Source organism: Lethenteron reissneri, unplaced genomic scaffold, assembly GCF_015708825.2.
Source record: "Lethenteron reissneri isolate LAM-NWPU_2019-01 unplaced genomic scaffold, ASM1570882v1 scaffold_120, whole genome shotgun sequence".
NCBI lineage: Eukaryota > Metazoa > Chordata > Hyperoartia > Petromyzontiformes > Petromyzontidae > Lethenteron > Lethenteron reissneri.
In genome coordinates this window covers 577,649-721,827 of record NW_026890893.1, presented here as the reverse complement: position 1 = coordinate 721,827, position 144,179 = coordinate 577,649, and the positions used below count along the sequence as shown (strand labels likewise).

At 49.7% G+C, this 144,179-nt stretch overlaps 1 protein-coding gene across 2 annotated transcripts; it reads left to right on the top strand.

Moving 5' to 3' along the window:
- Positions 1–42,239: 42,239 nt before the first annotated feature.
- Positions 42,240–130,666, top strand: LOC133361683 (guanylate-binding protein 1-like). Of its 2 annotated transcripts, XM_061580671.1 has the most exons (14): positions 42,240–42,590; positions 65,910–65,967; positions 70,978–71,018; positions 71,881–71,935; positions 72,409–72,476; positions 84,457–84,584; positions 92,654–92,763; positions 105,768–106,032; positions 112,865–113,042; positions 116,161–116,441; positions 119,269–119,475; positions 122,217–122,319; positions 123,150–123,253; positions 128,437–130,666. In XM_061580671.1, exons 1-14 carry the CDS (start codon positions 42,407–42,409, stop codon positions 128,566–128,568), a joined length of 1,914 nt encoding a protein of 637 aa, XP_061436655.1. In that variant the 5' UTR covers positions 42,240–42,406; the 3' UTR covers positions 128,569–130,666. The 2 variants fall into 2 exon arrangements, with proteins under 2 accessions (XP_061436655.1, XP_061436656.1); XM_061580672.1 differs by lacking the exons at positions 42,240–42,590; positions 65,910–65,967 and adding an exon at positions 67,170–67,783.
- Positions 130,667–144,179: the final 13,513 nt, after the last annotated feature.

Genomic DNA, 144,179 nt, shown 5'->3' with positions numbered 1-144,179 from the left:
TGGAGAGGAGAGTTGACGGAGGAGTGAAGGGGAGTGAGTGAGGCCGGCGGAACGCGGCGAGCGAGCGGAGAGCGTGGAGGAGAACTGTGGGTCGGTGTTAGCGGGAGGAACATTAAGCGATGTTGGATGGAGGAGTGTTGAGCGAAATACGCGGAATAAAGTAACGAGGTCAGACAAGAAGCTGTCGTGTCGGTTCGAGCACTACAACTGGAGTCAGAAGTGATTGAAGAACTGTGCCGACATGTCAAAGAAAGTCACGAAGAGGAAGAAGGTACCGGCGGGCTCGTCGGCCGACAGCAGCGATGCAGACGTGATATCCCCGTCGGGGCTGGAGGCTGCCGCTCCCCCGACGGACCTGGCTGATGGGGCGCCTCCGCAGGAGGAGGACGACCCGGACGACGATGACGAACCAAGCCCCCCTTCACGTATGGAGGACTGCGATGGCAGAGTGGGAGGCCAACATGAGGGCGCTCGCGAAGGAGTTCAAAAACGATTCGAGAGGCGCCGACGGGATCGGACCAGTCGCCGCACGAGCCTGCGACACCAGCGGTGTCCGGCGCCGCAGCTGTGTCTCCCGCTACGCCAGGAGTGGAGCCGGACGCCGATGAGGCGCTGGGGTCGCCGACTCCGGGCTCACGACGCCGGCTGCACATGGAACGGTTGAGGCTTCACGACGAACTAGCGGCGGTGATGGCACGGCCTCTGGTGGTGTGCGCCGGCGCGGCCGGGGGCCCGTCGGAGTTGGAGGAACCGGGGTTGCTGGCAGCAATGGCCGCACGGCCGCTTGCGAGCCTGCCTCGCCGCCCCGAGATGTACGGGGGTGGCGCCCCGCGGACGAGCTACGAGTACGGGCGTCGAGGACGCTTCGCACGGAACTGCTGGAGACGGAGAGGCGTCTTCCCAAGGACGATGGGAGACTACAACCGCGGATTCTCCCCATTCCGGGACCAACAGGCGAGTCGTGACACATTTAATACACGGCCGTATCCTTCCCATCACCCATCCGCGACATCACACACTGTAAATTCCCCTTCGTATGAATCACACGGTAATGCTGTATGGGGCGCGTTGGTTCATCGCGTTTTGGGTACCGCGCCGGGTTCGTCGGATGTGATGGCGCTTGTTCAAGGGGTACAGATTAGAGTTATTGTCGATACGGGGGCTTCAGCGACCCTCTTTTCTTGGAAACTTTCGTTCGTTGCCAACCTCGCCCACCTCGCCCAAGCTTTGGAACCAGTGGATGCTACGTGTATAGTGACAAATGGGGGCAGTTGGGAATTTTGGGTCGCGTGCTTGCAACGATTCAAGTTGGGGTGGTGTGTGTAACGGGATACATTTTGGTTTCAACTGTTCTGGCCGTGCCATGTTTGTTGGGCACAGATTTTTTTTGCAAAAAGATGCCCATTAAGATCTCAATAGAGAGGGGACGTTTGGAATTGCCATCGGGGAAATGCCTTAAATTTTTGGGAACTCCATCTAAATGTGCTACGATGATTATGGCGATGATTGCGACGATGATGACGATGATGTTAAGTGCGCAACGTATGTGGTTATTAGTTCATGTAAATGCCGTGGTGCGGGCGGGGGTTAGTCGCACAGTGCGTGTTCCGCCTGTGACGCTGATGCTCGTGTCTTTGCGCTTGAAAAGGGCCTGCCATTGGATAACCTGGGGGGAAAGTGTATTGTTGACGCCGTCAAACGCAGTGGCACGGACGCCCTCCTTGGTCGGAGCTTTTACAATGGTGCCGGAAAATTGCGAACCATTAATACAGATTGTTAATACGGGGCACGAGTCAGTTGTTTTTCAAAAAGAGACTATGTTAGCGCATGCATTGGCTGCGCAGAACTCAGATGGGGTTGCGTGCTTGGCAGCGGGCAAGGGAAATGCGCTGCTGCAGAGTGATGAGGAACCGGGATGGTTCCGGGATTTGTACGAATGTAATGATGATTTGACACCCGAGCAGCGGTCGCGTCTCGTGATCTGCTTTTGGAGTTAAAGGACGTCTTTAGCTCAGGGAAATATGATGTCGGTCGCACGTCCATATTGAAACATCACCGGATTGCAGTGGGAGTCATGTTGATATACCTGACGACGTCATTGTGTTTAGTAAGGATTTTGAGGCAAAATTGCAACGGTTGCGAGCTGTGTTGGCCGGGTAAGGGACGCCAATTTGAAAATTAAAACCAAAAATTGCCATCGTTGAGAACCTCTGTCAATTATTGGGTCATGTTGTCAGTGCGGCGGGAGTGCCACTGACCAGGAGAAAACGAGTTATGTACGCACGTGGCCAGTGCCGAAAACGGTGTCGGAGGTGCGTAGTTTCGTGGGATTTGCGTCGTACTACCGTCGATTTGTCAAAGATTTTGCTACGATTGCGAGGCCACTGCATACACTGACCACTAAGGGTGGAAAGTTCCTATGGGGTGACGAGGAACAGCGTTCGTTGCAACGCTTCGGGACGTGTTAGCAGACGCACCGCCGCTCGGATATCCAAATCTTGGAGAGATGGTTGCTCTTGACACCGATGCCAGTCATACGGGCATAGTCGCTGTTTTGTCACAGAATTGATGGGGTGGAAAGAGTCGTTGCATACGGCAGTCGCGTGCTGTCTGCTGGCAGAACAAATATATTGTGCATAGAGAATTGTTGGTGATTGTATGCTTCGTGCAGTTGTATCAACCATATTGTTGGGATGTTGTGTTGCAGAAATTTTGTATTGTTGTACCGCTGTGCTTGAGGGGAAAACTTATTCGCGATGCGCACGAGCGGTTGATGCACTTGGGTGAGAAGCAGTGGCGGCTCCTGCAAAATCTCTCAGGGGGGGCAAATGTCTGGATGATTGATAAGGATAAGGTCCACCCATGCAATGAATAAATTAACAGCTTAAGCATGTAAAGGCAACTTCACTTCTTTAATATTAATGAAAAATAAAGTGACTCTTACAATACATCTTGTTTGTTTATATACTCACTATTAAAACAAACCACTCAAGTTTATTTTATTAAAGATTCCACTAGGTAGCGATAAATTATATTGTTGGATGAAACGTGCTTACGTATGATGACGTAAGCACGTTAGGGCTCGCCCTCCCGGAAGCCATAGAGAATGCATGGGAGCGCCCCCGTTCGAAAAAAAACATCTTTGAATGTAAGTCTATGGGGCCACTCGGGGCGATTCTCAGCCGGAGTGAAATCGCCCCAAAAGAGGCGGTACTCCACAGAACGTGACATGACGCTGATTGGACTATATCCAGAGGCTGACAGTGACGGCTAGCGTGACTCTGTGGTTGAATGACATTGGTGGTGCGTCGCCCAATCGCCCTAATGAAGAAACCGCCCCTGGTGAGAAGAAAACCGCATTGACTATGAGTAACGATTTTTACTGGCCGGGGTTGCAAAACGATGTTTATTTGTACGTTAAGGCCTGTCATGAGTGTGCATGGCGGAAGGCTCCGGCGCAACCATATTGAGTACCGTTGCAATCGATACGGGTTTCATGGGTAAACAAAATTGTCGCCCTGGATATTTTAGGACCGTTCCCCGTTACCCCGCGGGGTCACAAATATTTACTGGTGGGGGTTGAGTACCTCACTCGGTGGCCTATGGCATGGCCGCTAGTGGACCAATCGGCAGGATCGATCGCGGAGGCCTTCCTGCAGGGTTACGTTTTTGATACAGGGCAAAAAATGTTCTTCCCGCCTGTTGAAGGAAGTGTGTGACGCATTGGGTATAAAGAAAATTCAGACGTCCCCGTACCACCCGCAAACGGACGGGATTATTTTATTATTAAGTAGGGGGGGTGGGGTGCAGCATATAGAGTGATGTTACGCGCATTACACACATTTCTGGGCTATTATTATTGAATCCAAAAGAGTGTCCGTGTGGCAGGTCCATCATAGGGGGCAAAACCGGTTGGGCCGGTGGTGGGTGCAGTCAGTTCAGGCGCGCAACCGCTCGGCTTCCTGGAAGAGCAACCGCTGTCCTCTCCGGGTGGAGCGGGCGGCTGAGAGGGCGTCATTCTCCAGGTACCAGAGTTTGCTGCAGAGACTTGTGAGATGGAGCGTCATATGCCCGGGGTCCTGATGTGTGTTGTTGGGGAGCCAGGCACCCCGAAGCTACGTGGCCCCGGAGGCCACAGTTGTAGCATGTGATGAGTACACCTGCCGACTTTGGCTGCTCTCGGTGGCTCAGCGTGGTCCGAGCCGGTCGTCCCCCGGACCTCCATTCTGCAGGGCGACCCGCAGCAAAAATCTCCTCTGATGAGGGGGTGGTTGCCGTCCCAGTGTGCACCGCAGCTGCCGTGCTGGTGACGAGAGGCGGCTGTCGTTGGGACAGCAGGTTCGCGTGGATGTACCTTGCAGCCCGCAAGGAACACGTCCCCGTCGTCTGCTGTGAGGATGACAATTTTCAATTCTTGGGCCAGCTCCAAAAGTTTATTTGTCACCATGGCGTCCACCCCTTCGCAATCCATGCGCGGGAAAGCTGCCTTCGCAAGGACCAGGAGAGCCGTGCGGTATGCAAGGGGCGACTCCTTCTCACCCGTGTCGCTCGTGGAAAAGTTCTCGACAGTCCGATGGTGGCCCGTAGACCGTAGCCAGGAGTCGGAGCACCGATTTCAATGTAGCATGCTCCGATTTCGGGGTCGTGATGAGGATTGCGAGAGCGTCATCATCTAGCGTTGCCGGGAGCGCACGCAGCGCCTCGTCGTCCGTTCACCCGGACATCTCTTGATGGGCAAGGAAGCGGTGCTCAAATGCTCCCCAGTCGCCGGCGTCTGACACAAACTCCTTTAAGACAGGCAAACTTTGTTGGAACGATGGCTCCGTTTCCGCCGTTCCCGCCGTTTTCACCAGTATTGGAGGGAATGGCGGTCCCTATCGGCGGTCGCACCGCCGTTGACACGATTTTTTCTGATTGGCCCCTGCAGCGCCCATCCGCAGGTGATGACGTGGCACCCGCTGATTGGTTCTGGTAGTACCCGTCCACCGAAGATGATGCAATGGCCATTGGTTGGCCTCCGTCGTCCACGTGGTGTGCCAGGGTCATGCCCTCAGCACCAGCTCCACCCATGGTGGCAATTTCAAATCTTGGCGCTGTCATGATGGTGGGAACAGCCGTTGATCGCCACTTCATCGCCCCGCTGTGCCGCTACCCCCAGCCCCGCGCGATTTATCTCTTCCAGCGTGGCGGCTGCGGCTTAGAGTAGCTCTGCAAGGCGGGAGTGATCTGCCTGCAGGCCATCGCCTGATGGCCCCCACCCGTCTGGCTGCTGCGGTGGCTGTTGGGTCACCTGCGGCATCTCAGGGTCGTCCGCCAAGCTTGCCGGCTCCGTCCCAGCAGAGTCGTCTTCCTCTCTGGGTTCCCGCATACGATTTGTCCATCTCGTGTCTATTTTCACTAAGATCACTTCTGATGCCAGTTGTAGTGGGTTCACAAGTGACAGAGATGGTGTAGTCGAGGCACACTATTTATTATAACTCACAGGAAGGGGTAACGGCCCCTTCACCCGTACTAGACTGGGATACACCCCTAGGCTAACTGTTATGCTCCCAGGTCCTCCGCTAAGGGCAGTAGGAGAGGCTACCTGACCTGGCCCTGGTCAAGGCGCAGGTCACGACACCCAGCCAGACAGACCCGGCTCTTAGAAGAACATCGGCTCTGAGGCTCTGGGGCCGCGCCACTGGCTTGCTCTGCCCGGCCCTGAGAAGGACAGCGGGTCAGAGGAGTTCCAGGGCCTATCTGGCCGGTCTTCGATCTTCACTGGCTCTTCGCTCCTTAGCTCCCCAACACTTCTTCCGAGCTCTCTGGCTCTCCGCCTTTTATACCAACTTGCCACCGAGGGGTGGGGCTGTATGGGATCACAGCATCCCCCCACAGCCCCCCAGGGTGGTAACCGTTTGCGGACGTGGATGTGGACACTCCTGTGTACCCGTCCGTTTCCCTCCCGTAACACCCCTACACATCCACTATCAATGAAGAAACGTCAAATTTAAAGCGAATTTGAGAAGAAATTGTATTTCCGCTCGACCTGTGTGAGTGTAAAAATCCACCCGCTCATCATTATTAATGAGGGGGGGGGGGCTCTTTTGCAGTGACGTCACATACGGATGTAGCACTGTGCTGCGTACATTAATTTTTTACATTCTGTAAAGAAACGTCATATTTGAAGCAACTTTGCGAGAAACAATATCTTTCTGCTCAACCTTCTTCCGCGTGTTAAAATTCAACCGCGCATGATTATTTTATTATTAAGTGTGGGGGGGGGGGGTGCAGCATATGGAGTGACGTCACGCGCGTTACACACATTTCTGGGCTATTATTATTGAATCCAAAAGAGAATACAATTTCATAACTTTGATTAATCTGGTGTAGTAGATTTGCTGGATATAATATTCAATAGTTTAAATAAATGTTTAAAAACATGTATGAACACATATGACGTACATATGTAGTGCTCGACTTGACACGACAGCTTCTTGCTTTTCTCTCTCTCTTTATTTCACCAATACCGATCAACATTCCTCCAGCTAACACCAATCAACATTCCTTCCGCGCGCTCTCCGCTCGCTCGCCGCGTTCCACCGGCCTCGCTCGCTCCCCATCTCACCTCCGTCGACTCTCCTCTCTTCTCTCACCATCACAGTTCAGCTGCTCTTTATCGGCTCTCCCGTCACACTCAGCCGTATCTTTTTCAGCTTCTCCGCCACACTTCTGCTGGCTTCTCCATTGCTACTGTACACTTCTCCACTGCTACCTTATACTTCTCCACTGCTACCGTATACTTCTCCACTGCTACCGTATCCTTCTACAATGCTTTTGGCTCCGCTGCATCAGCTCTAACATCCTTCTTTCTCTCCCAGGCGCGAACTCCCGTCTCCTTCAAAACCCCCTCTCTTCATCCCCAAGCCAATTAATCTCCAATCAATCGGTGGCATCCCCCGCGACGCCCGTCGCCCCCTAGCCCCCACTGGCACCTGCCATGTTTTCCCAAATAATGCGGCACCACTTAGCGACAACAACTTCTCGGCCAATCAGCGCCCTGTGTTCTTAATCAACCACTATCCGTCTCTGGCCTTCTCCTCATGCCTAGCAACAATAACAACCTCGACCTCGTTTGCTCCCACTGTACTCTGTGCATGCATACGCCCACTCCAGCGTGTGGCGCGTATCTCAGGCACTACATGACCCCCCTTCCCCCCCCATGTTTAAAGAATTAGCTGTCCCGGCTAAGCATAACGCATCACACGGCAACACACAACAACCCTTATTTACATAGTTACACGATCCCCCCCCTCGACAACGCAACACGATTACTACGCTACAGATTGTCAAGAAAAAGTTACTCTTCGGGAGTGGGTTCCCGCAGCCGGTCCATCACCCCAGCCTGGGTGAACAGGGGACAAGGTCGGGGAGCATCTCTCCGTGGGCGCGGGGCAGCTTTCTGCCTGTGACGTGCGCCTCTCCTCGTAACATCGGCCACCCGCTGGCGAGACCACCTGTCGATCCCATGCATCCCGGGGTGGCACCTGACTCAAAAATGGTGATCTTGCAGACACACGGGGGGTAACCTGCTGAGGTGCGTTCTCAAGCAGCTGCACAACACGCTCGTTGGACACATCCAATACAGGCTGCTCTGGTATGGGAGATGACGCATCATAAGGCGATACATATTTTTTCAACCGCGACGGGTGAACATGACACAATCGACGACCGCACCGAATCCGTACACTCTGGTGCCTTCGAACCTCCACAGTCTCAACGGGGACCCTGCCAGGGCTGATGGAATTTCGGTGACGTGCCCACTGGCACCATAGGACAATGCAACCAAGCCCTGTCTCCCACTTGCCATGGCTCCCGCGGAGCCTGTGTACCGTGCAGGCGCTCATTAGCCACCTGCCTCTGCTCCGTATTTTCCAGTGAGGCCTCCCTAGCCTCCTATAGACGGTCCAATGCTACTTGCATGGGGGCAGGCACCGCTGACAGTTTCCCCTTTATTTTGACACCCAGATTGACCAGGGCTGGGGCCTCTGGTTCTCGACCGTACATTAAATAGAAGGGTGAATACCCCGTTGAGGCATGCGGGGCCAATCTGTAAGCGGCCATGGTCGCCGGAACATATAGATCCCAAACAGTTTGTGCCGAATTAGCCTGCTGGCACAACATAGACGTCAGCGTCCTATGAAGGCGCTCAACCATCCCGTCGGTTTGCGGGTGGTATGGGGACGTCTGATTTTTTTTCATACCCAATGCATCACACACTTTCTTCAACAGATGGGAAGAATTTTTTTTTCCCTGATCAGTTAGCAGGTACTCTGGGGCAATCTTATCAAAAATGTATCCCTGCAGGAAGGCCTCCGCGATCGATCCTGCCGATTGGTCTACCAGTGGCCATGCCATAGACCACCGAGTGAGGTATTCAACACCCACCAGCAAATATTTGTGACCCCGCGGGGTAACGGGGAACGGCCCCAAAATATCCAGGGCGACAATTTTGTTTACCCGTGAAACTCGTATCGATTGCAACGGTACTCGATATGGTTGCGCCGGCGCCTTCCACCGTGCACACTCGTGACAGGCTTTAACGTACAATGAACATCGTTCTGCATCCCCGGCCAGTAAAAAGCGTTACTCAAAGTCAATGCGGTTTTCTTCTCACCCAAATGCATCAACCGCTCATGTGTATCATGAATAAGTTCTCCCCTGAAACACAATGGTACCACAATACAAACTTTTGCAACACAACATCCCACCTCACGAGGTGATCATCTATGAGCCGACGGAAGAGCCGATCCCCCGACCTTTTATAATGGGAGGCCCGACGCCTCATTCTGGTTAGTGAAGAATCGTTCACCTGTAAGCGTGCCCAACAATCCCGTGATAATCCCAGTAACCCGGGCTCTTTAGCAGGGGCCTCGTCAATTGGGCCCGAATCGGCTGCAGCGGCTATGGCCAGAATGCCCTGCAGCGGTGGACTGCAGTGCCGCGATCCCTCGGTACATCTACACGAACCTGACGGCTGAGGCAATCGGGACAGAGCGTCCGCATTGACATGACGCGTCCCTTTTCTGTGTTGGACTGTAAACGAGTATCCCTGCAGAACCTCAAGTCAACGGGCCATTGGACCTGAGGGTTGATCAATTCGCAAGGAATACTGCAGCGCCGCGTGATCAGTGCGGACCAAAAAATCCCTTCCGTACAAATATGGTCGATACAACTTCATGAAGTGTACAATCGCCAACAATTCTCTGCGCGTTACACAATATTTTTGCTCCGCCGGGGACAACACGCGACTGCCGTATGCAACGACTCTTTCCACTCCATCGATTTTCTGCGACAAAACAGCGCCTATGCTCGTATCACTGGCATCGGTGTCCAGAACCAAACATCTCTCCAAAATTCTGATATCTGATCTTGTATTTGTTTAAGATTTTGGAATTATTTTTGGTAACACCTGCTATGTATGATCGGCGTCTCATGGGGTTGTTTCTCCATGGTTGGAGAAACAGCTTTGCGGATAATGCGGGCCGAATATCCATTCATCTTAAGGGCCTGGTGTACGTGTTCCAGTTCACTGGCTAGGACGCTAGGTGGTGTTCGTCAGAAATGCAGTGGGCCCTATGGTTGGGGGGAATCAGGTTTCAGATAGGAATCTGTGTGGGTGGCTTTCCTGTATACAGAGTGTCCCAAAGAGCCATCAGGTTTCTTCTAAAATAAAACATCCAGGAATGGTAGCTTCCCATCCTTGTCTACTTTCATGGTGAATTTGATGGATGGGTGTATGGAATTAATGTGGTTGAGAAATTGGTTCAATGCTGGCAAGCCATATTGCCAAATAACGAAAGTGTCATCCACATATCTCTTCCACAAGGAAGGACATAGGGTGGATGTCTGGATGGCATCTGTTTCAAATTTCTCCATGAAAACATTCGCTATCACTGGTGATAAGAGGGAACCCATGGGGGTACCTTCATTTTGTTTTGTAGAAAGTACCATTCCAGGTGCATTAGCTACTGCTCCATGGGTGGGTCTGCCCGAGCTGCTGCTCCGTGCATCTGCCTGAGCTGCTGCTCCTTGGGCCTGCCTGAGCTGCTACTCCCTGGGCCTGCCTGAGCCGCTGCTCCCTGGGCCTGCCTGAGCTGCTGCTCATTGGGTCTGCCATAACTGCTGCTGCCTGGCTTGCTCAGAAACGCTCTCCGTTAGCAAGGAGCCGAAGCTTCTGCAGGAAGCCCTCCACCGTCTTGACCCGCTCCTTGAGGTTTTTACCCTTCACCTGCTTGATCAGGTTATTGCCCTGTTCGCGAATATGCTGCTTGAGAGAAAAAAGAGTGAAGTGTTAGGTTACATGTACACTAGCATAGATAAATAGCAACGCACAAAGGTGTGTTTACAAACAGCAAGAACCTGAACGACTAGTCAACTTCGTGACCGGAAGTTGACCACCACCACAAACTCAAGCATACGGGCGAGAAGCGGTACATGTGTGACGAGTGCGGCAAGACATTACTCGCGCTTGGCCTACCTGTACGTTTTCACGTGTGTGTTTAACTGTTGTGGTTCTTTGTTATTCTAAAGATGGCAGTTCTGCTGTGTATTCTACTGCTGTCCCTCCCGGCCATATCTAGTGCCAAACACAACTCCACCACTGGCAGCCCTCGTTGTCTCGTGCATACTTGATGCTCCATTTGCCACTACACCCGCTAGTGAAACAGCTTATAGCCACTTCTACACTCCATCATTATATCCTTTTAAACCCTATCTCTGTCCTATTACTTCACCAGCACTCTTTCCTAACTTCATTCTGCTCTTAAAAATGTCGCCATACGTAAGCAGCTGCTATTCGTCCAAGGTTCGTCGCTCTTCATCCTTTCACAGAAAATACTTGTGCAAACTATTAATTATACTTTTCTTATTTCTGGGAGGTATTGAGCTTCACCCTGGCCCAAATGTAAAGAACTCATTTAATTCTGTAGATTTTTCTGGAAGAAAATGTGTTGGTGTTCTACATGTCAACATCAGAGGGATTGTGATTAAATTAAGTCAACTAAAACTAGAATTGTCAAATCTGGACCCGGATATTTTTTGCCTTACAGAAACATTTCTTACTCCGGCTGTCAATGACTTGCAGATTACGATTGACAACTACAACCTTTTTCGACTTGACCGAGGGTCCAAAGGAGGTGGAATTGCCATTTATGTTCGTAGTACTATTGCATATTCACCAGCTCATTCCTTTTTAAAGAAATATTGCTTTGAAAGTCTGGCTCTCAGAATAACTCTGCCAAAAAATCAACAGATATTGGTAGTGTGCTGCTATAGACCACCTAGTGGTAAGGATGTTGAAGCTGTGAACGCACTGAGGGAGCTTCTTGGGGGCCTTCCTAAAGGTGAAATCATTTTAATGGGTGATCTGAATTGGAATTGGCAAAACCCGCCGGCCGTGGCCACAAATTTTGCAGATGAATTTAACCTATTTCAATTAATAAATGTCCCCACAAGACCCAACCTAAAAAAACCCGGGACAGTCATCTCTGCTTGACGTCCTATTAACAAATGCCCCTCACAATTTCGCGCTGACTGGTGTTCTGGGTAATAACCTTAGTGATCACTCCTTCATATTTGTGGTGAGATCATCAGCCAGACCCAAAGCCCCCCCTAAATTGGTTGAGAAGCACTCCATGAGACACTTCAGAATTCAGGCATTTACTAATGATGTGCTTCACTCGGATATTGACAAGGTCTGTGATATCCCCAACCTGACTACGTTTCTCCAAATTCTTAACAAACATGCTCCGTTGGTTAGATTTAAAACTAAAGGCAACCGCCCACCATGGTTTGATCCCTTGATTATTAAGCTCATGAAAACTAGGGACAAGGCTTGGGCATGTGCTCAGAAAAGTAATTTGGTCCATGACTGGCTAGAATACAGGATATTAAGGAATAGATGCGTCAAAAAGAATACGGCAAGCAAAAAATGCATACTTTTCCTCCACTCTCCTGGAATCACATGGAAATGCCAGGAACTTCTGGAAAACAATCAAAAGAATCGAAAAGGCATCTAACACAGATAATCTGCCCATTCAGCTTAACCGAAATGGGGAATATTTTTCAGAGCCCCAAAAAATAGTTGACAATTTTAACCTTAATTTTTCTGAAGCTAGTGACCTTTTTAATAATGTATTGGGAGTCACCCCTGCGCATGCAAATTCCTACACCCCTGTCCAAACATTAAACGAATTTAGTTTCCAGCCAATCCACGAAAGTAATGTTCTGAAGCAACTTTCCTACCTCAAAGGGTCCTCCTCTACTGGAGCGGATAGTATTCCCGTCTTTGCTCTGCTAACTGTTGGTCACCTAATATACAAACCTATAGCCCATATTTTCAACCTGTCCATCAAAGAAGCATCAATACCTCTAGAATGGAAACATTCCTATGTTCGTCCACTTCACAAAGGGGGCCCTAAAGATGATCCAAATATCTACCGACCTATCTCAATTTTGTCCCCGTTGAGGAAAAATTTTGAAAAATTAATTCTAGATTTGAAGCTTTCGTGACTGCAATGATTCATATTCTTAGGTTTTTTCGGTAAAGTCACGTAGGTAAAAAACATTACAAAAAAAACCTAAGAATTTTGAAAAATTATTGAACTACCAAATTAGCAGTTTCCTGTCCGACAACAATCGAAAACAATCTGGGTTCCGAAAAAAATTACAGCACCACATCTGCTGCATTAGACTCTCTGAATCACATTTACAGTAGCCTTGATAATAAGCAGTACTGCGCCAGTCTTTTTCTTGACTTATCCAAAGCCTTTGATACAGTCGACCACAACACCCTGCTTAGTAAACTAAGTTGCCTCCGTTTCTCCAAACACGCAGTAGAATGGTTAAAAAATTACCTCTCTTTTCGATGGTTGGAGGTCAAACAGTCCTCGGCCCCCTCTTGTTCTCTCTTTATGTCAATGAATTGGGCACTGACCTGGATCATTCCAGAGTAAATCTTTTTGCAGATGATACTGATTACTGCTGGCCGCTCTCCAGATGACGTGATTGCTAAGCTCCAGGGTGATTTCAACAAACTACAACATCAGCTAGTTGCTCTTAAACTAGTCCTGAATACCTCCAAAACCAAGGTGCTATGCTTCTCACCAGGACTAAAGCAGGAAGTTATTTTTCCCCAATTACATTCCTTAAATAATTATCAAATAGAGCAAGTCAATATCTATAAGTATCTTGGGGTCATTCTTGATTCAAAACTGAATTTTGAAGATCACATTGATCATATTGGTAAAAAGACAAAAATAAAAATTGGTTTTCTGTATCGACACAAGCACTGCTTCCCCCCTATGTTCCCTTTGGAATTGATAAAAGCTACCATACTGCCTCTACTTGATTACTGTGACATCGTGTATAAATCAGCCCCAAGTACTGTACTGAAGAAGCTTGAATCAATGTATCACTCGGCCTTAAGATTTGCATTGAACTGCCCATATAGGACTCACCACTGTGATCTCTACATTTGGTCAAACTTAACATCTCTCAATGTTTGACGGCTTGTGCATCAGATCTTATTTATTCATGATGTACTTACAAAGAAATCCGCAGATTACCTGCTGGATCTCCTCTCTTTTTCAAAGAACAAATTTGACCTAAGGTCTTCGCTCATTTACCAGCTTCACATTCCCTATTGCCGTACAAATACTGGAGGAAGGGCCTTTGCTATTGATGCCCCCAGGGTCTGGAATGCTATTGTAATAAAAGGACTCGAACACTTCTTTCTGTCTTCGTGTCTTTATTCAGGTTCACGTCTTTACCCACACGGCACTCCGTTATAACTCCTGTGTTTGTAGCCCCCGGCTATTCACTGCTATTATAGCTTCCTCTCCCCTCTGACTCTCTGCTTCATCTATTGTAACCTCCTCCCTGCAGACTCGCTGCTACCCCTATGCAGACTCCTGCTGCTACCCCTATGTGCAGACCCTCTGGCTGTCACTGTATGCAGACCCGCTGCCCACCCTCTCTGTGCAGCCCCGCTGCTGACTGCAGCCTCCTCGCTGCTTCGGGTCGGTCACCGCTGGCCAACGGTGCCGATCCTCGCTCCCCCCGTGTTCGTGGCGATCTCGCCACACCCCGCTTCGCCCTACGTGGCCTTCCTCTGTTCCTGGCTCCCCGTCACTCCCCTTGCTCTTCCGGTTCCCCTCCTTCTATACTCAACCCCTCTGCCCCCCACGTGACCTAACTCCTCCCCCCCTGACGGCACCTCAGAAGGGCCGTTTACAACCGCATTACATCACCCTCCCCCTTAAAGAAAATCCAGCCGACCTCGGCTGAATTGCAACCTGAAAAGCAATGCGGGTGTAAAGGGCCAACACGCAAAAAGACACGAAGCATTGAAGAACATCATAACAATAACACAACACAACACAATCTAACGAAACGTGAGGGATTTCGAGCGAGTACAGGTAGCCGGGCCGTCCCGGACGGTCGGCGGCCCACCCGCCGAGCGGGAACGTGGAAGGGTTTTAGGGGCGACGGGCGCAAGTTCTTCCGTCGCCATTGGAGGCCCGCCACTGTCCCGCTCGCGTCCAGAAACATCCCGTACTCGCGTCCGCGGAGGGATAGGAAGAGCTGCAGGTCCCGTGGGTTCTGCGGCTCCGGTCGGCGTCCCACAAGCGGAAGGTCCTCCTCCCTGCGCTGTCACGGCCGGCTTGTCTGTGAAGGGTACGACAGGCGCTCTCGCAAGGTCAGCAGACACAGGCAAGGGCGAGTCGGCAGCAACAGACCCCGGCAAGGCAACTTTGGGAGATGACGCATCCGGCCGTGGGGCAATGTATGGCTTCAACCGGGACGTGTGCACGAACCAACGCCGTGCACCAACCTGAACACGCGCCGACTGTGGGTTGGGAACCTCAATGAGGCGGACCGGACCCTGCCAAGGTCGATGTAATTTAGGAGATGTACCTGGCCGCACCTGTGGGCAATGAAGCCAGGCCAGGTCCCCCTTTTTCCAGGGACACTCCCCCTTTGAACGTCGGGCACACCGCTCATTCCTGGCCTGAGCCTTGGCAGTAGCCATGCGGGCATTTTCCCTCGCCTCAGCGACACGCCGAACGTTGTCCTTAATATACTCAGGAAGAGGCTTAACAGGCCCCCTCGCACCGGTTCCCAACTGGTCATGAATCGGCGGCACGTTCTCACGGCCGTACATAAGGAAAAACGGCGAGTATCCAGTAGCCGCGTGCGGCGTCATGCGATACGCCGAAAGCACCCCAGGGATATGCAAATCCCAATCAGATTGGTTTTCCCCGACTGTATGGCACAGCATGGCGGACAGAGTCCGATTCAACCGTTCCACCATACCATCCGTTTGCGGGTGGTAGGGGGACGTCCGTATCTTTTTAGTTCCAAGAGCCGCACACACCTCCCCCAACAATTTAGATGAAAAGTTACGTCCCTGATCCGTAAGGAGCCTCTCCGGAGCCCCTTTGTCCATTACATACCCAAATAGAAAGGCGTCAGTGATAGACGCCGCTGACTGGTCAGGCAAGGGCCAGGCCATCGGCCAGCGAGAGAGGTACTCCACCCCCACCAATAAATACTTATTCCCTTTAGCTGATGGCGGAAAGGGCCCCAAAATATCTAACGCCACCAGCTCATTAACCCGAGATACTTTAATCGATTGTATCGGCGGAACATATGGATGTTTAGGCGGCTTACGGCGGGCACAATCGGGACACGCGCGAACGTGACCGACGACATCCGTCGTCATGCCGTGCCAATAATAGTCTCGTTGCAGCGTCAATAGGGTTTTCTGCACCCCCAGGTGTAAAAGTGTGTCACAGTGCAAAGATCTAATCAGCTCATAGCGCAATGACGCGGGCACAACGAGACGCCAGTGTTCCTGTATCCCTTCCCTCCACATCAGTAACCCATCTCGGAGAGCAGTTTCCGAATTACCACCCGCACCGACTTCCTTACCCGCCCTCTCCGTTCGTTTCCGTAACGACACCAAAGAATCGTCCAACATTTGCTCCCGAATCCACACAGACCTTGGAAGACGCAAAATCCCGTCAGCCGGTCCCCCTTCAACCGGTCCCGGTGTAAGCGGAGGTTCGAGAACATCCACTGCCCGCGCGACAGGCTGAGGGGGGGGCTGAGCCGGTCCACACCTATGCGTCCCCGACGCACACGCACAAGGGGATTGTTGCGGCAACCTGGACAGTGCGTCCGCGTTAGCGTGACGCACACCCTTCCGATGGTGAATTTGGAAGGAGAATTCTTGCAACGTGTCCAGCCATCTCGCCAATTGTCCGGATGGCTGGTCCATCTTAAGAGCGTACTGCAAGGCCGCATGGTCCGTTCGGACAATAAACGACCGACCGTACAGATACGGTCGAAATTGGCGGAGAAAATACACAATAGCCAAAAGTTCCCTGCGAGTGACGCAGTAACGAGTTTCCGCGGGAGACAAAACCCGACTCCCGTACGCCACCACACGCTCAACACCACCTTTTGACTGGGACAACACCGCCCCAATCCCGGTGTCACTCGCATCAGTATCCAGAATGAAGGGATGTTCAAAATCCGGATAATCCAACGTCGGCGCAGTAGCCAGTAGATCGCGCAGGCTCCGAAACGCCGCCTCCTCCGGCGGTCCCCACACAAATTTGTGCCCCTTCCCAGTAAGGAGATGCAAAGGCCTGGCGATAGTAGCGAAATTCGGAACAAACCTCCGGTAATATGAGGCGAACCCCAAAAACCGACGCACATCACCCACCGTGGCGGGGGTTGCCCAATCCCGGACACACGCAGTTTTCTCTGGATCCGTGGCCACCCCGTCCGCACTAACAATATGTCCCAAGTATCGAACGGAACGTTGCAGTAGATGACATTTCTTAGGCTTGAATTTCAAATTAGCAGAACGCATTCTGGCAAAAACGGCCTCCAACCGCAATAAATGCTCATCAAATGTGCGGCTGAAGACAATAATATCATCTAAATAAATGAGACATGTCTCCCACTGCAACCCCGTCAATACCAACTCCATCAATCTCTGAAAGGTGGCAGGGGCTGCATTCAACCCCATCGGCAGACAGTTAAATTGGAACAACCCCTGCGGCGTACGGAACGCTGTCTTTTCCCGCGAGGGCTCATCAAGGGGAAGCTGCCAGAAGCCCGAAGAGAGATCTAGCGTTGAAAAAAACTTAGCCCCTGACAAGGCGTCGAGAGAATCGTCCATACGCGGCAGGGGATACGCATCTGCCACCGACACTTTATTTAACTTCCGAAAATCCACACAAAATCGTAATTTACCATCTTTCTTTTTAACCAACACGACAGGCGCGCCCCACGGGCTGTTAGACGGAGATATAATATCCGCTTTCAACATGTCTTCCACTGCCCCTCGAACGTGCTCACGCTCAGCCGGACTCATCCGACGCGAGTTCAAGCGGATAGGGGCCGCGTCCCCCGTTTCGATGTGATGAGAGAGCAGCGAGGTGCGTCCCAAGTCCAAATCGTCCGAGCTAAACACATCGGAATAGCTCGCTAATAATTTATGAATGGCACAACGCTGCTCAGCGGAAAGGGCCGAATTTTCCGCACATAGTTCGGCGATCCAACGATCGTCCACCCCTCCGTCGTGTGAAACACCACCCACCAGCCCCCCGTCCGGAATGTCACTCTGAGCCGTAAACGCCGTAGTGGCGTGTGCCACAACGGTACCAGCCGGCACACACACGCTTTCAGAACTCGCATTTAACACCTGCAAAAACGGGCGTTGATCCGGACGGACAATGGTTTGCGCCCCCACCAGTGCCAATCCGCCCGTGACAGCGGCGGACGGCGACAGCAAAATTCCACAAGCACCCTGCCGACCCGGAACCGGCTTCCGGTATCGTAGGGGAATGAGCATCTGCGAGCCAGGTGGAATATCAACTGAAACTTCCGATAATGCCTGCACCTGGGCAACCGGAGCCGGTCGCCCCCAGGCGGACTGTAAAAACGCCAATTTGCGGCCCCCTGGTAGTTCAATGCAATTTTCATTGATTCTAATTAGAATGGGCATCTTAGCCAAAAAATCCGTGCCCAACAAGCAAGGAACCGCCAGGGACCTCGAAATTAACACAACGCCCGAGGCCGAGACCCCCCCGATAGAAATATTAGCGTCCACCTGTCCCACGATGCCCATACTACCCCCGTTCGCAGCGATGCAGGAAGCGTAAGCCGGCCTCACGGCCCCCGGTGGGATGTTCAAAAGATGGAATATGACATCCGAAATAATGGTCGCGGACGCCCCGGAATCCACCAAAATACGCACGTCCACCCCTTGGATCGACCCCGGTACAGTGGACGAACCTGTAGCGGCCGCGACAACCCGCCGAGCCAACTTACGCCACTGCGTTATCGAGCGACAAGGCGCAGATACTGGCCTCCCATATTTTAGAACATCCGCGTCGCACAACAACGGCGATGAGTGAGGTGTCAGGCCTTGCCGGGTGTCTGGTGCGCACCGACTTGCCTGTGCCGGAGGGTCTTTCTTTGGGACGTCCGCGATCGAGGCCTCCTGCTGGGGCGGCCCCGGAACCCGGGCCCAGCAGTCCCTGGCATAGTGGCCCCGACGGCCGCAGCGGAAACAGTCGACGTCGGGTCGGCGCGCAGCAGGCACCCCGTCCCGACGTGGCCGCGCCGGCGGCGGAGCCCGCGGCCCCGGCTCGCTTCGAGCCGGCCACGGAGTGGAGGCGGCCGACAGCTCCTTTGGGCCGGTCGCATCCGGCACGTACACGGCCTTTGTAGGGTCCCACCCTACGGCCCCCCCATCGACGACAGGACCGCCCGTCCACGCCGTGACTTGTTTCCAGCGGCGGAGATTGAACTGGGCGTCCAAACACTTAGCCGCGGTCCGGGACGTGAGTTTCTCGTGACCGCAAGCCGGCATAGGAATGCCCAGATCCCGGGATAACTCCAACATCTTCCCCAAGATGAGAGGTTCCAGCAGGTCAGGCTCCGTCTCCGGGTAAGCGGCCATCGCGAGTTCCAGCACGGCGCCCCTGTACGCTACAGGCGACTCCTCCGGTGCGCGTTGCCGCTGCACGAAGCGGCGATGGGCGTCATCCGGTGGCTCGTACGCGTCCGCCATTTCGTCGAACACTCCACGCAATGTTTTCTTCTTTGCAGCTTTTATAGAGCGAAAAAAACGAACAGACTCATCGTCAAGGAGAGTCGGAAGCACCTCCAGCGCCTCGGCGTCCGTCCACCTTGCCGTTCGTACCGCCGCCAAAAATCGACAAGCGAACGCACTCCAATCGCCCCCGATGGAGAACTCCTTAACAGTCGTAAGGTGACGACTGCGGCTCCTTGGCTTGCTTCCGTCCGTCACCGACTCTTCCGGCGGCAAGTTCAGCAAGGCGTCGCAACGCGGTGTCGCCAAGATGGCGGACGATCTTCGTGGCGGCCCCAAGATGGCGGCTTCCCGCCTTCCGTGGTGCGCCACGCCCAAGATGGCGTCTTCACGCCGCGTGGTCGATGGCGGCGCCATCGAAGACGACCCGGGCTCCTGCCGATCACCACCATCACCTTCCAACGCCGCCCTTGGCGTGACGAGGTCACACAACTCCGTGATGACGGTTTTTAAGGTCGCTAGTTGCTCCGCCATCCGGGTCCATCTTAAATCTTCGTCCTTCAACGCAGATGGGTCGGGCGCAGTGGCAACCTCCTCCACACCCGGGCCTTCACGGATCTCTCCCTCCGCCGAAGTGAAGCCGACCTCAGGAGGAAGATCGTCGTCGTCCGATGATGAAGCCGACGCCGGAGATGGGATATTCTTCTTCCTCAGTTGTTTCGCCATGCCGTTTCACTTCTGACTCCAGTGTAATAAAAGGACTCGAACACTTCTTTCTGTCTTCGTGTCTTTATTCAGGTTCACGTCTTTACCCACACGGCACTCCGTTATAACTCCTGTGTTTGTAGCCCCCGGCTATTCACTGCTATTATAGCTTCCTCTCCCCTCTGACTCTCTGCTTCATCTATTGTAACCTCCTCCCTGCAGACTCGCTGCTACCCCTATGCAGACTCCTGCTGCTACCCCTATGTGCAGACCCTCTGGCTGTCACTGTATGCAGACCCGCTGCCCACCCTCTCTGTGCAGCCCCGCTGCTGACTGCAGCCTCCTCGCTGCTTCGGGTCGGTCACCGCTGGCCAACGGTGCCGATCCTCGCTCCCCCCGTGTTCGTGGCGATCTCGCCACACCCCGCTTCGCCCTACGTGGCCTTCCTCTGTTCCTGGCTCCCCGTCACTCCCCTTGCTCTTCCGGTTCCCCTCCTTCTATACTCAACCCCTCTGCCCCCCACGTGACCTAACTCCTCCCCCCCTGACGGCACCTCAGAAGGGCCGTTTACAACCGCATTACACTATTGCCAATAAACTGCAACTTGAGTCACTACCTATGAGATCTTCACTCAAAACTGCTCTAGAGGAGTTGTACACCTCTAGCTGCCACTGCAATTCAGTGGCCTAAAATACAATGTTTCGCTCTGGATGATCGCTGCAAAGTATGAACTGTGTTTTGATTTAGTGTGCTGATCTTAAAGGTGCATTGAAAAATGTTGACACTCCGACTGATGCTCCTGCTGTTGTGGAGTGACTCATGCAGCCAGCTATGGCTGCAGAGTTTGGTAGTACATGTTGTTTACGTCGTTTATTGTGAAAATTCGGTCACAGTTCCTATGATGACTGTTTCATTGCTTTTATGGCTTTATTTAGGTGATTTTCGAAAAGTTTTTCGGTTTGGCCATGTTTGTTTGTTGTAGTACAGAGTTAGACTGATGGCCTTAATCTAAGTTGTCTTGTGGTTGTTGTTGTTTGACTTGCATCCCACTGGGATTTTTGCACACAATGTTGGTGTACCGTGCTTTTTCTGCAATATTTTGCTGTCTTTTATTGGATTTTCTGTTTGCACATAGTCACTTTAAGATGTTTTCTTGTTCATGTTTTTGTTTTTTGTTTGTTGCGGTTGCACCCGATTCAAGAGCCGAATGGCCCACAGGGCTATACCTAATAAATGAACTTGAACTTGAGGTGAAGTAAGTGCTGGTAAGGCAGTGCCTAACCAGAGTAGGAGCACCAGGGTTCAGTCCATGTTGGACTATATCTTCAATCATTGCTAAGGTGTCAGGCACTGGAACCTTGGTGAACAGAGAAACTATATCAAAGCTGACGAGAATATCATCTGGGGATTGTGAAATGCCCTTGATTAGAGAGACCAAGTGAGCTGAATTAAGTACTGTTGATGTAGTCTTGCAAGTGAATGGAAGCAAGGTATCAGACAGAAAACGGGCCAGCTTGTAGGTAGGTGAGTTGATGATGGAAACGATGGGCCGAAGTAGAGTGCCTTCTTTATGAATCTTAGGAAGACCATATAATCTGGGTGGTCTAGAAGCAGAAGGTTTTAAGGAGAGCCGTTTGAATGGTTCGATAAGAGAAGTCGAACTGGTAATGATATTGTTGGTTTTTGTAGTCAGGCTGTTAGTAGAATCTTTGTTGATTTTGGTGTAGCTGCCATCATTACAAAGGCCCTGGATTTTGTTGTTGTTTGTGGTTTTATCCATGATGACAGTGGCATTACCCTTGTCGACCAAGAGGATTACTATGTCATACCTCTTTTTCAATTTTGCGAGTTCAAAGCACTCGTCTTTGCTGATGTTACTAATGGGTGTAGCATTTTTAAGGATGGTGGCAATTTCAGCTCTAGCAACGTTTGTCGGGATGTGTCCCAAGCCTTTGAGGGCTATGTCGACCTGGGAGATTATATCATCCACTGGGATATGTTTAGGGTTGACTGCGAAATTCAACCCTTTAGCTAGTAGCGATTATAGGCTGTCATAAATTGGGATGTTACTCTGATTAATGACAATCTTGTTGACATCCAACTTTTTAACGTGTGAATCAGGTTTCTTTTTTGACAGGAGGTTGAATTTAGCGATCAAGTTAACTTTACATTTGTTGACATTGAATTAACAGAGGAGACTGTCATGTTATCTACAAGGTCCCAATCAGAAGTGGACATTTTTTCTGTTAATATTAGGTGTGATTGAAAGAGAGTCTTGTCTAAACTATCAAGTTCAAATCGGAGCAATCTTATTATCTCTGAGATTAGTGATAGGCTAGCTTTAAACAAGATCAGTTTAGCGTTAGTAGAAGTGACGGCAGCAGATGTGAGTGTAAATGCGATAGGTATTACATTGTTATCGCGGCATCTCGTGAGGAAGGTTAGCGACTCGATTAGCTATGCATTCTTGTCCCGCTGTCTGTTAAAAGCTCTAACAGATATGTGGAAACCCTCCCCGTGGAGGTGGTTCAATCTAGATTAGAAGTTTTGTGAGGGTCGCTGGCCCCCGAGATCTCTCCCGGCTGTATCCCGACTGCAGGGGTCCCGCCGCTCCCCGACCCCTCGCTGCTGTGCGAACCGCCCCTGCTGCCGCTGCGCTCATCGTTCACGGGGCAAGGACTATCGTCTGATGGTTCCCCTCCCTGGGTCCCCCCACCTCGGGTTCGCGTGAAGGGCATGGCTCGTCGCCGGCTCCCGTATGCCTGTTAACGCGGCGTTGCCTCTCCTTCAATCAAACGCAATGCCTCCCCTCATGCAGCCCCGCACAGCACTCACACGCTGCGAGCGTACGTACATCCAGCACCGCGCGCGTTCACACTTCTCGTCAAAACCACACGAGGCTACGATTAGTTGTTAATGATTTATTATCAGCTACCTGTGATTTGCTGTTAAATCAGTGTGGATCGACAAGGCTGACCTATGCTAACGCCCGAGGGTCTATTCCCAGTTTATCTAATTCGATACGCTCTAAGCGGATTTGGATACTCCTTTACTTCTTTACTCACGGTTGGATGCGCTCGGCGTTCCGCTGGTCTCCTCGCCGCTCACCTCCTCGCGTCGCACGGACGTTCGGGTGGCCGAGCTGGAAGCCGTCTCGAGCGCTGACTTTTTGGAGTAAGAGAGCGTTTACCTCTCTGCGTCCTCTTTTAATCCCCCATCTACATCAAAGAATGCCGACCCGAGGGCCTTCTCAGCCTATCAGGTCGTCACGCTCGTTCAGCCCCATTCCCGATTGCTCTAACAATGGGTCCCCCGCTGCTGCGGCGCCGATCCACGGGCGCCTTTGTTATGCCAATCAGCCGCGGTGTCCGTAACAAAGGCTCGCCGCGGCTGCTGCGTTGCGACGGTCCCTGCTTACATCATCCTGGCTAATCAGCCGTATTCCAAGGTTTCCCTAACAATGGGTTTTCTGGCTTGACTGCGGCACTGGCGGCGGTCCATGGCGCCTTTGTTCTGCCAATCAGCCCCCCCCCCCCCCCTGGCTTCTCCCTTCGTTCGTGGCCACGGACCCCTGTCTGCCTTGTCGATACGTGTGTGTGGGGGTGCATTTCAACCGTGGTGGCTGGACAGCCCCCGCCGTGACCATGCAATCTCAACCCAGGTCACAGTGCCGCGGTGCGAAGTAGCATCAGGGGAGGTTGCTCAATTCCCTGGCCGCGGGAAACCGTGAAGATTATCCCTATGAGGGCTTTCGGGTAAAAACCGGCCGGCCAGGTGACCTCCCCTCGGAGCTCTATGGGGGGGGGGGAAATGCGTGAGGGTGTGTTTCTGTGGGGGGTGGTGAGGGGGAAGCGGGGTCGGCCCCATCGCTTGGTGGTGGCGAGGTCGTGATGGGGCGCTCGCCGAGCGGTTTCGCGGCGGCGGCATCACAAAGCCCCCCGAGGTGCCAGTCCCCGTCCCGGGTTGACTGGAGCACCTCGTCTGGGCCGCACCCACGAGGAAGCGCTGCGGGGTTCGGGGGGTCCGTCCTGACCTCGTGGTTGGTCTCGGGGCGGGTGGCTCCGTCCCCTGCGGCGGCCTCCTCCTCCACTCCAACGGCTCTCCCCGTCCCTCGGCACCTGCGGGCTGGGCACAAACTCAGCAGCAGAAGGGTTTAGGGGTCACCGTCCCCGCCGTCCCGTGGCGGGGCCGGGACGCCTCTGGGCTGGGGGTCTGGCGGGGCCCATTTAGCGTGCGAGGCTCCCGAGCCCGGGGGGTGTGGGGGCCCCGTGGGTTCGCAGTACTCGGGTGGTGGGGTTTTCTCCCGCCGGGGCTGCCCTCCATGGTTTTAAGCGGCGGACGTTGACCACCGTTTCTCGGCCTCTCTCTCCACCCTGGATTAATACTGTCCAGGGGGAGATCTGCCGCACCACGGTCCAGGGTCCCCGCCAGTAGGTCGTCAGCTTCCCCACCTGTCCGGCTCCGACGCGAGGGGTGTGTAGCCACACCTTTGCGCCTGTCGCGAAGAGGGGGGGCTCCACGCGGGGTTGGGTGCCCTGCTCCTGTCGGCGATGCGCGGCCTCCCCTTGCGGGTAGGCCCGGTCCCGGGCCCCTCGTAGGGTCTCCATCAGGTGCTCCTTGGGGCGGCTCCCTTCCTCCGTTTGGGGTGGGGGAATGCCGAATAGCAGGTCTGCGGGTAAACGAGACTCATGACCAAACATCATTAGGATCGGGGTTTGTCCCTTCAATGTGTGTACAGTGGTGGCATAGGCGAACAGGGCGTAGGGGAGGTGTTCATCCCAATCCCGTTGATTTGCGGCTGCCATACGTTTGAGCTTCCCCGCTAAGGTCTGATTCATGCGCTCCACCATACCGTTCGCTTGGGGGTGGTACACTGTGGTTCGGTCCTTCTGGATTCCGAACTCTCGGCACAGCTCCTGGAACAGCTCGGCCTCGAACTCGCTACCCTGGTCGGTGAGGACTCGTTCCGTGATCCCATGCTTAAGTACGTAATGCTCCATGAAGGCCAGGGCCACTACAAGGGCCGTTTTATCGGGGATGGCTACCGCCACGGGGTAGCGGGTGAAGTATTCGACCGCTACGAGGATATAGCGGTTGCCCCAGTGAGATCGTGGAAACGGCCCCTGGAGATCGATGCCGACCAACTGGTTTGTCCGACTAACGCGGAACGGCCTTAGGAGTACCTGGTATCGTGCCGGTTTCGGCCCGCACTGCTGACAAGCGCGGCAGCCCTGTACCCAGGCGGCCACGTTTTGTGTCAACTTGGACCAGAGATACTGGCGACGCAGGGTCTCCCGAGTGCACCGTTCCCCGTCATGGCCCCCGAGCGGGTGGTCGTGCACCAGCCGCAGCAGCTGGGATCGCACCTGGGCGGGAACACAGATGCACCCCGGCTGGCCGGCCTCGGTTAACTCTCGTACCACCCCGTTCTGCATACACAACCGGGCATACAAACTGCTCCAGGGCCCTGGTAGGGTGCTCTGCCCCTCCCGTAGGGCTGCTTCTACCGCCGCCAGATCCGAATCCCGCTGCTGGGTCTGCCTCAGCTGCTTGTCGGTCAGGCCCGGGAAGGCACAGCCGACGTCCTCCTGGATCCATCCGATCAGGGCGGGGTGGTCTGCTGGGTCCCGAGTTGTGGGTCCCGCGCTTGCCGGGCGGTCGACTGGACCCTCGGCTCCACCTGTGGGGGTCTCTGTGGCGCACACCGCACTCTCTCTTGCCGGGGGGGGGGGGGGGGTCGGGCTCCGCGGGTTTCCGGGAGTCCATTGCCTGTCGGTAACATCCCCCTGTGAAGCACGGGCAGGCCTCCTCTGCCCTCGTCTCGGCACACACTGCGGGTCGCCTCGATAAGGCGTCCGCGTTTGCGTGTGTCCGCCCGGCCCGGTACTCGATCTGCAGGTTGTATTCCTGCAGCTTGCGCCAGCCACCTGGCAATCTGCCCTCGTGGCTCCTTGAAGGTGAGGAGGAACTGCAGAGCATAATGGTCTGTGCGCACGCGACATTTCCGGCCGTACAAATATGGTCGGAACTGTTTACACGCGAAGATCACAGCGTACAATTCCTGACGGGTCACGCAATAGTTCAGCTCGGCCCCGCTCAGGGTCCGGCTGGCGTACGCAATGACCCGTTCCGTCCCTTCCTGCACCCTCGACAACACCGCGCCCAGCCCGCTGCTGCAGGCATCGGTGTCCAAAATAAAATCGGTGGTAAAATCGGGGAAAGCCAGGGTGGGGGCGTGGGTGAGGTGGTCTTTGAGAGTGGTGAAGGCCGTCTGACAGGCTTCCGTCCACTGATAGGGGTTCTTGGGGGAAGTGAGTCGGGTGAGGGGGCGTGCAATCTCGCTGAATCCCTTCACAAATCGACGATAATAGGTGGCGAGCCCCAAAAACTATCTGATCTCCGTCGGGTTCCCTGGCCGTGACCAATCCACTACAGCGCGCACCTTGTCCGGATCGGTGCGCACCCCTGCTTCGCTGACACGATGTCTGAGGTACCCCACCTCGCGCTTCGCAATGTAACACCTACGCGGCTTGAGCTTGAGATGAGCCGCTCGCAGTCGCTGGAACACTTCCCGTAACCTGGACCAGTGCTCAGACAGAGATCTACTGAACACTATCACATCATCCAGGTAAATCGAGCACTGTTCCCATTGCAAGCCCCGCATCACCAACTCCATCAGCCACTGGAACGTCGTGGGCGCGTTGGTGAGTCCGAACGGGAGTACTCTAAACTCGAATAGTCCCATCGGGGTGGTGAATGCGTTTTTTGGCCGATCCTCCTCCGCCATCTCCACCTGCCAGTACCCGGACGCGAGATCGAGGGTGGAGAAATATCGTGCTCTGGCGAGGCTGTCAAAAGTGTCGTCGATGCAGGGTATGGGGAAGGCGTCGCCGAGGGTGACTGCGTTCAATTTACGGTAATCGACGCAGAACCGGGTTGACCCATCCTTTTTCATTACTAGTGTAGTGGTGATACGCGCTGGGGTAGGGATCGTGTGCCAGCGGGTAGTGATTGGCTGTGTGAGTTGGTGACGCGCGCTGACGGTGAAGGATCAGGGGTCAGCGCGGGGTCAGGGGTTATGAGGCAGTGATTGGCTGGGTATCGGTGACGCGCGCTGACAGCGATGGGATCCTGGGGCAAGCGCGCGGGGATTGGTCAACTAAGGGGGATGCTCACGTCGAGGTCCGCATATGCCCCGTCTCCCGAGAGCGGGGGGTATATAAGGTGGTGCGCACAGGCGCACGGGGAGTTGGTGACCAGCGAAGACTGAAGACGGAGGAGGAAGAGATAGGGCCCTGCGGCACCTAGTCCCGCTGTCCTTGTAAGGGCCGGGGCTCTGTGTGACCCAGAGGCGGGACCCTGGGACCCGGGGCCGAACGTCCGTGTGAGGGCCGGCTCTCGGGACCCAGAGGTTGTGACTCACGCCCAAGCTGGGGTGGGTCTGTAGGCTCCACGGACGTTACGGGACTGGAGTGTAGTGTGAGCATGCAGTGTGAGCATGCAGCATGAGCCATAGTCACTACACGTGTCAGTGGAGTGTGTAGTGGGAGAGGTAGTGACCACACGTGTCAGTGAAGTGTGTGTAGTGTGAGAATAGTGACCACACGTTGTATCGTGACAAGTCAAGGTTTAATAAAAAGTGTGCTACCCATCAAGTGGTTTCCTGCCGTCATTCCGAATACTTCAACTGGCGTCAGAAGTGAAACAGTCTTCCAGGCATGGATACAAGGAAGACCCGTCGGACTCACGGGATTGACCGCGAGGATAACCTTGACGACTCGGGCCAGCTGGCATCGGGGGGAGAGGACGAGGATATGCCGATGGCGCAGGACCCGCCGAGGGCGCCGGACGAGCGACCGGGGACCGATGCCGGACTCCGTGAGGCGCACTCCCGTCTGGCAGAGCTGCTGCTCGCCGCCGCGTCCATCCTGGCAGAAATCAACACATCGGGAGGAGCGGGGACGTCGGCGGATATTCAGCAGGGTCGCCCCGCAGATTCCCGCCAAAATGACTTGGCGATTCCCGCCATTTCTACTGCGCGGACATCTTTTGGCGGGAACGGCGAGCAACACGTGGCGGCGGTTCTCCAAGCGCGCCCGCTCACGTCATCAACGCGCGCTGCGGACCGCCATCAGCCACCTGCCATTGGGGCCGCCATCTTGCAGACCGACGGTGCGGTGGAGAGGAACCACGTGGCAGAGGACGACTTCATTTTTCAGCAGCGCCTTCCCACATTGTCAGCCTTCAAGGCAGAAGGCGGGGACTGGGGCGCATTCCAGCGCAGGTTTCTGGCGCATCAGGAGATGTCGGCCTGGTCCGACGCTACGGCGCTGCGGGCACTGCCTGCCATGTTGGACGACGACGCGCTCGCGGCCTTCAGGTCCGCACAGAGGTCGGACCGCTCCACGCTTAAGGCTGCGCTGGGTCTCATGGCCAAGGTCTATGGACCTCCCTCGGCGTGTCGCCATCACTTTTACGCCCGACGGAAGGCGGACACGGAGACCGCGCTCGCCTACCGCACGGCGTTGTTGGCTCTCGCCGATGCCGCGTTCCCTCGTATGGACGAGGAGGGCCAGGACGCGATGGTCTTGGAGCAACTGCTCAAGTTGGCGCAGGACCTGGGGGTCCCCATCAACACGGCCGACGAGGTCGATATTTCTTCTTTGCGGGTCGCAACAAGTATACAGGCGCACGAGGTCCTCCAGCGTAAACAGGGGGTCGTCTGCACTCCTGCCGTGGCCTCAGCTCCAAGGCCGGTGGTCACCGAGCCCCAAGTCGTCAGCCCACGAGAGGAAGCGTTCACCGCGGGACGACCGGGGGACTGGAGGTCGGGGGGTCGTTCGCCTCTGCGATCGGCCCGCAAGCTGGAGCAACCGAGACCTCTGACGTCCCTCATCACGTGTTACAACTGCGGCCTCCGGGGCCACGTGGCGTCCGGTTGCCGCGCTCCTCGTCAGCGCACCATGGGACCTCGGCTGGACGACGACCAAGGCCCTAAGTCATCCCTACTACCCCCGGCAAGTCGCGGCACTTCACATGCTCGGCCTACATGCACGACACACACGGGCCGTCGCGTTGCGGCGGAGGAAGGCCGGTTAGGGATCGGGGATTCTGTTCGGCGAGGGGGGTTCGTGCGGGACCGAGGGGACATTAAATGGTCTGAGTTGGGGCACAGGATAGTGGCTGCGTTGTCGGGATCGTCGGTCGTTACGGGATTCATTGACGGGGTCGAGGTCAGGGTGTTAGTGGACACGGGGGCGTCGGCGACCATTATATCAGACCTCATTTACAACATTCTCCCCGTCCAATGTCGACCTCTGCTCCCGGTGGACGTACCATTTTACGCGGCAAATGGGGGCTCGTTGGGCATTGTCGGCCAAATTAGGGCGTCCATTTGCATTGGAGATATTAAATTGTCGGGACCCGTTTTCGTTTCTTCTTCCTTAGCGGTTCCTTGTCTGTTGGGCACAGATTTTTTGGCTAAAATGCCCATTAAAATTCTCATCGATCAGCGTTGCATTGAGCTACCATCGGGTCGCCGTATTTCATTTTTGACGAATCCTACCGAAATTCGGACGGCGTGCGCTACAATACAAGCGCTGGCGACGCAGACCGTGCACGTGCCCCCGGGTTCACAGATGTTGAATCCCCTCCGGTTGAGGAAACCATTGGTTGGGGAGACCTCGGAACAAGGCATGCTTTTGGGTCCTTCTAATAGGGCTGTCGGGGGTCTCGATTTGTCGGTGGCTCACACTTTGGTTCGGGCTGACAAGGACCCGTTCGTGATGGTTTTGAACGCTGGTTCGCGGCCGGCCGTTATTCAGCAGGGCACTGTGCTAGCTCACGCGGCACGGGTCCCTGCGGAAGAGCGCCTGGTCGCACATGTTGATCCAAGCCCGACGCAGAACAATCCATCGAGGGAGGACCTTGAATGGGTCGATTCGCTGTGCGCGGACTCGAACGATTTGTCAACAGTACAGTTGGGTGCGCTGCGTGCGTTGCTGATGGAATTTTCTGATGTGTTCAGTAAGCATAAATATGACATTGGGTGCACGGACCTGTTGCGCCACCATATTGAAACAGGCGATGCGGCACCGGTCAGGCTGAATCCCTTCCGGCTGAGTCCTGCTGAGAAGGAACACGTTCAGTCGGCCGTTAATGATATGCTGGCGGCCGACATTATTTCGCCTTCTTCCAGTCCTTGGGGAGCACCTATTGTGCTGGTTAAAAAGCAAGACGGGTCCTTGCAATTTTGCGTAGATTTCCGTCGCCTGAATAAAATATCCGTGGCTGACGCGTATCCGCTCCCCAGAATGGACGAGTCCCTCGATGCATTGTCTGGTGCGCGATATTTTTCTACTCTTGATTTATTATCGGGATTTTGGCAGCTGCCACTCGACAACGAGTCTAGATCTAAGACAGCATTTCGGACTCCAGGGGGCCTGTTCCAGTTTAACCGGTTACCCATGGGTCTTCACTCCGCTCCCGCGACGTTTCAGCGCCTTATGGAGTTGGTTTTGTCGGGCTTGCAATGGGATACTTGCTTGATTTACCTAGACGATGTCATTGTTTTCAGTAAAACGTTTGAGGAACACCTCCAGCGATTGAGAGGGGTGTTCTTGCGGATGCGATCGGCTAAATTAAAGTTTAAACCGGCCAAATGCCACCTTCTTCGTAAGTCCGTGAGGTACTTGGGCCACATTGTCGATTCTTCGGGGATCTCTACCGATCCTGCGAAGACGAACTGTGTCAGTTCATGGCCAACGCCCACGTCGGTTTCGGACGTGCGCAGTTTCATCGGTTTTGCTTCTTACTACCGCCGATTCGTTGAGCATTTCGCCACCATTGCAAAACCCTTGCACGCTCTATCGGCAAAAGGAGTCAAGTTCCGATGGGGACCGGAGGAGGAGGCCGCGTTCTGCTCCCTCCGGGACGCCTTGGTGGGTGCCCCGCCCTTGCGTTATCCTGACTTTACAAGTCCCTTCTTGCTAGACACGGATGCTAGCAACACGGGCATTGGGGGGGTGCTCTCACAGGTCGTTAGGGGAGTCGAAAGGGTGGTCGCCTATGGTAGCAGGGTTTTGTCGCAGGCGGAGCAGCGCTACTGCGTCACCCGTCGCGAGTTGCTGGCTATTGTTTTTTTTGTACAACAATTTAGACCGTATCTCTATGGCCGTCACTTTACGGTCCGGACGGACCACGCGGCGCTTCAGTATTCATTGAGGGTTGCCCAACCCTCGGGCCAATTGTCACGGTGGTTGGAAGTCCTCCAGGACTATCAGTTCACGACCACATACCGTAAGGGGTTGCGCCACACTAACGCCGATGCCCTGTCGCGTTTGTCGCCCTGTCACAAATGTGCGTGCTTAATGGGATCGGCGCGCTGTAAACCGCCAGCTGCGGAAAGTATGGGGGCGTTGGCCGCGACCGCGGATGCACCGATCGGTGATGTTTCCGCTACCCCTGAGGGAGAGGACTCGCTGCTCTCACTGTTGCTGATTGAGTGGGGCCGTTTACAAATGGCTGACAGCTCCCTGCTAGCGTTGCGCCGCAGGGTGGGGGGTCCCGAGGAGGGCCGGGAATGAACTGGCTCCTGGGTACTCAAGCAGGGCCTGTTAATGAGATGGGACAATTTCTCCCGGCGGCACGCACTCGTGGTGCCTTCCGCTGTGCGGGGGAAAGTTGTCCTGGCCGCACATGAACGCCTCTTGCATTTGGGAGCCAACAAAACGCTTGCTCTGCTTCAGCGTGACTATTATTGGCCGGGGATGGGGAGTGATGTGGTGAATATTCTAAAGGGGTGTGTTGATTGCGCCAGACGAAAACCGCCGGCCGTGGTGTCAAATCCACCGCTGCAATCTATTCAGGTCTCGCACACTAACGAGCTCGTTGCGATCGATATTTTGGGGCCTTTTCCAGTCACGCCTAGGGGAAATAAGTACCTGTTGGTTGGTGTCAAGTACTTTACCCGGTGGCCTATGGCGTGGCCACTCGCCAACCAGTCGGCGGCGGCTGTGACGGACGCCTTTGTCCAGGGCTACGTTCTGGACAAGGGGGCTCCCGAACGCTTGCTGACCGACCAAGGGAAACATTTTTCAAGTAAATTGCTGCAAGAGGTGTGCGACCTATTGGGTACTAAGAAGGTGCGTACCTCCCCGTACCACCCACAGACAGACGGGATGGTGGAGCGACTCCACAGGACTTTGACTTCTATGCTGTGCCAGCAGGTGTGTGAGGCACATGTTGACTGGGACCTGCAGGTCCCGGGGGTCCTCGCCGCGTATAGAATGGCCCCCCATGCAGCAACGGGATTTTCCCCATTCTATCTGATGTATGGTCGGGAAGCCGACCCGCCCATGGAAACGCAGCTGGGACTGTCCGCGCCACGAACGAATTCGAAATTGGCTGAACATATTAAATTTAACATTCATAAGCTGACCGAGGCACGGGAAGCCGCACGGCTTAATTCGCGGGCTCGCCAAATTGCCAATGAGCGTTTGCGTGCACGGAGGGTGTCCGTGCACAACTGGGAACCAGGCGATAGGGCCTGGCTGCACTGCCCTCAGGCACCTTTGGCTACGTCACCTAAATTGTTGAAGCCATGGCGGGGACCCGTGGAGGTTGTGCGGGTTGCACGCCCCCAGTGTGTTCAGATAAAATGGGGAAAGCGCCGTTGGTACGTCCACCCCTCCCGACTGAAACCATTCTCGCCTCCATATGGCCTCCCTTTGTGTCGTGAGGGCCGAGCATGTGACGTGACCGACGACCCGAGGGGGGAAATGTCTCCGCCTGATCCTCACATGTCTCCGCCTGATCCGCTCCCAGGTGTCTCAGAACTGACAGCTGCCGACCACCGGCGGCCGGATCCCCGCAGCGCGGCCGGTCCTTCCAGGCCCGATCCGCGCCTTCCAGGGCTGCCGGAGCCACCAGACGGTCGTCAGCGTCCCGTCCCATACGATGGACCGGCCAGGCGGACTCGCGCTAAGTCGCGCAACTTTTCATGAATGAGGAGCCGATGCGGCCGGGGCGCCTCGTCACTGCGTTCCTCATCCGCTCGACCGCTCTATCACCCCGGTGGAGGAGCGAGCGGAGGGGGGGGGGGGATCGGCAGTCACAGAGACGCTGGACACGTTCTTTTTCTTGGACTTGTTTTTATTGTGTTGTTCGTCGGTTTGTACATAACTTGTTGTCTAGCTGTTGTGTGTTGTTGTTGACTTTTATTGTGTTGTTGTCGGTTTGTACATAGGTTGTCGGGTGTTGTGTCGTTGTGTTGTTGTTGTTGCATTCCGGGGCATACTGGGGGGTGGGGTTTTTGTTGTGTTAATGTTGTGTTGTGTTGTTTAGCAGCCGGGCCGGCTGCGAGCTATGTGGGAGGGGGTGATGTAGTGGTGATACGCGCTGGGGTAGGGATCGTGTGCCAGCGCGTAGTGATTGGCTGTGTGAGTTGGTGACGTGCGCTGACGGTGAAGGATCAGGGGTCAGCGCGGGGTCGGGGGTTATGAGGCAGTGATTGGCTGGGTATCGGTGATGCGCGCTGACAGCGATGGGATCCTGGGGCAAGCGCGCGGGGATTGGTCAACTAAGGGGGATGCTCACGTCGAGGTCCGCATACGCCCTGTCTCCCGAGAGCGGGGGGTATATAAGGTGGTGCGCACAGGCGCACGGGGAGTTGGTGACCAGCGAAGACTGAAGACGGAGGAGGAAGAGATAGGGCCCTGCGGCACCTAGTCCCACTGTCCTTGTAAGGGCCGGGGCTCTGTGTGACCCAGAGGCGGGACCCTGGGACCCGGGGCCGAACGTCCGTGTGAGGGCCGGCTCTCGGGACCCAGAAGTTGTGACCCACGCCCAAGCTGGGGTGGGTCTGTAGGCTCCACGGCCGTTACGGGGCTGGAGTGTAGTGTGAGCATGCAGTGTGAGCATGCAGCATGAGCCATAGTCACTACACGTGTCAGTGGAGTGTGTAGTGGGAGAGGTAGTGACCACACGTTGTATCGTGACAAGTCAAGGTTTAATAAAAAGTGTGCTACCCGTCAAGTGGTTTCCTGCCGTCATTCCGAATACTTCACTAGTACCACCGGGGCCGACCAGGGGCTCACTGAGGGCTGAATTATGTTATCGCGAAGCATGTCCCCAACTGCCTCTTTTATCTGGGTGCGTTCGGGTGCGCCCACTCGGTACGCAGGGAGTTTTATGGGTCGGGCGGCACCAGTGTCGATTTGGTGCTTAACGAGATCTGTCCGACCCACGTCCAAGTCGTGTTCGCTGAACATGTCGGCGTACTCCCGCAGTAACCCGCGTAGCTGATCGGCCTCCCCCCTCGGTAAATCCGCCCAAGGTACGTGTAACGCGTCAAGCAGGGAGACGACCTCGGCGCGGGAAGTCGGGCTGACTCGCCAGGCCAGGTCCTGGTGGTCCTCGGGGCGATCGGGGTCCTCAGCCCAGAGTGCGAATACCGAGTCGTTGGAGTGGCACGTGTGTAGGGGGTGCACGGTGGCTACTGTGGTGCGCCGTCGCAGTATTGCCGGGGTACCGTGGGGGTTAAACACACGCATAAACAATCGATCCCCATCTGCGTTTACCAACGTGGCGGATCCCACGACCCCGTATCGTTTTGCCAACTCCGGGTGAGGAGTTAGCATTACCTCACCCGATGGTCGGAGCGCGGGGTCGGTGGGGGGTGTTGCCACCGGCACCAGCATCTCGGCGAGCGGCCCGATGGTGACTGCCGTCGCCAGGGTAGCGGCCACCGGTGCGAAGCGGGGGCGCGTCGGCTCTCGGCCCAGGAACGGAATCCGCTCACCGCTACCCTCCATGGTGGCGCATCGCTGGCGGGACTGCACGTTGAGCCCCAGCTTTTCCAGGAGGTTGGTACCTGCAATACACTCGTGGCACAACACACTCGAGACATAGAACTCTTGGGTGCACACCTGGTGGCCTATGCGGACCTCCAGAGTGGTCCTCCCCAGTAGCCCCATTCTGGCTCCAATCGCCGTGTGCAGTGCGCGGTCCGGGGCCTGCAGGTAGTGCACGTCGACCCCGATTGCGCTGCAGTGCGCTGCGCTCACGAGCGAGGCCACCGCCCCCGTGTCCAGTAGGATTCGGGTACGCATTCCGTTTACCTTCCCTTCCACCAGCGACGTGGCCCCCGTGATCCCCGCCACCAGCTCCCGTAGCCAGTCGCCAGGAGTCGCCGCCTCCGCGGGCATTGTTGCTGGAACCTGTGTGGAGATCACTCGCTTGCCATTAATCCCATTGTCATCGATATGTGTCGGGACCGTGTCGATTGCACCCCTATGCGGTCCTTTCTCTAGGGGGCATTAGCTTTTAACCCACTCGCGCAGCCCCACACAGCACTCACACGCTGCGAGCGTACGTACACACAGCACCGAGAGTTTTGCCGGCAATCGAATGCGACGCCTCCACTCGCGCAGCCCAGCACAGCACTCACACGCTGCGAGCGTACGTACACACAGCACCGAGAGTTTCACCGGCAATCGAACGCGACACCTCCACTCGCACAGCCCCGCACAGCACTCACACGCTGCGAGCGTAGGTACACCCAGCACCACGCGCGTTCACACTTCTCGTCAAAACCACACGAGGCTACGATTAGTTGTTAATGATTTATTATCAGCTCCCTGCGATTTGCTGTTAAATCAGTGTGGATCGACAAGGCTGACCTACGCTAACGCCCGAGGGTCTATTCCCGGTTTATCTAATTCGATACGCTCTAAGCGGATTTGGATACTCCTTTACCTCTTCACTCATGGTTGGATGCGCTCGGCGTTCCGCTGGTCTCCTCACCGCTCACCTCGACGCGTCGCATGGACGTTCGGGTGGCCGAGCTGGAAGCTGTCTCGAGCGCTGACTTTTTGGAGTAAGAGAGCGTTTACCTCTCTGCGTCCTTTTTTTATCCCCCATCTACATCAAAGAATGCCGATCAGAGCGCCTTCTCGGCCAATCAGGTCGTCATGCTCGTTCAGCCCCATTCCCAATTGCTCTAACAATGAGTCCCCCGCCGCTGCAGCGCCGATCCATGGGCGCCTTTGTTATGCCAATCAGCCGCGGTGTTCGTAACAAAGGCTCGCCGCGGCTGCTGCGTTGCGATGGTCCCTGCGTACATCGTCCCCGCTAATCAGCCGTATTCCAAGGTTTCCCTAACAATGGGTTTGCTGGCTTGACTGCAGCGCTGGCGGCGGTCCATGGCGCCTTTGTTCTGCCAATCAGCCGCCCCCCCCCCCCGCTTCTCCCTTCGTTCGTGGCCGCGGACCCCTGTCTGCCTTGTCGATACGTGTGTGTGGGGGTGCGTTTCAACCGTGGTAGCTGGACAGCCCCCGCCGTGACCATGCAATCTCAACCCAGGTCACAGCGCCGCGGTGTGAAGTAGCATCGGGTGAGGGTGTGTTTATGTGGGGGGTGGTGAGGGGGAAGCGGGGTCGGCCCCGTCGCTTGGTGGTGGCGAGGTCGTAGATGGGGCGCCCGCTGAGCGGCTTCGTAGCGGCGGCATCACAGTTTTCGTGACTGCAGGGATCCATACTCTTTGGTTCTTTCGGTAAAGTCACGTAGGTATAAATAAAATACATTTTATTCCTGTAGTCTGTTGCGCTTGCCATTATCTCCTCTGGTGTTAGCTGGGACAGCAATTTTGTAAGAGCGGAGGTGGTGATGTAAAGACCAAAAACAACAAACCACTTACCTGACACGGTACACGCCCAAACGGACAATCAGGAAGTGTGTCCTGCCTCTGATTGGTTCAGAGAGGCCTCAAAGAGGATTGGTTTGGGCCAGAGAATTGAACTGATTGGTTGAGGAATTCAAACAGAAAGGGCGGTGAAACGAGGGTGGACAGTCGAGGTAATGGTTGATAACTGTTAAAGAGAAGCATGAAGATTGGCTGAGGGAAATCGGGTGAGCCAACTTTCGAGAGGGAGCTAGAGGGATATAAAATGGCACAAGGGTAAGGGATGGCTGGAGAGAAGACGAAGTCCAAGCTTCAACGTTTTAGAAATAGTGTTTGTGTCCAAAATGTTGGCGTCACTACACAACTAAGAATATAATGTATTATTCATATTAATGCTTAGTAGCGGTTGCATCATACATTCTGAATATATATACTGATTCTGAAATTGTTGGAAAATATATATTTTGAATTTGCAGTAATATTTAAAGTAATATATAATTTTTTTGTTCAACCTGATTAAGTTAATGTCTCAAACATTTGTATTCCTATACTCGACTGGGAACAATACTGATGTACTGTATTTTCCCGCATTTATTTCCCGCATACACATATAACCCGGAAATGCACATACCCCGCAAAAATTGCGTTTTGTGTAAAACAAATTTCAGATATTCTAGATTAGAAGTTTTCGTGACTGCAAGGATCCATACTCTTTGGTTTTTTCGGTAAAGTCACGTAGGTATAAAATAAAATAAAAAATAAAATGAAAACAACTAAATTAAATCTCGACGTTTCGGGGGCAACACAAGCGTCCGTTTTCAGGTGGGGACAATGCAGCAAAAAGCACAAACGCTTAAGTGTGTCTAAGAGATGGCTGTGACGAGGAATTATATAGTTGTGGGGGAAGGAGGGGGGGGGGCATGGTGAGTGTGGGGGCGGGGTGTGGGCTGGGAGGTAACACACGGAGTTCAGACTTAAGCTTTGTGATGCAGGGGCGGAAGTAGATAAGAAAGCTAAGTTAAGCCATTCTTTGTTATGCTGCCAGGGGGGTAAATTAGAGTTGTGCCTACTAAACTTGCACGCTCGAAACAGCGTGTGGAAATTTTTTCTTTCTTTAATTCTCTTCTCCAGCGATGGGAATAAGCCAGGCTTGGAGTCAAATTTCTTTAGTGATGGTAGTGTGTAAAGCTGGGAGTAAATGACTGGGAATATGGATATGAATAAACTGCATGGCAGATAAAGTTTAACTTGGTTAATTACATTCTTCCAATGATTGCTCAATTTAAATCCATCCTCTCGGTTGAAGTTATGTCTATGTTTATGTATCTGGATGGCTTCATGGACAAATCTTTGGTAGTATCCAGGAGGCTTGCAGAGTACTTTGGTATCGGAGAACACAATATAATGAGAGCCCGCAGTGTTATAACAGTGGTCAGCTATGGCCAAAGAATTCGTTCGACCGTGTTTCAAATCTGACTTGTGCTCACGAATGCGGTCAGAAATATGTCGTTTCGTTTTCCCCGATATAACAATCACCACAGGTGCCACTCAGTTTGTAGACACCAGGGTACTGTAAGTCAGGAATGACATCCTTACCGGATGGGATCAGATCGCGGATTTTGTGTACTGTACTGAATCGGACCTGGATCTTGTGTTTGTTTAGCATTTTGGAAATATTTTTGGTAACGCCTGCTATGTATGGCAACGTAATGATTTTGATCGGAGTCTCAGGGGGTTGTTTCTCCACAGTAGGAGAAACAGCTTGACAGATAGCACGGTCCGAGTATCCATTCATCTTGAGGGCCAGATGTAAATGTTCTAATTCACTGGCCAGGTGGTGTTGGCCAGAGATGCAGTGGGCCCTATGGTATAGTGTTTTGATGAGGTAATTCTTTTGTGCCGGATGGTGGTGGGAATCAGGCTTCAGGTAGCAATCTGTGTGGATGGCCTTCCTGTAAACAGAAAGTCCCAAAGAGCCATTGAGCCTCTTCTCAAACTGAACATCCAAAAATGGTAGCTTGCCATTCTTCTCCACTTCCCTGGTGAATTTGATGGATGGGTGTATGGAGTTGATGTGGTCTAGAAATTGGTTCAATGCTGGGAGGCCATGTGGCCAAATGACGAAAGTGTCATCCACATATCTCTTCCACAGGGGAGGACACAGGGTGGATGTCTGGATGGCTTCTGTTTCAAATTTCTCCATGAAAACATTGGCTATCACTGGTGACAAGGGGGAACCCTCATTTTGTTTGTAGAAGGTACCATTCCAGGTGAAGTACATGTTGGTAAGGCAGTGCCTAACCAGCGCAGGGACATCAGGGTTCAGTCCATATTGTACTAAGTCTTCAATTATTGTTATGGTGTCAAGCATTGGAACCTTGGTGAATAGAGAGACTGACGAGGACATAATCAGGAGACAGAACAATGTCCTTGACTAGAGAGACCAAGTGAGTTGAGTTAAGTACTGCTGAGGTGGTCTTGCCAGTGAAGGGAAGCAGAGTATTCGATAGGAAACGGGATAGTTTGTAGGTAGGTGAGTTGATCGTGGACACGATGGGCCATAGTGGGGTACCTTCTTTATGTATCTTGGGAAGACCATATAATCTGGGAGGTCTCGCAGCCGAGGGTTTTAGGGAGAGTCGTTTGATTGATTCCATTAGGGAAGTCGAACTAGTGATGATCTTGTTGGTTTTAGTAGTTAGCCTGTTAGTCGGATCCCTATTGATTTTTGAGTAGCTGCCATCATTGAGTAGGTCCTGGATTTTGTTGTTGTAATAATTTTTTATCCATGATGACAATAAAAATGTCCTTGTCGGCCGAGAGGATGACTATGTCATCCCTCTTTTACAAATTTGCGAGTTCAGAGCGTACGTTTTTGCTGATGTTGCTAATGGGTTTCTTAGCATTCTTGAGGGTAGTAGCTATTTCAGCTCTCGAAACGTCCGTTTGGATGTGTCCAAAGTCTTTGAGGGCTACAGCGACCTCGGAGATTATATCCTCTACCGGTATATGTTTAAGGGTAACTGCAAAATTCAGCCCTTTAGCTAGTACCGTTTTGAGATTGTCAAAAATGTGGATGCTACTCTGATTAATAACGATCTTGTTAACATTTAGCTTTGTAATGTGTGGTTCTGTTTCTTTCTTTTGTAGGAGGTTGAATTTAGCGATCAGGTTAGCTTTACATGTGGTTGACAGTGAATCAGCAGAGGAGGCTGTCATGTTGTCAACAAGGTCCCAATCGAAAGGGGACATTTTTTGTGTTCACATTAATTGTGATTGTAAAATAATCTTTTCTAAATTATTGAGTTCAAATCGGAGTAATCTTATTCTCTCTGAGATTAGTGATAGGCTAGCTTTAAACAAACTCTGTTTAGCGTTCGGTGAAGACACAGCAGCAGATGTGAGTGTGAAAGCGATGGGTATTACCTTGTTGTTGCGGCATCTCTTGAGGAAGGTTAGCGTCTCAATAAGCTGTGACTTCTTGTCTCGTTGTCTGTTAAAAACTCTAACAGATAAGTGGAAATCCTCCCCGTAGAGGGTATTAATTATAGATTTGAAGTTTTCGTGACTGCAAGGATCCATACTCTTTGGATTTTCGGTAAAGTCACGTAGGTAATAAATAAAATAAATAAAAAATTGAAAAACAACTAAATTGTTTCTCATTTTTACTACACCCACACCCTTGTGGTATCCGCGATGTCGTTACACTGCATGCCGTGCCTCTCTAGGGCCGGCACTGCACGTTGACATCCCACGATGTCACTACACTGAGATAAGCTGACCACCATTTGGGATCGGAAGTTGTAATATTACAATAGGGAGCAGAGAGTTATGCCACACCACTATCCGATTAGCACGGTTGGCTACGTACGACACAAACAAAGGTCAACATACATACAGTGAGGGGAAAAAGTATTTGATCCCCTGCTGATTTTGTACGTTTTCCCACTGACAAAAAAATTATCAGTCTATAATTTTAATGGTAGGTTTATTTGAACAGTGAGAGACAGAATATCAACAAAAAAATCCGGAAATACTCATGTAAATTTTTTTATAAATTGATTTGCATTTTAATAAGGGAAATAAGTATTTGACCCCTCTGCAAAACATTACTTAGTACTTGGTGGCAAAACCCTTGTTGGCAATCACAGAGGTCAGACGTTTCTTGTAGTTGGCCACCAGGTTTGCACACATCTCAGGGGGGATTTGGTCCCACACCTCTCTGCAGATCTTCTCCAAGTCATTAAGGTTACGAGGCTGACGTTTGGCAAATCGAACCTTCAGCTCCCTCCACATATTTTCTATGGGATTAAGGTCTGGAGACTGGCTAGGCCACTCTAGGACCTTAATGTGCTTCTTCTTGAGCCACTCCTTTGTTGCCTTGGCCGTGTGTTTTGAGTCATTGTCATGCTGGAATACCCATCCACGACCCATTTTCAATGCCTTGGCTGAGGGAAAGAGGTTCTCACCCAAGATTTTACGGTACATGGCCCCGTCCATCGTCCCTTTGATGCGGTGAAAAAATGTAACTAACTTATTTATGACAAGCAGTAAAACTGTATGGGTTTTTTCGAATTCTCTAAAGATTAACTCCTTTTCTGGGAAGGTGTCGACAAGTTTATGAGAGCTTGACATCTGTCACTTGATCTGCGTTAATCATTAACACTGCTCGTGATGTTGGATTGCGTAAAACATTGTAACAATCGTTTGGTTCTGGCAGTACACTATTATGATATGAATCCAAGAGAAAATAATTTAATAACCCTGATAACGGTCCATGCCAGACTTATAAAGTTATAGTCAATCTAATGAAAATAACTTGCTTGCAACGTATATTTTTGTAAATGAAAAAAAGATGCGTGGGCATGAATGTAAATGCCAAATTAAAATAATTGTTTGAATTCCCACGTGAATGGGGCAAGATGCTCTTTCAGAATTAAGAACAGTGCTTTTGATTGAGAGCTGTGTTCCAAAGAACTCATAAAAAATACTTTGTGAAAGATCCAACGCAGAGGATCCCTGGGTTTGATCTTCCACAAAGCTCATGGTCTACCCTAAACCATATCCGCACATTCCATAGTAAAAATAATCAGCTGTTACCCTCATGTCGTGCTCGCAGCCACCAGAAGAGTAAAGAATAAAAATCTAACTTAAAACTTTTGTGAATGCAGGAATTCATATTCTTTGGGTCTTTCGGTAAAGTCACGTAAATAGGTTCAAAGAAAATAGAAAAAAAATCTACGATGTTTCGATCGCAACACAAGCGGTCGTCATCACGAAAATGGGGGTAATCACAACCGCTTGTGTTGCGATCGAAACGACGTAGATTTTCTGTTATTTTCTTTGAAACTATCTACGTGACTTAACCGAAGGAACCAAATAATATAAATCAAAATCAAACTCAGCTTGTATCAGAGGCTCACGTGGTGGGCAGCCATCTATGATGTCTCCTTGCCAAACCACATTCGGAGGCGCTAGGAGACACTTGAGGAAGCATGAAGAGCGATCCAGATCCAGAGACACAACCAGGTAAAGCCACAGACAGAGATGACCTCCAAAGCGAACTGCTGCAGGAGGGTGGCGAATTTTTACAGGCTCCCCGATATTGCTATCGTTAAAACCATCTGAACCACATGTGCATTCTACACCCCATAACTAAATGTCAAGACCACACCCATTCACACACATACCTATTGATGTATGCAAATACCTTTTGAGAATGACAAAGCTAAAACTGCTGAGACACAGACATATACACCTGTTGAGAAAAACACAGACACACACATACACACTCGTTGAGAAAGACGCACACAGACACCTGCTCAAAGAGAAAAAGGAGCACACACATATACCTGTTGAGACAGAGACACTCAAACATTCACAGAGATCAAAGCAAAGAAGTCATGACCACGTCGTCTCCGTACCCACGCATGCCGCTTCCGTTCATCATGACAGACGGCACCGGGAGATTCTACATCAACAAGGACACAGCTAAGGTTCTGGGGAGAATCAAAAAGCCCCTGGTGGTGGTGGCGATAGCTGGGAAATACCGAACCGGGAAATCTTTTCTCATGAACCGACTCGCAGGTGAGTGGTTGAGTGAGTGAGTGATTGGGTGATTAAGGTGTATCAGTTTGTGATTGGATGGATCAGTATTTAGTTCCAAGTTGGGTGAGTACATGCTTGAATGGATGTCAGAATCACTAAGTGGTCTCGTGAAGTCGTCTGTTAAATGGTTGGGTGTTCGAGTGAGTATCTGATCAGGAGAGGGAGTGAATGATACACATGGATGTCTGGTCAGATGATTATGCAGTCGTCAAGTGAGCCAAGTGCATGCGAGGATGAGCAATTTCTGAGTATCTCATCAAGTGGCTTAGAGCTAGGGACTCGCAATTTAAAGATTGTGAGTTCAAATTCTTGTTGATGGTTGACTCAGTTAATCAGAAATCTGAGGTTAATTAAATGAGTATCACATTATGGGAAAGTCAACAATCTTAAAATTTTGGGTGAAACGCACCCGGCCATATGAATGTAGAATTTTCACCACTGGTTCAGGGCTCTAAACAGGTGTTGAGCACCATGTCGATACTCATTTGAATAAATGTTGACTCTATCTGGTCTGGTGAGTGTCAGGTCTGGTTAATGTTCGCGTGAGTGTCAGGTTAGTAGAAGCTTTGCATCATATTCAAGACAGTGTTGTTCTTCTTACGAAGCGGGAGTGAAGCATTGGTAAGAAGTTTATACACAAAGCTTTGAACCCAGTAACCTGACTCTAATTCGCGACCATCGCTAACGTCAGTGTCGAGAAGTTTCTAAACTCGTTCTGGACACTCCACTTCGGGGTATGATCATACAACTCCTGTGACCATTCATCCAGCAGTGCAAGCCTTCATCAGCCTCTGATCACATTTCCAAAGGCACAAAACGTCAAACGTGTAGATAAGAACCAACACGTGGGTGCGTTGTTGGGTGAGTGGGTAAGTGGGTGGGCAAGTGGGTGAATGGGTGAGTTGGTAAGGGGGTGGGTGAGTGGGTGGGTGAGTCAGTGGGTGGGTAATTGAATGGGTAAGTGGGTGGGTGAGTGGGTGGGTGAATGAGTGAATGGGTGGGAGAGTGAGTTTGTGGGTGAGTGGGTGGGTGAGTTTGTTTAATTGGTGAGTGGCTTAATAGGCGGGTGACTTAGTGCGTTGATGGATTGGTGAAGTGGCGGGTAGATGAGTTGGTGAGTAAGTGGTTAAGGGGTAAGTGGGTGGGTGAGTGGGCGGGTGAGTTGGTAAGGGGGTGGGTGAGTGGGTGGGTGAGTCAGTGGGTGGGTGAGTGGATTATTTGGTGAGTGGGTGGGTGAATGAATGAGTGGGTGAGTGAGTGGGTAAGTTGGTGGGTGAGTGTGTTGGTGAATGGGTGGGTGAGTGAGTTGGTGGATGAGTGGTTGTTTGGGTAGGTGAGTGGTTTGTTGGGCGATGGGCGAGTGAGTGGGTGGGTGAGAGGGTTGGTGAGTGAGTTGGTGAGCGAGTGTGTGGGTGGTCAATTGGGTTGTTGAGTGCGTCTGTGGTTTGATGGGTGGGTAGGTAGGTAAGAAGTTGGGTAGTTGAGTTGGTGAATTAGTGGGTGGGTGTTGGGATGTGTGGGTGAGGGGATGGGTGGGTGAAACAGTGGGTGAGTGGGTGGGTGAGTGGCTTGGTGGGTGGATGTGTGAGTGGATGGGTTTGTGAGTGGGTGATTTGGTAAGTGTCTGGGTGAGTGGGTGAGTGAGAGTGTGGTTGGGTGCGTGAGTGATTGGGTGGGTGGGTGGATGGATTGGTGAGTGCATTGGTGGTGGAGTGTTAATGTGACCTGCAGTATGGTGTTTAAAACAACAGATTTTGGTGATACGTTGTAAAAAATAATATTTGTTCAGAGTTAAATACATATTTAACATTGAAAACAAAAAAACAAGATTCTCTGGTGCCCGCTTAGCCTGATTAGTAATACAGCCATTCCATGACAGGGCAGATGGCATTGATGTGCCAAACACATTAATGGTTTTACTATGAATAAGTATATTATCATTAAACATTACAGGATGAGCTGTGTTATTGCTACTCTTATATTATATCACTAAATGTAAATATAGATTTGTGAACCGACTCCAGGAGACACTGCCCTTTGATTATTCTTTATTTGCACACTTTACAGACGACAACCCCGACTCGAACAAAAGCCCCGAGCCTCTCCTCTCGACCTATTTTAAATCCTTTATATTAAGTTCACTTGCTTGCTTAGGACCGTGCAAATCTTTCGGTCGTTTTTTAACCCACTTCCCGTGATCCAATCGAGCTGACATTTTGCACACAGACTCGTTGTGCGTGACAATTTATTTTCGTGAAAATTTTTTCCCAAAATGTTACACTTTTTAGGAAAAAATAAATTTTATTTAATTACCAATTGCTTAATGGTGGCAGGCAATCATCTGACCTATAGGTGGCAGCCATCTCAAGCCAGAGGACGAGAGGACTCTAGCCGCCACGCATATATAGGATTTATAGTGAAAAACTTTGTTTTTACGGGTTAATTTTTTCCCCCGTGGCCATCCCTTGAACCTTAGCCACACCCCTTCTCTTGAACACTCTCGATGGCTCTCGATCCCTAATTCGCACCTGTACCCTTCTATCACTTGGTAGACCCCAGATCGTTCTCCTGTTTGTCCCTTAGCCTGTCATTATCCCATGTGGCCCCAAGTTTCTTCCCATGCAAATTCCCTTGTCATTACCCCCTGTGCCCACTATTTCAAAATCAGGTTTTTGTCACCCTAATCTAGATTCTAATCAAGTTAGTTTGGTATAATCATCTCAAACGAATATCGTTTTTCTGAAATTTGCTTTGAGCGAGTTTATCATGAGAACATTGAAATTACTCCAAACAGTGAGACTTGATGTAACTGTGGATGCATAGATGTTGCATTTGTTGTAATGGGAACGCCCTCCAGGTGATTATTACCACCCATCTGTCCAACCAATACATTTTCAGATGTGTTAACAAATGAATAATAATTCCTATTCCATTTGTACGTGCAGAGGAATTGAAATAATGACATATTCGTTATTGAATTTGTAGAATTTGGCGCCCCACTTAACTTGGGACCATCTAGTTAGCCTGTACGGAGGGCTGTCCCTGCCTTCACTGATGTTGTTAGACATTGTGAAACAACAGAGAGTGGGGAGGAAGTTTAAACATAATTTTTCATAAAACCAGTCCTATTAGTAGACTTATAATAATTTCATATTATAAAGGGTAAACAATTAATATATATTGTACCCTTTACCCTATATTTGTTTACGTGGAGGGAGGAATATATGAATGAGGTAGATTTGTCTGCTAACTTCACGTGTTTATTATATTCCTCACAACGGCACTAATTATTCCTTTGCGTTGTGTATTTTGTATTGTTGCATCAAACAAATTTCCCAGAAGATTGTGCACAGTGACCTTCATGCAGTATGTTTTAATGATATTCCTAACGAGACCCCCCTGGAAAATTTTGGCCAAACACTTCCCTGCTGTTAACAGGAGAGAGATTCTGCAATGGATATTGCAATCACTCCTGTCACCTTTTCAATTGTATTTAGCAACAATAAGGAAATCCATAAGTAGTATCCTGTTCAAGCCTTTCCACAATTTATGACCTTCTCCGTTGCTGGAGTGGCATCAAGATGGTGATTTTCTTTTTCAAAAGCTCAGAGAAATGCTCTTTGCAATGGTCAAGAATTGTATTGATCTGTGTGGAAACAAAAACTTGACACATCTGCATGCCTAAGAAAAGCTGATCCATTCATTGAGGGACCAAATATTCATTTCATGGCCTCACACAAACCCTTCTGATCCTTAAAATCGCCCAAGACCTGAATCTCTGTTTCCTTATCGTCCAAGCAATGATTCTAGAATTATCACAATTATTTGTGTGGGACAACCCAGGATTTATGGAAGGCCAACGTCTTTGCCTGTGACCCCCTTTCCTGCATGAGTGCATTGGGTGCAGCCATCTTCTCCTTGAGAAATCTGCCAATGGTGGTGTTCTTCTGGTCAAAACCTGTCGTGGTGTTTGCACTTTGTGGTGCTAGGCACCTTCACAAACACCTCCTGTGCTATGTATTTGAAGAACTTCCAACGATCCTCCAAATCTAAAAATGAACGCTGTGCAGCGACCTCCACCAGTGCTGCTGCCATGGCTTCCTGGAACTGGATAATTGTTGCATCAGAATCCAAATGGAAAATGTTGACTTTCATTTTGGTAGTTTGACACAGACCTCTTGAACTTCAGGCGGATGTAAAGGGACCTCCTAGTATTCCACATAACATGCTCTGTATCCAACACAGCTCCATGCATCACCCTGGTTACAAAGATATCCCGAACGTCTCTTTGTTTAGTGATCATCTAGTCAATCGGATGCCAGTGTTTACATTGTGGATGCATCCAAATCGTTTTAAGTCTTGTCTGGGAGGCACCGTTTTCTCTGTGCCCGCGGGTTTCGTCACCGGGACCCCAGCTCTCGGGGCTGCTGGAGGGACTTCTTGGTCGTCTTCCTTCTTCTTCTCTGAAGATGCTATAGGTGGGTTCTTACTTTTTCCTTTCTTCTGCATTTTACAAACCACTTCTGACATCACTGTAATGTAGCTCTCCGAGACACCGTCTTGTTCTTTGATGTATATTTATTGTGAATAAAGTCTGCCAACTCACTGATAACTTCACGAGTAACCGCGAGTGACTGTGTGCACTTGAATAATTTAGATAACTTTATTCTGAGACAACATAGCTCTGGCCCTTCAAGACTACAAGGTGCCCACTCCAGTAAGATGAAGACGAACCCGTTCCAAGTTGATGACGGCGACGGCGATTCCCCACAACAACAGCTCTTATCTCCCTCACGAACTGGCCTTGCCCCTATTCCCGAACTCTCGCTCACCGCACTTGGCCCTGTCTGTCTCTGCACTTATTACAATTTACGACCGTTGGGTCCCGTGCTTCCCCTCACGCGACCCTGTCAACGCTTGTCCCATCAATCATTCTTAGCAACCACTTAAGTCCCACATTACCCTAACATGACCCTGTCTGTTCCCGTTACATTAATTAGTAACCATGGTCCCGGGGAGCCGTACTGTTCCTACATTACCCTGCACTGTCCTTGCACCGGTATATGTCACCGCCACTTAGTGGCGAATTCTAACTATTGTTGTATGTCTGTGTTGCTACGCGTGTGTATCGTTGTATGTGTGTATTTATGTGTATGTGTGCCTTTTCGTATACCTACGTGTATATTTGGTGTGTAACGACCAGCCTTTGGCATCTGGCAATATTGTTTCAATAAATCTTCCAGTGGGTAGTGACAACTTCAGTGGACACTCTTATATTAAACTCTGAGGCGTACTGTTCGAAAAACTAGAGACTAATAACTGCAGTGAAGTGCCAGCTCAGATCTTCAAAGACCAAAAACGAGGCAATTCAGAGAGATATTTGACGTGTCCACAGTCATATGGTACAATATCATCTATAGAGAGCACGGATATATAGGAGTGATTATCCAGTTTGGAAAACCCCGTTTCAGGAGACATCCTCTAAAATACAATGGTTGTTTTAGTTGAATAAAATTCAAACTTATATTCTGGAAGGGGAAGATGCCTTTAAAAGCCAAGACGCAGTCCCACGAAGGGTGTGCTACCAGGGAGAATGGATGGCCATGACTGGGACTCCATCTTGGCTGAGGGAAATGGCTGTGTGGCTTAATCTAGCTGGAATAATTTATCTCTGAGTTTGAATTGTTGCTCTGGAAGACTACTTGGACCCCAACCAAGGGACTGAGGGAAACCAGGTCGGATGGACTGGGACCACTTGGAACCTAAACAAAGCACTTAGGCTGCCGAATTTGAGATCTGGAGACCTTAGAGCTGACAGTATTATGACTTTGAGCTTGTCTGAAAGAGACTGGAAAACCATGTGCGACTGAGACTGCCACCTCCTCCCGTGCATTGGGTGCCATCCCAGCTTGTCGGGTGGTGTTGGATTTGTGATCACATCACAACCTCATTAGAATAATGTATTCACAGTAATTTAAACTAACACAGCATTATTATAACATTACCATTAATATAACGAATTAACTATGACTAACCTGTATTACTACGTGAATATATACCATCATATTAACATCTAACACAATTTATGATAGTCTAACATACTATTCTACATTTATTCGAATACATTACACTTAATGTATGTTGAAATTCTTTCACACTGTATGTAGCCAACCATGCTAATTGGAGGTATTGCCTGCCACGTCTTGGTACCTGGTGGGCACATAATGATCACATGACTCCACACGTATTTAAAGCCCAGATTGGTGAAGCAGGTTGTAACTACATCATACCCAATTATATACGCTATTGATTTTCAACACACCGGTGTCCTGAAGCAATATAAATTGACACATTGTTAACATGACAAATTCAATAATCGACTGTGTGTATGTATGTTGAACTTTATAAACATCGTACGTAGCCAACTGTGCTAATCGCCAGTACGCTAAGTGGAGGAAAGTTTACGACACGCATTTCACTTGTGCAATCTGACCACACAAAAAAGAAATAATGAATCAGAATATAGGGGGCATCTCTAGGCACTTTCCCTCATTCCACCTTAGACGAGATATATGTTTTACATATGGCTTAAAATCCTTACCTTTGGTGCATTCAGAGACAGCATTTGAAGTTGCTGAATGTCCCTTGTTGTAGCGGGAAGTAGCTGATGATGCCTTGATAATTTCTGTTGAGAACTCCTTAGGTTTAGGTTTTTTTCGGCAGAGTTAAAACCTATTGGTCATTGAATGCTCATATTCTTTGGGTCTTTCGGTAAGGCCACGTAGATATAAAATAATAAAAGAATAAAAATAATGATAACAATATGCCGACGTTTTAATCGCAACACAAGCGGTCGTCATCAGGAAGATGGGGGGTTAGCTTCTAAAGACAACTGCTTATAAAGCTTTGAAATGGGCGTAGAACAATTGTCAGCAGCCAATGCCAATGCAAGTTGTGGGCAGCGACCGTGGCGGTGGTGGGCTTTCCATCTATGAGAGGGCTGCCAGGCAAAATTAGCATGTCAATGCAAGATTGCCGACACTTCTACACGGCGAGTGCGCCAAGGTGGTTATGTTAATGTTAATGTGTCTGCTTCACAGTGGACATTAAATATATTATTACGTCATTCAAAAGAGTAGGCCTTAGTGTGCTCGTGTCATGGTCCAAATTTGAGTCCTAAATTGCTCAGTTGAGATTGCACATGGCAACATAACCCTCTTTAGAAAGAAAAACAATAAGAAAAGATTGCAGACTATTTCCTTCGATCGAAGGTGTCGATCGAGGGCTTTTATTGAGGCATTTGATTGAGGGTTTTGATTAAAGGCGCTATCCCATCACGGGACACCAACATGTTGCATGTTTAGTGGCATAGCATTGTAATGTAGCAGCTGCTGGCAGGGAAGGGGATCTGCAGCTTTCAGCATCCCTGATGTCAGCAGGCCAGGTTATACTCCAGAGGAGGATCTAGGGGAAAGGTCACAGAAGGCGCACACCAAGAACCCGCTAGTAGGTTCCAGAAAGGGGGCGTGGCCGGGGGCGGAGCAAGGCCATACTGAAAGTATAAGAAGGGCCCCTGTAGGGGACTTCATGGCTGTCATATGGAGTGGGATCCCCTTCGTGCTGCTGAAGTCTTCACCATTCTTCTCCTTATTCTTCTCGTCACCTTCACCATCCTCCTCGTCGTCGTCTCCGTCTTCACCATCTGGGGGCGTCACCAGTCAGGCAGTCCACCAACTGTCCTGACTGAGTAACGTCGCTGATCATAGGCTGACTTATTATAAAAGTGTTAACCCCGATGGTGCTTGTTAATAAAGAAGTGCCTCCAACTCTTAGTGTCTCCGAGTTAGTCACTCCACATGTATAACAGCAACAGAAACAACAACAGCAACAATAACAGTAAGAACAAAAGCAGCAAGTGCAACAATAACAGCAACAACAATAGCAACAACAGCAGCAATAATACCTTACGATGACGATGTTGCAACGTCTGCTTCTCTTGTGGGACTCCAGCTGAGCAAGCCCATACCCAAAACTTATCTTGGCCTGAATCGGCAAATCAATTCTACCTCATCCAAACGTCACTTATACTTTGGCGGGACTCACCAGGAGACTCTGCCCAGCATCCAACGTGCAGAAGGGAGTACCAATTGGTTCCGCGCTCACTGTGCTATTATCTGCCGACCCCTACCCGACCATGTTTGTTGCTTGTTGCAATGCCTCGCAAAAGGTTGTGCTGTGGAATCGAAATGTTGGCTGTTACTAAAACCGGGGTATATGATGGCTCACCGGACGTAATAAAAAATGAGGCTGCACCTAACGGATATGCTATTATACATCCGCAATGTCGCAAAAAGCCTAGCACCAGCAGCCAATTTGGTGGTAGGATTGCACAGAATCATTATGGAGACATCTGCGTGAAATTCCTGAGCAACTTATTCGCAATCACTTTATTCTAGCTGCTGCTGCTTGTGAAAATAACGAACAGCATGCAGAAGCTTACAATCGCTTTTAACGATTGATCATCTTCACCGCTGTTGTAAGTTTTCTGGTCTGCTCGACTGCCGGTTAGTTGGCTCTCGCTTCATCATCTGTGGTGAACTAAACTGTCCTAAGCCACTGATTCTTGTGGTAAAATGAACAGTGATCTCACCGACATAATCGACAGTCATAGTTTAAGCCAGCACGTCAGTGGTGCAACATATTGCTCGGGAAATATCCTGGATCACATCTTCACATCTATTGATGATGTAATTGTGAGCCAAAGTTGTTATTTTTGGAAGAAAACTGATTTTGAGACTGTCCGACTCGCATACAGAGCATCTTGCAGATCTGCCCAGTGACTCATATTTGGGTCACTGGGCAGATCAATGAATTGGCTCGTGCCTCACGTGCTCTGTGGCACATCATGAAGGGTCTGCTGCACTCCAATAATCTATCAACTAAGTAACCAAATATATGCACATTACTTGCGATTTTCTTCGCCAATAAATAGTGACGATCAAAACGGCAGTTTCTAATTTGGAAGCAAACATTCTCCTGGTCTTCCATCTTGCTTTCATCAACCAGGAGCTTATGCAAAATTCGACACCTTGTCACCAATGTCGGTGGCAGAGGTGTCGATGTTCATTGCATGGCTGCGAAATACGAATATCGCCGCTCAACTGCATCCAAACATAAATTCTCAAATCATGCCCGGATATGCCTGCACCGCTGATGGCAAATCTTCTTTTCAGTGAAGTCTGCTTCTCAGACCAGTTAAAAATGGCACAGGTGTAGTAGCGTTCACGACTCTTGGACGCCGGAGTTTGGAGGCACACGGGTTTATTTAACACAGCACGTTCGTGGCATACAACACTAGAGGGGGTATCGGCCCCCTCACCCGACTAGCTGAGGATACAGGTCCTAGCTACTCCTAGCCTGCCTCCTAGTCCTCCACTAACGGGCTAGGGGAGGCTATCTGGCCCGACACTGGTAAGTCGGGCCCGGTACCCGGAGTCCCAGACCAGCTCTTACAAGAGCACCGGCTCTGGCTCTTGGGACCACGCCGCTGGCTCGGTCCTGTTCGGCCCTGATAAGGACGGCGAACCAGGGGAGTCCAGGGCTCTATCTAAGACGTCTTCAGTCTTCACTGGTTAGCTTAACATTCCTCCCTTAGCCCTCCGACACATCCCCTTTTATACCCAACCCCCTCGCTGAGGGGTGGGGCCCCGGGTGATCATAACTCCCAGTCAGCCCCCCAGGGTGCCTGACGCGGACGTCGTAGACAGCACCTCCCCGTGCACTTACGTAGCCCCATCCACTGTGTTTGTTTGCCATAAGCTCCCATGCAAGAACAACAACAAGGACAACAAGAACAACAACAGCAAGAAGAGAAAATAACCCGACGCACCCCCCCCGAATAAATACGAATTCCGTAAAAGCAGCCTATATACAATTTGCAGGGAACCCACCACACACACAACACATAGTGAACACATTATATGTACATCCAATGAGCAGGGAACACACCACTCACACAACACACAATGAACACAATATATGTACATATCTTCCGGCCTCACAACAGTCTGCGTATTTTTGCGCGCGTCCTTGCAGCGGGCCCATCACACGGGGTAACCCCGGGTGGCGGACCGTCGGGTGGTAACTGTCCGTCTCGGAGAGAGTCCTCATCCGATGCCGCGTGACCCTTGGCATCCCCAGGAGGGGTGATCGGGCACGAGCCCGTCACTCTTGATGCACCTGGAGGTGGCACAGCCGGCAAGACATTAGGCGAGCACAACGGAGACGGACCCAGTGAGTCGGTCGACCCCCCACATGTTTGGCCACGCGTGTGTGAAGTGGGAATGTGTACCGCAACGAAGGATTTTAATCTGGAGGGGTGCACAAACCACCGCCGCTTCCCCCATTTGATGCGCACGCACTGCGGTCGCAAAACCTCGACCACCTCCACAGGGCCCCGCTACGGCCGCACCAGTTTAGAGGAGGTTGCAAGTGGCACCTGAGGACAGTGCAGCCATGCCTTGTCCCCCGGCTTCCACTGCAGCACGTGCGCCCGACCCAGTCTGAGCCTCTCATTCGCTTTCTGATGGAGGGCAGAATTTTGCATGGCAGCATCCCGTGCCTCTGTTAATTTTGCCAGATTAAATTTAACATGGTCAGCCAATTTTGTTTTACCCTGCAGCGCGGGGATCTGCAGCTGGGCCCGAACAGGCGGGTCAGGTTCGCGGCCGTACATGAGGAAGAAGGGGGAAAATCCCGTAGCTGCATGGGGGGCCATTCGGTATGCTGCCAAGACCCCTTGAATTTGCAGGTCCCAATCGGTCTGTGAGTCCGAAACCTGCTGTGACAACATCGACGTGATAGTTCGATGCAGACGCTCGACCATCCTGTCAGTTTGCGGGTGATACGGGGAGGTACGAATTTTCTTCGTGCCCAGGAGCTCACAGACTTGTTGGAGTAGTTTGCCGGAAAAATGTTTGCCCTGGTCGGTCAGCAGCTGCTCCGGAGCACCCTTGTCCAGGACGTATCCCTGGACAAAGGCCTCCACAATGGCTGCTGCCGACTGGTTGGCAAGGGGCCAGGCCATAGGCCAGCGCGTAAAATACTCCACACCGCTCAACAAATATCTATTGCCCCTGGGGGTGGCAGGGAATGGGCCCAAAATATCCAGCGCGACAAGCTCGTTTACTCTGGACACTTTGATCGATTGCAAAGGTGGGTTAGACTCCCGTGCTGGCGGTTTCCGTTGCGCACACCGAGGGCATGACCCCAACAAATCGCCGACATCCCTCGTCATGCCTGGCCAAAAAAAATCAAGTTGGAGCAAGGCGAGGGTCTTTTGGGTCCCCAGGTGGAGGAGGCGCTCATGAGCGGCCCACACCACCTTGCCCCGCAACCCAGAAGGGACCACCAGCCGGTGTCGATGGGATCTCCCGTCCCAATGCATTAGCAGGCCTTGGACCATTTCCCATGAGTCGGCATCACCCCTCCCCCGCCCAGCACCGCCGACGCGACGACGCAACGCGAGGAGGGAGGTATCCTTCATCTGGAGGCGCCTCCATTCAGTGATGGGCAACCCCAACAGGGAATCTCTTCCCTGTTGTGCTATCGAATTTGTAAGCAATGTTGCGTCGTCGGCGGCCGCCAAGACCGGAACAGATATGTCCCCCGGAGGCCTGCAACGTCCCGACCCCAGGAGGCATGCACATTCGGAGGTGGTTGGCATGTGCGACAGGGCGTCCGCGTTGGTATGGCGAACGCCCTTACGGTAGGTGGTTTCAAAATCAAAGTCCTGGAGAATCTCCAACCATCGAGACAATTGTCCCGATAGTTGTTGAACTTGCAGGGCGTACTGTAGTGCCGCATGATCTGTGCGGACGGTGAAATGCCGACCGTACAGATATGGGCGATACTGTTGGATGAAGTAGACAATTGCCAACAGTTCCCGACAGGTGACACAATATCTTTGCTCCGCTGGAGACAACACCCGACTACCGTACGCGACCACCCGTTCCACGCCGTCAACCACCTGGGAAAGCACGCCCCAAATACCCGTATTGCTCGCATCGGTGTCGAGCAAAAAAGGTTTTGAAAAATCGGGGTAAACCAAGGGAGGAGCTTTAACCAGAGCGTCCCGAAGGGAGCGGAAAGCAGCCTCCTCCTCCTGTCCCCAATGGAACCGAACCCCTTTGGACGTCAAAGCGTGTAGGGGTTTCGCAATCGTCGCAAAATCCGCGACAAACCGTCGGTAATATGACGCAAATCCAATGAAACTCCTGACCTCTCCCACCGAGGTGGGAGTCGGCCAGGAGCTGACGCACTGCGTTTTGGCGGGATCGGTAGCAATACCTGAGCGTCCGACGATGTGTCCCAAATAACGCACAGATTCTCGTAACAGATGACATTTTTGGGGTTTAAATTTCAAATTAGCAGCCCGCATTTTGAGAAAAACCACCCGCAACCTCTGGAGATGTTCGTCAAATGTTTTACTAAAGACGATAACGTCATCCAAATAAATCAAGCACGAGTCTCATTGCAATCCAGCCAAAACCAATTCCATCAATCGCTGCAAAGTTGCCGGCGCTGAGTGGAGTCCCATCGGCTACCGGTTGAATTGGAACAGGCCGTGCGGTGTACGGAATGCAGTTTTAGGCTTTGAATCATCGTCCAGAGGAAGCTGCCAGAATCCCGAAAGTAAATCCAACGTGGAGAAGAATCGCGCTCCCGCCAAGGCGTCCAGCGATTCGTCCATCCGTGGGAGCGGGTATGCGTCGGCAACCGAAATTTTGTTAAGGCGACGAAAATCGACGAAAAACCGCAACGAACCGTCCTGTTTCTTAACTAGAACGATCGGCACTCCCCAAGGGCTGGTGGAAGGAGAAATGATGTCGGCGGCTAACATGTCATCCACAGCCGATTTGACATGGTCCTTTTCGGTGGGACTTAACCGAAAAGGATTCTGGCGTATTGGCGCGCTGTCACCTGTATCAATATGGTGACGCAGCAGATGAGTGCAGCCCAAATCGTATTTGTTCCGACTGAAAACGTCGGAAAATTCACGCAGTAGTGTTTTAAGTTGTTGACGCTCTAAATTTGACAGGTCCGTCGATCCCGCACAAAGCGCCTCGAGCCACCCTTCATCGCTGTCCGAATGTGGTCGCGGCGCAGGGACAGCGCTTGCGTGGTTCGCGACGGGTTCCTCACAGGGCACCGGCGTTGCGTGAGCAAGCACGGTCCCCTGTGGGACCACCACCGTCTGCGACCCCACATTGAGGACCGCGATGAAGGGATCCCCGTCCCCTCTAACGATGGTCTGTGCCGGAACTAAATGAGGTCCGCTAACCCCGGCCCTAGACGGCCCCAGCAGAACCCCCTGGGCCCCAATGCCCTTAGTGAAGGGCCGCCGAAGTTTTAGAGGTATCAACATTTGTGCCCCCGGCGGTACGCGCACCGTTCTATCTACGAACGCCGGCACCATCGCGAACGCCGTCCGACTCGCAACGGGGGACGACAGAAACGCCATGCGTCGGCCCGACGGGAGCTCAATGCAGCCCTGGTCGATTAATATCCTAATCGGCATTTTGGCCAGGAAGTCCGTCCCCAGCAGGCACGGAACCGCCAGCGAGGAGGAGACAAAAATCGGCCCAGACAATTTAATATCACCGATACAAAATTTGCGCTCGAATTTGTCCAATGATGCCAAGTGAGCCCCCGTTAGCAGCATAGAATGGCACGTTAACGGGCATCAAAGGACGGCTCTGGACAGGGAGAATATTGTAAATTAATTCCGAAATGATGGTCGCCGATGCTCCCGTATCGACCAGGATGCGTACCTCAACCCCGTCAATGTGCCCCACAATGGCTGACGACCCCGACGATACAGCTACAACGCGATGGGCCAACACGGACCACTGGCTAGGTTCGATATGAGTCCCCACAGTGGTGCGTGTTGGTGCGATGGTGTGCAAAGTCGGCCCCCCGTTCGCTACGGTGTGCGAGTGTGTGACGGGTGTGTGCGTGGCCCAAACATGAGGGGTGCCGCGACTCGCCGGGTTATGATGATGGAGCTTGGGAAGAGGGCCGGCGTTCCGTCGAGGTGTCGTCCCGCGCTGCCGAGGAGAGCGGCACCCCGAGGCGACATGGCCCCGGATGCCGCAGTTGTAACAGCGCGGGAGCGCTGGCGATGACGATGGATGGTCGAGGTGGCTCGATCCGTCCCGGTCCGCCCGTGCTCCCGCTCCCTGCTGCCGTTGACGGTCGATGGCGCAGATCTCTTCCGCCGGGAGGGTGACTGCAGCCACGGCACGCCCGCTCGCCGCCTTGCTGGCCTTCCGTCGTTGCGAGAGCAGGTTTGCGTGGAGGAGTCGTGCAGCTTGGAGGGAACACATTTCTGCGTCGTCCTGTGCCACGATGACGATATCCAAGTCGTCTGCCAGCAGGAGTATCTTCTCCGTAACCATAGCGTCGATGCCTTCGTTGTCCATCCGTGGGAAGGCCGCCTTTGCCAGTGCCAGGAGACTTGTGCGGAATGCCAAGGGCGACTCCTTTGCCCCCCGCTGGCGATCGTAAAAGAGTTGCCTGCAGTCGGACGGTGGCCCGTAGACTGCAGCCAGCAGGTGCAGTGCCGTCTGCAGCGTGGAGCGCTTCTCCTTTGGCGCCGATGTTAGGGTGGCGAGAGCGTCGCCGTCGAGGAGTGCCGGCAGTGCGCGGAGAGCCTCATCATCTGTCCACCGCGCCATTTCCTGGTGAGCGAGGAAGCGCCGCTGGAAGCCGCCCCAGTCGCCGTCCTCGCCCACAAACTCTTTGAGTGGAGGTAGCCGCTGATGTAACGCAGCGGCCATCGTGGAAGGTCGCTCTCCCTCGTCCTCCTCACCCGGCTCTGCTTCGGCGCGAACGACCGATGGCATCGCCGGTCGCACCCGTGGTGACGCTCCGTCCGTTGGAGATGACGCGGCAGCTACTGTACGGCCGCCGTTGGACGCGAGGCTCAGGCCGGCCATGCCCTCAGCAGCAGCTGCGGCGATGGCGGGAATTTCAAAGTGGTGCTCCGTCGAAATGGCGGGAAGGCGCTGTGGTCGTCGGCTGTCGTCACCCCGTGGCGGTCCAGCAGCCCCCAGCCGTGTGATGTGGTCCAGCATGGTGGCAGCGGCGTACAGCAGCTCCGCCAGCTTCGCGTGCGCCTGCCTCAGCCCCTCTGTCGACGGCTCCCCATCCTCCTGCTGCTGTGGTGTGGATGCATCCGGCCCCGGCTGCTCGATGCCATCTTCAGCCGTCTCGGGCTCCCCGACTGCAGCGGTGTCCTCTGCCTCTGGTACTCTGACTCGAGTCGTCCGGCGCGTGTCCATGTTCGTAGTTGTTTCACTTCCGACACCATATGTAGTAGCGTTCACGACTCTTGGACGCCGGAGTTTGGAGGCACACGGGTTTATTTAACACAGCGCGTTCGTGGCATACAACACTAGAGGGGGTATCGCCCCCCTCACCCGACTAGCTGAGGATACACGTCCTAGCTACTCCTAGCCTGCCTCCTAGTCCTCCACTAACGGGCTAGGGGAGGCTATCTGGCCCGACACTGGTAAGTCGGGCCCGGTACCCGGAGTCCCAGACCAGCTCTTACAAGAGCACTGGCTCTGGCTCTCGGGACCACGCCCCTGGCTCGGTCCTGTTCGGCCCTGATAAGGACGGCGAACCAGGGGAGTCCAGGGCTCTATCTAAGACGTCTTCAGTCTTCACTGTTTAGCTTAACATTCCTCCCTTAGCCCTCCGACACTTCCCCTTTTATACCCAACCCCCTCGCTGAGGGGTGGGGCCCCGGGGGATCATAACTCCCAGTCAGCCCCCCAGGGTGCCTGACGCGGACGTCGTAGAGAGCACCTCCCCGTGCACTCACGTAGCCCCGCCCACTGTGTTTGTTTGCCATAAGCTCCCATGCATAACGGGCTCTCTCTAACACCCCTACACAGGTAACACCGCTGCTGAAAAAAGTTGGATTCAGCCATTGTGACCCAAACAATTATCGCAAAATCTCAAACCTGAGTATGATTTGAAAGGTCGTAGAATGCCTGTGTCTAAAGTGGTTACTTCCCCATGTCGCTGCGATTGGCAGATTCAACCAATTACAGTCGGCGTTGGGTGGCCTCGATCTCTCAACCACCTTTGACACCATTTACCGTAAGATACTCATCGGGCAGCTTAGGTTAAGATGCACTTCTGCAGCTAACTGGAATGCTTTTTCTTCCAATATTAGGAAGTCACTGGAACTATGCACTTTTAAATTTAGATTGAAAACTAATTTCTTTATAGTTTATTTTTGTGTATAGTTTTTTGTCCTTCCCTCTACCTCTGACCAGCACGGTTGGCTATGTATGGTACGAAAGAAGGTCAGCATACATACATACCTGATAACAGTAAGTTATAAAAATGATATACTTCATGGGAGAGTGGTTTACTTGACATTTAGTTTTTATGGTGGCTGTGCATCATATACGGCAGTGAGATGTTAACTACCTCGCATGGTATACAGGAGGTTGTGGGTTCGATCCCGACCCTGACGACTGTACATTTGTAGTTTTGCACGTTCTTCCTTTGGTTACATGGATTTTTCTCCGAGTCCTCCGGTTTTTCCCTCCACATTTAGAAACATCTATTTAGAGTATTTGGCTGTGAGAAATTTCCACGTGATAAGCCACTTAGTTCAGCAATCATTTGTTACCAGGTCGATTATGAAGCATAGCTAGAAATCTTAGTGGGCTTTACCTGGTTAAATGAAAACACATGTATACAGGCTGTGCAGGAAAGTGATATTAGCGAACACCTATGAAGGCTGGCATAGCACACCATGGGGTGGGTGGCCAGCACCACATCTGGCCGCCTTTGTCTACCCGGTGGTGATATTTCCACATCACACCCGATACTCATTTGAGGCTGAGTCGACCTATGGGAAGCCCAAGACCGTTTCAGATAACCGTTATCACTGATGTGGGAAGCGAACCCGGGTCGCCGTGTTCGTAGAGCAGTGTGCAATACGCTACACCACCACTCCCCACATATACGTACGAACAGTTCTGGACTTACGCACGGATTGCGTTCCTCAGACTCATTTATAAGTCGAGTTGTTCATACCTCGGGACTCGATATTTAATTTACGTGCTGTACAAACTGCATGTAAAATATTGTATGATAGGGTTCAGCAAAACAAGTGAAGCATTATATTCATAAATAAGAAATATTGTACATTTATATGCAATACTGTAATAAGTACTGTATCGTAAAGGAAACATTAAATGAAGTAACATGAAAAGAAAAAAGCTATAACTTCACTTACATTGAGTCCTGATGCTGGCTTTCTTGTTGGAAGAGGCGTAATGAGTCCCCACAATTGCACACAGAAAAACGACAAAGAACCCCCTATACCCTTAACAGACTGTTGGGGCACGTGGTATTTCGAGCACCGATGAAGGCCGGGATGTTACATGAGGGGGTGGGTGGCTAGCACCTTGCCCGGCCGTGTTTGTCTTCCTGTTGCACGTCGCACTCCCCACACAAAAAGACAAAGACTCCATTGAACGAAAAAATTTCCGTGGTTCAGTTCACAAGTACGAGCGAACGTTCATTTATAACTCGGCAATGGAGGTGTGTTGGGGGAAAATATACATTCGTGAAAATCTCTCCCTACCCATGGGGGTCAACGTTGCCATGTTCTGACTTATAAGAGTATGATAGTATGGTAATTGGAATACAGAAATCCCTCACCATCTTCATGTTTCACATTCATTGTATTTCAAATCACCCACATCTATATGTAGTGTAGGACTCCGGAGACAATAATTGTAGAGGCACCTTCTTTATTAATACACACGATCTAGTCTGTACACTCGACACTTGCTACCCTTAGCACAACACTAGCCATCTAGGATCGATGGCGCTAAATGACTAGACAGCTGGCTGACTATCTAGCAGTGGCGACGTTGAGCAATGACAAAGACGGCAGCAATGACGGTGACGAAGACGACAGCAATGACGAGACGATCCGACTCCTATGAACAGCCTCAAGCTACGGCTCTTGGCTCCTTTTATCCTACCAGCATGGCCCAGCCCCGCCCTGGCCACGCAGATTCCAGGTGCTTCTGGATGGACCCCCTCTATGACCCTTTCCCCAGTTCTTCCACTCTGCCGACACACCCCTGTATACTGTCGCTCACTTGCGTGTATACTGTTCATACACCGCAGTTGCCACTTCTGGTCACCAGCCAGCGCTATTACACTACATCACCCCACACCCCCCCTCCGCCCTTCTTAAAAACATAGCCATCTCAGCTAACATTTAGCAATGAACCAGGTGATTAGGGCAGGGTAATACTCCGCAGAATCGACAGCAACGTAAGTAGGGCAGAACAACAACCTGCAGCAACTGACAACGTAAAGATAACAAGGAGATTAGTGCAGAGCAACTCCGCAGAATTAACAACAACGCGGTAAATTAAACACTCCGTGAGAGTGAGGGAATAGAAAAAAACGACTGGTCGACTGTTGAACACAATGCTGATGCACACGCGAATAGACATTGGCAACAGCTGACTGCAAACAGCATATGGTGCAGGGAAAACCGTTGGGCGACAACCAACAACATTTTATGACTCCCCAATGCACATCCTCCCTTCAACCAACCACGGCATTAGAACACACAATATGGGGGGCACACTCATCAGAACGTAAAGTACTTGGACCGGGTCCTGGACGCCGGCCGCCCACCTTGGGCGGGGTCTTGTATTTCTTGGGGCTCCTGGGACTTGCACAAGCGGCCTAAAGGGCACAGCCCCTCCCTGGACTCAACAGAAGAGTTCGACTGGGCTCCAGCCTTTAGTCCTTCGCACGAGGCAGCTTCGCGAGAATTTACGGGCTTCAGAGGCTCGGATCCTGCGGGCGGCACAAAGCTATTTTTCTGAAGCACAGCTTCTGGGGTCGGCTGCCCCGGCTTGTCAGAAACATCAGACACCATCCGTACGGGAATTGGGGATGAGTTGTCTAACTGAGACTGAACACAGGGCTTCAGGCGCAACGGTTGAATGAACCAACGGCAATGCCCTGCCTGTATCCGCACACACTGCGGTCGTCGAACCTCCACCACCTCAGCGGGGCCCCGCCATGGCTGATGTAATTTGTGGGATGTACCCGACGGCACCTTAGGGCAGTGCAACCAAGCCTTGTCCCCAGCCTTTCATGGGAGGACATACTCCCACTGCCCCGCGCTTATTTCGTTAGCAGCCTGCTTTTGGTGGAATTTTTCCTGACTGCTTCTGCCGCCTCAGACAATCATGCAAGCGTAATCTGCATGGTCACAGGCATGGCAACCTTCCTTTTCCCTGAAGCCATGCTCAACTGAGCTTCCAAGAGGGGTTCGTTCACTCGCCCATACATAAGATAGAACCGGGAAAATCCAGTCGAGGTGTGTGGGGCAATCCTGTATGCCACTAGGACCCACAGGATGTGCAAATCCCAGTCTGTCTGCGCCTCATTAACTGCCTGACAGAGCATCGATGTTAGGGTTCTGTGCAGGCATTCTACCATATCGTCCGTTTGAGGATGATATGGTGATGTTCTAATATTTTTGGTGCCCAAAGCATCGCATATCTCCCGCAGCAGTTTCGACGAGAAAGTCCGCCCCTGATCCGTGAGAAGCTGCTCAGGTGCTCTCTTGTCCATCACATAGCTAAGTATCGGCAATGGCTGCTGCAAAATGGTCTGGTAGTGCCAAGCCATTGACCACCAGAAAAAAATATTCCACACAAACCAGGAGGAATTTGTTTCCCTTTTGGGTAGCCAGAAACGGCCCCAGAATGTCAAGCGCAACCAGCTCATTAATTCGGAACACCGTGATGGATTGCAATGGAGGCTGAGCCCTTCTTAATGGTGGTTTCCGGCATGCACAATCAATTACTTAAATTACGAAAATCGAAGCAAAACTGCAGTCTCCCGTTCCGTTTTTTAACCATCACAATGGGGGTGCCCGAAGGGCTGGTAAAGGGGAAAATAATGTCAGCGGCCAACATTTCCTCAACCGCCTGCTGAACATGTTATTTCTCCCTCAGGCTCAGCCTGTACGAGTTTTTTTTCTAATGGGAGCTGCATCACCGTATCAATGCGGTGTTGCAGCAATGAGGTGCGGCCAAAATAAAATTTCCCTTGGCTAAAATATCAGTAAACTCCCGCAACAAAGCACGCAACTTGTCCCTTTGATCTTGAGACAGGTGTGGATTCTCGGTGCACAATTTATCAGCCCATGTCTCGTTTGACTCGCCTCTCTGTTATACTGCGCCCACGACCTCTGTTGCAGCTGTGTCAACATCCTCGCAACACGCATCTGTTGCGTGAGCTAATACCGTACCCGCCTGGAAAACTGCTGTAACCAATCCAACATTTAACACCTGCAGGAACGGCTCCTGGTCCGTCCTAACGATCGTCTGAGCACCCACCAGCGTGAGGCCCAAAGTCGCCATGTTGGAAGCGGTTAAAGGACTCCCGCCTCGGAATTCGCCAACTGCAGACGTTTTCGGTAGCGCAGCAGAACCAACATTTGCGCACCTGGTGGAATCTTAACTGATTCCTTCACCAACCGCTGTCCTGGCAGCATTTTTACACAACCCTGGTTGATCATGATTTTCAGGGACGTCCTTCCCAAAAAGTCGGTCCCCAGGAGGCAAGGCAGAGCCAACGTCCTCAAAACCAACATAGGATTGGACAACTCGATCTCCCCGGTCCTGACACGGGGCCTTTCTCCCCCAGCTCCACAGCCATTACTCCCACGCCCGCAACAATTTTAACCAGAGTCCCGCGACCAGCGGCTGTCCAAGGGGTGTCCTCTTCCTCGTCCTCCTCTTCTGATGACACTACAAGTGGGTTCTTCTTCGCGGACTTTGACTTGACGTTTGAACACTTCTGACATCAGATGTAGTGTAGGACTCTGAAGACAATAATTGTAGAGACACCTTTTTTATTAGCACACATGATCTAGACTGTCCACTCGAAACTTGCTAGCCTTAGCACAACACTAGCCACCTAGCATCGACGGTGCTAACTGACTAGACAGATGGCTGACTATCTAGCAGTAGCGACGTCGAGTGATGACAAAGACGGCAGCGACGGCGACGACAAAGACGGCAGCGACGGCGGCGACAAAGGCGACAGCAACGACGAGACGATCCGACTCCCACGAACAGCCTCAAGCTACGGCTCTCAGCTCCTTTTATCCTACCAGCATGGCTCTGCCCCGCCCTGGCCACGCCCCCCTTCTCGAACCCACTAGTAGGTTCCAGGAGCTTGTGAATGGACCCCCTCTACGACCCTTGACCCAGTTCTTCCACTCTGCTGACACACCCCTAAATACTGTCGCTCACTTGCGTGTGTACTGTTCATACACCACAGTGGCCGCTTCTGGTCACCAGCCAGCTCTATTACACTACATATACTCTTTGGTTCTTTCGGTAAAGTCACGTAGGTAGAAAAAATAATAGATTACGTCATTTTGATCGCAACACAAGCAATCGTCATCAGGTGAGACAACTACAGCAAGAAAACTGCTTTAGTAGGCGAGAGAGCTGCCGTGACAAGAGGTTATATAGGTCTGAGCTGGGAAGACAGGAGGGGGAAGTGGGTGGGCTGGAAGTAGAAGGCTGCGTGTAAGACATGAGGGGGAAATGGGCGGGGCTAGAAGTAGAAGGCTGTGAGTGAAGACAGGAAAGGGAGCTACATGAGTGCCAGGAGGAGATAGACATTTAACTTGGTAATGTAACTCAGAGAGTCGAAAATAACTGCTAACAAAGGCAGGTAGGATAGAAACAACACAAGCAGTTAAGGCTTTCTGGTTAATAACGTCCTTCCAATGATTGCTCAATTTGTATCCATCTTCCCGGTTGAAGTTATGTCTGTGCTTATAAATCTGGATGGCTAAATGAACAAATCTTTTATGGTAGCCTGAAGGATTGCAGAGTACCTTGGTCTCGGAAAATATAATGTCGTGTGTGCCCACCGCGTTTATTCAGTGATCAGCTACGGCAGAGGTATTGGTTCTGTTGTTTCAAATTTCCCTTGTGTTTGCAAACACGGTCCGAGACATGTCGTTTTGTTTCTCCAATATAATTGCTACCGCAGACACAACTTAGTTTGTAGACACCAGGGTATTACATGTCAGGAATCACATCTTTCACAGATGGGTTCAAATCACGGATTTTGTGTACTGAGTTGAATGGAACCTGGATCTTGGAAATATTTTGGTAACTCCTGCTATGTAAGGCAAGGTGATGGTTTTCTTCCCATGGTTGGGGATGCAGATTTGGGGATTGTGCAGTCCAAGTTTTCATTCATCTTGAGGGCTTGGCATACATGCTCCAGTTCACTGGATAGGTGGTGCTGGTCGGAGATGCAACGTGTTTTCATGAGGGAATTTTTCTGGGCTGGATGGTGTTAAGAATCAGGCTTTAGATAGGAATCTGTGTGGGTGGCTTTCCTGTAGACAGAGTGTCCCAACGAGCCATCAGGTCTCTTCTCGATAAAAACCATCAGGAATGGTAGCTTGCCATTATTTACCACTTATTTGGTGAATTTGATAGATGGGTGTATGGAATTTATGTGGTTGAGAAATTGGTGTAGTGTAGGCCATGTGGCCAGATGACGAACGTGTCATCCACGTATCTTTTCCACAAGGAAGGAAGTTGGGTGGATGTTTGCATGGCATCTGTCTCAAATTTCTCAATGAAATCATTTGCTACCACTGGCGATCAGGGAGAACCCATTGGGGTACCCTCATTTTGTTTGTAGAAAGTAAGATTCCAGGTGAAGTAACTTACCCCGTTACCTCATCCTCATTCAACATCATCGTAATCACCATGGAATTCAATCCTCAGTATTTAAGGTAAATAACATTATTTTATTATTTTTGATTATGTTATTTGAAAATGCATTGTTTTTATTATATATTATTTGTCTCTAGTTTTTGTTCATTTAAGGTATAGGCAACTTAGACATTGCCCTAATTCCCTATATCCCAAAAGGCCTTAGGATTTGCAACTGCGGTTTTGGCTAAACATTTAGGGCCACAGAGCTTGCGAATTGTTGTCACCAACATTTGCAACCTGCTCACTTGAATGTGATTTATCGTGCCTTAGAATCATTATGTCCCTGATGATGAATTAAACATGTGTTCATTTCAAATTCTGAAACTGTTGAGATTACATATTCATTAATAATGCTGTATATATGTTTTGTCAACTATGCTTATTTTACCACTGCTTTGTCTCCTCACAGCAGAAGAAGTGAATCCTGTCCTGAATCAGCACAAAATGCACACGTTTGTGACGAAGAGGTGACTCTTATCTGTCTCCAGTGGAGATATGAGGTGGCTGGGTTGGCTAAGAAATCAGTGCCGAGTTGGCAATAATGCAGTTCTTGATTTGAATTTGGGTTTCAGCAGCATATAATTAAACGGACTTCTGAAGTGCAATTGATGGTCTCAACCTGGCACCTGAGTATGGAGCAACAAGATTGAACTTACATTACGTTTAGAAATTGTGTAAGCTAAGACTTGTCCTTACTCCGATTTCATATGGTACTATCTTAACTACCCGGCTTCGCCCAGGACTTGGATTCTTGTCTTGGATTAATTTCATATCCCCTTATATTTCACTGAAAAACCCTGAAAAAAATTGATGCTTGCAAGCAAGAAAAAATCCGAAACAAATAAATTTAACTAAATCGGATGTTTTTCACTCAAGGAAATTCAACCTTAACCCACTTATATGTAAGGACGATTTTGGCAACTCGGGAAGGGAGCTGAAAATGGTCGCGTTCACTTAGAAAATACAGACAGCATAAGCAGTGCAACGTTCATAACGCCAGATCTCAGCGTTCGAGAGTGTGTTCTGCTTCACACAAACAAACAGATGAATTTTTTGCTTTATATTTAAGATAGCAGTTGTACCTGTTCTTCGCACGGATATGGATTGAAAATCCGAGGAGCCAATGGCTTCATCGGCCAGGAGCGAAGCGCCACCTAAAATCTCCCGGCATGCTGTTAACAGCTCTAGAACTATGGCGCGCAAAGATCCATATGGTAGGGGTAAGCATTGCAGACCGCTTAATTCAGGTGTGTTGTGGGTTGACGCCACACACTTCATGGTCATTTCTCCCCCCCCCCCCCTCCCAAAATACAAAAGTCTATTTTCATAATTTTTACATTGTGTACAATATGGAACCTACCCACATGCCAAATTTCAAGTTTGTAGCATGTTGAGAAGTATGCTAAACATTTCGAACACACATCCACAACACTATGAGACCTCCAGTGTCAAAATATAGTAGTAGGTTTTTACCCTTTAAACTGGTACAAAAACTGACATCTTTATACAAGGCATCATGTTTGCAATAACCACAACACAAGCAGTCAAAATGCAAACAAAAATAAACAACTCTGATAATGATAATGATATGCACTGTCCTTGAAGTTGATTTGTCCACACCCGAGACAGCTTTTCTTAGAGCTTAGTCTCCTTTGGTGTTGGACCGTCATCTGGTCCAATGGAGAACAGACCCACATATCCACAAATTTCCCTTTTATTTATATAGATTAATGGGATAAAAATGAATACGTTCCATTATAAATAGGGGATGATTAATACCACCCGTTAGATATACATTACTCATCTTCACACACATATAGCACTCTTATAAGCAGACACACACATCCAAACACATGAACAAACGCCTCCACCATTAATTTAAAAATGCTCTCCCTACACTCTTATAAATAATGACGCAACTATTTTTAACGGACTGCTTTCGACTTCCGGTTTCATCATGAACAGTGCCCAATCGGACCTCTTCGACCCCTCCATTTAATATCAGCCTAATGCATGAGGTTTCAGAGAGTTTTTTTGGTTAGAAAACCCCAATTCTTGCGAGCCTTTCTTCCTGCATTACAGTGTTTTTTTTTACTTCGGCCTGTCTCATGTAACTGAATCTTAGGCCTGTGTTTGCCTGCCTCACTATCCACATGCTCAATGGCGGAAATATCCATGGGAAATAAATCTAAGGCATCTTCTCCATTGACCTCCGCAATAAAGGAAAGACATGAGACCACTCCTGGAGGGACTCGTGGGATGTTACAAGCTCTACTTGAAAAGGTCGATCAACTTTTCCAAAACACCTGGAAAGTTTACACCATTAGAATCTCATTTGCCAGTAAAAAATATGATAATTGTTTTTTTTTACCCTTCTATTGGCAGCAAAGCTGACACCTGTTTTACAAGGAGTCATGTTTGCATAGACCACAATACCTGCAGCCATAATGCAAACAGGGTAAAAACCAAAAAAACAATTATCATATTTTTTACTGGCAAATGAGATTCCAATGGTGTAAATGCTTACCCCGAGCTCTCATACTCTGATGGTGCATTGTCTTTGAGTTGTCCGCCTTTTGGCGTCATCTGGTTCAACCCATGTGAGACTAGGCTTTAAGGAAAGCTGTCTCGGGTGTGGACCAATCAACTTCAAGGACAGTGCATATATTATCAGAGTTATGTTTTTGTTTGCATTATGGCTGCAGGTATTGTGGTCTATTCAAACATGGCTCCTTGTAAAACAGGTGTTAGTTTTGTTGCCAGATAGAAGGGTAAAAAACCAATTATCACCTGGGAAGTTGGTCAGCAAACGGAGGCGAAAACCACTCTACTCCATGCTGTAACAAACACTAAGTGGGATCAATGAGAGGATGGAGAAACAAGAGTTAGCAATGGCATCTCTTCAGATCACGTTTGAGCAACACAGGGACTTGAGCAAGGTGCATAACGACAACTCAAGGAGCTAGAGAAGACGTTTAATAAACAATATGGTAATTGCAGGGAAAGTCAACTGAAGGCCTCTGGTCTCTCAGAGGGGGTAGAAAACACTGCTTCCCAATGAGCCCTCTCCTCCTCTCAAAAACACACACTCTCTGCACTCAAAAACCTCTAAACTCCAAATCAGCAACCGATATAATTAGTTGAAAGGAAAGGTTAAATGGAAGCAAACAACCCTAGACTCGTCCCCATGTTAATCCTCTTCTCCAATTGGCACGGGGCTGCAGAAGCGCTAAGTATGGCAAGACTGTCAAAGGACAATGCCAATAAAATTTAGGGAAACAAGCTCTTCATAGTCCCTGACCCTACTTTGGCTGACTCGAAGAAGAGAAACCTCCTCCCACTGCACAGAGATCTGGTGAACAGGAATGGGGTGCGCTCGCAATTGCTCTACACAGCCAAACTTAGGATCCACATTGGAGGGAGGAGGTGGGATTTCCTAGCCCGAGGTGAGGTGATGAGGTGCCGGGGGTTCCAGGAAGTGCTACTGAGACTGAGGGCAAGTGAGGGGCAACACTGAAGGAGTGCTGCTTGAGGCTGCTGGTCGCTGGGTGGAGTGGATTTGGAACACCAGTCCTGCATCTTCCGCGCTTTCACAGCACATATCTTTACCCGGGCTGAACGACGCACGGAACTCTCCCTTCCCAATGAGCTCTCAACTTTCTATTTTTAGACTGCCCCTCCTCCCATCTCCCCCTCAATTTCTACTTTTTCCTCATCCCCTTCTTCTCGGCATACGGCTCTCACCCGGTGATGACGGCTCCCTTATGCGCTCACCTGAGGGTACAGTGGGGCACGTGCGGTGTGCAGCTGTGAGCGATGCACGTGGTGGCAGGAGATTGTGAGTTGTGACGGGAAATGATAAGGTACGGAAAATCAAGGGAGGGTACGTAGCTTCCATGGACAGAGCAGCGCGAATGTAGGCGCCGATGGTCAGATGTTTAAATAACTGCGCACGGATATTGCCAGGTAAACAAAAAAATAGGCCCCTCCCCTTAACTAAGGCCAAATAAATTAACACATGTTTTAAGGACATCTATGAGGCTCTTTTACATCAGTTTCTCGTTAAAATAAGGTAATCGATGCTTACCTGATAAAAAATATTCTCCGTAGCCTAGATCTTAAATGGATAGAGGACTTGGGCATATCCATCGACACACAAGAGTTAAACGAGGCCTTGGCATCATCACCTTCGGGGAAGACAGCAGGTCCTGACGGATTCCCTCTGGAAATTTACTAAAATCAAATGGAGCCCCTATAGTCTTCCAGTTATCACTGACCATTAATGCAGCATTTCACTATCAATTGCCTTCCAGGCTACCTTGTACCTCGTGTCTGTTCACGAGTCCTTATCCTCTGTTTACGTTGGTGTGTTCAACCTAGAAGGTGAACACAACATTTAGCAGTCTTTTGAAATACGTGGTCAATAAGCTTGAGTGTCTAATTGTGTTGTTGGCCGACTGGGTTGCATCGCATTATATTTCTAAGGTTTGCCGAGTTCGCGTCTTCCATCCTCTTGATGTATTTGCCTCCGTGCAGTTTGCCATTCTCGGTGTGCTCTGTGTGTGATGTCCATCTGTGTGTTCTCTCGCTGTGTGGTTTACGACATTTTCACCTGAGGACGAGCGCTTGTGTTGTGATCGAAACTTCGTGATCTATTTTAATTTTATTCTTATTTTATTTCTACATACGTGACTTTACCGAAAGAATCAATGAGTATAGTAATTCCTGCAGTCACGAAAGCTTCAATCCTATACAATGGACGCTTTACCACGGTTTTACAAGTATGTAACAAAATAACCATTAAACCCAAATACTCACAACCAGTGAACTTCAACTCAAGCATCCGAAAACGTTACAATTAAAAGACTTTCCTCACGTGAAAAATTCTGAAACACACCACAATCACAAATTACAAAACACCACAATCAAGTACACAACAAGAATGGAAACATCGCCACAATATCCATGATGAAAATGTATCATTTCCAACCTCCACACAACGCTGATTGTGCTAAATTTAATTTAACTTGACTGACATGTATTTGTTGTAGCAAAGAAATCAAGCAGAACATACAGTTGTTTAAATCTCATCCCCAATATCAAAATAACACGTTGCATGAGCCACGCAACCTCTGGGAGTGCATACTTTCAGCAGCATTGGTTCAACACAAACAAACAATTGTACTAGTTTTGAAAGTATCTTATTGGTAAAGTCACGCTTGTTTGAACTTATGCTGGTGAACAGCCAAGTACTATTAGATAAGATCTTATAGTCACGGGTCCTAGCTCACTGTAAAATGATATATCACATTAAACAAAATAATGACAAGTTTTGTTGTCGATAATTTAAAGTGGGATTTGAAAATACACTTTTATTTTGTATATATATAGGCAGAAATGTGAAGGATACATATAGTCTACAGATATATGCTGTTACCTATAGGTTCCACAACGAACACTAATGATTAATTATACAGGTCAGAAGGACAATCAAGCCGAAATCATACTGAAGAAGCAGGTAAACCATCTGTACTAAACATATACACGCAGTGTTGTACCACACTTAGAAAATAGCTGTTTGTGATTTGTCAAATTTGCAGTAGATGGGATGAAAATAGAAAGGATTTTAATAACCCGCACTATATCAGCATGGCAAAGTACGGTCAAACAATACCCATATAACATGTAGAGACATTTGTCCAATTATTAGACATACATATATTTTATAATGATAATTGAGTCTCAAGACTCCGAAACTGTCCTGGTCATACACGTTTGGTAGCTTTAGCTATTTCTAAACTATGTAACGCTGCTCTTTAACTGGGAACCAGGGGCCTCAGTACAGAAACAGTGCATAACTCCTGCTAGGCAGGGGTTTACATAGGCTCCTAAAAGGCATCGTGCAAATTCGGGAGTATCTGCACCCGTCCCAGCCACTTTAGAAATATGGACACGCATCAGTGGTTGCAAGATCAAAATGGGCTCGCATAATGCGCATGCATAATGTACTTTGACTCAAGAGCGCAGAAGTTTGGTCACCACATCGAAACAGGTGGACTTCTTCACAAATATGGCTGTCGCCTGATGAAGCTAATTGTAATTACTGGCGAAACATCGTACTCAGATTGTAAATGTTGTGGCTTGGGTCTCCAACACACCGTTGTGCTGTACTAGTGACGAAATGGCATGTTCTGTTTACGTGACAACCCTTACTAGTTAGCTGTGTCGGGTGGTGGCGGGTTAAATGACACACATATATTTACACGATCTAACCCAAACAACCTCTATTATGAACCACAGTACAGTTGCACCACCTGCACACTCAATAGCTATGCCACTGCAGTGAAGCACTGACTTCCCCTGTGTTTTTGTTCCCACAGATGAAGAGGAATTCGCCGACGTGAGGAACATGATCAAGTGCTGGAGGATGAGAGAGTGTGTCACGCAGAAACATATGTTGAATGGGTGTTCGATGGGAATTAGCAAAAACATCACAGCGAGTGCACCCTCAGGAGTCGTTTCACTCTGAGAACCGATTTACCAGCGGTTACCAGGAACATGGTCTTGTACAGCCCTTTTGTCAATCCAACACTGGATGAGGGCCTCCACTGCCGTGCAGGCATGGGTGTTAATTGACCATACTTCACCAATCCAGCTATTGCGGACTATGAAGGCAGTGAGCACACAGATGCACGATCATTGAAATACTTATCAGGGTAATGGATTCGATGTAACAACACGCACACACACAGTTTTTTTGCTCTTAAACATCTTCATATAAAGGCCAATGATTCAGCTTCACTACACTAAGCTGGGTGTTGCTGTGTTGCTATGCGAAGAGAGACAGCCGTTTGATAGTCTTCTTTTAATATATTTTGTGTTGTGTACTTTTTATATTTGTAACACAGACATGGGCAATTTGAGCAGAAGCAACCAAAGGCCAGGTCTGCGCTTCCCAAACCCCTGCAGACTAGAGGTTGGTTCAAATCAAACATATTCCTGTGATAGGTCCTGCACTGCAGTGGTGTTAGGTGTGGGTGACTTGGAAATAGCCCAGTGTATATGTAGTATTGTGAATTACAGCGGGAGACCACTTGACGGGTAGCACACTTTATTAACTCTTCTCTTGGGCACAATGACACGTGTGGACAACTACAGCTCTTCCTTAGCCACAATAGCACGTGTGGACACTACAGCTCTTCTTTAGCCACAATAACACGTGTGGACACTACAGCTCTTCCTTAGCCACAATAACACGTGTGGACACTACAGCTCCCGCTATATGTTCCACCCGGCTACACACACACGGGCTCTCCAGCCCCGTAGCTTCCAGGGGAACCTACAGACCCACCCCAGCTTGGGTATGGGTCACGACCACTGGGTCCCATGGCCCGGCCCTCACACGGACGTCCGGCCCCGGGTCCCAAGGTCCCGCCTCTGAGCCACACAGGGTCCCGGCCCTTACAAGGACAGCGGGACTAGGGGTCTCAGGGCCCTACCTCTTCTTCCTCCGTCTTCTGTCTTCACTGGTCACCCACTCCCCGAGCGCCCGCGCGCACCGCCTTATATAGCCCTCCGCTCCCGAGGAGACGGAGTCTATCCGGACCGCGATGTGAGCACCCACTAGTCGACCAATCACGACGCGCTGTTCCTACGATCCGTTTTCCCCAGCGCGTGTTACCACCACACAACCAATCGCCCCGCGCTGCCACACGACCACTCCCCGTCAGCGCGCGTCACCAACACACAGCCAATCACCACCACATAACCCATGACCCCGCGCTGCCCTATGACCCCTCACCGTCAGCGCGCGTCACCGACACACAGCCAATCACCACGCGCTGCCACACGATCCCTACTGTCAGCGCGTATCACCACTACATCACCCCCTCCCACATAGCTCGCAGCCGGCCCGGCTGCCAAAAACCAAAAAAAAAAACCCCACTCACCAAGTGTGCCCCGTAACATTAACCACAATGCAACACAGCAACACAACACCACAACACAACACAACAACACAACACCTGAACGTTAACTAGTAACAAGAACGAACTATGTACAAACCGACGAATAACCGAATAAAAGTTATTTCGAAAAGACCGACGAGTCCAGTGTCTCCTCGACTCCCGATCCCCCTCCCGCTTGCTCCTCAACGGAACGATAGAGCGGTCGAACGGACGGGGAACGCCGTAACGAGACGATCCGGGCGACTCGTCCCGCACCTCCACCTCATTTATTGGGTCAGGAAAAGTTGCGCGATCTAGCGCGAGTCCGCCTGGCCGGTCCGTCGTACGGGACAGGACGCTGTCGACTGTCCGGCGGCTCCGGCAGCCCAGGAAGGCACGGATCGGGCCTGGAAGAACCGTCCGTGCCGCGGAGATCCGGTCGCCGGTCGTCGGCGGCCGTCAGTTCCGAGACACCTGGGAGCGGATCAGGCGAAAACATGTGAGGATCAGGCGGAGACATTTCCCTCCCCGGGTCGTCGGTCACATCACATGCTCGGTCCTCCCGACCCAAAGGAAGGCCATATGGTGGCGAGAACGGTTTCAGCCGGGAGGGGTGAACGTACCAACGCCGCTTTCCCCATTTTATCTGCACACACTGGGGGCGTGCAACCCGCACGACCTCCACGGGTCCCCGCCATGGCCTCAATAATTTAGGCGATGTAGCCAAAGGTGCATGAGGGCAATGCAGCCAGGCCCTATCGCCCGGTTTCCAATCGTGCACGGACACCCTCCGTGCACGCAAGCGCTCGTTGACAATTTGGCGAGACCTCGAATTAAGCCATGCGGCCTCCCGTACCTCGGCCAGTTTTGCAATGTTAAATTTAATATGGTCGGCCAACTTGGAATTAGGCCGTGGCACGGAAAGTCCCAGCTGAGTCTCGGCCTCCCGACCGTACATCAGATAAAATGGGGAAAATCCCGTTGCTGCATGGGGGGCCATTCTGTACGCGGCGAGGACCCCCGGGACCTGCAAGTCCCAGTCAACCTGTGCCTCGCACACCTGCTGGCACAACATGGAAGTTAAAGTTCTGTGGAGCCGCTCCACCATCCCGTCAGTCTGTGGGTGGTACGGGGAGGTACGCACCTTTTTTGTACCCAACAGGTCGCACACCTCCTGCAGCAATTTGCTCGAAAAATTCTTTCCCTGGTCGGTCAGCAAGCGTTCGGGAGCCCCCTTGTCCAAGACGTAGCCTTGGACAAAGGCGTCTGCTACGGCCGCCGCCGACTGGTTGGCGAGTGGCCACGCCATAGGCCATCGGGTAAAGTATTCCACACCAACCAACAGGTACTTGTTACCCCTAGGCATGACAGGAAAAGGCCCCAAAATATCCAGCGCGACGAGCTCGTTAGTGCGCGAGACCTGAATAGACTGCAGCGGTGGATTCGGCGCAACGGGCGGTGGTTTCCGTTTGGCGCAATCCACACACCCCTTCAATATATTGACCACATCGCTCCCCATCCCTGGCCAATAATAGTCACGCTGGAGCAGAGCGAGCGTTTTGTTTACACCCAAATGCAAGAGGCGCTCGTGTGCGGCCAGAACGATTTTGCCCCGCATAGCAGAAGGCACGACGAGTGCGTGCCGCCGGGACATATTGTCCCATCTCATTAGCAGGCCCTGCTTGAGCAGCCAGGAGCCAGCTTGCTTTCGACCCTCCTCGGGACCCCCCGCCCTGCGACGCAATGCGAGCAGGGAGCTGTCAGCCATCTGGAGTCGGCCCCACTCAACGAGAGACAGTGAGAGCGGCGAGTCCCCGCCCGCAGGGGTAGCGGGAACGTCAACCATCGGCGCATTCGCGGCCGCGACCAACTCACTCTCAGGTACAGCACCCGGCGGTTTACAGCGCGCCGACCCCATCAAGCATGCACATTCGGGACGAGGCGACAACCGCGACAGGGCATCCGCGTTGGTGTGACGCAACCCCTTACGGTAAGTGGTCGTAAATTGATAGTCCTGGAGGACTTCCAACCACCGTGACAATTGGCCTGAGGGTTGGGCGACCCTCAATGAATACTGAAGCGCCGCGTGGTCCGTCCGGACCGTAAAATGATGGCCATAGAGATAAGGTCTAAATTGCTGCACAAAAAAGACAATAGCCAGCAACTCGCGACGGGTGACGCAGTAGCGCTGTTCCGCAGGCGACAAAACCCTGCTACCATAAGCGACCACCCGTTCAACTCCCCCAACGACCTGTGAAAGCACCCCCCCAATGCCCGTGTTACTAGCATCAGTATCCAGCAAGAAGGGACTCGTAAAGTCAGGGTAACGTAAGGGCGGGGCACCCACCAAGGCGTCCCGGAGGGAGCAGAACGCGGCCTCCTCCTCTGGCCCCCATCGAAACCTGACTCCTTTGGCTGTTAGAGCGTGCAAGGGTTTGGCAATGGTGGCGAAATGCTCAATGAATCGGCGGTAGTAGGAAGCAAAACCAATGAAGCTGCGGACCTCAGAAACTGACGTGGGCGTTGGCCATGAACTGACACAGTTCGTCTTCGCGGGATCGGTGGAGATCCCTGAAGAATCGACAATGTGGCTCAAGTACCTTACGGATTTCCGCAAAAGGTGGCATTTCGCCGGTTTAAACTTCAACTTAGCCGATCGCATCCGCAAGATCACCCCTCTCAATCGCTGGAGGTGTTCCTCAAAAGTTTTACTGAAAACAATTACATCGTCGAGGTAAATTAAGCAGGTATCCCATTGCAGCCCCGACAAAACCAATTCCATGAGGCACTGAAACGTCGCGGGAGCGGAATGGAGCCCCATGGGAAAGTGGTTGAACTGGAACAGGCCCCCTGGGGTCCAGAATGCGGTCTTAGGTTTAGACTCATCGTCGAGTGGCAACTGCCAGAATCCCGACAGTAAGTCAAGCGTAGAAAAATACCGCGCCCCGGACAATGCGTCCAGGGACTCATCCATCCTAGGGAGCGGATATGCGTCAGCCACAGAGATTTTATTAAGGCGACGGAAATCTACACAAAACCGCAAGGAGCCGTCTTGCTTCTTAACCAGCACGATAGGTGCTCCCCACGGACTGGATGAGGGCGAAATAATGTCGGCCGTCAGCATGTCATTGATGGCCGATTGAACGTGTTCCTTCTCGGCAGGACTCAGCCGGAAGGGATTCTGCCGGACTGGTGCCGCGTCACCTGTTTCAATGTGGTGGCGTAACAGGTCCGTGCACCCAATATCATATTTGTGCTTGCTGAACACATCGGAGAATTCGATGAGCAGAGCACGCAGCGCACCCAATTGCACCCTTGACAAATCAGTGGAGTCCGCACACAGCGAAGCGACCCATCCAAGGTCATCACCCAGTAGAATTTTCTGCACCGGGACGGGATCAACATGTGCAATAAGGCGCTCTTCCGCAGGGACCCGTGATGCATGAGCAAGCACGGTGCCCTGCGGAATAACGGCCGGCCATGAACCAGCGTTTAAAACCATTACGAACGGGTCCTCGTCAGCCCGAACCAACGTTTGAGCCACCGCCAAATCCAGACTGCCGACAGCTCTATTCGATGGACCCAAAAGCACGCCTTGTCCCGCAGTCTCTGCACCCAATGGCTTCCGCAACCGGAGGGGTATCAACATCTGCGAACCCGGGGGCACGTGCACCGTCTATGTCGCTAGCGCTTGGATCGTCGCGCACGCCGTCCGTATTTCAGTAGGATTATACAAAAATGAAATACGGCGACCCGATGGCAGCTCAATACAACGTTGATCCACGAGAATTTTAATGGGCATCTTAGCCAAAAAATCTGTGCCCAACAGACAAGGAACCGCTAGGGAAGAGGAGACAAAAACAGGTCCCGCCAATTTAATATCCCCTATGCAAACGGTCGCCTGAATCTGACCGATAATACCCAATGAGCCCCCATTTGCAGCGTAAAATGGCACGTCCACCGGAAGCAGAGGTCGACATTGGACGGGGAGAATGTTATAAATGAGGTCGGAAATTATAGTCGCCGACGCTCCCGTGTCCACCAACACCCTGACCTCGACCCCGTCTATGAATCCCGTAACGACCGAGGAACCCGCCGACGCAGCCACTATTCTGTGGCCCAACTCGGACCATTTAATGTCCCCCCGGCCCCGTACGAACCCCCCTCTCCGAACCGAATCCCCGACCCCCAATTGGCCATCCTCCACCGCAAAGCGACGGCCCATGTGTGTCGTGTATGTAGACCGAGCATGTGAAGTGCCGCGACTTGCCGGGGGTAGTTGGGACGACTTGGGGCCTTGGTTGTCGTCCAGCCGAGATCCCGTGGCACGCTGACGTGGAGCACGGCACCCGGACGCCACGTGGCCCTGAAGGCCGCAGTTGTAGCACGTGATGAGGGACGTCGGAGGTCTCGGTTGCTCCAGCTTGCGGGCCGATCGCAGAGGCGAACGACCCCCCGACCTCCAATCCCCCGATCGTGCTGCAGCGAACGCCTCCTCCCGTGGGTGAACGACCTGGGCCTCGGTGACCACCGTGGCCGGAGCTGAGACCGCGGCAGCAGTGCAGACGACCACCTGTTTCCGCTTCAGGACCTCGTGCGCCTGGATACTCGTTGCGACATGCAACGAACATATGTCGACTTCGTCGGCTGTGTTGATGGGGACCCCCAGGTCATGCGCCAACTTCAGCAGTTGTTCCAAAACCATAGCGTCCTGCCCCTCCTCGTCCATACGAGGGAACGTGGCGTCCGCGAGGGCCAACAACACCGTGCGGTAGGCGAGCGCGGTCTCCGTGTCTGCCTTCCGTCGTTCGTAAAATTGGTGGCGGCAGGCCGATGGTGGGCCGTACACCTTGGCCATGAGGCCCAGCGCAGCCTTGAGCGTGGAGCGGGCCAATCTCGGTGCGGCCCCGAAGGCCGCGAGTGCGTCGTCGTCCAACATGGCAGGCAGAGCCCGCAGCGCCGTAGCGTCGGACCAGGCCGACATCTCTTGATGGGCGAGAAATTTTCGCTGGAATGCGCCCCAGTCACCCCCTTCCGCTTTGAAGGCTGTCAACGCGGGAAGACGCTGCTGGAAAATAATGTCGTCCTCCGCATCGTGACTCTCCCGCGCCGCCCCGTCGACATGCAAAATGGCGGCCCCTGTGGCGGGTGGCTGATGGCGGCCCGTAGCGTGTGATGATGATGCGAGTGGCAGAGATTGGAGGACCCCCGCCACGTGTTGCTCGCAGTTCCTGCCAAAAGATGGCCGCTCAGCTGAAATGGCGGGAATTTTAAAGTCTTTTTGGCGGGAATCAGCAACGCGAGCCCTATCAATGTCCGTCGACGTTCTCACTCCTCCAGACGCGGTGATCTCCGCTAGGATGGCCGCCGCGGCGAGTAGTAGTTCTGCCAGGCGGGAGTGCGCGTCGCGGAGTCTGGCATCCGCCCCCAGTCGCTCGTTGGGCGGCCATGAGGGTTCCTGTGGCGCCGGCATCTCCTCCTCTTCTCCCCCTGATGCCTGCTGGGCCGAGTCGTCGTGATTTTCCTCCCGGTCACGCTCGTGAGTCCGATGAGTCTTCCTGGTATCCATGGCAGGAAGACTGTTTCACTCCTGACGCCAGTTGTAGTATTGTGAATTACAGCAGGAGACCACTTGACGGGTAGCACACTTTATTAACTCTTCTCTTGGGCACAATAATAATAATAATAATACAATTTGTAACGCGCGCAAATTTGCAGACGTAGTGGCCGCAACTCAGAGGCGCGGATCCAAGCTCAGAGTCGCTCAAAAGCATGATTGTAGAGGTGAGTTTTTAAGTGTCTCTTGAAGGAGGCGATTGAGGTGATGCTGCGAATGTGCAGAGGGATATCGTTCCAGACTGTTGGGGCTGCCACCGAGAAGCGGCGCGTAGACATGACCATCCTGGATCTTGGTATTGAGAGGAGGTCGTGAGTCGCGCTGCGCAGGCATCTGCCGTGTGTTGAGCTGCAAGTTGTCAGTAATGAAGAAAGATACGGTGGGCAGGCGGATATGAAGGCATTGTGGCAGAGGCAGGCGGTCTTGTATGTGACCCTACTGGCAATGGGGAGCCAGTTGAGAGCGCGGAGACGAGCTAGTGAGTCGAGGCGGGGATGAGTGTGGGCAATGACGACGCGTGCTAGGTTATTTTGTAGTCTTTGAAGCTTCCTTAGGTTGCCAACGGAGGTCCGGACAAGGACGGAGTTACAATAGTCAAGGCGAGACCCAACTATGCAACATGCCAAAGTGTTGGCAATTTCAGTAGAGATGAGAGGACGTATGTGTCTAAGAGCCTTCAGGTGAAAGTTACATGAGCTGATGATATGGTTGGTTTGACGGTCGAAGGATAAAGTTGAATCTAGGATGACACCGAGGTAGCTGAAGTGGTTGGTGAACTTGATGCTATGACCGAAGATGTGTATGTGTGTGGGGAGTGCTGCTGAATTGAGACGTTGCTTGGTACCTAACATGATGGCCACTGACTTTTTCGGATTAAGGGCTAGGTTGTGTGCAGTGAACCATTGTTGCACGGCGGTGGTACATTCCGAGAGCCTCTCGAATCTAGATGCATTGCTAGAATCGATGGCGGTGAATAGAATCGTGTCATCCGCGTATGAGTGATGCTTAACACCGAAGCTTGCAATGAGTCGGCCGATCGGGGAAGTGTAGGCTGTGAAGAGCAGGGGACCTAGAACAGAGCCCTGGGGAACCCCGCATAATGCTCTTGTTTCAGGCGATGTGGACATGCCCACCCTGACTGAGGATTGCCGGTCAGAAAGGTACGAAGCTATCCACTTGAGTGCTGAGCCGCATATACCGAAGTCGGATTTCAGGAGGGAAGTAAGGAGCGAATGGTTGATGGTGTCGAAGGCTGACGTAATGTCCAGACTTACAAGTGCAACAGTTGAGCCGGAATCAACGATCGTTAAAATGTCATCGAGGACCCTAGTGAGTGCTGTTTCTGTGGAATAGTTTTGACGGTAAGCTGACTGGAAGTTGCAGTAGTTTGCGGAAGAGGTGACGTGTGGTTGTAGCTGGGCAAGGGCTAGTCGTTCAAGGAGTTTAGAGAGGTTCGAGAGGTTAGTGATGGGACGATAACTAGATGGGTCATCCGGATCTAGATTTGGTTTCTTTAACAAGGGAGAAACCAGGCCAGATTTGAGGTTGGATGGAAAACACCCCGAAGAGAAGGAGGCATTTGCGATGTTCCTGATCATGATGGCGAGTTCCGGAGCACATTGCTTGAACAAGGAACCTGGGAGCACGTCGAGTGGAGATGACTTCAAAGGAAGTGATTCAATTAAAGCGAAAACGTCTTTTGTAGACACAGGCTTTCGCATAGTTAGAAGAGTGTCTGGGTTAGTGCTTACAATTTTAGGTACCATGAGCGGGGTACAATGGTGCAATGTGTCAGTAGACGTGCACGAGTTTGCGACGGCGATTAGCTTGTTGTTGAAGTAAGTATTAAAAGAGGTGGCAAGTTTCAGTGAGGCAAGGGGATCGCTAAGGTGAGGGACCATGGTGCTACCAGGATGGAGAAGATCTTTGAGAGTTTTCCATAGAATGCGCGGGTTTTCAGTTGCTTTTTTGATGCGTTCCTCAATGTGGGAGGAATGTGAGACAAGGATCAGTTTGTTAGTTTTCCTGCAGGCGACTCTGTAAGCAAGTCGATCAGCAGGTAGACCACTGCGGGATGCGATACGTTCAAGACGCCTCCTGGTTCGCTTAGCAATGATGGCATCTCTTGAGAGCCAGTGAGTGTCGTGAGAAGACTGCCTAGCGGTTCGTGATTTTAATGGAGCTAGTTTGTCCAGCGCCGCCCTCATGTCAGCTTCTAGTTGGAGAGCGCAGACGGTTGGATCCGATGATGGGGATAACATTGAAAGCGAGTTTGCAAGGAGGTTACGAAAAGCAGAAAATTCGATACCCTTAAAATTACGCAAGTTGCGGGTGAATTTGATGGTGATTGGCTTCGGAAATTGGAGGGAAGAAAGTATAAGGCGGTGGTCGGAGTAACCAGTTTGGAAAACTCCCAGTGCAGTGATGCGTCGGTGCTGGTTAGGTTCCAGAACCAGGTCGAGCATGCTCTCAACGTTTGTTGACGAAGCTCTGGTGGGGCCTGAGTTTGTGATGACCAGGTTATGGCAGGCCAAAGTTGACTCAAGGTGACTATCGATGGAGGCTGGGGTATTGCCGGGGCAATTGAAGTCGCCTGTAAGCACGAGACTGTGAGATGGGTTAGGAATCAGATGACACGTGTAGACAACTACAGCTCTTCCTTAGCCACAATAGCACGTGTGGACACTACAGCTCTTCTTTAGCCACAATAACACGTGTGGACACTACAGCTCTTCCTTAGCCACAATAACACGTGTGGACACTACAGCTCCCGCTATATGTTCCACCCGGCTACACACACACGGGCTCTCCAGCCCCGTAGCTTCCAGGGGAACCTACAGACCCACCCCAGCTTGGGTATGGGTCACGACCACTGGGTCCCGTGGCCCGGCCCTCACACGGACGTCCGGCCCCGGGTCCCAAGGTCCCGCCTCTGAGCCACACAGGGTCCCGGCCCTTACAAGGACAGCGGGACTAGGGGTCTCAGGGCCCTACCTCTTCTTCCTCCGTCTTCTGTCTTCACTGGTCACCCACTCCCCGAGCGCCCGCACGCACCGCCTTATATAGCCCTCCGCTCCCGAGGAGATGGAGTCTATGCGGACCGCGATGTGAGCACCCACTAGTCGACCAATCACGACGCGCTGTTCCTACGATACGTTTTCCCCAGCGCGTGTTACCACCACACAACCAATCGCCCCGCGCTGCCACACGACCACTCCCCGTCAGCGCGCGTCACCAACACACAGCCAATCACCACCACATAACCCATGACCCCGCGCTGCTCTATGATCCCTCACCGTCAGCGCGCGTCATCGACACACAGCCAATCACCACGCGCTGCCACACGATCCCTACTGTCAGCGCGTATCACCACTACATATACACTGTTATGCAGCCATTTGGGGTCGTCCTTAGCTGTGTACAAGTCTGGCAGCTTGAGCAGTGATTGTAAAGTTTTGGGACCCCATAGACATGGACATTAAGCATTGGGTGACGTTTCTGCATGGCAATCCCCCATGCCAGCATTTGGTGTCGTACATAGCGACGGATCTTCTCGGTGCTCTCGCTGGGGCAATGCTATAAAAAAAACTCCCGCTTGGCAGTCCACGTTAAACCATGGTGGAGAGTCACATTTCCCTCAAGTCCTGAAATTTGTAATATAGGTTGCCATGCCAACTACAATCAAACAAAACCATAGCTTACATTTCTAACGTTTATATAATGTAACAGATGTCTCAGAGTGCGGTTATAGAAAGGAGGAAAATGTCAGGGAATGGGAGGGACCAAGCAAGAGAAGGATAATCAAAATGCAATTGAGTGGGTCTAAAGTCAGAAGGGTTTAATGATTAAGTTTTGAGGAGCAACCTGAAAGCTGAGAGAGAGGAAACCATATGGAGTTTCCTGAGGATGCAGTTATAGAGAGTGGGAGGACATAGACCAGGATAATAATAATAATATCATTAACAATAATGATGGGGAAGTGAGGGGTTTGGAGGCATTGGTCCTGTTTAAGTAGACCCCGTGCTGGTCCCGGGTAGGCTGAGCAAGCACCCTGTGGGCCTGGCACCTGCCCTCAGAGACACTCCAAAGGTGGTCAGTGAAAGAGATAACGCCATCGGTAGGGGTTAGGGATAGGGCTGGGTGGGTGCCACGTATCTGCCCACTTCTAGTGTGGTGCCTGGTTACCTTTTTTGCACTGCACACCTGAGCCACACAATTACTGTGCCGAGTCAGCCGGTCACGACGATGTTTTTTTTCCCCGGCAGAAAGCAAGCCAAGGTTGCTGAAGTCAATGTTTTTGTCCTGGTAACACTTGCAAATTTCCCAGGATAGCTACCTAGAAAAACTAAAACAGGTGGCAGCCCTAGCTCTGCCATATGCACACGTTACACCATGTGCTTTGAAACTAGAATGTTCCCACCACGTGTGTGTTTGTGTACTACTTTTTCCTGTGTTATTTATTTGAATAACACAAAATTATTCCTAACGTGGAGAATATGAGTAACCAAACACACAAGCAGACAACGTATTCGTCCTCTATCTGTCCTGGAAAATACAAAAAGTATTTAAAGACAACCCATTGGCCTCACGGCTTTCTGGGAATACATCATGTGATTATATATGTATATCGTTCGTTCATTTGTTAGTTTTTCAATCCGCTTGGCCTGGTGAGGGTCACAGGGGCAGCATGATGAGTAGGGCAGTCCAGACCTCCCTTTTCCTGGCGACAGACTAGCTCTTCCTGGAGAATCCCCACACATTCTGAGGCCAGGCGAGCAACATAGTCCCGCCAGCGTTTCTTGGGTCGGCCCGGGATCTTCGCCCAGTGTATATCATGAATATTTAGGAGAATTATTTATTTATTTCAGTACATTTTCTTTAACAAGTATAATTGGCCATTGGTGGATGATAAACAATGAACACTTTACAGTGATAAAGAGGGCTGTGAAGTCGGCAATGTGTCACTACATGTTTAAACAAGGACACAATTATAACAACAAAAGTGTATGCGTAATTTATTTCATCCCTGTGCATATAGGCAGAAGAAGGTTCCTGACGTCACGGTACAGTTAAACATCACTTGGGCTTAGGAGGGGAAAAACACTATTGGGCAACCACAGGAGGAAGGCGGATTCTAAAAACTTAGAGGGAAGGATCAGATGGGGAATACATCTGTGATACTTAAACCGGATCACAAGTGAAGAAGAAAGAACATCCAGGAGACACGATGTTGTGGGACCAAACATCCACTTACAGTTTGCACCAGGAACCTCTTGTCCTGTCACTGGACATCCTGTGAGTGCACCCGAGGTAGTAGAGCTCACAAAAAAAGTGAGTGGGCCATATTGTACGTTATACGCAAGATGACTCGTTTATTTGTCTGGCTTCCTCAGGTTTCTCACTAGGTAACGAATTGCAGTCGCAGACCAAGGGCATCTGGATCTGGCCAGTCCGTCACCCCCGCGACGAGAGGAAATGTCTGCTGCTGCTGGACACAGAGGGGCTAGGCGATGTGGAGAAGGTGAGGGGCTGTTGTGCTTATACCCTAATAACAAAACATTTGGTGTTAAAAAGGATTAATTGTCTCAATAAAATGATCGCAACACAAGCAATCGTTATCAGGTGGGACAACCACTGCAAGAAAAAGCTGCTGAAGTAGGCGAGAGATCTGCCGTTGCACGAGGTTATATAGGCCTCAGCAGTAGGGGGGCACATATAAGGGGGGGGGGGGGAAGGAGGCGGGGCAGAAAGTGGACCCCGCAGCAGCACCCGGGTCACTGGAGTAAAGTGGACCACCACGACAGCACTGGAGAGATTGGCTGCAGGGAGGGGGAGAAAAAAAGGGGGGGGGGGGGGAAGCGGGACAGCACAGAGAGAGAGAGAGAAAAAGACACACAGAGAGTCGGAAATAATAGCTGACATGGGCAGGTAGGATGGAAACATCAGAGTCAGTTAAGACTTTACCTGGTTAATAACGTCCTTCCAATGATTGCTCAGTTTGTACCCATCTTCTCGGTTGAAGTTGTGTCTGTGTCTATATATCTGGATGGCTTCATGAACAAATCTCTGATAATAGCCTGGTGGGTTTGCAGAGAACCTTCGTCTTCGAAAAGTCAATTTCGTGTGAGCCCACGATGGCCCACTATACTCCAGTGACCCGGGTGCTGCTGCGTGGTCTACTTTCTGGCCCGCCTTCTTCCCCCCCCCCCTTTTCTCTCCCCCTACTGCTGAGGCCTATATAACCTCGTGCCACGGCAGATATCTCGCCTACTTCAGCAGTTTTTTTCTTGCTGATGACGATTGCTTGTGTTGCGATCGAAACGTCGTTATCTATCATAGTTCTACCTACGTGACTTTACCGAAAGAACCAAAGAGTAGAGAAGGTACATGTTTCATGTGTAGAGCTGACACACAGGCATAGTGGAGGAACCAGTTTCAGAACCTGGTGGTACGAGCACCTAGAAGGGTAGGCTACTGGCACTCCGGCCTCGGTCCAGGCCATCTCTCTTGGGGTCTGCCACTTGTGGACTGGGTCCTGGGGTTGCCTTTCCAACTGTCAGCTCACTCACTACACTGATAATGGGAGCAATAATTAACATAGGTTTATGGCACCATCCATACATTGGCAGGCCTCTGTTAAGGGTGTTCTGGGGCCCATCTGATATCTCCTCAACAGTGCATCCATTCATCTGCCCCCAAGGTTCCTTAAAATGGAACAGAAACTGCAGGGTATAGTGATCCCTGTGCGTCTGTTAGCATCGTATGTAAAACCAGGATAGAATTGCTTACAGACAAACATCACAAAATATAGTTACTGTCAGATGATGTAGTAGTTCAATTCATCCTTACTGAGGGACCAACTTACATATGCGATGAACTGCTACTCATCAGCTGGTACATGTGTAGTGTGTGTTAACTTAGGCGCACACTTGTACTTGAAAGCAACACGTTTATTTAACACAATGGGTAACTCTGACAGGATGACAGCATAGGGTGGTGACCACCATGGCTAACTTAACTAAAACTCAGAGAGAAAATTCGAGGACCAAGGATCGAGGATGGCGACTTCATTCCCAGAGTTGAGCGCTGCAATCCCTCTCGGGACCCCGATTATAACTCCCCTTTCGTGGCCGGCTCCGCCCTTGGCCAAGCCCCCCTTCCAGTACCCTCGTGGGGACTCTGGATCCCCATAACATAATCCTCTCACCCCCGACTAGGGGCCCCCCTTCCCCCCACGTCCGGTCACGTGCCCGCTCGGGTTCACCTCGCTGTCACATCCTCACATGACCCCCTTCTCAGCGACACCCGGGCACTGCCCTTACAGTACCACCCCTCATTCGGTACTGTCTCCACACCACGGTGGCCTCCTCGAGTCCATTACACATGCAAGAATACAGTGCTCTGTCTGAGGCTGCTGGCATCCTTATCTAGGATCAGCTCGAGGAAAATATTAGAGTAAACTAAAATTATGGTGTAGTTCAGGGTATTCATCAGCATGCTAAATGCATCCAGGCAGGACTTTGACCACCTAAAGGGATTCTTAGGGGTGTTACTTTGGTTATGGGCATGTAAATATCAAGATATCATAAGAAACTGGTGGTAGTATGGTGTGAGCTACAGGAATGACCGTCCCTCAGTTATATTCCATGAATGTCTGAACCTACTTCTCGATTTAATGGTGCCTCAGGCACACACCTCCCTCATGTGAGGAAATAAAGACAAGGCTTGATCTTGAGATGGGCTGCCTGCAGTCTCTGGAAATATGCTCAGCCATTCTATTGCCAAATAAAAATCACATCATCCAGGTGTATCTAGCATTTTTCGCACTGTAGGACCCACGTCACCAGTACTACCAGTCTCTGGAATCTAGCCTGTATATTTGTCAGACTGAATGGCAAGACCTGGACTTCAAACAACCCAAAGAGTGTAGTTAATGCCGTCTTTGCTCTATCAACATCAGACCTAAACAGCTTCCGGTACATGGACGCCACATATAATGTGGAAAACGTCCATGCAACCACAAGGCTGTCGTAGGGATTGTTATAGTGGTTCTGTTTAGCACATGAGTCCTTTATCCATAATCGGAATTTTCATATAATTCAGGCTGGCCTGAGGGTGTTCTATAACTCTTTATCACAGGTCTCGATAATATTTTCTCATTCCCTATTGTCGAACTGTCTCGGCTTTGCTGTGCACTGCGTTGCACCACTATCTGAGTAGTTAACCTCGAATTCAATAAACCTTCAGAGCCAGGGTGAATATCCGACTCCAAACCTATTTAATGAATAGAATGAGGTAAAACTGATGGAAAAACAGCACAAAATGCAGCATCTGTTAATACTTGCAATATCAATACAATTGTAGAGGAGTAGTATGACGACGTGACTTCATGAGCGCTGTGAGGCGTGATGACATCATGTCATGGGGGATACTTAAGGGGGACCCCGTGACGAAAGGGGAGCCCGGGATGCAGAGAGTCTGAAAGGAGGTCTCTCCTGCTCGTGACCGGATGGTGTTGGCTGATCCCCCATCTGGGTTCTACGAGTAGGAGAGCCGAAGATATTTCAGTTTTCAGTTTCATTCATTTGGTATAGCCCTGTGAGTCATTCGGCTCATGAATCGGGTGCAACCGCAACAAACAAAAAAAATGAACAAAAAAACATCTTAAAGTGACTCTGCGCAAACAGAAAAATCCAGGAAAAAACAGCAAAATCTTCCAGAAAAAGCACCGTACACTAACACTGTGTGCAAAAATCCCAGTGGGATGCAAGTCAAACAACGACAACTACAAGACAACATAGATTAAAGCCATCAGTTTAACTCTATACTACAACAAACAAACATGGCCCACTTCTTCTTGGTTCTTTCGGTAAAGTCACGTAGAAGGGAAGTAATAAAATAATAAAAATAAAACATAATAAAATAAAATAATTCTCACGACGTTTCGGCCACAACGCAAGCAGCCGTCTTCAGGTGAAGAATGAGACAATGCCAAACATGGCCAAACCAAAAAACATTTTCGAAATCACCAAATAAAGCCATAAAAGCAATGTAACAGTGATGATAGGAATTGTGACCGAAATTTCACAATAAACGACATTAACAACATGTACCACCAAACCCTGTAGCCTTAGCTGGCTGCATGAGTCACTCCACAACAGTAGGAGCATCAGTAGGAGTATAAATATTTTCAATGCACCTTTAAAGATCAGCACACTAAATCAAAACACAAGATCATACTTTGCAGCGGTCATCCGGAGTGAAACATTTGATTTTAGGCCACTGAATAGCAGAGGCGGGGTGTACCACTCCTCTCGAGCAGTTTTGAGTGAAGATCTCATAGGTAGTTAGCCAGGGGTAGCGCTCTGAGAACTCTGTAAGAGCCGGCTAAGGTTTTCGTGGGGTGCTGCTCTCCTCGCCCAGGCGGTGTTGGCTGAACCTCCATCCCAACTAGAGTGAGAGAGCCCAAGAGATAAAAATAGACTTTTGTATTTTGGTGGGGGGGGGGGGCATAATAATGGATATATTTTGCACGGCAAGTGAGCGGTGACGCCACATCTGTGATGTCACCCACACGCGACAGCGCCACGTAGTGTGCCTGCTGACGTCACGCATCCCCCCCACCCTCCCGCGTAGGCCGTTTATTAATCCAAGACAAGAATCCAAGTCCCGGGTGAAGCCGGGTAGTAAAGCTAGTACCTAATAAATGAAACTGAAACTAAAGGTACATGAGCACAAGTCTGGATTGACTAATCCAACTACAAATAACATCCACAATAATGCAAGTGGCAGGCTTCGTTGTTAACTAGGCCTCATATTCATCATAACAATTTCACAGCATTATAAAGGCATTAACAGCAATCCTAACATTATAACAGCATTCTCAGTATTATAAGAACATAAACGAACTTATGGACAATGCTTCTAAAGTCCCACAATGAACAGATGCACCTGTCTTCACTGAGATGCTATTTATGCCTCCATTTTGTACTCTGTGTAATGGCTGACACCCCTGCCTCTGGTTTAGAGAATCCTAAATCATAACTTCCTGGTCACGTGACCAAACTCAACACCATATCAGGAAGTTACTGTGTAAACATACCCCCATATCTGCCGTGGGGCAGAACACCTACTCTGTTCCACACTGAAAATTGCATTGCAATGCCACCTTCTGGGTCAATTAATACATCATCACGAATAGTCAACAAAGAAACGTTGTGCCTATCGTATGAACTCTTGGGACAGCATTCACAAAACTGATCTTGCTGCCATTTCAGTGTCAAAAGTGATTTGTTTAAACCATGTGTCAAGGAGGTGACTATGGGGACAGCGCCATTCTATTGCAGGTCACTGTCTGCTTCAAACGTCAACCGCCAATTGAAGTGAGAAATTTGCTGGAGTTTGTGCATCAAGATGGGCAATGCATCCACAAAGTGATAGCTGTTTCCTTTGAAGTAAGCTCTCAATCGATAGAAGACTGGTCAGTCATAGATGTAATCGTGACATTTATTACAAAATGTAACCATCTGACGCCAAAAAGGCGTCTTTAGCATCGCCTGTGGAAGGACTGCAGCTGACCCAAATCAGCTTGAAGAAATGTCCAACAAAAAAAATGAAACACAGTAGTGATAGAATCTCCATTTGGTGCCCTGACTTTGGGACCAAATACAGTTTAGACCGTTCCTTGTTCCTCAGGCAAGACCAATTCAGTGCATGACATGAGGCCTACATCGTCCATCAGAGGTGCAACAACTAATAACTATGCTTGGTTGTGTCATGCAGCATATGTACCTAACCAATACATTCCCAGCTTGCTCTTGTTTATCTGGCTAGAGGACACGAAGCAGTTATAACATGCACAAGAGAAGACGTGAGCTGATGGGTTCAGAGTTACACGAGGATCTGGAGCTGAATTAACTGGTGATTGAGGGAAGGATTTGGAGCTGAATGTAATTGTGTGATGATTGCCCAAATCTTTGAACGGTCTGGGCATTCCCATTCGTGAGCTCATTTGGCAGGGAAGGTTGCATTGGTAGGGCCATGTAGCCCTCATGGGCAGCAACTGCATAACCAGAAAGCTTCTGTGTGGCTGGATAGAGGGGGTTAAATGAGCATGGCGCAGATGAGATAAAATATGGGGTGTTATATTATGCGACGATTTTGAATTGATTAAACTTGCCACGAAAAGTACCAGTGGTGTAAACATTGGCCTCTGCAGAGGGGACTCGTGAAGCACTATGCCAGGCAGTTGGAGGAGGTTGGCCCTCCAGCAACCACGGAGGGCAGAGGCATATTCACAACAATGAGCATCAAGACGGGTGGCTAAACACATAGTGACAGTGGGGAGCACAGGTGGTGCATCTGCGAGTCATCTCAGTTACTGCGTGCTTATGAACTTAAACACTTCGTGTGGCTTCAAACTGCACCGATTCGAGAAAAATGCCATGGTGATATCACCTCAGTTTAGTGGTGAATAATGGATGTGTATGTTGATTTCATATTCATTCGTAAGAATCTTATCCGTTCACCAGTTACTTTCTCATTTGTTTACATATTTACCAGTCAGGAAATGAAAGTTGACCAGATTTGCTTCATATAATTACGAGTGGGATGATGGTTATTTTCTGACAGGGTCTCAGAACTCAAACCAGATGTATTGAACCGTGCTGGCTGAGTATTCTAGCTTGGGAATGAGCAAAGACATAAGTCAAAATGTACTTTTGGCAAGGCCACCTAATTATCTGGCCAAATTGATGTTGTGTATCCCTCAAATATCCGATACAGTCAAACATGTCAGCAAGTGTTTAAAGCACCAAATATTATATTAGCACACCGGTAATTTGAAGAACAATTCTCAAAATCACATTTGCAATGAGAATCACATTTTTCTTAAAATGTACTCAAACATTCGGACCAAAAGCCGAGAAGACCGAATTATAACATTAGCAATGAAAACATAAGTATACAAAACAGGTGCAAGTATAGTGGATTAAAACTGAGTCGCAGACGTACTTCTAGGAGGCAACACATTAACACTAAGGGGTAACTGCTTCTTTACCATATAACTGCCTATGGTGGTGGACCACCAGGTTAAACTACAGGGTGTTTGAAAGAGATGGACCCAATTTCAAAGCAGTATATTTCACGATGATAACATGTTACAATTACACGAAAAGTTACAAACGGTTTAAAGAGTTATAAAGTTTTACTAACCATTTTATAAATGTTCTAAATGCCATCCACCTGCTGTACGGACAACATCGAGACGATAGTTGAATTCGTCCCAAACGCCTCTCTTCTCACGTTTACCTCTGAGGTGCGTGGTCGCCCTGTGCTCTTCCCCTTACATAAACAGCCTGTTTCCTCAAATTGTCGGTACCAACGACGAATGCTCTTTGAAATTGGTAGATCAATGCCAAAACGCCATTGAAATGCACGCTGCACCGCAATTACGGATTCAGTCTTGCTGAACTACAGAACGCAAAACGCCTTGTGTTGCGGGGTCAACATCTTGCGAATGACTGAGGCCAGGGGCTGTTTGTGCGCTGGGAGAGGCATCTAGCAATAATCATTTTAAACTCTATGTCCCGCCCTTTCAGAGTGGTAAGAGTTTCATTCATGAGTAGTTCATGGTTGCAGAGATATAGCGATTTCAAATCGGGTCTATGCATTTTAAACACCCTGTACATTAACCACACTGGGAGTAGCTACAACGGACCGGACCCCAGCCTGGGTCCAGGTCCACGTGTTGGTGAATCTTCCCGGATATGGAACGTAGATATTCAGATGACGACAGCAACGCTGGACTCCAGTGCCTGTGGGGACCCGGTTTATATGCTCCCGGGTCGTGGCTGGCCCCGCCCTTAGCCACGGCCACCTTCGAGAACCCTCTTGTCGTTTTTCGACCCTTCCCGTAGGATCTTGCCCCGACACGTGATCACCTCCTAGCCCCCACCTGGGGCCCTGTGTAGACTTTACTGGTGACGTGTCCTTCGGGGTCAACCATAGTGCCATGGCCCATAGTAGCCTTGTTCCTCTGTCCCGCACTTTCACAACCTACCCTGTAGGGGTCAGCACTACACGAATAGCGTGGTGCCACTCACCACTGTCAATCAGCGCTCACCGAGCCTCCTCTAGGGCTGGTACTACACCCATATATACGGCGTGTCCGTGATGGCAATACATCGCACGACGTGCTTCACTAGAGCTGGCATTACCCAGTGACATCCACGATGTCGCTACACAAGTGTTAATTTACATACAGCGTGGTCTTTGTACAGTAGCCAACATAATCATAAGCATATTATTCAAATACCACGTTTCATATAAAGATGCACATAGAGCTGAAAAGATGTGTAGAAGACCCAAGAGGACGGGGTAGAACCATTGCATCAGCTCGTCATATATAATAGATAAAGAAAGGAGTAGAAGAGATGAAAGAAGAATAAAAACAGCACTGACCATAACTTGGAGGCAACAATTATGCACTAAATCAGCAATAACAAAAGCACAAACTCCAAGGCATTGGAGAATAAGTGCAGGGGTAAGACATATTGGTGTATAATTTAAAAGAAACCCGTTGTCCCACAGGCCAATGAGGAGCATGACATCTGGTTGTTCGTCATGGCCGTGCTGCTCTCCAACATCCTGGTCTACAACACTGTGGGAACTTTGGACCACTCCGGCCTGGAGCAGCTCCTGTATCCTTCACAGAGCGATCAGTTACTCACACGGCAGCACATTAAGCAGAGAGAGCCGAGATACTTGCGCGGGTACATGGGCCCAGATCAATGTAGCCTTTACAAGGCCTAAGCTAGGCCATATCAGAGTTAGCAATGGACTCTGGGCAGAGGCAAAATAAATGACATTACTCTCTATGATGCACATCTCCAGATGAGAAAATTTCGGTGATAGACGTATCACAATTCTCATATCATTATTAGCCATGATCTATCCGCTGTTACAGCCTCCCCAAACCATCATCACCTTTTACATACTTATATTGCAATGATCCACTTAGCTCCTACACGCGAGTTGATTTCATAACTTCAGGAAGATTTTGGCCTTTGCATAGAGTTGCATAAAGATGATTATAATTATATATAAATCAAGGATAGGTAAAGAAATGTAGAATTGAATAGGACATTGCAGTTAATAGTAGTGGTTTTCACATGTAATTAGTTGCAACGAGTGGGGCATGTGCAAGATGCAGCAGGTTACCAAGTCAGTCATTGGTGTGGCAGCAAGAGGTTGGCGACTAAGTGGGAGACCAACCTCCAGTTGTTAGAATAGCCAGTTGTTAGAATACTATATGTGTAGTAAGTATGTAGGAGGCTTGACGACAGGATCGGAGGCACACTTGTTTATTACACCAACTTGTGCATACACAGTAATTACGGGTCACTTGGCTACAGGGATACACAACAGCTAACCCCGCTAACCTATGCCCAAGTCCTCCACTACGGAGCTAGGGGAGGCTATCTATCCCAGCCCTGGTCAAGCTGGGATCCCGGCACCCTGAGTCTCCAGACCTGCTCGTCGGTCTGGGCTCTCGGGGCCACGCCACCGGCTTGCCCTGGTCGACCCTTATAAGGACAGCGAGCCAGGGGAGCTCTGGGGCCTATTCTAGCAGGTCTTCCTTCTTCTCTGGTTAAAGCTGAGCTCCGACCTCGAGCCCTCCGGCTCACCACCTTTTATAGGACTCGGCCCCCGGGAGGGGCCCGTGGGGGATGCAGGTGCGGACGTCGGTGCGAGCACCTCCCCTGTGTACGGCCGTAACCCCGCCCCTTGTGTTTGTTACCCACCCGTGGCCATGCACAATTACACCTCAACATCCGTGGCCATGCACAATTACACCTCTACATCACCCCCCCCTGTACAGCTCGCAGCCGTCCCCGGCTGCAAAACATTTTTTAGAATAAAGGTGCATCTCACCCGAAAACCGTGTGTGTGCCTCGCGTAATTTTAACAAGAACAAAGAGAACCATAACAAGAACAACAGGAAGAGAAAAAAAATAACCCGACGCACCCCCCCGAATAAATACCCCAAAACCGACATATATACACGCACTCCGGACGCCACCCCCCCCCCACTGTCCGCAAGGCCCCCCAACGGCCGACCTCACAATAGTCTGCGCGTTTTGGCACGCGTTCTCGCGGCGGGCCCGTCACAAGGGCCCGTCCCGGCACGCTCAGTGGTGGTTGTTGACGATCCGGGTGCAAGAGAGTCTGGCGTCGCTGCCGAGTGACCCCCGACCCCTCCGGGAGGGGTTGGCGGGCGTGGACCCGTCACTCCTGTTGCACCTGGAGACGGAACAGTTGATGTCAGGTTAGGCGAGAGCAGCGACGTCGGGGAGTCGGCGGAACCCTCACACGTTTGGCCATGCGTGTGTGTGTGTGAACCACGGGGCGGCGCGATGAACGGTTTCAACCTTGAGGGGTGCACGTACCACCGACGCCTCCCCCATTTGACGCGAACACATTGCGGCCGCAAGACCTGTACGACCTCCACTGGCCCCCGCCACGGCCGTACCAATTTTGACGAGGTTGCCAGCGGCACCTGGGGACAGTGCAACCATGCCCTGTCCCCTGGTTTCCATTTGAACACATGTACCCGCCCCAGCCGAAGCCTCTCGGTCGCCCTCTGGCGGAGTTCAGAATTTTGCACGGCCGCTTCCCGCGCCTCAGACAATTTGCTGATGTTAAATTTAACGTGTTCGGACAAGTTAGACTTCGCCTGGGGCGCCGAGAGCTTCAGCTGGGTCGTTACAGGGGGGTTAGCCTCGCGTCCATACATTAAAAAGAAAGGGGAAAATCCGGTGGCCGCATGGGGAGCCATCCTGTAGGCCTGCAACACACCGGCTATGCGAAGGTCCCAATCTGTCTGGGATACTGACACCTGCTGGGACAGCATAGACGTGATGGTCCGATGCAGCCGTTCCACCATCCCGTCAGTTTGTGGGTGATACGGGGAGGTCCGAATTTTCTCCGTACCCAAGAGGTCGCACACCTCGCGGAGGAGTTTTCCCGAAAAATTCTTACCCTGGTCAGTAAGCAGCCGTTCCGGAGCACCCTTGTCGAGGACATAGCCCTGGACAAAGGCCTCCACGATGGCTGCTGCCGACTGGTTGGCCAGGGGCCAGGCCATAGGCCCTCTCGTGAAGTACTCGACCCTTGTCAATAAATACCTATTCCCCCTGGGTGTAGCGGGAAATGGGCCGAGTATGTCTAGAGCAACGAGCTTGTTAACCCGGGAAACCTTTATGGACTGCAGCGGAGGGTTGGACCCCCTAGCAGGTGGCTTCCGCTGCGCGCATTGCGTGCACGACCCCAGGAGATCCCCCACGTCCTTTGCCATGCCCGGCCAGAAGAAATCGAGCTGGAGCGTGGCAAAGGTCTTGTGAACCCCCAAGTGCAGAAGCCGCTCATGAACAGCCCATACCACCTTACCCCTTAATGCTGCAGGCACCACAAGCCGCTGGCGGCATGTTTTTCCGTCCCAGTGCATTAAAAGACCCTGGAACAACCCCCACGAGTCAACGTTCGCCACCCCCTGACCAACCCCCCCGGCGCGACGGCGCAGAGCGAGGAGGGAGGTGTCCTCCATTTGGAGGCGTCCCCATTCCGCGACCGACAACCCCAGCAACGAATCCCTCCCTTCTTGCTCGATAGGACCCGAAGCCAAAGGCGCATCGGCGGCGGCCACGAGGACCGAATCGGTGGTGACGTTCGGGGGCCTACAACGCCCCGAACCCAAGAGGCAAGCGCACTCCGAAGTGGGTGGCAACCGCGACAGGGCGTCAGCGTTCGTGTGGCGGACGCCCTTACGATATGTGGTGACAAAATCATAGTCTTGGAGAATCTCCAACCATCGAGACAACTGGCCCGATGGTTGTTGAACCCGCAGGGCGTACTGTAGGGCCGCATGATCTGTACGGACGGTGAAACGCCGACCGTACAGATACGGGCGGTACTGCTGAATGAAATAAACAATTGCCAATAATTCCCGACGGGTAACGCAGTACCGTTGTTCGGCTGGAGACAGTACCCGACTACCGTAAGCCACCACATGCTCTACGCCCCCAATGAGCTGGGACAGCACGCCCCCGATGCCCGTGTTACTTGCATCTGTATCGAGCAAGAAGGGTTGTGAGAAATCGGGGTAATTCAACGGCGGAGCCCCCACCAGGGCATTCCGGAGGGCGCGAAAAGCAGCTTCCTCTTCCGGCCCCCAATGAAACCTGACTCCCTTGGACGTCAAGGCATGCAATGGTTTCGCGATCGTAGCGAAGTCAGCCACAAACCGTCGATAATACGACGCGAACCCAAAGAAACTCCTGACCTCTCCCACCGAGGTGGGAGTCGGCCAGGAGCTGACGCATTCCGTTTTGGCGGGATCAGTGGATATCCCCGAGCGCCCAACAATGTGACCCAAATACCGCACAGATTCGCGGAGCAAATGGCACTTCTGCGGTTTAAATTTTAAATTGGCAGCCCGCATTTTGAGAAAAACAGCACGCAACCTCTGGAGGTGTTCCTCAAAGGATTTGCTAAAGACGATGACATCGTCCAAGTAAATTAAACACGAATCCCATTGCAAGCCTGCCAAGACCAGTTCCATTAACCGCTGAAAAGTTGCCGGCGCAGAATGTAAACCCATCGGCAACCGGTTAAATTGGAAGAGACCTTGCGGTGTATGAAAAGCAGTCTTAGGTTTTGATTCGTCATCCAGAGGAAGCTGCCAGAATCCAGATAGTAAATCGAGGGTGGAAAAGAATCGCGCCCCCGCCAAGGCATCGAGCGACTCATCCATTCGAGGAAGCGGGTACGCATCTGCCACAGAAATTTTGTTCAAACGCCGAAAGTCGACACAAAACCGCAGTGAGCCGTCGTGTTTTTTCACCAAAACGATCGGCGCGCCCCACGGGCTGTTGGAAGGGGAAATGATATCGGCGGCTAGCATGTCATCAACAGCCGATTTGACATGATCCTTTTCGGCGGGACTCAACCGAAAGGGATTTTGGCGGATTGGCGCGCTGTCACCCGTGTCAATATGGTGTCGCAGCAATTTAGTACAACCAATATCAAATTTGTGTTGACTAAAAACGTCAGCAAATTCGCTCAGGAGAACTCGCAACTGCGCGCGCTGCGAGTCGGACAGGTCCACTGATCCCGCGCAAAGCGCATCCAGCCATCCGTCATCACAGTCCGAATGCGGTCGCGACGGAGGATCGGTGGTTACCTGACCCACGAGTGGTTCCTCATAGGGTACCGGCGTTGCGTGTGCAAGCACGGTCCCTTGAGGAACCACGGCCGTTCGCGATCCTACATTAAGGACTGCAATGAAGGGGTCCCCATCCCCTCTCACCATGGTCTGAGCCGCTAGCAAATCGGGTCCATTGACCCCGGCTCGAGATGGTCCCAACAAGACCCCCCGATCCGCAACCCCTTCAGCAAACGGCCGACGCAACCTAAGAGGGACGAGCATCTGAGCCCCCGGAGGTACGCGCACAGTTTTTGTCACGAGCGCCTGCACGGTGGCAAACGCCCGACGCTCCGTGGTGGGGGAAGACAAAAATGTAACACGTCGGCCCGATGGGAGCTCGATGCACCCCTGGTCAATCAGGATACGGATGGGCATTTTGGCCAAGAAATCCGTCCCCAACAGGCACGGAACCGCGAGTGAGGAGGAAACCAAAACAGGCCTGGATAATTTAATGTCTCCAATGCAAATTTTGGCGCGGATTTGCCCAATAATGCCCAGCGAGCCCCCGTTAGCAGCATAGCATGGCATGTCAACAGGGAGCAAGGGACGACTTTGAACGGGAAGGATGTTATAAATCAAATCAGATATAATGGTCGCCGATGCCCCTGTGTCAATTAAAATCCGCACCTCTACCCCATCAATATGACCGACCACAACCGATGATCCCGCCGACGCAGCAACGACACGATGGGCGAGCTCCGACCACTGACCCGGTTGGAGCGCTCGCCGCATTTCAGAACAATCGCGCGCGACGGACGGCGATTTTCGAGCCCTGTTAAGTTGAGCGCGCGAGTGTGTGTCGGATGTGTGCATGGGCCAAACGTGTGAGGTGCCACGACTCGCTGTATTTCTCTGCTGGAGCTTGAGAGGAGACGGCGTGGCGTCCTGACGAGGTGTCGCCCCGCGCTGACGGGGAGCCCGGCAGCCTGACGCAACGTGGCCTTGTAGGCCACAGTTGTAGCAGCGTGTGAGCGCCCCAGATGGCCTGGGCTGCTCCTGGCGGCTCGGTCCATTCCGAGCCTGTGGTGCCGCCGATCTCCATTCCCCTCGCCGCTCCACCCCGCAGACCTCCTCCGATGGGAGGGCGGTGGCCGCCATGGCATGGCCGGCTGCCCCCTTGGCCGCCTTTCGACGTAGGGACCGCAAGCCCCCGTGGATGTGGCGCGCGACCAGCAGGGACGACATCTCTGCGTCGTCTTGAGCCAGGACGTTGACGTCCAGCTCATCAGCGAGTAGCAGCAGCTTCTCAGCCACCATGGCATCCACTCCTTCCTCGTCCATCCGTGGAAAAGCAGCCTTCGCCAGGGCCAGGAGAGCCGTCCGGAAGGCCAGGGGCGATTCGTTGGCGCCCCGATGCCGATCGTGGAACAGCTGCCTGCAGTCCGAAGGCGGCCCATAGACGGCTGACAGCAGCTGCAGCGCCAGGTGCAGAGTGGCGCGCTTTTCCTTAGGCGCCGAGGTGAGGGTAGCCAGGGCGTCGTTGTCCAGCATCGCCGGCAGCGCGCGTAGAGCCTCGGCGTCCGACCAGTTCGCCATCTCTTGATGAGCGATGAACCGCCTCTTGAAGCCGCCCCAGTCTCCGTCCGCGCCCACGAATTCTTTGAGAGGCGGCAGACGCTGCTGTAACGCGACGTCCGTGGCTGCAGATCGCTCTCCATCGCTCCCAGCAGATGATACAGTGTGGGCGGGCTGCGAGCATGGCATCGCCGGTCGCTCTGATGTTGACGTGCTGGCCGGTGTTGATGATGTCACGGCTTGTGCTTGGCGCTCAGCAGTCACCTGACGCGGGCCGGCCCCGCCCTCTGCTCGCATTGTAGTGATGGCGGGAAATTTAACCGCGAGCCGCGTCGGGGTGGCGGGAAACGTTGCCGCGCGTCGGCTGCTGTCGCCGTCCCGCGCAGCCCCTCCAGCCCCCAGCCGCGTGATCTCCTCCAACGCGGCGGCCGCGGCGTAGAGCAACTCCGCCAGGCGGGAGTGAGCCAGCCGGAGTCCTTCGGCCGACGCATCCCCTCCTTCCTGTCGTAGCAGCGCGGGCGTACTCGGCCCTGGCTGCTCCGATCCGACCCCGGCCATCTCTGGTGGTGATTCGGCCGTGGCGTCTTCTATCTCCGACTCCCTGGTACGTGTCGTCCCTCGTGTGTCCATCGTTGAACGTTTTACTTCTGACGCCAGATGTAGTAAGTATGTAGGAGGCTTGACGACAGGATCGGAGGCACACTTGTTTATTACACCAACTTGTGCATACACAGTAATTACGGGTCACTTGGCTACAGGGATACACAACAGCTAACCCCGCTAACCTATGCCCAAGTCCTCCACTACGGAGCTAGGGGAGGCTATCTATCCCAGCCCTGGTCAAGCTGGGATCCCGGCACCCTGAGTCTCCAGACCTGCTCGTCGGTCTGGGCTCTCGGGGCCACGCCACCGGCTTGCCCTGGTCGGCCCTTATAAGGACAGCGAGCCAGGGGAGCTCTGGGGCCTATTCTAGCAGGTCTTCCTTCTTCTCTGGTTAAAGCTGAGCTCCGACCTCGAGCCCTCCGGCTCACCACCTTTTATAGGGCTCGGCCCCCGGGAGGGGCCCGTGGGGGATGCAGGTGCGGACGTCGGTGCGAGCACCTCCCCTGTGTACGGCCGTAACCCCGCCCCTTGTGTTTGTTAGCCATCCGTGGCCATGCACAATTACACCTCAACATCCGTGGCCATGCACAATTACACCTCTACATATGTACTGTCGGCACAGCAACACTTATTGAAGCTGAAATTTGGGGTAAACTTGAAAGGCTATCCAAATAAAATGAATAAAAATATTTAACTTACAATAAACAAAAGAAAAAAGGTCCAAATCTAGACCTGTTTGTTTACTAATTACTCTCTGTACAAAAGCAAAGGCTGACTGTAGTTTTATTTCTGCTTTATAACAACAATACACACTCGAGGTACACCCATAATAAGAATGTGATATACATCATCATGCTCCACTGGAATCCTCCGCCGTGATCTTGGAAATGAGAGGAATATTTTACAAGTTATTGGAGGGCTGGGGGAAAGAGATAGCAGATGATACAAATGAGTAAAAAAGTAAAACAGAATGGAAGGCGGTGCCTAGCTGAGATTGATATGAACAACAGTAACAACACACATTGATAATGTATCTATAATGTAAGACACGTCTTACATTCAATACTTAGAAATGAGAAAAATGGGAACAAATTAGATAGGCTGGGTAAGGGTAGGAGGTAAAATGAACTATTTTAAGGTGTCTAATAGAGAGTTGCCTGAGAAATTATCTCCAGTAGGTGGCGGCATAGTAGCACATCGTTGGAAGATATCAGGTGGAGCAAAAGGACTAGGCAAGGGTGGCAGAAAATCTTTGTATACACTACCGGTGACATTTGCAACAGAACCCGTGTGTCCTAATGTAGATATTTACCACATATTTATGGCGATCTGGAGTGAATTTACATGCATCAGCTTACCACGTGATCAGTTGGTAATATCATTACACTTTTCGTTGGACATTGTTCTTTTAAACAATGTGAATGCATTTAATTTCTAAATAATATGTATGGATTGATTCTAGATTTGAAGCTTTCGTGACTGCAAGGATTCATACTCTTAGGTTTTTGCGGTAAAGTCACGTAGGTAAAAAATAAAATTAAAATTAATAAAAGTAATAATAGAAATAAAATAAAATAAAAAATCACGACGTTTCGGAGGCAACACAAGTCTCCGTCATCAGGTGGGACCGTCACAGCTAGATTTACTGTATAAAGTGAGGCAAAGATTCCAAGATACAAGTTCTTATAAGCTCCTCCCCCCCTCATCCCCCCTTAACTTGTATTTAAGAACTTGTATCTTGGAATTTTTTGCCTCACTTGATACAGTAAATCTAGTTGTGACGGTCCCACCTGATGACGGAGACTTGTGTTGCCTCCGAAACGTCGTGATTTATTATTTTATTTTATTTCTATTATTACTTTTATTAATTGTAATTTTATTTTTTACCTACGTGACTTTACCGAAAAAACCTAAGAGTATGTATGCATTGAACCAAAAAAACATGTATTACCTTAATCCTGATTTGAAACTTTCGTGACTGCAGGGATCTATACTCTTTGGTTCTTTTGGTAAGGTCACGTAGGTAGAAAAATAAAATAAAAATAATATATCACAACGTTTCGATCGCAACACAAGCGATCGTCATCACGTGAAACAGAACGCAGCAGTAGAACTGCTCAAGAACACAGCGAGAACGCTGCTACAACAAGGGGTTATATATGTTTGAGGGGGGTGTAGCCCAAGGGCAACCAAGCAGGGTCCGAGCTGGAACGGAGTCCGATTTCCGCACGCAAGCACATCAGTTGTGTTAATGGGGGAGATTTGGGAAAAAAAGATTGTGGAGAGAGTTTAGCATGTCAAAGTAAATATGCTTCCTTTGCCGCATGAGAGCACTGCAATAGTGTTAATGGGTCAGATTAGGGAGAGAGATTGGGGAGATTAGCAAGTTAATGTCAAGTCTGTGTAGCACAATATGTGGCCAGGACTGCACTGTGAGAGGTAAGCACGTCAACGCAAGAGAACCACCGCAACAGTGGCCATGCCAGTGAGACAAACAGCCCATAAAACAGTAAGAACCATCGATACATCGAGGCTAAGGGAGCAGAGGTGGCCATGTGAGTGAGAACCCAGCCCGTTAATGCAAAAGCATCCCACAGGGCAATGCAACTCAAAGAGTCGGAGATAACAGCCAAACGGTAGGAAGGATGTGTAATAAAGGACTCTCTCCCAGATGTCGATCTCCGTTGTCCTTTATTGGGTTCGTAGAATCTCGTTACCACGGCGTCCTCGCTCAGGCCCGCGTCCCTCCCGACGATCTCTCCACAGCCCCTCGGCTGTTCCGATATGCAGTTTCCCTGCCGCTCCGATATGCAGTCTCCCTGCTGTTCCGTTAGGCAGACTCCCTGCTGCTCCACCTTGCAGCCACACCGCTGCTCCGCTAGCTCTAGCTTCACTGCTGCCCCGTATACAGCTAGCCTTCCCCCAGCCGCTAGCTCTCTGCGTCTGACACCGATGGCTGACGGTGTCGACGTCTTCCACCGCGTGGTGACTGCGCCACTCTCTCCGTCCTGCCCAGCGTGGCCTCCTCCTGTTTCACTCCGTCTCCACTCCCCTTCCGGTTCTCCCCCTAAATCCTCTCTCCCACGTGACCCTAACTCCACCCACTCCCCACGTGACCCAGACTCTGCCCCCCCTCAATCTTTGCTCGCATTACAGATGGATGCATCACAGCGAGTTATGACTTTACTTGTTTAATAATGTCTTTCCAATGATTGCTCAGCTTATACCCATATTCTCGGTTGAAATTATTTCTGTGTTTATATATCTGGATGGCGTCATGGACAAATCTTTGATGGTAGCCCAAAGGTTTGCAGAGTACCTTGTTCTCGGAAAACACAATATCGTGCGAGCCCACCGCGTTATAACAGTGATCAGCCATGGCAGAGGTATTGGTTCTGCCGTGTTCAAGTCTGCCTTGTGTTCGTGAATACGGTCCGAGACATGTCGTTTCGTTTCCCCAATGTAACTGCTGCTGCAGAAACAACTTAGTTTGTAGACAACATGTCAGGAATGACATCCTTCACAGATAGGATCAAATCACGGATTGTGTGTACTTTATTGAATCAGACCTTGATCTTTTGTTTGTTTAAGATGTTTGGAAATATTTTTGGTAGCACCTGCTACGTATGGCAAGGTGATGGTTTTTATTGGGTCATCAGATGGTTGGGGATACAGCTTTGCGGATTGTGCGGTCTGAGTATCCAGTCATCTTTAGGGCTTGGTGTACATGCTCCAGTTCACTGGCTAGGTGGCGCTGGTCGGAGATGCAGCGGGCCCTGTGGTGTAGTGTTTTGATGAGGCAATTATTCTAGGCCGGATGGTGGTGGGAATCAGGCATTAGATAGGAATCCGTGTGGGTGGCTTTCCTGTAGACAGAATGTCCCAACGAGCCATCAGGCCTCTTCTCGATCAAAACATCCAGTAATGGTAGCTTGCCATCATTTTCCACTTCCATGGTGAATTTGATGGAAGGGTGTATGCAATTTACGTGGTTGAAAAAGTGGTTCAGTGCTGGCTGGCCATGTGGCCAGATGACGAAAGTGTAATCTACGTATCTCTTCCACAGGGAAGGAAGGAGGGTGCATGTCAGGATGGCATCTGTTCCAAATTTCTCCATAAAAACATTCGCCACCACTGGTGATAAGGGAGAACCCATTGGCGTACCCTCATTTTGTTTGTAGAATGTACCATTCCAGGTGAAGTAAATGTTGGTAAGGCAGTGCCTCACCAATGTTGGTACATCAGGATTCAGTCCATGTTAGATCAAGTCTTCAATGATTGCGATGGTGTCAGGTACAGGTACCTTGGTGAACAGAGAGACTGCATCGAAACTGACAAGCAAATCATTTTAGGACAGTCAAATGTCCTTGATTAGAGAAACCAAGTGAGCTGAGTTAAGTACTGGTGAGGTGGCCCGTGAATTGAAGCAGGGTCTCAGACAAAAATCAGGCCAGTTTGTAGGTAGGCGAGTTGATGGTGGTAAACGATAGGACGGAGTGGATTACCTTCTTTATGGATTTTTGGAAGGCCATAAAATCTGGGTGGTCTAGCAGCCGTAGGTTTTAGGGAGAGCTCTTGGTCGGTTCGATTAGAGAAGTTGAATTAGTGATGATATTGTTGTTGTTTGTGGCCAGGCAGTTGGTAAGATCTTTGTTGATTTTGGTATAACTGCCATCATTAAGAAGGTCCTGGATGTAGATGTTGTATGTGGTTTTTTTCATGATGACAGTGGCATTGCCCTTGTCGGCTGAGAGGATGACAATGTCATTTTTTTTTCAATTGAGCGAGTTCAGAGCACTCCTCCCTGCTGATGTTACTAATGCAATATCCTAGTGTCTACACACTTAGTTGTGGTTGCGGCAGTAGTTACATTGGGGAAACGAAACGACATGTCTCGGACCGTGTTTGCGAACACAAGGCACATTTGAAACACAGCAGAACCAATACCTCTGCCGTGGCTGATCATTGTTATAACGCGGTGGGCTCGCACGATATTGTTTGTCTGAGACCAAGGTACTCTACAAACCTTCGGGCTACCATCAAAGATTTGTCCATGAAGCCATCTGAATATATAAACACAGAAACAATTTCAACCGAGAAGATGGGTATAAGCTGAGCAATCATTAGAAAGACGTTATTAACCTGGTAAGTCATAACTCGCTGTGATGCTTCCATCCTTCCTACCGTTTGGCTGTTATCTCCGACTCAGTTGCATTGCCCTGTGGGATGCCTTTTCATTAACGGGCTAGGGCAGCGGTCGGGAACCTATGGCTCGCGAGCCATATATGGCTCTTCCGGTGACGGCATATGGCTCCCAGACAATTTTGAGTTGAAAAAAATAATAATAAAAAAAATAAAAATAAAATCAGTTTGGAACTGATTTTAAAATACTTGTGATATTGCTTAATAATACTGTGTCATTTTAAAGTAAACAGAAATTAGTTTTGAAGATACAATTTCTCGGGTCACGGGTCCCGTGACCAGAAGTCACATTAAAAGTAAGACATATTTAATTTATTATACGTTAAAAATACTATATGGCTCTCAATGAAATATATTTAGAAATATTTGGCTTTTATGGCTCTCCCAGTCAAAAAGGTTCCCGACCCCTGGGCTAGGGTCTCACTAACATAGCCACTGTTGCGGTTGTTCACTTGCATTGACGCGCTTTCCTCTCACAGCGCAGGCCTGGACACAGCTTGTGCTACACATAGACTTGACATTAACTTGCCAATCTCCCCAATCTCTCTCCCTAATCTCCCCCATTATCATAGTGCTAATCTCCCATTAAAACTACTGCTGTGCGCATGTGCAGCGACAGCGCTCTCATGCGGCAATGTAAGCTCATGTACTTTGACATGATAATCTCTTTCTCTAATCTCCCCCATTAACACAACTGATGTGCTTGCGTGTGGGGATGAGACTCCGTTCCAGCTCGGACCCCGCTTGCTTACCCTTGGGCTACACCCCCTTCAAACATATATAACCCCTTGTTGTAGCAGCCCTCTCGATGTGTTCTTCAGCAGCTCTACTGCTGGGTTCTGTTTTGCCTGATGACGATCGCTTGTGTTGCGAAGGAAACGTCGTGATAAATTATTTATTTCTACCTACGTGACTTTACCGAAATAACCAGAGTATTTATTTGGCAAATGAACAAAACACATTTTTCAAGCTCGTCATTCAATCTCTTCTGTATTCCGCAGAAACTAATCTGCTGCACAGTGAGCTACTCGGATTAAATTGTACAATAGCGATGTTTGAAAGTATAATTGAGTTGTACATATGATGCAGTAAATGTCCTTGACTCCGACTCCAATCCAGGTATGTAAAGGATATGGCGCAGTACGTCCAAGCAAGGGTAGGATCTTGTGAAGACAACCCAGATAATCTGGACAAGTACTTCCCAACCCTCATCATCTGCGTGCGCGACCTCACCCTGACGCTGAAGTTGAATGGATTGCCTTGCACTGCCGACGACTACATGGAGCATTGCTTTCAAATACGCAAGCCAGAGACACAACGTGGTAGAGAAGAAGCAAACAAGTCATTCAACAAGGAGCGCCACTTAATGTGCCACTATTTTAAGGTAAAGACTCCATTAAATACCCATTCATCCATATATTCTTAGCCTCACCGAGTGTCACAACTCTTTTTAAGGAGGGATCTGCCATGTTTATGAAGTGGAGGGCTGTCCCGCAGTGGCATGAGAAATAGCACGCGATGGATGAGATGCATGTGTCAGATTTGACCAGGAGTCACTTCCATATATATGCATACCATGAGATAATTCAAACCAAAACAGGAGCACAGTGACACAGCAATTAACACAACTTAGTTTATGCCAATTCAGCTTATAAACAACCCTCTTTTCCAGCATCTCCACACCGCAAGGTATCAACACAATAGCTCTTCAGAAACTTGAAGTTATTTGTTGGTCCAAAGTGCTGTCTGTTGGTTAGACGCAGGTGCTACGGAGCACGTGTTTGCTGGATAGAGATGTGTTTATATACATCCCGAAGTAAAGCTGGAGTCCTTGTGGCATTTATATGTATAATGAGTGCCTTGGAGTCCTATCGCATGACCTGATACACACCTGAATACCCTCTCAACAGAGTTGTACACGCTTCCAACTGATCCTCAGCCCTTCACTGATTTCAGCGGCACGTCAGTCTTTTTTGACAATAAACACACCTCTGTCACATTAGAGACCCTTTAACATAAACACTTTTACAACACTGGTTAAAATTTCTATCATATTTTTCATAGACGATGTGCATCTCTGTCCATGTAGTTGATCCAACTCAAACCAATTTGATCCAGATTCATCCTTCCTCCCTCCTCTCCATGTGACTTAAGAAATCCAGCTCAAATCATTTCACACTTTTGTGAAGCTCCTTGGAGACGTCCATTCCTAAAAAGGTGAAGTCTTTATTTCTAGATAATATCGTATTTACAACCTCACGATCAGTCAGCCCAGATAATTTCCACTATTGTCGCTTCGCAACCAGTGAGCCCCGATGTCGTCCACCTTATTGATCCCTGGGCAAGCGCCCAGACTACGGGCATCGCTCCCCTTAAATACCCGCCCCGATCGGAAAGTGCCCTCCACCCCCCTATATGACACGTGTCTTCAATTATCTCAACGTGTACATTTCGCTGTCCCCTTTACGGCGCCCCTCGGCCACATGTTGCCAATCATCTCAACGTCTATTATTTATTGAATAATCTATACAGTACCTTCTGGCCACCTGTTCTTAATTATTTCAACTTGTACCCTCTAACACTTTCGCCTTACAGTCCCCTACACTCTTAACCGGGGATATTTCTCAATACAGATCATACCAATTCCAGGATGTTCACAGGGAGGAGGTTTTCAAATATATTCCCTCGAATTGCATTCCTCCGTTTCATACACAACCTCTCCAATATGCACAGTGTAAATTAAGATAAATCTAATTTGATCTAATTCGGACCATGACGCCATCAAAAAACGACCTACGCTTGCGAATTACGCCACAGCATCATTCATATCCACCCTGAAGTAGAGGGAATGTAGTATTGTTATGTTTAAGAGGCCCGCATCTGCACTAATAGCCAGGGTGGCCACTGAAATGGAGTCGTGGACCTCTGCAAACAAGCTGTGAATATCCCATGGCGAGGCAACATGACCACGCCCCGAAACGTAATCCCGAACCAAGAAAGTATAACCCCTGGCTCTAAATAAACACTAAACCATTCCCCTAAACAAAAACTATGAAATGAAAAGTAACGAAGTGGCCTTCCTATATATTCTATCAAGTGACATCCAGTGTCTCATCAGCAGAGTCAAATTAAGTTTAGTCAAGATTAATTAAGTTCATGGAACTTAAACTTATTGTCTGGTGGCATTCAACGATGTGTAGAGAAGCTCCCACGGACGTACTCAGAGACGGAGGTAAGTTATGTGTAGAGGTGTTACGTAACGGGGAGAAACGGGCAGTTACACTGGGGTGTCTACATCCACGTCCGCAAACAGTTTCCACCCTGGGGGGCTGTGTGGGGGGGAGGCTGGGATCCCACACAGCCCCGCCCCTCGAGGGCATGTTGGTATATAAGACGGAGAGCGAGAGAGCTCGAGGCAGTCGTGGGGTACAGATCAAGATTAAGAGCCAGTGAAGACTGAAGGCCAGCTAGCTAGACCTGGAACTACCCTGACTCGCTGTTCTTGTAAGAGCCGAGCAGGGCAAGCCAGTGGGCGACCTCAGAGCAGCGAGGTCTGATGTCCTTGTAAGGGCCAGACTCGTGTGGCTGAGGGTCGGTACCTGCGCCAAAGCTGGGCCAGGTTAGCTAGCCTACATTTGGGGAAGGTCTGGGATAGAGGGAAGTAAGGAGTTAACGGGGAGCGTTAGCTGGGGAACACTTCCTCTAATAGACCGGGTGAAAAGGCCGATACCTCTTTGAGTGTTAGAGTCGTTACTCTACTGTATTAAATTAAATTGTAATAAATACGTGTTGCCTCCATCAACTTCTCCTGCGTCACATACGCCCGTTACATATGGGCTTTCGCCAAGGGTTTATTACTGGTTAAGAATAACACACAAGGGTACACAACTCCCAGGGGCTAGGGGTTCTACACTTAGTCCTGGTCCCTGCCCGGCTAGCTCCGGTCTCTCTCTCGGGGACTCTGCCAACTCCACCGACCGGAGAGAGAGCACCTCTATCGGCTACCACCGGCTTCTCCCCAGACTCACTACTCGAACCCTCTCTACCCCTGGTTCACTCTTCACCCTTCGTACTCTACCTGTTCCCACAGTGACCCTAGGAGACGTGACGTCATCGAGCCGCCCAGCACGCATGACGTCACATTCCGTCATCGCACTGGAAGGCACACACGACGTCACGTCCCCATATTACTCCTGTACAAATGTAATAATAATACAAATTTACTTGTAAAAAAAAGTTATTACCTTTTAAGATTATAGGGGATCTCAGTTCACTCATGGGCTGTAGAATACTTATATAATCATTTAATGAGTTTTTAATGTTTGTATTTTCCCATTCTACCAATGTAAGAAAGCTGTAGAAAACACATATTTAAGTATTTGAAGTCCTTTATTAAGACTAGACATACAAACACATTTGAGTCTGGCTTTCCTTGAACCTGCTCGACAGTTATTCCTACTTAAGTTTATTTAGCAACATGCTATCACTGGTTTTCTAGAGAATGTACAACTCTTGCCACTCATTACTGCGCTATTTTAATTTTCTTGAGGACCCTTCTGATGAGGTATCCGGATGTGGAGCAGCACTTGAGGGAGTGCCTCATTATCAGATTTTCTTTTTCTAATCAATTCAATATTTACCCCCGAGCAAGTCATTAAAAGAGTGACCACTAAGTATGTAACCTCTTAAGTTTCTACACCACGGGGTGTATTCAAAACATATACATTTGATGCAAAAATGCAGATACATTTATTGTCAGTTTGCTCATATGAGTTGACTCCACTAGACAGTCTAGATCTGTCTGCAGCACCATGAAATCCTGCACCATTCTGTTTTTTATTATTATAAATGAATGCATTGTCAGCAAACAGCCTTTCGAAGGGACAGTGACATGGCCTAGTGCAGGGGTCAGCAACCAAAATATCAAGAGCCATGTTTTTCTAATATTTCAAGAGCCGCAATGTATATGAATATAAGATGGAGGTCCTCAATACATAATGCCACGAAGCAGTCCTTAAAGAGCCGCATGCGGCTCCAGGTTGCCGACCCCTGGCAGAGTGGTATCGCTTTCACCACTTGTTGCAGATGCTCATGTTTCGATTTCAGCGGTCACCATAATAAATTATTTTGGTGTATGAACCTTAAAAATATGTGCCATCTACTTCATAGCAGACGTTAAAGGCTGTGTGACATCATCTTGAAGTGTATGTCATTGTACGCTGGCATCATGGTCCAAATTTGCCAAAAAAGAATTAATTTACAAAATTTTTTCCTAAAAAAGCAATCACCGCCCACTTCTACGACAACTTGGCAAGACACTCCTGAAAAAATACTCACTGAGGTTTCCTGGGTATACAAGTGTAGTGTCCTCCTTCCTCCAGGCGTGTGTGTGCATGTGGTGTGCGGCGCACACACTCAGTCGGAGACGAGGTAGTTGCAGGAGGCACCATCTCTCTCTTTATCCTCTATTCACACCAACTCCAGCCTCCTCTCTCTCAACCATGCAGCCGTACAGTCCGGCTGAGACATAACCCTGTCCACGTTGCACTGACTTCATCGACTGAGACAGCCAACTACTGTCCGGCCGAATAATGCCCGGGCAAAGGCGGCAGCGAGAAAGGCGGCGGCTCGAAAGGCGGCGGCGATGACGACATAAACGACGAGATGAGTCCACTCCCAGAACCGGCAGCCTGTAGCTCTCGCTCTCTGCTGCTTATATTCTACTCGGCGTGGTTTGGCTCCGCCCTAGCCATGCCTCCCTTCGAGAACCTACCAGAGGGTTCCAGGGGCCTCTCTATGAGGTCTTCCATGAGCCTTGCCCCAGTTCCTCCGCCCTGCTGGCACACCCGTGTATGTGCTGGACGGCGTGTGTGCTAACTGTCCACCGCAGTTGCCACTGCTGGACAGCAGTCGGCGCTGCATTACCACCCCCTCCATACAAAAATAAACAGCCGTCTCGGCTGCCAATACAGTAGCCGCAACCAGTGGACAGGCAGAGCAAACAACTAATCTGGAGGAATACCCCTTACATTAACCCAACCAAACTCGAAAATGAAAAAAAAATTCAACTATCCTGCTACCACCGCGGTGCCCGCCGCAAACAAACAACGCACTCACCAAATGCAACGCCTCCCATCTCGCAATTCGGCAACCTTTCTCAACAACTCGGTGCCCCCCTCCGTGAATAAGGAACACCTTACTCACCAGTGCGCCTACGTCCGTGAACTGGCAACACTTTGCACAAAGAGAGTCCCCCCGATATCTGGACGTAGCTCACGTGATCTGGTCCATAGCACCAGTCACCCCCATCTCAGCAGGGTCTTGCACCTCCAGGACTCCAAGGGATAAAAAGACAGGATGAAGGAGAAGGAGCTCGCGGCTACAAGGGTGTGGCCCCTCTCTGCCCTGTTTTCCCGAGCTGTCTGGATCAGGTCCCTGAGACCTTGCACATGGTGGTCTCCATAGGCCTCAGAGACCCGGGTCCGGTGGGGCTGGGGTCGACGTTGCTAATGGGTTGGAGGGTGTCGGTGACTATGCTGGCATCCCTCTGTTACCCCAACACTCCACAGCGATGTGGCCTGACCGGCCACATATGAGACACCTGGGCATGGGTTCCCAGGGCAGATGGAACTGCCCCTGCTGTGGGTCCCCCCACGGGGATCCTCTTGCTTGCATCCCCCAGCCACCCACCGCCACCATCATATCTTCCATACTCCATGTCGCAGCTTCCCACCTTGCCCATTGCTGGTGTTCTTTGAAGACTTGTATCTACCGGGCCACCGTTGAGGATGAAATCTCTGTGCCTGCAGTCGAGGGCAGGTCAACCCTCAGCTTTCTTGCCAGCTCCCACAACCTTTCTGCCACCCAAAGGTCGAGCGCCCCCTCACCTAAGAGCAGGTATGCCTCTCATCCCAGCACCAGCAGCACCACCCAAAAGGCTTAAGGCGTCTCGGCCTCCATTCTCTCCCTCTGTAGGAATCTTGTGCGAGCCTCCCGTGCCAGGTCTGGAGCAGCTTTTTGCAGCTCCATAAACCTTCGCACCTCCGTGCATTCTCGCGCTCTTCTCAAAATGTCGCCCGCAAGCCACGGCAGGCCCTCCAGGGGCAAAATGGCGTGCACCATGTGCACGGTACCCCGTCCGGAGCCCGTAGCTCCAGCTGGGTTTTCCCTGCCACTCCTCTCTGCGCCATCGCCTGGGATGCGTCCTCCGCACCGTCCCGCGCTCCTCTCTGCATGGCGGTCCTCCGCCATGCCATGTGGTCTGCGCGTGCCAGCGGAAAATCTCCACTGATCCCCCAATCTAAGCACAGCTCTCACTCTCTCCGTTGACATGCAGCCACTCTCCCGTCGATGTACAGCCGTTTTCTTTGTCGAAGCACAGCTCTCGCTCTCCCCATCGATGTGCGCAGCCGCTCTCTCTATTGGCGCACAGCTCTCACTCTCCCCGTCGATGTGCCACCATTCTCGCCATCAGTTCGCAGCCGTTCTCTTTGTCATGTTAGCCGCTCTCTCCGCGGATGCGTAGCAACTGTCCCGAAGATGTGTAGCTGCTCTCCCTGCAGATGCGTAGCCAGTCTCCCACAACTGCATACCGGCTGTCGCGCCGATCCGCAGTGGCTCTTTCGCTGCCCCACAGCCAATGTAACCGAGATCCTGGGTCCCGCGGCGGTCGGAAGGATGACCGTCTCACCATTCTCGTCCCGACAACACTACATGTGGGTTTTTAGAACCCCACTTCTGACACCAAATGTAGTGTCCTCCTTCTTCCTGGCGTGTGTGTGTGGTTGCGTCTCACACACTCAGTCGGAGACGAGGTTGTTGCAGGAGGTACTGTCTCTCTCTTTATTCTCCGTTCACATCAACTCCGGCCTCCTCTCTCTTTGATCAAGCAACATGTTTGCAATGATTTTTTATGCATATATTTTGAGTGGAATAAGGAGGCACTTCTGACTCAACAAGACCTAATCACCACTAAACATTTCACAGGGCCCCATGTGACGATGAGGGAAAGAGAAGGGCACCAGGCAAGGAGGGGGAGAGCCATGGGATGCCTGGCACGGCATCCACATCAACATCCACCTTGCTGCTGATGAGATGCACTCTGAGGTTGTGTTCTCAATGGGTTGTGTGTGAAAGAAAAAAGTACTGTTAAGTTTTGTGTGGAGAGACAAGTATGAGAACTAGACGTTATTTGTGTTATTGTTGTTGTTTTACAGAAGCGCAAGTGCTTCATGTTTCCCATGCCGGTAAACCCAGAAGACTTAAGCAAGCTGGAGAACATTCCAGATAGAGATCTGAAGCCTGACTTCCTCAAGGTTGCCAATGAATTCACCTCCCACATCCACCAGGAGGTGAAGTACAAGAACATTGATGGAGTCATCCTCACGGGACAGCGTAAGCTTAGCTAAATAAACACCACATTTTTGCTGCACGAAAGTGAAAATCGATAACGCTACTGATGTGTGTGTTTGTATTATGATCAATATGTGTGCCTGTAGTTATGTGTATTATTATTTGTCTTTCGTTGTCTACGGGGGTGTATTATGTGTGTGGTTATTTGTGATTGATTTGTATGTGATGTAATGCTTGTCTTCATTGTCTAGGGGGTATTATGTGTGTGGATGTGTGAATGTGTGAAGCTTAGCTTCGTTGTCTACGGGGTGTACTATGTGTGTGTTTGACGGTGTGTGATTAACTTGTGTGTGTATGTGTGATGCTTGCTCCGTTGTTTAGGGGTGTATTGCCAATCGTGATAATACAATGATTCTCGCTTTAACTTTTACTGATTATGATTCTCGCTTAAACTTTTACTGATCATGATTTTAGTGTTATTATGTCTGGTCTCAGGATTCAGATTTCGCCACAGGATACAGTTATTGTGATAAAGATAATTACGCATAAACTTGGGAAGGACCACTCATACTCTTGTGTTAAGTAACTTTAATATAAAAAAAAAACACTCTAATATGTGAATACCTCTTTGGTTTCTTTCGGTAAGTCGCGTAGAAAGAAAAAAAATTAAATTAAATAATAGCATACGACGTTTCGATTGCAACACAAGCAATCATCATCAGGTACAAATGAAAGAGAAAACAAACCTAGTAAGTACTCTGGTTTCTTTCGGTAAGTCACGTAGGTAGAAATAAAATAAAATAAATCACGACGTTTCGATAGCAACACAACCATCGTCTTCAGGTTAAAATCTCGACAGCCACGATGTCTGCTGCGAGTAGCACGATGTCTGCTGCCTTGTGAAGAGAAGCTGTTACCAGCAAGAGTTTACGTAAGTTTTTGAGAACAAAGGTAGCCCAAGTAGTGTTAATGAGGTATTATAGTGTAAAGGTAATAAATAGCGTGGCTTGTTAAAGGAAATGAACTTAGATTAGCATGTTGGATGCAAAGTTAATGAGCTTCCGTAGCGCATAAGAGCTCAGATTAGCATGTAGGATTAGCATATCCATTTTGATGAGAAAAGCATGTAAAAGTCAATGAGCGAAGTTAATGAGAAAATCATGTTAAAGTCAATGAGAGATGAGCAAGTTGATGTCAGTCTATGTGTAATAAATAGCGTGGTATGTTAAAGTTAATGAACTTAGCATAAGAACGGCTCGGGGGGAGAGAGAAAGAGAATTTTTTTTTTTAATGAGAGAAGCATGTAAAAGTTAATGAAAAATGTAGCAAGTTAATGTCAGTTTATGTGTAACAAAGAGTAGCATGTTAAAGTTAATGAGAAAAGCATGTGAAAGTACATGAGTAAAGTCAATGAGAATATCATGCAAAAGGCAATGAGAGTGTTACACCCTTCGGTCGCATTTCTAGACAGAAGACCTCCATAATATGCATGCACAGCTACGGAAAGAGGAGCGGCGCTAGAGGTGCTCGAGGCACGATGATAACTGGAAAACTGTCAGTGCCTGCCAGCATGCTTTACATAAGGGTGGTTTTTTGAGGCAAATAAATCTTATATTGCCTCAAACATCTTACAGGCAAATAACAGATTGGCACCTCTCTTCAAGGATGGTGGACAGCCTCTTACATCGAACAAACACGATTTTTCAACCAAACATAATCGTAGTTCAGAGCTCTGCATGGGACGGAGACGTCTTTGGTCTGGTTAACAAATTATCTCCTTGTCACACTGACCTATTGCGACACCTGAGGTCTCTTGCTGGATTTGGAGTATCAGCATTAAGCTGTCTCTCTTTCATGGGGCCTTGTGCCTCTCCTGTTGGTTCTTCTCCATTTAGGATACCATCATCATCATGTGCATGCACCTTGGGGTGTAGCAGTCCCCAAGAGTCGCCACCAGGCAATCTTATCCTGCGATAGCCGCCATGCTGAATGCAAGTCAAGGCCTAATCCCTCTCGAACGCAGCTCCAAAAATCTGGAACACCTTGCCACCAGACATCTGAAATGCACTAAGTGTCTCTCATCATGGGACCTTCTTTGCCAGTACCAAAATATGATAATAGGGTTTCCCCTTTTTTCTGGCAAAACAAACAGGTGTTAAGATGTTAAAACACCAAACTGAAACCTTTTACAAGGAATCATGTCTGCATGAACCACAATACTTGTGGTCAGAATGCAAACAAAAAACACTCTGATAATATATGTATTGTCTTTGAAACTGATTGGTCCACACCAGAGACAGCTTTCTTTCCAGCCTAGTCTCAGACGGTGTTAGTGTCTCTCAATTCTATTGTCTGTGCAAGACACACCTATTCAGACTTGCCTTTCCATCAAATGTAAACATTAAAATAAAAACTGTCTATTTACCTCTCTTATGCTATTCATTGTGCATGGTTGCACTTTATTTTGCACATGGTTGCAATTTACTTTGCTCAGTCGATGTTATCCACTGAGGACGTAACGGGTTAATTAATGATTAAACAGGAGTTTTTCAGCAAATATGATGCCACGTAGAACATTCGCTAAACAATTGAAGATACGCAGTAGAGTATTATGTACCTAGGACAATTATTGAACGCGGACAAGAATAAAAATTATATTGGATGAGATCAGGTTGCAGTGCTTTTGGAAAATATTACTTGATAATAAAAAGTCATGTGTGTGTATGTTGAACTTCTTTCACACCCTACGTGGCCAACGGTGCTAATTTGAAGTGCCTAAAGAACGAAGTTTTTAATGAGTGTGTATTCCTAGCTGTGACATATGATTCAGATACTTGAACAAAAACATTAAAGGGGCACAAACAAGCATAGAGAGATACGTGCTGGGAACTATACTGATAAAGAACACATACACAAGTTAGAGAGATCACGTTAATAACATAAGTAAGCGAGCTTGGGCAGAACAATGCCGAGAAGGAAGGATGGTCGATGATCGAGAATAGTGGGGTGGTGGCTATGAAATGGAACGTGTCTGAGAGGACCGTCCATCGAGGATATGGAGCAATGAGTCGGTTAATATGCTGATAGGAGTTACATAGCAGGACCGTGAAAGGTGGTGACTGCAGTGGATCGATCACGGCTGATGATGATTATGTATCAGTGTTCCTGCAGGTTGCAGAGCTGTACGTTGCGGCTCAGCGTTCTGGTGACATGGTCTGCATCGAGAACACACGGGTACAAGTGGTGCAGCTCGCCAACCTGCAGGCAGTGGAGGATGCCAAGGGACTCTACCAGCGGAAGATGGAGTGCATCGAAGTCCACTTTCCTCTGAAAATATCGCAGCTCCACCAGCACCACGAGAAGTGCATGGATCAAGCTCTGGATCTCTTCTATTGTCATGCTGTGCTCGATCGGGAGCATAAGCACGAGAAGGAGTTGGTGGTGAGTATGGATGAGCTGGGTGCTGGTGGCTATGCATGCATTGCACTACAAAGGTGAGGTATCGTGGCTTACACATGTTATGAAACTCCTTTACTATGGGCATCAAGGTGCAATTATCTCGATGCTCCCAATCTCTACTGTCCCTCTGGCACCGGCAGCCCGCATGGTGGTGGATCACACTGATTCACCATGAAGACATCTACGTGAAAGTCCTGAGCAACTCATTAACAATCCTTTAATTCAAGTTGCTGCTTGCAAAAATAACGAACAACATGCGGAAGATTACAATCGCTGTCATCTATCGACCGCCGTCTTCATCGCTGTTGGAATTCTTTTCCAAGTTTTCTGGTCTGTTAGACTGTGGGTCACTTGGCTCTCGCTACATCATCTGTGGTGATCTGAACTTTGCTGGACTCACTGATTATTGGGGTAACATGAACAGTGATCTCGCTTAGATTATCGACAATCACAGTTTAACCCAGCACGTCAGTGGCGCAACATGTCCCTTGGGAAATATTCTGGATCATATCTTCACACCCACTAATGCAGTAAATGTGAGCGACGTCATCGAAGATGTCGGTATTGCAGATCGCAGAGTGCAAAGGAGCATAACCGATAATCCGCCCACCCATCACAACGATATCATACCGATACTCTAATCAGAAGATCCGGTCATAATTGGCATGCCTAAATCCTGCATTGGCGATCGATTCATTTGCAACTCAATTAATATATGACATCACTGCTGTTGTTGAATAACTCGTGCCTATCTGAACAAGCACAAACGAAAATGGGGAAAGTGCGCCATAACTGGCTGTCACTTGTGGCAATCATTGAAAAGCAGACGTGGAGGAGGCTCGACTGTCTTTGGAAGAAAACTGGTTTCAAGACTGTCAGACTCGCTTACAGAGTGACTTGCAGATCTGGCAACCAACTCATTATTGAATCTCGCAGATCGTTCTGTGCTCTGCGTGTCAATGAGTCTGCTCACATCCCCCATGATCTGTGGCACGTCAGGAAAGGTCTGCTGCAATCCAACCACCCATCAACTAGTAAACCCTGTTTTTGCATAGTACTTGCGACGCTTTTCGCCAATAATATAGTGATGGCAGTTTATAACTTGAAGGCATCACATTTTGCCAGTCTGCCATCTGAGTTTGATCAACCTGGTGGCACCTATGCCTGGTGTCAATGTTAAATAAGACATTGCTGCTCAACTACATCCACACGTTGATTCTCAAATCATGCTGGGACGTACTTACACCACTGCTTATCCACCTGGAAAGTCTTTCGTTCAGTGAGGGCTGTTTCCCAGACCAGGTCAAAATGGCGCTGATAACGCCAATCCTGAAAAATCTCTCAAACCTGAATAGGATTTCAAAAGTTATAGATTGCCTTTGTCTAAAGCAGTTCCCCACATCGCTGCGATGGGCAGATTAAACCCATTACAGATGGTGTACCGGAAGTTCCATAGCACTGAAATGGATCTACAAAAAAAATCACTGATGACCTCTACGAGATCATGGATGACAGGTGCTACACAGTGTTAATTGGCCTCGATCTCGCAGCCACTTTCAATACCATGGACCATGAGATTATCATCGGTAGATAAGATTAAGGTTTGGTGTATCAGGTACAGCACTGGGGTGGATTGAGTCGTACCTGAATGGTCGATCACATTTCGTAAAGCTCGGTGACGAAAGTAATCGCCTATGCTGTGCCGAGTCTGGATACCACAGGGGTCCATCCCCGGGCCCTTCCTAATTTTTAACATACGTCTCTCTGATCAGCGATATCATCTCATCGCATGACACCAAGTTCCATCAATATTCTGATGATGCGCTATTGTACACTGCAGTGAAGTTAAAGTTAGATATCTAGAGCCTTGGTAACCTCGAAGATTGCATGCGAGCAGTGCACGTGTGCTTTGTACAAAACGAAATGCTGCATAATTCAGAAACATCGGAGCATCTGCTGGTTAGTACTCAAGTTCAAGTGAAAACATTTGTGGGAGGATCAGGTGTGACATTCGCAGACTCCACAATTTAGTTTTGTACTATTCTAAAGAGCCTCAGCCAAATGCGACCGGAATGTCATTTGATTATCACGTGCAAAGTATAGTCAATAACCCAATCATTACCCCAACCCTTAGCACTACTCCTATCAATTTTCCTACCCCAACCCCTCCTTAACCACTTCCACTTGTCCTCCTATGATCATAACTAGAATTATAACCCCACTATAGTATTCAAACCACTAACGTCTGTAAAGCGTCTTGGACTAAAGTGGATACATGAATAACATTGAGTAGGTGGCTGAGTGCAACTTTGAGGGACTATGTATTGTCTTGTGTGGTCTAAGACTTTGTTGTTTTGCTTCCTTGCCCAAGAATGCATTTGGTGTTGAAAAATTGGAAGGAATTGATGTATTATGCAAATTTTACTATTTTTTTTATATTTAGTTGCATGCTTAGCGTTACTATACTTTTAATTCCTATCTATTTATATTGATTTTTGTTCTAACTTTACGACCCACCCCTACTGGACATCTGTGAAAAAGAGCTCCATAGCTCATCTGATTCTTCCAGTCTAAATACAAATTCTGATTCTGAGTGTGTGGGTAAGCAAGCAATTTTGTGGGCGGGTGAGTGAGTGAACTGGAGGATAGGTGACTGGGTGAAAGATTGAGTGGGTGGTTGAAAGGCGGAGTGCAATTTGTCAGGGGCCTTTCTTTTTAATTCTTGCTCTAGGGCCCATGTTAAATACGCTACACTACTGCAACAGCCCAGGATCATCATCACTGCCAATGCGTGTTGTTATGATTACAGGAGCACATGAAGACGACATTTCTGAAGCTGGGGACACAGAACAAGCAGCGATCACAGGAAACGTGCAGAATACGACTTAAAAAACTGTATTGCCTCGTGGATGAGACGTACCAGGGCTTCATGCAGCCCGGAGGCTTCAGGAAATATCAGGCTATGATGAAGAAGATTGAAGAGGATTACTATAAGACCACAGGGCTCGGAGACGAGGTGATTTACCACAACAACCACATATATAATGCACCGATAATTACATTACTTTACCAGAGTGCAGGATTACTAATGAGGGAATGAGGGACCCACTAAAGAAAGCAAATAAATGAAGCAATGCTTGTAATTGGACTCAATACATCTTAACTGGTCATGTGGCTCAGCAGAATAGTAAGTAACTCTCAAACAAATCCTGATTGGTAGCTGTCTCAATCCATCATCCCTCCGGGCTCAACAAATGAGCGCCACATTGTGGAGAAGTCAATAGTGGGTTTTGAACTTATATACTTGAGCCACAAGAGAAATGTGTAATTTAAACCACTTACTCGGGGTTGTAATCAAAACATGAGCACTGCCTTAATGTTTATTTAAATAAAACATAATTTTTTTGTTACTTTGTTGAAATGTGGCCATATCTTCGCAATGAGAATGGTTGTAAATGTTTCTGATTCCCAATTATAGCAATGCTACAGGCCTTGTTCTAGTAGGGCACTTTGAGTGGCAGATTGCCCAACTCTTTAGCCTCCAAACTAGTGTAGAACACAAAAGGACCCTTCACAAAAAAAACATCAAGCGAGGGATCTATCTTCAATTACACCAGAATTGGCTTAAATATATTTACAAGACCACACCACCATCAGTACAGAGTAAGTGAGCAAGGGTCTGTATGTAATTGTAGTGGGACCAAGACAAGGAGAAATGGTTCGCTAGAGGCAACACGTTTATTTCAACTAGGGAAACATAACACAGAGGGGTAACGGCCCCTCACACCCGATATCCTAAGGAGGTAGACCCTCTGGACTAACGTGCCCTGACTCTGGTTATAGCGCTAACCCTACACTGGTTATGTCTGAACCCGACCCTAGCCAGGGGTCCGGGTTCTGCCCACTGGGTTCTTTGCTTCAGGTCTTCAGGGTAGCTCTTCTGGTCTTCAGGTGGACGAGGACTGCTGGACCCGTTCAGGGGTCCGGAATTTATACCCGTTCCAGGATCTCTCCGCCCCTAGCCCCACCTCCCTTCTGGAACTGTCTAGGGGGCCCTGGAATATCCCCCAGCCCCCCTCTTGGGGTCTGGGGACCCTAGTGGCCCAACGGCCCGGTTTATCCCACCTCGCCTGTCTACCAGCCCCTGTTGACACATGTCCGCTACTACAGGTAAGTTCCAATGGTAACATGCATACAGCCTAACAATGGCGCTACACAATGAAGAAAGGCAAGGCTGCTGGCACAGATGGTATATCTCCCCAGAATCTCTACATTACTTAGGCCATAGGGGACTCCAATGGCTGGCAATCTATACACAAAATACATGACAACTGGATTCATCTAAAAAGCATGGCGGAAGAATATAGTCATTGGCATTCCCAAACGGGGCAAGCCAACTGATGACCCAGGAAGTTATAGGTTTATGTCACTCTTGTGCACAACCTACAAAATCTGGAATGCAACATCCTCCAGAGAATCCGCCTGCTTGTGGAGTCAGTGATCCCTGAAGAACAAGGAAGATTCCGCCCTTGATGCAGCTTCTGTGAACAAGTTTTTGCCCTTGCGAATCACATCAATTCCACATTCTAGAAGAAATCCAAGACCGGCACAGCCTCTGTGGACTTGTCATTATCCTACAGCACAGTCTGGATTAAGGGCTTGATGTTGAAGCTCGCAGGGACCATTCCTTTCCTCAAAACAATACGCCTGATATGGATGATGCTAAGCAATAGGCAACTGTGTGTCTCTATGGGCAACAATGCTAGCTCACACTGGTTCCTCAACCATGGATTGACGCAAGGTTCATGTCTACACGAGTGACGTGCCATCAACCGGGTCACGCAAATGTAATATGCGGATAACCTTGCCCTGGCAGCCACTTTCAATGACCAAGATCTAAACACCATTGGGGGATTTTTTTTCTGAAATGAAGGCTCAAGCCATATCCCCAGAAAACAACAGTCACTGCATTTCATCTTGATAATAGGAGTTCCAAACACAATCTGAAAGCGACCTTCTGTGGCAACAATGTGCGATGCGACCTCACTCCAACCTATCTCGGAGACCATACGCTAACCGTCCACGACTATCTGAAAATGTGTCCAAGACCAAAACAAGGGTCAAAATGGGCTATAAACTAGAAAGCACAAACTGGGCAGCATCAGCACCAGTGCTACGGACATCAATGATGGCTCTTGTATACTCTGTAGCCAAATACTCTTCCCCAGTATAGACTAGAAGTAGTCACACTCGACGTATTGATGTCGAACTGAACAATGCAATGCGGTGTATCACTGAAATTCTCAAGTCGACCCCAACATACTGGTTGCCTGTACTATCACACATCTTTCCCCCACTCATCTGCCGAAATGCTGCAACCCTCCAGGAAGTCCTTCAATTAGAGGAAAACAGTCGTCTTCAAATTCGTCAGGACCTTAATAAAACCCCTAGTCATCACTTGAAGTTACGCAAGCCCTTATTGTACCCATGCACTTAATCCACAACAATGCAGTTCAACTCCTATGAAGTATAGAGAGCTGTGGTGGAGTTAATTCACAGACTATGTTACTGTGTACATGGCCTTTTGTGTTGGAACATCCAATAAATAGCAGTAGCAGAAGATTGTACAGCAGCATAAGCCTGGTTCATGAAGCCTTGTTGGGCATGAGATTCACACAATGTGGCTTCTTATTACCAGGTGGAACCTTGTGTTAATGTAATTAAAAGGCTGTACCTTCACTTTTTCCACCTTTGCAGATGGAGACGATGTACAAGGAATTTCTGGAGCAGAAGAAGGAGAGTGGTAATGCGATCCTAATAGTAGACAAGACGTTGACCAGCTTTCAACAGCAGGACTTGGGTAAGAAAATGCAACTTTATTCCTCAATCACAAATAGCCATTGGCATCAGGTTAATCCAAGAGGTCAGCAATGTCTATTCACTCAGTAACAAGAGAAAAACGCATGTATATACATGGATAATGTCGTGCATTTTAATATGTCTTAGGAAATATGAAATCAGTGATAATAATGGTAGCAGTCTCATTGGGTACGCAAGAAGGCTGCGATAGGACAATGAGTAGTTTAGCAGCTGTGCTTGTAGGGCACGCAGGCCTTTAAGCATTGGCTTTGTCTCAAGTTTTAGGCACCTCCTTGATACATTTTAATAGCATAAGCTCCTAATATTAACATAACTTTAAATGTAAGTTGGATTAATATAAAATTCTTTATAACAGTTATCATGCATGCCGCCCACCTCCTCATTATAAAAGTTTAGCGTCATCCCAGATAGTGATGAGCCGATCTAGTGACGACCCCACACCTCATTCTCACATGCTCCCCAGAGTCACTCTTGTAGATTTACATATGTATTAGGACTTCCACGGAACTTATAACACAACATGGGATTGGAGGGATTTGGTAGGGATTCACTCTAATTGAGCAATCGTATGTTGGATGTCCAAAACAGCTTCTACAAATCCTGGTGGAAAACCCTCTGTAAACTGGCACCTCGTGCCTACCTTATTCTGTCCCTCTCAACAGCCTGGCTCCACACCTTATTATACTCTACATTATGTGGAGCACGACTGATGAGCAGACAAACATAGCTGATTAAAAAACGCTTTCAACATTAGAAAGCATTAACGTTGGGCGGAGGTGTGTAAATAAATGTCGTTGAATTATTTTCCAGAGAACAAGCAGAAGGAAAAGATCATGGCACTGCAGATAAAGAACATGAAAGCAGAACAAGCCAACCAGGAGAAGGAAATTTCATTACTTCAAAATCAGTACAAGGTGATTATACCAGGTTTTCCACGTCACTTTGGTGGGGCTGATGGTAAGGCCCCACCTCTTAATAGCATGCTCGACGTTCAGTAAGTGAGGCTCCATATCATGTTTTGAGTAATCAGCAATCACCAGATCCTCTGCAATCATAACTTGGTTGACCAAAATTAAAACCATCCCTCTACCGCACCCGGGCATCGATCAGTTGTATGTGTACCAGATAGGAATTCCCCCAGTAAAGCTATAGAAACCTTCCCGAAGTACATGGACGAAAATGTTATTAAATTATGCAGGAGACAAAGGACATCCCCGTCGCACCCCAAGGTGAACAGGGAATGGCTGTGGCTCCCAGCCACGTAGCTTTACCTGGGCATACCCACCATCATGAAGGTCCCTAATAATTGTGAGCAGTGAGTCTGGGATTCTGAAAGGACGAAGAACAACCTAGAGCCCTGACCTATTTATGGGATTTTAGGCCTCGACCAGCTCAATTAGCAGAGCTGTTGGTCATGTTGGAACATGGTGTCTGTGCAAGGCTACCCTAGCCTGATAACACATTGGGGCTCCGCAAGCCTCTCCTCAGCGTGCCTGGTAAGACGATCTTTAATTATTCTTTCAATCCTGCGGAACCCATCCAGTGGTCCAGACTGTGGTTGTAATAATGTCATATAGGACAGTCTGCATACAAATGCCACCCTCCCGCAGCAGTTCGTTTTGGAGATCGACTCTGGCCAGCACTTTTCCTGTTCACAAACTTTAAATCGCCTTCTGTACTTCCTCAATAGATGGCCCCTTAGCAATTCCCTCAGAGGAGTGACTACTTCCAATATTTGATAAATCGCAGTCCCATCATCCCCACCTTTCCCCATGATGTTATCTGAGATGAGGGATTTCCCCTCCCCCAAGACCTCAGAGAAATGCTCATAAAACCTGAAAACCTGTTCCTGGGGTCAAAGATAGTTCACCATCCTTTCTTCTAAGAATGGGAATAGATGAGGTATTGCAAGTTACTTTTTTATGGAATTAAATTGTGATTTGTGATCGCAGACTAATGAGGCCGCATCCGTTTGCTCAGCAAACCGCAACAGCCACTTATCCTTGCAGTGCTGCATGGCTCTCTAAGCCTCTGACATGGGATGCTGTAGACTATGGCAGTGCGCCTGACACTTTTTCTCACCTAGCCACAACATCTCCTCCTGAACCTAGTTTTCTAAGGAGGTCTGGACCACGTATCGAATGCAGCCATGGAAGATGCATGATCCACAGTCCTGACACAGAACCATTTCCCCTCAGCATCAGCAGGAGGGGGGCGATGTCATCTCCAGCTGCAAGCGATTATGACATTTTACAGATGATAAGCCGATGGCCAGCTCCACAGTAGGATATGGGCCTTCATCTGCTGTTGTCACCAGCAGATTTTCCTGCTTGGACCAGGCATGTATCAATGCTGTGTGGATCCACCGATGCTGGAAGTGTGGTAGTAATTACAAGCACATGGGCCCGAAAAGAAGTCGAGCATCCTTCTACCATTATTATTGAACTGACTTGGTTCATGCTTTCCAACCATTCCAGCCTGGGTGCCAGTGTCATGACCCACTCGGCATTAAAGTCACCTAATGAGATGAATTCATCCTGAGGTGCCACTTTAGCAAGTACTTGTGACAGGCGCTCATAGAATGCATCTGACCCATCTGCTTTGCCTGCATCCCTCCACTGATATTCGTCTTCAGTGGGTGCGTAAGCTACCACCACCAACACCACCATTCCGCAACTTCCATTGATTGGGGGCGAGCCTACAGTAGTCTGGGAGTTACAGCTTCCACACATCACTGTCATGCTCCCAAACTTCCTTCTTTCTTTTGTTTAGAAGAGAAGACAGTCCCTGTTGTTTGGCAGATTCCTGCTCTGAGTAGAGGACTGTCCCCCCGTCAAAGTTATAGTGGAAGGATTTTCACGTAAAATGTGATGTGCCCCCGAAGTGTTAAGCCAAAAAAATATCTACGTTCTTGTGCTCCAGGAAACCCATGCTGGAGACAATCGACTCAAACTATTAAATAAATTAATAGGACGTTTATTTTCACCATCAACCATCTAAAATTGGTCCTTGCCACTTACATCAAGCAAGCCCTTACAGACTATGAGGTGACAGAAAGAGTCGCCACCAACGAATCATCGGCCAACACCATCAGAAGAGGCCAGGTGTTAGAGGGAAGAGATTATTGATGCATGACGAACCGCTATAGCCTAAATGCCGCAAACAACATTTATCCCAAATTGCTCAACAACCTGGGACTGTTTGGCTAAAACTGTCGAGTGGCCTTATTTTAATCCTATTTATTTAAGCCTGGCAGGGAACAATAGTCGTTGCCCTGCTGAAAAAGGAAAAACCAGAAGTTTAGACCTCAAGTTACAGGTAAGGAAGGGCATACTAATTGATGAAGCGCGCACTGATCTCTCACGAGCCATATCGAAGCTGGATTCTAGCAAAAGCATATAACTAAAGTACCGGCATGATAGACATCTCATCCATCTATAACACTATTTAGAAACAAGGGCTCCTTCTCAAGGCAGTATGCATCATCAAGCGCTGCTATGCACTGAATATGTTAAAATTCGATGCTCATCAACCAGTATTCCCAGGTATACCTTTCTAGAAATACAAGCCATACAAAAGTATACATACAAAAGTGGTCAACGACGACCTACCACAGGGATCAGTACCGGCTCCGTTCCTGTTTAATCTTCACCAGCGACTTGCAAATATATAATCCTGCAAACGTATCCATGAAGACGAAATAGCGATGGCTTCTCAGGGAACACACCTAAAGATCATTAAGCGACACACTAATGGAAAACCTATCTGTATTAGAAGACTACTTTTGAAGGTAATGAGTACGGCTCCATCTATCCAAAACTATTCTATCAATCTACCATCGAAATAACAACGACATAAATATCAATTTGGAATTCACGTTCGATGGTAACTGTGCCAGTTACCATCGAACGTGTGGGCACTCGAAGCCAGTCTGGGCTTCGAGTGCCCACACGAAGAAATTGTATATCCAGATTAACAGCAACCTTTACAATAATGGGCGAACTGAAATGCTGTTGTGGCACGATGAACTGCTTCAGAACAATGACTGGTCGCTGTGCACACCTCTTCCACGAGTAGATAACTTAAATATTACGCACAGTGCAGTGACTGCAACCACCCAAACAAAAAAACACATCACGAACAACTGCAATATATGCCCGCTCTCCAGCGGACTGGATAGTATTTGTCGAGCTTCTCTCAAAGCTATTGATTAAATTAAGCCTGGAGGTATAAATTACACTTGATTCAAGATGAAGATCATGCTACTTTCTCTATTTTGTCACCATATTAAACAAGACACCTGAGCAGGTTATGTTTTTAATCCTGACGTACAGTAGAAAAAGATAGGCGGAGAGAACCGCGTGTTGAAAGCGTTATAGAATCTATGCATATATTCATGAAATTCCTTCGTTTTTGTTTTCTTTTAAGTATTACATAATTAGTCATTTTTCTTCATGATAACATTGATGAGACAAGGCTGAAACCATCAATTCATTACAGCTCATTACACTTGACACCTCAGTTAAATCACAGGTGCCAGCTGCCTCAGTGCTCTAAGCTTTGAGCTTAGAGCACTGAGCCAGCTTAAGTCACCTCAACAGCCAAGTGAAGTCTCTAACTGACATTTGTTCGCTCATCCATGTGCTCCTCTTCCTATCATTGTAATTCCAAGCGTGAACCTTTAAATGTTTTGTACACTTTTCAGTTTTTGTTCAACTTAATTTATTACTGTTTTTCTTTCGCATTCAAATGTCATAGCAGGTATTAGACACGGATTAAAACCCTTCTAATGCACGTGGACATGTTGATTTATATGATCAAGTTCAGATTTCCAACTTGCTCTTGTCTGCCTATTCATTTAACTATTTGTATCCCGTTCTACCTTGAATAACTATCCTAGATACTCATATTCAGTTGTGTTTTCTGACATATTCTAATGGTTTCTATGTATACTGTACATGTTCACCTTTTGCACCGTACAGAGCTAACCGTGCTAATTGGGGGGCATGGGGAAAGGACAACAAAACTAAACACAAAAATAAGTTATAAGAAGTGAGTTTTCAATTTAGCATACTTGTTCTTTTGACTTTAGGAACAATAACTAAGTTTGAGTGAGTGTTAAGGGCCACAATAGTTGGAGTATATTCGTTTTTCAGTCCACTACTGAATGAGGTCCTCCCCATGTCATGCAGATTGCTTGCATTATTGAAGCATACTTCGCCATGCTTGTCAGTGTAGGTTGGAAAGGGGAACTCTCCACCAATCTTTGTCATGGTGAGGAATTGAACTCAGACTACGGGTTCAAGGTGCACTGTGCAAAGCACTGCACCACTGTGCCACCAATGTCATAATTAACAGAATATAAATTACACAATTGCAAAATCACCCACAATCTGCCCAATATCGGCAGATCTCGCAAGCTGAGTAGTAACGATCATGGATAGTGCTTGGATGGGCAAGAACCACTCCGCACCACAAGTTGTCATAGGCGGCTGCGAGGTTAAGTGGTGGGCACGTCTCTGTTTCCTATCACCACCCCGTAGTGACCAGTGGGGTAAAATAATCCCCAGGGCTTATACAGCTTGGTGAAGCCCTCATCCAACATTGGACTGACGAAAGGGCTGCATGGGTACTACAGATACTGGTGGCCAGGCCTATCCCCTCCTGTCAACGATATGGTGATCACCATCCACATCACCTTGATCATCATCGTCGTTTTCATAATATGTATTATGTCTACCGTGCCTCCCATGCAGTACATCTGCGCTATTCTAGCCAAGAGATCCTGCAGTGGCAGTTGTCCCAATCTGAAAGTGGACAGCCTGTCAGTCGATTCATTCATACAATTTTGAAAATTTGGACTGCCATTCCAGAACATACAATCTGGTATTATCGGAATGTCACAGGATATTTAACAGTGATTTGTGTGTGGTAAATACATATATCAGTATTTACCAGGGTGGCTGATGTCCTCGAACTCCTGAAAAAAGCGGAAAATCTGCTGCCGCTCAGCCATCTCACCTCCTCCTGAGGTCACCTCTATAAATTATTTCGACAAAATAAATTCGGTCGTGAGCATGATATGGTTTTCTTTCAGAAATTGCAGAATACATTCAGCAAGCATACGCAAGTGATCAAGACGCACACGGATGAGAACATCCAAGAAATACAGCAGAACCACGAGAAGACGATGAAGAATGAATCAAAGAAAAAATGCATCATCAGCTAAGCATGGTTGTTGGATAGTTGTACTCAAGATGCGAGTATTGCTGCAGATCAATTGTGCAATATATCAACACTATCATCCATTATTAGCCAATAATCATTATCAGCCATGATCAATCCTTGCTGGATCATATTTCTCCCAATGGCAAGGGATATTAGAGTTGGTTCTGGGCCTCTATTGCACCAACTCGCACTGTCCAGTGTGGTGAAGTATAGTAAAATAACCGACATGACTAAGCCATGAGGAGAACTTCATACAGCAGTGAAATGAAGGCTGAAAATAAATTCAAATTAGTTTGATAACGTTGATGTTTTGTATAAAACGAATTATTACTGGGCAAGACTAATTCGAGAATCTATTGAAATTGAAAGATTTTTTTTTTTTTTTACAATTCTGACAGCTACATGCTTAGTGCTGATTGAAAGCAGATTGTTAAGTAACACTGTTTAATGCATGAATATTCAGGTGAATATATATTGATGAACTGTGACCCAACCAGTACCATATGTCATGTTTTCAAATTAACATATTTAATTATAAAATACATGATTTCATTAAACCCCCTCTGATCTGCTCCCACAATTAAGGGGAGGGGGGCGTTTCAATGTCAAATTGTAAGATGCACCACTTCCGGTTTAGTTTGAAGGCGTCATGGTGCCCACACAGTGGGATTTTCTCCTGGCCTTGCACCCACCTATGGACGACCCTGCCCATAGGACCTCGATGTGTATGGCTCCACATCCTGCCACAACAATCCCTTCTGTATCTCTCTCACATGAAAGTGGTTCGCACTCAATATATATCTTGAACGAATTGACGTGGTGAATATGGACATTTCCGCTCACCTGCACATTATAGTCAGCCTCCCAAATGTGTTAATGAATTAAATAAATACCTTTCCACATATGTACAACTTTATCCATATCGTTGACATAAAATGACAACGACTTTGCAGCTCAGAACCAAGTTCAGTGTCACTCAAAAGCCAAGGCAAAAGAAATATGAGACCTTTAAGAAAGATGTTGATCTATAAATAAGTGGTGAGACCGTTGACAGATATGTGGGCGTTCAAAAAAGAGGTGGGTCTTTAAAAAACGAGTGAAGCCTTCAAGAAATATGTGGCTATGTGGATAATTAGGATACAGGATTTAGAGAGATGGTGACAGTTTGGGATGCCTACATCCAGCAGTACATTGATATCGGCTGAATATGACTACATACTTCTATTACATTTAATTGCAGCATATATTCCAAAAAATGTTGTTAAATGTCTTATAGCTTATACTATGCAACAATCTGTAGCATTTAATATGCATCATATACTAAGTGAACATTTTATTGCAATTTATACACATTAAGTACTATCTAAATCCAGCCATTTTACGCTACTTAATTAGGTCTGACGTAGGTAGGCATCTTCAGCGCATATATCTAGAAAGTCAGAGTAAATATCCAGGAAGACAAAATGACTGTACTCTTTGGTTCTTTCAGTAAAATCACGTAGGTATAAAATAAAATAAATTAAATCACGACGTTTCGGGTGCAACACAAGCGTCCGTCATCAGGTGGGACAACCACAGCAAGAAACAATGGCTGAAGTGGGCGATTGTTATTCTAATTAGTTTTTTTGGCTGTGGAGGTTTTTCTAACGACACAGATTGGGTCAGATCATTACGTGGCATAACCCAAAATAATGAATTAATGCATAATTGGCCACACACGTGTTAAGCTGGGCACTCACATTTAATGCAGGCAATGCCTCCATTGCAGGTGTTCCTCAAAGTTATGTTGTGTTTAAACTCACTTAGAGCTGATAATATGCTTGTTCTATTAAAATCAAATGAATTCAAAAAATATATGAATGTAATTAGGAATTCTTATTTGTACTCAATGCATATCTCTATTATGTGATTGTTTTAAGGCGTTCGTTTGTTGAGTGATTAAAAAAATAGCCTTTTCTATTGTTTGGTTGTTACCTAATCTACTACATTTTTGGGATAATTATTTAGGTGAATATGTGTGTAATTGCAGGATAAAGGTTTATGGGCCGATAATTAATATCTGATTTGTCACCTTTATTGCATAATAAAGTCATTTTAGAGACCAATCCAGTGTGTTTGCATTGCATTGCCTCATTGTCTTATATTCTGTTAAGTGATATTTTTGCCACATTCAAGATGCTAAAAAGCATATAACACAGGAGGCATCTTGACTTAAAGCTTTCGTGACTGCAGGAATTCATATTCTTTGGGTATTTCGGTCAAGTCACGTAAATAGGTTGGATCGATCCCACGACCTCCTGCATACCAGGCGCGGGAAATGTGTATTTTGGTTGCAGTTGTTAAAATAGTTTTTGTTGCATTACTGAAAGATAAATGAAAAATACATTGTAAGAAAAAAATGGTTCTTAGTATTCCGCAAATTATAGTCTTGGTGGTACACCGGTGCATCAAAACCAGTTCTTTGGATGTCAAAGTAGTCAGAACACGAATGCTGTCAGAAACTGAACACGACGTATTGCAGTATCACACCCAGCCTGGTGACGAGTGCCTCCGTGTTTTGTCTCGTGCCCTAGACGAAATTTGACTCGTGCTCTAGACTTGGTCGGACGGTTCCTAGCCCGAATCCTCAAGCATTGAGACGTACGACACCATCCCAACGCTCTACTTGCTGTGCTATCCCATCGCAGTTTAAGACGACAAATGATGCTACAGTCCTACCTCAGGCTCGTAAGGCACGCAAGCTGCTGCTGCTGTTGCCCCAGGCGCTCGCCCTCATTGGCAGGCCAAAAAATCGCGTGCCCTCACTCAAATCAACGGTCAACAGTGACCTTTTTTTTAGCAAGTCTCAGTCGACTGAATAAACCTTAGAATCGCATCAAGTTTAGAGACAGCGTCAATTAAAGACTGACAAACAGATTTGCTGATGCAATTTTTTTTTATCTCAGGCTGTATTATGACCCGTGTGTATCGCTGTGAAATGTAGTGCACTGCTTTTGTTGTATGGTTAGAATACTGGACAAATGCAAACATTTATTGTTTGATTTCATCTCCTGGGGTGGACACTGAAACAATCAGGGAAGTTTACTGCATCTCAATTTCTCTGTCCATCCAGCAGTATAAATGGGTACAGGAAAGTATACTAACAGACCATGTGTGATGGGATAAAGTTTGAGTGTGCTTCTTCCGTGACGTCGTATGATCATAAAAAAATTCCAAATACCTCACAGATCTCCCTCTAGTGCAGGCTCAGCAGTGATGTGAGTGTAGGGGTGTTAAAGAGAGGGCCCGTTATGCATGGCAGCCTATGGAAAACAAACACAGTGGGCGGGGCTACATAAGTGCACGAGGAGGTGCCCTCTACGACGTCCGAGCCAGACACCCTGGGGGGGGCTGGTTCGAACGTTATGATCCCCCGGGGCCCCACCCCTCAGGGAGGGGTTGGGTATAAAAGGGGATGTTCAAAGGGCTCGAGGCAGTTATGTTTAAGCTAAGGGAAGAAGACTGAAGACGTCTTAGATAGAGCCCTGGACTCCCCTAGTTCGATGTCCTTTTCAGGGCCGGACAGGACTGAGTCAGCGGCGTGGTCCCGAAAGCCAGAGCCGGTGCTCTTGTAAGAGCTGGTCTGGAACTCTGGGTACCGGGCCCGACTTACCAGTGTCGGGCCAGTTAGCCTCCCCTAGCCCATTAGTGGAAGATTCGGGGCTAGGACAGAGTTAGCTAGGGGTGTATCCCGAGTTATACGGGTGAGGGGGCCGATACCCCCTCAAGTGTGTATATGCCCACTGTCGTATTGTGAAATAAATATACGTGTGCCTCAACCTCGGCGTCAAGCGTCTTCACCGGTACTTCAACTGGTGTCAGAAGTAATTCGAACATGGACACGCGGAAAACAGCGCGGGCAAAAGTACCGCAGGAGGAAGACACTGCCGAGATCGTCGAGCCCGAGACGGCTCCACAAGACATGGTGCAGCCGGGGCCTGACGCCTCCTTACCGGGGCATCGAAATGAAGAGGGGCCGCAGTCAGACGCGTTACGGCTGGCTCACGGGAGGCTGGCGGAGCTGCTGTATGCCGCTGCCGCCACGCTGGAGACCATCACGCGATTGGGGGCCGGTGATCCAACACGGGGCGAGGCGAGCCAACGACCAGGGCACCTTCCTGCCATTTCGGAGCAGTCCGAATTTGAAATTCCCGCCGTCGACGCTACAGCTGTTCAGGGCGTGGCCAGCCTGAACATCCGCTCCGACATCGCCGTCGCTGGAGCTGCAGCGTCATCACCGCCGGAGGGTGCGTCATCACAACCGCGACAGGCGATCCCATCGGCCGTTCGCACCGACGCACAGCCGAGTGGTGGTGACATCTACCTGCGGGAGTCTACAACAACCGCTGCGCTTCATCAGAGACTGCCCCCGCTGAAGGAGTTCATCGGCGCGGAGGGAGACTGGGCCGGGTTTCGCCGACGTTTCCTCGCCCATCAGGAGATGGCGAAATGGTCCGATGAGGAGGCTCTCTGCGCGCTGCCGGCGCTCCTCGACGGCGACGCGCTCGCCGCACTCACATCGGCGCCGAGAGAGAAGCAGTCTACGTTACCGATGGCGCTACAGCTGCTGGGCGGGGTCTATGGACCATCAGCCGAATGCCGACAGCAATTTTACGAACGCAAGCGGGGTGAGAAGTAGTCGCCCCTAGCATACCGGACGAGCCTCCTGGCGATGGCTAAGTCGGCCTTCCCCCGTATGGACGACGACGGCGTGGATGCTATGGTCACAGAGAAAATCCTCCTCCTGGCAGACGACCTTGACATCGCTGTCGTCGCGCAGGACGACGCGGAAATGACATCGCTCCAGGCGGCGCGGCTCCTCCACGCAAACCTCCTGTCGCTCCGGCGGAAAGCCAGCAGGGCATCGGCGGGGCGTGCGGTGGCTGCAGCCACCCTTCCGACGGAGGAGCTCTACGCCGTCGACCACCGACGGCAACAGGCGACGGGAGCACGGTCGGGCCGGGACGGGTCGGGCCGTTCCGACCATCCGTCACCTCCGACGGCGCTCCCGCGGTGTTTTAACTGCGGCGTCCGGGGCCACGTCGCCTCGGGGTGCCGCTCTCCTCGTCAGCGCGGGACGACACCTCAACGGGACGACGGGCCTCATCACAAGCTCCACCATCATAACCCGGCGAGTCGCGGCACCCCACATGTTTGGCCCACGCACACGCCCGTCACGCACTCAAACACCGCAACGAGAGGGAGCCGATATCGCGCACCATCGCACCATCACGCACCACTCTGGGTACTCATATCGAACCCGGCCAGTGGTCCGTGCTGGCCGATCGTGTGGTAGCCGCATCGTCGGGGTCGTCGGCCGTTGTGGGGCACATCGACGGGGTTGAAGTGCGCATCCTGGTCGATACGGGAGCATCGGCGACCATTATTTCGGAGTTAATATACAATATTCTCCCTGTCCAGAGCCGTGCTTTGATGCCTGTTAACGTACCATTCTATGCGGCTAACGGGGGCTCACTTGGCATCATCGGACAAATTCGGGCCCAAATTTGTGTTGGGGAAATTAAATTGTCTGGGCCGATTTTTGTTTCCTCCTCGCTGGCGGTTCCGTGCCTGCTGGGGACAGACTTCCTGGCCAAAATGCCGATTAGGATATTAATCGACCAGGGATGCATTGAGCTCCCGTCGGGCAGACGCATGGCGTTTTTGCCATCACCCGTTACGACTCGGACGGCGTTCGCGACGGTGCCGGCATTCGTAGAGAGAACGGTGCGCGTCCCTCCGGGGGCACAAATGTTGATTCCCTTGAAACTTCGGCGACCCTTCGCTAAGGGTATTGCGGCCCAAGGGGTTCTGCTGGGGCCGTCTAGGGCCGGGGTTAGTGGACCTCATTTACTTCCGGCCCAGACCATAGTAAGAGGGGACGGTGAACCCTTCATCGCGGTCCTCAATGTGGGCTCGCAGACGGTGGTGGTCCCACAGGGAACCGTGCTTGCTCACGCAACGCCGGTGCCATGTGAGGAAACCGTCGCAAATCACGTCAGCGTTGTCCCTGCGCCGCGACCTCATTCGGACAGCGATGAAGGGTGGCTCGAGGCGCTTTGTGCGGGATCGACGGACCTGTCAGATTCAGAGCGTCAACAACTTAAAACACTACTGCGGGAATTTTCCGACGTTTTTAGTCGGAATAAATACGATTTGGGTTGTACTCACCTGCTGCGTCACCATATTGACACGGGTAACAGCGCGCCAATTTGCCAAAATCCGTTTCGGTTGAGTCCCGCCGAAAAGGACCATGTCAAATCGGCTATTGATGACATGTTGGCCGCCGACATCATTTCTCCTTCCACCAGCCCTTGGGGAGCGCCGATCGTCCTGGTTAAAAAGCAGGACGGATCGTTGCGGTTTTGCGTTGATTTTCGGCGCCTTAACAAAATTTCGGTTGCCGACGCATACCCGCTCCCTCGGATGGATGAATCGCTGGACGCCTTGGCGGGAGCGCGATTCTTTTCCACACTCGATTTACTTTCGGGATTCTGGCAGCTTCCTCTGGACGATGATTCAAAGCCTAAAACTGCTTTCCGTACACCGCACGGCCTGTTCCAATTCAACCGGTTGCCGATGGGCTTACACTCAGCGCCGGCAACTTTCCAGCGTTTGATGGAATTGGTTTTGGCTGGATTGCAATGGGAGTCGTGCCTCATTTATTTGGATGACGTTATCGTCTTTGGTAAAACTTTTGACGAACATCTCCAGAGGTTGCGGGCGGTTTTCCTAAAGATGCGGGCTGCTAATTTGAAATTCAAACCCCAAAAATGCCATTTGTTGCGCGATTCGGTGCGTTATTTGGGGCACATCGTGGGACGCTCAGGTATTGCTACTGATCCCGCCAAAACGCAGTGTGTCAGCTCCTGGCCGACTCCCACCTCGGTGGGAGAGGTCAGGAGTTTCATTGGGTTCGCGTCGTATTACCGACGGTTCGTCGCTGATTTTGCGACAATTGCCAAACCCCTGCACGCTTTAACATCTAAAGGGGTTCGGTTCCACTGGGGTCAAGAGGAGGAGGCTGCTTTCTGCTCCCTTCGGGACGCCCTGGTAAAAGCCCCTCCCTTGGTTTACCCCGATTTTTCTAAGCCCTTTTTGCTCGACACCGATGCGAGCAACACGGGTATTGGGGGTGTGCTTTCCCAGGTTGTTGATGGCGTGGAACGGGTGGTCGCGTACGGTAGTCGGGTGTTGTCTCCCGCGGAGCAAAGATATTGTGTCACCCGTAGGGAACTGTTGGCAATTGTCTATTTCATCCAACAGTATCGCCCATATCTGTACGGTCGGCATTTCACCGTCCGCACAGATCATGCGGCACTACAGTATGCCCTGCGAGTTCAACAACCATCGGGACAGTTGTCTCGATGGTTGGAGGTTCTCCAGGACTTTGATTTTGAAACCACCTACCGTAAGGGCGTTCGCCATACGAATGCGGACGCTCTGTCGCGCATGCCAACCACCTCGGAATGTGCATGCCTCCTGGGGTCGGGATGTTGCAGGCCTTCAGGGGACGCATCGGTTCCGGTCTTGGCAGCCACCGACGACGACGAAACATTAATTACTAATTCGATTGAACAACAGGGAAGAGATTCCCTGTTGGGGTTGCCCGTCACTGAATGGGGGCGCCTCCAGATGGAGGATACCTCCCTCCTCGGGTGGCGTCGTCGCGTCGGGGGTGCTGAGCGTGTGAAGGGTGATTCGGATGCATGGGAAATGGTGCAAGGTCTGCTGATGCATTGGGACGGGAAATCCCAGCGACATCGGCTGGTGGTCCCTTCTGGGTTGCGAGGCAAGGTGGTGTGGACCGCGCATGAGCGCCTATTACACCTGGGGACCCAAAAGACTCTTGCACTGCTACAACTTGATTTTTTTTTTGGCCTGGCATGACGAGGGATGTTGGGGATCTATTGGGATCATGCCCTCGGTGTGCGCAACAGAAACCGCCGGCGCGGGAGTCTAACCCGCCCTTGCAATCGATCAAAGTGTCCAGAATAAATGAGCTTGTCGCGCTGGACATTTTAGGCCCATTTCCCGCCACCCCCAGGGGCAATAGGTATTTGTTGACTGGTGTTGAGTATTTTACACGCTGGCCTATGGCCTGGCCCCTTGCCAACCAGTCGGCAGCAGCCATCGTGGTGGCCTTTGTTCAGGGATACGTCCTGGACAAAGGTGCTCCGGAGCGGCTGCTGACCGACCAGGGCAGAAATTTTTCCAGTAAATTACTCAAACAAGTCTGTGACCTCCTAGGCACGAAGAAAATTCGTACCTCCCCGTATCACCCGCAAGCTGACGGGATGGTCGAGCGCCTGCATCGCACCATTACGTCAATGATGTCACAGCAGGTCTCGGACTCACAGACTGACTGGGACCTGCATATTCAAGGGGTCTTGGCGGCATACCGGATGGCACCCCATGCAGCTACGGGATTTTCCCCCTTTTACCTCATGTACGGTCGCGAACCCGACCCGCCTGTTCGCGCCCAGCTGCAGATCCCCGAGCCGCAAGGGAAAACTAAATTGGCTGACCACGTCAAATTTAATCTGGCCAAATTAACAGAGGCGCGGGATGCTGCAATGCTAAACTCAGACCTCCGTCAAAAGGCGAATGAGCGCCTCAGGCTGGGTCGGGCGCACATGATACAGTGGAAGCCGGGGGACAAGGCATGGCTGCACTGTCCCCAAGTGCCACTGGCTACCTCCTCTAAGCTCGTGCGGCCGTGGCGGGGCCCTGTGGAGGTGGTCGAAGTTTTGCGACCACAGTGCGTGCGCATTAAATGGGGGAAGCGGCGATGGTTCGTGCACCCCTCTAGGTTAAAACCCTTCATTGCGGTATACAAACCCACTTCACACATGCGTGGCCAAACGTGTGGGGGGTCGACCGACTCATTGGGTCCGTCTCCGTCGTTCTCACCTAATGCCTTGCCGGCCGTGCCACCTCCAGGTGCATCAGGACTGACGGGCTCACGCCCGACCACCCCTCCTGGGGATACCGACGGTCGCGCGGCATCGGAGGAGGACTCACTCCGGGACGGACAATTGCCACCTGACGGTCCGCCACCCGGGGTTACCCCGTGTGAGGGGCCCGCGGCAAGGACGCGCGCAAAAATGCGCAGACTGTTATGAGGCCGGAAGATGTGTACATAGGTTGTGTTCATCGTGTGTTGTGTGGGTGGTGTGTTCCCTGCCCATTGAAATGTACATACGTTGGGTTCACCTGGTGTTGTGTGTATGGTGGGTTCCCTGCAAATTGTATATAGGTTGTTTTTTTTACGGAATTCGTATTTATTCAAGGGGGGGGGGGGTGCGTCGGGTTGTTTTCTCTTCTTGCTGTTGCATTTTGTTGTGTTCTTGTTGCTGTTCTTGTTATTGTTGAAAAATAGTGAGGCACACGCGCGGTCAAGGTGTAAATGCACTTTTATTGTCATTTTTGTATGTTGGCAGCCGGGACGGCTGCAAGCTATGCGGGGGGGGGGGGGGGGGTGATGTAGGGGTGTTAAAGAGAGGGCCCGTTATGCATGGCAGCCTATGGAAAACAAACACAGTGGGCGGGGCTACATAAGTGCACGAGGAGGTGCCCTCTACGACGTCCGAGCCAGACACCCTGGGGGGGGGGCTGGTTCGAACGTTATGATCCCCCGGGGCCCCACCCCTCAGGGAGGGGTTGGGTATAAAAGGGGATGTTCAAAGGGCTCGAGGCAGTTATGTTTAAGCTAAGGGAAGAAGACTGAAGACGTCTTAGATAGAGCCCTGGACTCCCCTAGTTCGATGTCCTTTTCAGGGCCGGACAGGACTGAGCCAGCGGCGTGGTCCCGAAAGCCAGAGCCGGTGCTCTTGTAAGAGCTGGTCTGGAACTCCGGGTACCGGGCCCGACTTACCAGTGTCGGGCCAGTTAGCCTCCCCTAGCCCATTAGTGGAGGATTCGGGGCTAGGACAGAGTTAGCTAGGGGTGTATCCCGAGTTATACGGGTGAGGGGGCCGATACCCCCTCGAGTGTGTATATGCCCACTGTCGTATTGTGAAATAAATATACGTGTTCCTCAACCTCGGCGTCAATCGTCTTCACCGGTACTTCATGAGTAATCAAGCAATTGCCACGTTGCGCCCAGAGAATGTCTGCATAGAAATAGACATTTTATTTAAGCTGTTAAAAACCCGATGAGCTATGACAATCTATTTCACACGTGTCCAGCCCAAGCTGGATGGGTTCGTGTTATATTAATAATTGTGAACCAAACATTAGTTTTTCCACTTTCCTTTGAGTTTGCGGGTTGTGGATTTGCCTATTGTGGCTATCTTTAAGAACGTAACCCCCATGATGACAAGGTTTGGATGTACTCTGCTGCCTTTTCCAGCTGTGTAATTCTAACAGGTATTTTTTTTTATTATTAAAGAAATAAGTTTAGGGACCTTGCTATACATGACCATTGTTTTGCTAATTTTTATCTTGAGATATACTTTTTTGCCTTATTCATTACATTATCCTAAACTTTCCTACAGATCATTCCGTTTGGAAATATAATTGCCATGTAATCTGCGTGGATAAATTTACCAATTCTTTTTGAGAAGATATTTCTGCAGTTTTTGGAGAACATCTTACGATGCTGTGAATAACTTTGGTGAAAGCATGTGTTAGAAGTTATTGTTTATAGTGGTAATGCAACGGTTAGCATGTTGCACTGTGAACCTGATGACCCAATTTCGATTGCTGCTCGTGGCCAACAGTGACATTTATCTGAATACATCTTGGGCCTCCCGTAGGTCGACTCAGCCTCAGCTGAGTACCTGGTGCAATGTGTAAATATTGCCACTGAGGAAACAATGGCGGCCGGACATTTTGCTGGCCACCCACCCCCTCATGTACCGTGCCAGCTGTCACAAGTGCTCGCTAACAGCACTTGCCCCGAGAGTCTGTAAAGGCTATACGGGGGATATTTGTCTTTGTTAATGGCACGTTTATTCACACCAGCAATGGTTATAGTTGTTGTTGGGGACACATACATTTTTCCAAACTCTTGCGAAATCGCTTTAACCTCGACGTGACAAACAAATACATCTCTGGTAACACTCGTGTGGGACAGCCTGGTTCTCAGCACGACCATCTTTAGTGAGGCTAACAGCTTGGCCAACAGCGAAACTTTAATCACCATGGCGCTGCTTTAAAGAACACTCCAAGGAAGGGCAGATTGCTCTTACTGGGGCTTTGTGGTAAGCAGTAGTCGAAATGTCTTTCTAGTAGTTCATCTTCTTGGTTCTTTCGGTAAAGTCACGTAGAAGGGAAGTAATAAAATAATAAAAATAAAACATAATAAAACAATTCTCACGACGTTTCGGCCACAACGCAAGCAGCCGTCCTCAGGTGAAAACCAGGTCCGTCGAGGCGACAGAGTCTGAATGAAACAGCACACGAGCTTGGAGCATATATATAAGCTGGGCGCATTGACAAAGGAATTTGCATATCAAAAGGAATTTAGCATATTTATGGGAAATGCAGGAATGTGATTAGTACTGCATATGCATGTGCATTATGCAGGATTAACAGCATCAAAGGGAGCTGCAGTTACTGCTGCTGCAGCAGTTGCTGCTGCTGCTGCAGTTTCTGCTGCTGCTGCAGTTGCTGCTGCTGCTGCAGTTGCTGCTGCTGCTGCACTTGCTGCTGCTGCTGCACTTGCTGCTGCTGCTGCACTTGCTGCTGCTGCTGCTGCAGTTGCTGCCTTATCCATTTTAATATAACACTATGTATTATTCTACCCACCCTAATGTGTATCATACTGCTATATGTTTACTGTACAATTACGACACCATACATTACTCTGCACACTGCACCATGCCAGTGAGTGGAACGTGGTCTGAAAGTCACCGTAAACGTGAACACAATCAGTTAAGATCCGAAATGGTTTATTACGTCCTTCCAATGATTGCTAAGCCAGAATCCATCTTCTCGGTTGAAATTGTCTCTGTGTTTGTATATGTGGATCGCCTCATGAACGAATCTCTCATGATAGCCAGATGGCTTGCAGAGAACCTCTGTCTTGGAGAAGTCAATGTCATGTGAGCCCACTGAATTGTAACAGTGATCTGCCACGGCTGAGGTGTTTGTCCTACCGTGTTTCAGGTCTGCCTTATGTTCACGGATGCGGTCCGAGACATGTCGTTTGGTTTCTCCAATGTAACTGCTACCACAGAGGCAACTTAGTTTGTAGACGCCAGGGTACTGTATGTCTGGAACCACATCTTTTACAGACGGGACCAGATCACGGATTTTATGTACTGTGTTGAATCGGACCTGGATCTTGTGTTTAATCAGGATTTTGGAGATCTTTTTTGTGACCCCAGCAATGTAGGGTAAGGTGATGGTCTTGAAAGGCTCATCAACAGGATCCTTCTTGATGGTTGGAGTGATGGCTTTGCGGATTGTGTAGTCGGAGTAACCATTAGCCTTAAGAGCTTGGCGTACGTGTTTGAGTTCACTGGAAATGTGTTCATGGTCGGAGATGCATTGGGCTCTATGATATAGAGTCTTGATGAGGGAATTCTTCTGGGATGGATGGTGGTGGGAATCCGGTTTTAGATAAGCATCCGTGTGGGTGGCTTTCCTGTAGACAGAGTGGCTCATTGAACCTTCAGGTCTCCTTTTGATTAGGACATCCAAAAAGGGTAGCTTGCCATCATTTTCGACTTCCATGGTGAATCTGATGGCTGGGTGTATGGAATTGATGTGGTCGAGAAATTGGTCTAGAGCAGGCCGGCCATGTGGCCAGATGACAAAAGTGTCGTCTACGTACCTCTTCCATAAGGTCGGGCGTAGAGTGGCAGTCTGGATGGCGTCCGTCTCAAATTTCTCCATGAAGATGTTGGCTACAACCGGAGATAGGGGGAGAGCCCATTGGGGTGCCCTCAATTTGCTTGTAGAAGGTTCCATTCCAGGTGAAGTATGTATTGGTTAAGCAGTGTCTCACCAGGGGGGTACCCCAGCATTCAGTCCTTGATGAACCAAGTCTTCAATGATTGCGATGGTGTCAGGCACAGGCACCTTGGTGAACAAGGAAACCACATCAAAACTGACAAGCAGGTCGTCTGGGGACAGGGCAATCCCTTTGATTGTCGATACCAGGTCAGTAGAGTTTAGTACTGCAGAGGTGGTTTTTCCAGTGAAAGGCCGTAGGATTTCGGACAAAAAACGAGCCAGTTTGTAAGTGGGGGAGTTGATAGTAGAGACAATGGGACGAAGAGGTGTATCTTCTTTATGTATCTTTGGCAAGCCGTACAATCTTGGTGCCTAGCTGCAGAAGGTTTCAACGAGAACTGTTTGGTCTGATCAATTAATGCGGTTGAAGCAGAAATGATGTTGTTGGTTTTGAAGACGAGGCTGTTGGTGGGGTCTCTTTTTATTTTTGTATAGCTGCCATCGTTGAGTAGTTCTTGAATTTTGTTGTTGTATTCTATTTTGTCCATGATGACAGTGGCATTGCCTTTGTCGGCTGAGAGGATGACAATGTCATCCCTCTTTTTAATTGAGCTAATTCAAAACGCTCATCTTTGCTGATGTTGCTAGCTGGCATCTTAGCGTTTTTTAGGGTTACAGAGATTTCAGATCTTGCTACGTCTGCAGCGATGTGACTCAAGCCCTTGAGAGCTACATCTACTCGAGCAATTATATCATTAACTGGTATGTGTCTAGGTGTGACTGCAAAGTTTAGTCCTTTAGCTAAAACGGATTTCAAACCTTCAGAAATAGGACTGTTACTGCGATTAATTACGACTTTGTTAACATCTAGCTTTTCAATGTGTGGGTCCGGTTTCTTGTTTGAGAGGCGGTTGAATTTGGAAATCAAGTTGTCCTTACATTTAGTCGACATAGCGGCAGCTGAAGAGGCAGTCATTTTTTCCACATGTTCCCAATCCGATGTGGACATTGTTACACTCAAAGATAAGTGTGATTTGTAGAGTGTCTTGTCTAACTGATCTAGTTCGGTGCGCGTAAGTCTGATTTTCTCTGAGATAAGAGCTAAACTAGTTCTAGACAGAATTTGTTTCGCATTAGAAGAAGTTACAGCAGCAGATGTTAGTGTAAATGCGTTTGGTATTACCTTAGAGTCGCGGCATCTCTTCAGAAAGGTGAGAGACTCGATTAGCTGAGCCTTCTTATCCCGGAGCTTGTTGAAGGATCTCAAAGTTATGTGGAAACCCTCCCCGTAGAGGCGGTTAAATTTCGATTTAAAGCTTTCGTGACTGCAGGGATTCATCTTCTTGGTTCTTTCGGTAAAGTCACGTAGAAGGGAAGTAATAAAATAATAAAAATAAAACATAATAAAACAATTCTCACGACGTTTCGGCCACAACGCAAGCAGCCGTCCTCAGGTGAAAACCAGGTCCGTCGAGGCGACAGAGTCTGAATGAAACAGCACACGAGCTTGGAGCATATATATAAGCTGGGCGCATTGACAAAGGAATTTGCATATCAAAAGGAATTTAGCATATTTATGGGAAATGCAGGAATGTGATTAGTACTGCATATGCATGTGCATTATGCAGGATTAACAGCATCAAAGGGAGCTGCAGTTACTGCTGCTGCAGCAGTTGCTGCTGCTGCTGCAGTTTCTGCTGCTGCTGCAGTTGCTGCTGCTGCTGCAGTTGCTGCTGCTGCTGCACTTGCTGCTGCTGCTGCACTTGCTGCTGCTGCTGCAGTTGCTGCCTTATCCATTTTAATATAACACTATGTATTATTCTACCCACCCTAATGTGTATCATACTGCTATATGTTTACTGTACAATTACGACACCATACATTACTCTGCACACTGCACCATGCCAGTGAGTGGAACGTGGTCTGAAAGTCACCGTAAACGTGAACACAATCAGTTAAGATCCGAAATGGTTTATTACGTCCTTCCAATGATTGCTAAGCCAGAATCCATCTTCTCGGTTGAAATTGTCTCTGTGTTTGTATATGTGGATCGCCTCATGAACGAATCTCTCATGATAGCCAGATGGCTTGCAGAGAACCTCTGTCTTGGAGAAGTCAATGTCATGTGAGCCCACTGAATTGTAACAGTGATCTGCCACGGCTGAGGTGTTTGTCCTACCGTGTTTCAGGTCTGCCTTATGTTCACGGATGCGGTCCGAGACATGTCGTTTGGTTTCTCCAATGTAACTGCTACCACAGAGGCAACTTAGTTTGTAGACGCCAGGGTACTGTATGTCTGGAACCACATCTTTTACAGACGGGACCAGATCACGGATTTTATGTACTGTGTTGAATCGGACCTGGATCTTGTGTTTAATCAGGATTTTGGAGATCTTTTTTGTGACCCCAGCAATGTAGGGTAAGGTGATGGTCTTGAAAGGCTCCTCAACAGGATCCTTCTTGATGGTTGGAGTGATGGCTTTGCGGATTGTGTAGTCGGAGTAACCATTAGCCTTAAGAGCTTGGCGTACGTGTTTGAGTTCACTGGAAATGTGTTCATGGTCGGAGATGCATTGGGCTCTATGATATAGAGTCTTGATGAGGGAATTCTTCTGGGATGGATGGTGGTGGGAATCCGGTTTTAGATAAGCATCCGTGTGGGTGGCT

Coding starts and splice junctions, on each gene's coding strand:
- LOC133361683 (XM_061580671.1), top strand. CDS start 42,407: ATGACCACGTCGTCTCCGTACCCACGCATGCCGCTTCCGTTCATCATG. Junction 106,033..112,864: donor TAATGTGCCACTATTTTAAG/GTAAAGACTCCA, acceptor GTTGTTTTACAG/AAGCGCAAGTGCTTCATGTT. Junction 116,442..119,268: donor AGCACGAGAAGGAGTTGGTG/GTGAGTATGGAT, acceptor TTATGATTACAG/GAGCACATGAAGACGACATT.